The sequence below is a fragment of the Primulina tabacum genome, chromosome 11 (genome assembly GCF_025594145.1).
Source record: "Primulina tabacum isolate GXHZ01 chromosome 11, ASM2559414v2, whole genome shotgun sequence".
In the NCBI taxonomy this organism is placed as follows: domain Eukaryota; kingdom Viridiplantae; phylum Streptophyta; class Magnoliopsida; order Lamiales; family Gesneriaceae; genus Primulina; species Primulina tabacum.
Genome location: NC_134560.1, coordinates 7,788,243 through 7,925,549, shown reverse-complemented (window position 1 = coordinate 7,925,549; position 137,307 = coordinate 7,788,243). Strand labels below are relative to the sequence as shown.

Here is a 137,307-nt window from a genome sequence, read left to right as displayed (position 1 = left end):
GAGATCGTACATAAATTTGTTCAACCTGCAAACCAAGTTTCCTTTGCCTTTTTCCACAAAACCTTCTGGCTGGAGCATATAAATTTCTTCTTCAAGATCTCCATGAAGAAATGCCGTTTTCACATCTAGCTGTTCTACATGTAGATCAAACATCGCACACAATGCCAACACTACTCTTACTGTTGTAAGCCGAACCACATGAGAAAATATCTATTTGAAGTCAATGCCTTCTTTTTGAGCATATCCTTTTACCACCAATTTAGCACGATACCACTCCACTTGGTTATTGCCATCACGTTTGATCTTATAGACCCATTTGTTTCCAATGATTTTCCTCCCTTGTGGTAGTGTAACAAGATCCAAGTTTTATTCTTGTCTAGTGCCTCCAACTATTCTTGACAATTCTCTTCGAGACGTCATGTGCCATGTCGCTCCTGAATCCATAATCCATGTATCACAAAATTTGTGTCTGCCTTCTGCAACAGTTGCTGCTTTGCTGAATAATATTTCATCACCGCCTGAAGTACTAGTCACATTTCCTTGAGAACCTTTCTCGATACTCATACACTATTTCTTGAAGTGTCTTTTACCGCCACATTTAAAGCAGTAAATATTTTTATTCTTACTTCTTGACTTTGATCTACCTCGTCTTGGACTCCCACTAGAGTCACGGTCCATAAATATTCCTCTTATCATCGGTAAAGCTTCTGCCTGCTTCGATGTTACCAACCTATCTTCTTTATTCTTGCGCCGACTTTCTTCACCGAGAACCGCAGTTAAGACATCATCGAATTTTAGAAAGCCCATAAGAATATTATTGGTAATGTTGATGATAAGTTGATCATATAAATCTGATAGAATTTGAAGTAGAAGCTCCGCACGTTCATTTTCTCCTATTTTATGCCTCATGGAAGTGAGTTGGACAAATAGAGTATTTAGTGTGTTGATATGGTCGGTCATCGATGAGGATTTCGCCATCCGAAGAGTATTAAGCCTTCTCTTTAGGAAAATCATGTTGTGTCGGGACTTGACCTCGTACATCTTTGTCAGAGTATCCCAGATAACTTTGGCTATTTTTATCTCAGAGATACTTGACAGTACTTCGTCTGCTATAGCCAAGTGTAAATTGGCAACAACATTGTCATTCATCTCATTCCACTTTTCATCATCTGTAATTTTCATCGGTCTATCTCCAATAGCCGCCAAGCAATTCTATTTTCTTAAAACTACTTGTATCTTTATTTTCCATATCGTAAAATTGCTTTCGTTGAACTTTGCTATCTCGTACCTGCCCGCCATTATGTCTTCAAAAATTTAGTAGACTGAACAAAATAATCCCGCCTTAATTTCAAAAAGTCTTTTCTGATTTGGAATATCAGTCTAAGCTGCAACCACAGAGCATACTTAGAATTTTAAGAAATTTTAAACAAAGGCTCTAATAACACTTGTTGGTCCCACATGCGGTAATTTGAGATATTAAATATGAAAATAAAGTATACACTGGACACCAATAATTACGTTGAAAATTCCTAAAAAATTATTAGGGTAAAATCACGGGCAAGATGAAAAGATTTCCACTATAATATTCTACTCACTCACTGTGTTTCCAAAGAGAACACACTCTCTTAATACATGAGAAGAAAACACCTCACAAATATTATAGAACTAAGCACTCAAATGCTTATAAGATGAGAGAAAACTCGAAGAATGGATGATTTCAGAATGAAGGGAGAGCTCTATTTATAGAGCCCCTTGTCCGTGTCAAGACGTGTTAAAAACGCGTCCTCTGAAAATTCCATCAAATATTAAATTTGACAATTCAATACAACACGCTTTGCTGCCTTTCTTGACTGACCCCATTTTGCCGACAAACCTTTCCCAACCATGTTGGACAAAATAGCACATGAAACAGATACAACATACCTGACGAGATAGTTGTTGATGATATAGAGCACCAGCAGACTCTTTTGAAACTGGAGATACAATGCCAACACTCAACAGCCAATCTTGCATCTCTTCCTTGCTACCCATCTCATTGTCACCTGCCCCACCAGTTTAATTATTTGAGCCTAATAGAAGCTTTGACCTCATTTTCTCAACAAGCAGCACCATCTCCTTTGTCTTACTCTATTTTATTTTTATTTTTTTCACAATTAGAGAAACAAAAAAACAAAGTAAAATTATTTATCTGAAAAGGACAACCAGACTCATTATTGCACTAAATGATTATCATTTAGTTCCATTAGAGGTACTCGAGTTACAAATACCAATAACAAGACATGTTGACAAATATCAACTTCACAGCTGGATAGTATTTTCCGGATTGTTCAACAGTCTGTTTAGAGAATAGTGATTAATAACAGAAATCCTACAATGAAAAAAAATGTCCTTCAAAATAAGCATTAGTACCTATCGAAAAACGACTATCCTCCAAATTCAGTGTTAAACAAGGTTCGAAATAAGAATGATCACAAACTTTCGGTGGCATACTCAATGACTCATCTTCAACAATAAAATATATTTAGTGTCACAATATGATAAGGACTGCTAAATGTTTCAGTTTCCATGTAGGTTTGTCTGATTCTTGCATGTTATTATCATCCCTTCATAACGCAATAATTCCCGAGCCACACCCATGCAAAGTATACTAATTCATGAATGTGCCAACTTTTGAACAAATTGTCGACATGTTTACATGACAGTCCAAATACCGATTTCAACATTTAAAGCCCACTCCTAGATTTGAAACATGCACCAATTTCATAATAGCGAAATAAATTTGGCTATTACATGTACAATAAGGAATCTACACAAAAATTTGCATCAATGTACAACTATCCTATAAAAACTTGACTTTTTCTGCATCCCTACAGGTTAATGTAAATCTTCATAATCATTTACGCCTAATAAATCAATGAACTTGACATTTGCAGATGCATTGGATCCATGTCGTTAACCATTCACCAAGTTGTGAGTCCACGGTTTGCAAAAAAAGTAGCGGAACGGCTGGAACAGGAACAGCAGCTGCCGCGACAACATTTTAGGCTAAAACAGTTGTGTGACTATTAATGCAGTTTTTTTGGAATTTCGACGATTTCGCGATCGTTGCACAACGGAACGGTGATTTCGCGACTGACGCGGTGTTACAGAACGTTTTCTGTTACAGAACGTTTTCTGTAATTTTCCCAAATTACATAGCTATTTTTATTTTATTATAAAAATATTCCACGATATAACCGCAACCATTCCGCAAAATATCAATGGAACTGGAACAACGGCCTTCGTGATGTTCTCCCCGACAGCGAACCATGGTCGTGACAGATTAGATCCCACCTCACGAGATAATAGTAATAAAAGTATAGAATCTCTTCAATAAGCCAATGCCAAATTTTTCATCTATGTAATTCATATTCTTTTGAAATGAATACTAAAGTTCAGGTAGAAATACTAGCCCACTTCTTTCTTCCATTGTAATTAAAGTCATTTGAGAAAATTTTGCGTAAACTAATCTAGATTCAAACACACTTACAGACCATCAGAGCGTTTAAATCCTGAAAAGCATCCTGCAAGCTCTTATCAGTACTCTCCCACATCTCCTGCTCTTTCCTCAATATCCCATCCATGCCCACCACCGGCATCCTAATCGCCAACGAACTATCTCCCTCCCCCTCTCCCGAAATTTAACCCGAGGCAGACCCACTACATTCTCAGGCTTTTCCACTCCAGGCATCCCAAAAATTCCCCAAAAATGAATCAGGGTCTGTTTCCCTATCAAGACCAATGTAATCACAACATTTTGGGGACCATTTTCGGTAATTTTACCATCCGGCGTAGCGCCCACCTGGAATCGGATTCTGGGACTGTGGAACATGGACTTCAGAGAGTTCTTGGTGGAGAAAATCTGTTGGATTACGGAGAGAGGGACGTAATGAGAGCTAGAGTTTGCAGCAATGGTTGTTTCTTGGGGGAGAAAGAGGAGGCCAGATTTGTGGTGGGGGAAGAAGGTCAGGTCTTCGGAGAGAAGGTCAACGGTGGACAAAAGCTGGCACTCTATCTCTCCGGGGTTCAGAACCGGGCGGCCATTCGCCGTCAGCTTCGCCGCCGGGAGGATGTTCTCGGCCAGGGAAAATGAGGAAACGATACCGTTGGAAAGTGTTTATCAAGAAAAAAGGAGTGGATGTGATTATTTTTCAATTTTTTTTAAAAAATATTTAAAATTTAATTTTTTTAATTAGTATGTTTAAATTTTCATTTTAAAATTATATATAATAAAATTTAATTTTTAATTAAATAAAAAATTTATACGACTCAATTTCATCCAAATCAACTCAATTCACTTCTCACTCCATTTTCCCCCAATTTTCACAATAACTTCTTATCGTTATTCTCAATCCTCCTTAGCATCCATTCTATTTTTTTCAAATTTTTTTGGTTTCTCGCTAATAAATTGTCTTCAACATATTGGTCTGTAAGAAATCCAACGAGAGAATCACGTATTGATAATAAATCAACTTTTTATTTTGAATTTTACTATTTGGTTGGGTCAAGCTCGACTCATAAATTCGATGAAGATGTTATATATCTATTTGTTGATTTCTTATTCTACATGTTATCCATCGTCGATTTGCGCGCACACACAAATCGCGACAAAAAATTCAATTTTTGGTTGCAACTAGCTCGACCACCTCGACCCAGGACCTAGGTGTGAAGAGTGGGTCGACCCTCTCTTCTGGGTGGAAACCCATTCCAACTTCTCCACTTCTATCTCTTCACCTAAGTCATTCTCATACTCATCCATTCTAACTATGAAATCTCCCAAACACATATTGCTTAATCCATCAAAATGCATCAACCTACATTCATCTTCATCAGGTATCACAGGGTAAAATTTTGAACAATTTAGGCCAGTGAGCAAACAATACACTGGACCAAAAATGTATTAGATTAGTTAATAACTTTAATAGTTTTATTAACTATCCATAGGGTAGAATAGTTTTTGAGGAAGTACTTTATGGACTAAGAAAAGATCTCGAAACTAGGTTTAATAGCTATAAAAATTTTGTCACATGTCGTGGAATGATTCAGATTTCAGTAGGTGTGATTGCTTCCATATATGTGAATTTATTCATCCTTTACAGGTAACTAACTATTGTTCATTTTATGAAATATTGTTGTTATTTTATATCATACTAATAAATATGTTTAAATTTTTTGTGCTAGATTTTGACATATGAATATTTTTCAGCAATTGTTGAAGTGTTTGCTAGACGTCGAGAAGGTCCCAATGTACTGATACCTCATATGTGTCATTGGTTGGCTAAGAAATGGAGTTAGAATCATTCTCCTTCCATTGATAATGTAAACATAGCATTTAAAAATGTATATACCAATGTAAATACAAAAAAATTATTTTATTTACTTTTGTATTGGCTAATATATTTTTCGTTAACTGTTAACTAATTTTCATGTTTAATGTTAATGATTAATATATGATATTTTGGGAATGCTTATTCGCACCATGGAAGAGCTGTTGTCTGTGTATTATATGACTGGTTATTTTGTTGATTCTAATCATAATGTAGTATTCAATCGCATTACAAAGTTGATTAGCTAGGGTATCAAAGTAGTGTACAGTCAAGATCCATTAGGAGACCCAGAGGATGAAGTGGGTATACATACTGAGGATCAACAGTTTTCCCAGCCATTCACATATACATATTCTAGATCATCTCGAGATAAAGTTCGAAAATCTCCTCGCCCATCCAGAGATGGTGGTCCTACACACAGGAATCAACCGTCTCCTCCATCCACTGACATGAGACATACATCTATGCATAGGGATCATGCTTATCTTGCAGATATGTATGAAGTTCATTTGACAAGTTTGGAGGATAAAATTGCGACGATGAAAAATGACCAAGCCGAAGGATTTTCTCATATCATGGATGTATTGAAACATATGCAGACTGATATCTCGAGCTTGAAAGATATGTTTGGGAGATTGCCTTCAGTGAGTGCCAATGTTAGTATGTTTTATCGATATTTATATGATTTTTAACTATCTTGTTAGCTTAAAAAATGACAAAATTGTATATATTATTCTATCAAATTATGGTGAGACATCAAGGAGAACACATGAAGAGACGCCATTTATGAGAATGGAGGAGGTGCATCCAAATACGACACTTGTGAGTGATCCGTCTTTGACTCATGCTTTTGAAAAGACTTCGGACTATAAGTAAAAATTGTTCACATTTGAGGAAGAGTCTATGACAGATGAGGAACTACGTCAACTTTTTATAAATGATTTGATGTCTATATCTTTTGAGAAGAGAGCTAGAATGTTCGCCAATAGATCGTTGGCTCGAGTAAGCGTTGAGATTAATTCTTGCACGAAAAATACGAGGATATCTGGGATGCACTCGTCTTATGATAGAAAGTGGTTTCTTGAATTGGGGACACCTGCTTGTTGGTTAAATGAGACCTTAAGTTTTTTCTTATTTTCTTTTTTGTTTATTACAATGAATTAATAATTAATATATTTCACTTATCACTTTCAGCATATTCAAGAATGTTGTCGAGACTTACTTGTATTACAAAGGACATACTCACATTTAATGTCACAGGACGTGTCATTGATGGACTTAAATTTTCATCAACTGGTTTCGTGTGCTTTCAATGAGGAAGGGGAGAATAATATAAAAAGTTTGATGCCCTGTGTGAGATCAGAAATTGGTGAATGACCATTTGTTCCATGGAATAAAGTTAAATAATTTTAATACCCTTTCATCTTCCAAGATATTGGGTTTTGTTAAAAGTTTTGCCTAACATTAAGAATATCACAATTATGGATTCAGACCGCAGCGTAGATAGATCAGGCAAGACATTACTTAAATTTATTAACCATTTATCGCTCATGATTCCACATATCTTGGGTGTCAGTGATGCTTCTGAAAGATGGAGCATAGTTAAGCCAAATAATTTTCCTACTAAAAAAATCAGGTTAAATTTTTTTATTTTAAAAATTATTATTTCATTATGATTTGGTGTATATCAATGTATATTTTATGTTTGTTTTTTTTATTGCAGTGGTGAATGTGAAGTTTACTGTTTAGAGGCCGCATCTTATACAATGTTAAAAAAAATTCCTATCAATTGAACGATGAGAAAATTGAGGAATTTAGGCATTTTTTTGTTGTATTTGGGATAAATTGTGGTAATTGGATTAAAACAATTATATAGTATTTTATATTGATTTTGAGTTGAATTTATGTGATCCATTAAAGAAGTTTTGACGAGAGTTTTGTAGTCCCAGTACACCTCAATCTATTTTGAACAATGAAAACAATTCATTGGGTCGAGGACAGGGTCGTGAGGGTCGAGCCAAGAAACCCAAAAGGCTCGACCCATCGACCTAGTTTGAGGTTTTGGGTCGAGCCTAAAGGTTTTGAGTCGAGATTGGGAGGTGGCTCGACCCACTCGACCCTGACATGAAGGCTCGACCAACGCTCAGTACACTAATTACATGGAGGCTCGAACCATTAAGATACATTAAACATTCAACTCATATGACTCGAGATACATTAAACATTCAATCGAGTGAACATGTTGATATGAAATTTGTTATATATTTTTTAGGTTCCATTTTTATGAAATTTGTTAAGAATTTTAATCGAGTTGATATTCAACTCAAATGGCTAGACTAAAACATACATTCTTAACATTAAGTTCTACTATCGTTATGAATTTTTTAACAACGTATTTAAATTATAATATATAAATCATATTAAAATGTTTACATAATTATAAATTTTTTATATACTTACATTATAATTATATTTAAAGTCAATTATATATTACAACATGATCAAAACTCACAATCCCTCGACCCAAATCGACCCAAACATAAACCTTAAAGAAAAATCTAAACCAAACCCCAAACTCGACCCAAAATCGACCTACTCACCACCCACATGACCCAAACTTAAAAATCCACCACAAATCCATTACAATCTCTGTACACTCGACTCACTCACCACCCAATCGACCCACTCACCACCCACTCGACCCAAATTTAAAAATTCACCACAAACACATTAATAAAATATATTTTTTTAAATTCAAACAAATTATATATCATTCAACCATATCTTCTACCAAATTCTCCAATTGAAGGAAATCTGTTTTGTTTTTTTTCTTTCCACGTCTTCTCTTGATCACAGGTGACAATATTAGCATATCATCACGTGGCCACTCGTTCTGATTCAGAACAGGATAAATTGGCTCAGAATAGGCTAATGATCATATCATAACAAAATAATATTCTGAGCACAGGGAATAAAAATTAATATCACAGAAATAACTGGCTACAAGTGCATGAGAACATGGAATCTTGTCAATATCAAATTATCTACAGGTACATCTCTTCCATTCCAAAGCCACAATGTCATTATTTGTAGCATTCGAACATCGAACTCAAGACGTCCCAGCTCATAAACTTGATATCCCCGACCATTATTAAACCTTTCATGAGGAATCGACTCAACAGTTGGAGTGAAATTTTTTGTTGATGCGACGGATGCATTTCGATACCTTGAAAACTAAGATGTAGTCAATGTCTGCAAAGAATTTAGTAGTGCAATGATTGGAAGTTGTCTTTATTCACGCAATCTTGCATTTATTGATTCAACATCATTCGTTGTCATAATGTAATACCGAGATCTTGGGCTATATGCTCGAGTCCAATGATCCAATGAATCACTTTCATCCAAAAACTTTGCCGCATCGGGATATATTTTTTAATTTAAACTTTCGTACTCCACGTCAAAGTCGTTTGCTTATAAATTATTGCTACACACAAACATTTCGATACGACCCTTCTTTTTGCAACGAATTTTCATATTTTGTGACAAATGCCATATACAATGGCCATGGCGTGCATTTTTGTGAACATCAGCAACTGCAGCAATGATGTCCAGATGTTTGTATGAGATAATCACCAACTCCTCCTCATCAACCACTACTTCCAAGAGCTTCGTCAAAAACCAACTCCATGAAGCAATAGATTCTACATCAACAACAACCCAAGCCAGATGATATTGATGAAAATTTCCATCTTGTGCTGAAGCCACAAGTAAAGTACCATCGTACTTTCCTTTCGATCATGTACCATCAATAAATACGACTTTTTCCATGCATCTAGATCCTCTTGCACATGCGTCATATGCTCAAAATAAATACTTGAATCTATTATGCTCATCTACTACTAAATCTATTATACTAAATGGATTCAGTCTCTTGACCATTTTCAAATATGAAGGCAGAAGAGCAAAACTTCTTTCTAGATCACATCTGGAGATATCATGAGCAAGTTGTTTGCCTTTTAAGGCTTTGTAATAGGTAATGTCAACCCCCTTTATTCCGCATCATTGTCATAATATATTTTGGTTGAGGTGTTTTTTGTTGCCCCCGAAATTTCTCTACCAACACATCACGAACAACAGATGAGATCGCTTGTCGATGACTTTTACACATTCTTCTCAAGTCACAATTGTGTGTGTTGCAGTATGTTTGAATCACAAAATCTGTTGAGTCCTCATGTTTTGAAGTCCATATTCTCCAGCTGCAACCTTTAGTCACACAATGAACCAAATAGATATTTGGGGAAGATTTGACACTCTCAAACTCAAAAGACGAGTTCAAAGCAATTTTGGATAACTCATACTTCACTTCAGTCTTGCTTGAAAATCTTTGACCAATAAATAGGTTGGAGCCATCGGTGAATGAATATGTATCATTGTTAGTTTGAACATGAATCTCAGTATCATGAGCTACACTGATGTGCTGGATGTAAATTTGTTGCATGACATCATTATCATCCACATGCACTGCATCTATGTCCTCCACATCATTTTCTCTACTTCTCACATCATTCTCTTCCATATTTTGAGTTGAACATGAATTATTTATATCTTACAATACATCATTATTGGCACAACATTTGAAGCAAAAGTTATATCAAAATAGTGATACCTACTCAGCGCCGCGATGCTACCTCAAAAGGTCATAATAATAATCAACACTCGACCCATGAATTGCAATACATACACATCACTCGACCCATGAATTGCAAACACATACACAGCTCGACCCACACACACGACCCACACATTAGCACACATGCTCACCCACATCTCAGCACACACCATGCTCGACCAAAATCACACTCGACCCACACTACCTGCTCGACCCACACATTTAGCACACTCCATCCACCTGCTTAACCCACACACTTAGCACACACAACCCCTTGCTCGACCGTAATTACTCGCACCAACTCCAGCCACAAAATTCTAACCCAAAATGACCAGACCTAAACTGAAAAAAATCTAGTTGCTATAACATAGCATTACGAATATATACTTACTTTTCTTTCAAATCTTCAAATTTTCAAATGATATTTGATTATATTTTGTTTTGTTTGCGCTAAAGAACACAAAATAGCTAAAATTAAACTCTGAGATCGGAAGACAAGACCAACTAAAAAATATTTTTTTAAAAAATGAAATCTAATTAATTAATTAATGAGCTAATTATTGATATTATCTAACTAACAGAGTCAACTCCCTTTCCTTGATTTAAAAAAATCAAAATCTCTTTTATTTAATTAAATTTTAAATGAATCATATATTTTTTATTGACCACTTTTCCATACACCTAGTCACTTCTTTAACACTTTCACTATTTTTGGTTTCCTATTTTTCTTACAAATATTATTTTATAATAAACTAATCCGAAATCGAATCAACATTTAATGTTTTCCAACCATTATGTATATACATGATGAAATTCTTTTTTAAATAAAATAATAAAAATTAAATATACCGTCGGATAAATTTCAACTAGAATTGATAAAAAAAAGATTCCACATACGTTTTCAAGCAAACAAATCCGGTTCCGACCGCAATAAATTAAACATGTTAATCGGGTCGATTTAACATTGATATGGCTCCATAAACATCGTCTCTATGCTCAAGTATGTTGGATACTTACCCGTTGGAAGGTTGAATCCACGAATCATTTGTCTTTTAACAATAAAAGATTGAAATTAGTATTATGGCATATAATCGATAATAATAATCTTTAAAAAAAAATACCATTCCTCATTTTCCTGCAAGACTTGCTTGAATTTTTAATAAATTATTGAAAGATTCATACAAAATGTTCATATATAAATATTGAACGCGTACACATGGAATGCGATGATTAAGAATTATATATCTATATGTGTACCACCATCTAAGAGAGCAGAGAACTTCTCATGTCTTCGGATTACAACTTTGGCCAGTGTCTATTAGCGTCAGTTGCCTCCAGGCTCCACCCCAGCACCTAAGAACAACGAACAATTAGCATTCAGGTTTCATGTCAATAATTAACAATCTGATCAACACCTTGTGTTGCACCCATGTTTGCAAGAGCATCTATTGGAGCCCACTTCAACCTGATCGCCCCCGTTTTGACCTCCTTCGTTTGCCAAGAAGCTTCAGCATGCTGTCAGTAACATCAGGCAGAGATTTATTATCTTCATATTCATGGTTATCCTCAGAAGTTTGGGTTAACCAAGCCAACGCTTCAATAGCTGCATCTTTCTCAGACAAGACTTTATTTCTCTTCGGTTTTCCCACAAACTGCATGCCCTTGAACTCCACTAACGCCCTAAATTCATTTGTCTTGAGATGTTTTGTTTTATATTTGGGAGGAGAATGACCAGCTCTCATTAACAGAGTTTGAAGTAAGCTCTTGGGATTTGTACCATCTTGTGTAAATCTTTCGCGATCACTAGACTCTCGAGGCTTCTTACTTTCACGACCGAAAACAAATCTTCCTTCGCTTTGATCACCCGAAACCAGCTCCTGAATAGCAAGCATTAGGTACTTTCCTTCTTTATTGATATCCAAGCAGGGATCTTGAAGCTGCATTTGTCCAGATTTATAGAGCATGAATAAAAAGACATCAATCCACTATAGCATTTTTTTTATTAGGATTGTAAATGCATGATCAATTACCGGCTAAAGTAAAATAAAGTCAGAGGAATTCATAAAACTAACGAAACAATAAGTGTACTTGAAGCTGTGTCTTATAAGGAATCAAAGACCTCCATGTCTTTTCTAGAGACTTGTTTCACTCTTGTGCTTTCTAGAGACATGCACACGTACTTAAAACAGTGATAAGTGGTTGTGCGGAGTTGAAAGTACACTTTTCCACTGCCTCCCCCATATTCTCAAACCCCATTAAAAAAAAAGGAAAATGAAAAAACGAAGAAAAGAAAAACACTCGTCAATGTACAACCACAGACAAATGAATATGCTAAACCCCATCTCTCATAGCAAATATATTTCTTTGTGCTGGAATTTTACGGTTACTTGAACTTCATTCACCGTGGTTCCTCCTATGTACATCTCAACAAGTTTGTAAGAAGAGAATGTACAGGAGATACTACCCTATCTAAATTGTAATGATAATACTGTACAAAATCGCATAGAAAGTGTAAGGACCGTGTATCGTATTATCGTAAATCCTATGTTGATTATCGATAATTTATGAAATTGTCATGTGATTATGTATATGAGGTATATCATGACAATGGAAAATGAGAAAATAATTGTTAATAATGAAATATCGTACTAGATATTGATTAATTAACAGAATTGTAGTTGTAAGAACTCGAGTGGAGAAGCCGGACGCCAATATAATACAAAACCGATATTTTGGACAGAACGTGTGGTGCCCGAGCGGTAGAAAATGACCGCCCGAGCGCCAGTGTGGAACAAATTGATATTCGGACAGAACTCTCCGCGCCCGAGCGGTAGTTTTTGACCGCCCGAGCGCGGTGCAATTGAGGCTCGGACATAACATTCCGCGCCCGAGCGGTAGTTTATGACCGCCCGAGTGCGGTACAAAGCATATTCGGGGGCAGAACATCTCGCGCTCGGGCGCGAGAATTCTACCGCCCGAGCGCGATAGCGGTGAGGATAAGAGTAACTTTTTTCCTCTTTTCTTCTTCAGTTTTTATTCGATAACTTCGAGAGAAAAGTTGGAAATTCGATTTCTTTCGTCCGAATCGACTTCGAAACGTTGTCCAAACGTGAAACAAATTATAGATTCGGAATCTTCGCGTTGAGAGCTTCCTTTTGAGGTAAATTTCTTCTAGTTTCAGCAGCTCTAAATATGAAAGTGCTGAAATAGCATGTATTTGAAGTCGAGATTCCTATATGTGGTAGAATAACCGACAAGAAACTAAGTTTTGAAGTCGGAATTGAATTATGTTATGATTTTGATTTGATATGAATTTTCAAAATTTCAAAAGATATTTGGAACTTATATTATTGATTTTGGATCATGTTATTGATTGAAATGAATGTGTTATTGATGTAGATATATTATTATACTGATAACTTCAAGCTACGTCAACTGGAACGAAGAATTGAGGTATGTCGTGACCGGGTAACATACGACATGTATCTGTATTATATGATATATGTTGGATTGGTTTGATTGATTGGAATGAGAATACATGTCTATATGCCTTATTTGTTGAGTTTATGTGGCATACATGACATTGTGATTTGTATATCGATGTATAAAATAAATGTTTTGTTAACACACATCGTTTGATGCATACATCGATACATGACATGCACGTTGAGCTATGATCCTTGGATACCCTGATATGATTTGATTGGATTCTGGGGTTTGTGAACACAATGCTATGTTTGGTATTACATGACCCTTAAAACATAGACATTTGTGGCCCCGACGATTGATTGAGATTTGGGGATTTGATGGCGCTTTGTCGACGCTATCATACGAGTATCCCTAATTGAGGCCGGTGAACCAGCTCGAGCATTGATTTGATAGCGATTTGTTTGATTCTGACATGTGCTCGGTGGATGGGCATTTGACCTGATACCTCCACGACATACATGCATTGCATACCATATATCATTGTTTAGATACATGTGGTATATATGATGGTTGTTCCATACGGAGCTTTGCTCACCCCCAAGGGGGCTGTTGTTGTCTTTGTGTGTGGACAATGGCAGGTACTCCAGGATATCAGGAGGCCGGAGATGGTACTTCTGGATGGAGTCACAGTTTGGACTAAGGTTTTATGTTTTGTTCCCAGTATATATATATGTATGTATATATACGGGCATGTCACGAGGATATGAGTTGTTTGTATATGATTGGTTTTGATTATGTGTGGGCGAGTTTTATGATATGAGATAAAATACTATTTTTAGTATTCAAATAAAATAATTTGGGCTCACTGTAAAGAAAATTTAAATTCGTTTTCCGCTGTAATTAATTAACTCTAATCAGATTGCGTTGTAATAACGATTAGGAGTTAAGGGCCCCACATTGTATGGTATCAGAGCATAGCTGGGAATGCTGATTGAGTTTTGTGTACACTGGAATAGGCACAAATGAATTGTGCGTATGTGTTTGATTTATTTGTATTACTTGCTCCTACTTGATTTAGTTTGAGTAAGTTATTGATGAGATTGATTATATGAGATGATGAAATTGATATTGATTTGTGATATTTATCCTCTGATTTGTAGATGGATCACACAAATGAAACTGCGAGTAGCAGTACTGAGAGGATAGTTGGGCAATTTGAAGAATTGTCCATGGATATAGTGATGGCTCGATTCCAGGATCTGAAACCACCGAGGTTCTTTGGCACTGAGAGTGCAGAAAGAGCAGAGGCTTGGTTAAAGGATATCGAGCATTTGTTTAATATTGTTGAATATTCCAAGGCTCGGAGACTGAAACTTGCTCTCTATCAGTTGAAAGACCGAGCAAAATCTTGGTGGGAAGCCGCTGAGATTGGATTGAAAGAAGCCGGGATTGAAGTCACATGGGATGTCTTCAAGGCCCAATTTTTGGAGCAGTATTCCCCTCCTTCCTATTATACTGCCCAAGAGAATGAATTCAATAGTCTGCAGCAAGGAACGATGACTGTTGCAGAGTATGCTTCAAAGTTTTCTACTCTGTTGAAGTATGCACCTCACGTAGCTGGGAATGCAAAAGCAAAATATAACAGGTTTGTAAATGGATTGCATCTTGCTTTATATACTTTTGTTGTTTCTGGATTGCCTACCAGCTACGCAGAGGCGGTTGAACGAGCCAAGGCAGCCGAGGCTGGACTCAGGCGAGGAGGTCCACAGTATACTCCACCACCAGTGTTAGCTCAGCAGCCTACATTGCGCCCGAGAGATAAAAAGTTCAAGAAGACTGGAACTGTTTATTCGTCTTCTTCGAGTTCGAGTGGATCTCAGAGAGGGAGTCATGTGATTGCTCCTTATTGTAGTCATTGTGGGGGTAAACATACTATCGAGCAGTGTCGAGGTATGTTTGGCACTTGTTATCAGTGTGGGCAGGAAGGCCATTTCTCTCGAGTATGTCCGAACAGGGGTACGACTTCTTCCCAACCCCAGCCAGGATTTAGAGGTGGCCCTAGTATGATGAGACCTGATGTTCCTGTTCCCTCTTTTCAGCAGTCGAGTGTCCCACGATATCGAGGACCAGGTGGTCAGACTGCTCAAGTTCCTCCTCAAGTAAGAGTGTATGCTATGACGGAGAATCAGGCGAAGGAAGCTCCTGGTTGTGTGATTGCAGGTATTTGCATGCTTTGCGATTATCCTGCACGTGTTTTATTTGATACAGGAGCATCTCATTCATTCATATATCATGCATTTGTTGCATCTCACGGTATTGAGTGTACCCCATTGTATGATACATTATCGATAGCCACGCCAGCAGAAAAGATTATTTTGTCTGAGCAAATTGTGCATAATTGTGTATTGATATATGAGGATAATGTGATATTCTTGAATTTGATTGTCCTCCCAATGCACGACTTTGATTGTATTGTTGGCATGGATATCTTGACGATAAATCGAGCTACTGTTGATTGTTTTCATGGAGTGATTCGATTTCGACCGATTGATGGACCCAAGTGGAATTTTTATGGCAAGGGTTCTCAAGCCAAAATTCCATTGGTATCCTCTTTGGAAATGTCTCGACTTTTGACTAGCGGAGATGAAGGTTATCTTATCTACGCTATTGATGTCTCTAAAAAGGAGCCTTCTTTATCTGAAATTCCTGTTACGAAAGAGTTTCCAGATGTATTTCTTGATGAGATTCCTGATTTTCCTCCTCATCAAGAAGTAGAGTTTAGTATTGATCTTGTGCCGGGGACTGCTCCCATATCTAAAGCTCCCTATCGCATGGCAACATTGGAATTGAAAGAATTGAAAGAACAATTACAGGATCTTCTCGATAAGGGATATATTCGACCGAATGTATCACCTTGGGGAGCTCCAGTTTTATTTGTTCGGAAGAAAGATGGTACTATGCGAATGTGTATCGACTATAGACAACTGAATCGGGCTACTGTGAAAAACAAGTACTCACTTCCTCGTATTGATGACTTATTTGATCAGCTTCAGGGTACTTCTGTATACTCTAAGATTGATCTTCGTTCTGGATATCATCAAGTACGAGTTCGAGATGAAGATGTGCCCAAAACTGCTTTTCGTACGAGGTATGGCCACTATGAGTTTTTGATTATGCCTTTTGGTCTCCCGAATGCTCCTGCTGTCTTTATGGATCTAATGAATCGCGTCTTTCGAGATTATCTTGACTGATTCGTTATTGTATTTATCGATGATATTCTTGTATATTCGAAATCAAAAAAGGAGCATACTGAACATCTGAGACTGGTGCTTCAAACTCTTCGTACTAGTCATTTATATGCTAAATTGTCCAAATGTGAATTCTGGATGGACAAAGTGATATTTTTGGGCCACGTCATTTCGAGACATGGCATATCTGTTGATCCTGCGAAGGTCGAAGCTGTATTGAATTGGCCAAGACCTACGAATGTTCCTGAGATCCGTAGCTTCATGGGTTTAGCTGGATATTATCGTCGTTTTATTGAAGGATTTTCGAAAATAGTTAAACCTATTACTCAACTGACACAGAAGAATCAGCGATTCATTTGGTCAGATAAATGTGAAGCTAGTTTTCTTGAATTGAAGACGAGATTGATCACAGCACCTGTGCTTACTATTCCTTCAGGTACCAGAGGATTTGTGGTGTGTACAGATGCGTCTGGTAAAGGTTTGAGCTGTGTTCTGATGCAACATGGCAAAGTGGTTGCTTATGCGTCTCGTCAATTGAAATCTCATGAAACTCGTTATCCTGTTCATGATCTTGAATTGGCCGCCATTGTATTTGCTTTGAAGATTTGGCGCCATTATTTGTACGGAGAAAAGTTTGTTATCTATTCAGATCATAAGAGTCTGAAATATCTCTTTTCTCAATCTGATTTGAATATGAGGCAACGCAGGTGGATGGATCTCCTGAAGGATTTTGATTGTGATATTCAATATCACCCTGGATCGGTGAATGTTACTGCGGATGCCCTTAGTCGTAAGGTACATGATTCTGTGTTAGCATCTGTTTGTGTCGCCAAAGTACACGAGGATATATGTACTTCTGGCTGGACTTTTCACTCAAATTGGAATTCTGTCATTGTCTCAGCATTGCAAATTGAGCCGAACTTGATATCAAAAATACGAAAGGCCCAACGAAGCGATGCTCAGATCCAAAAGTCGAAAGAACTTGTATCTACAGGACATCAGTCTGGATTCCAGATTTCTTCTGATAGTTCTTTACGACTTAATGGTCGGCTGGTAGTCCCTAATGATTCTGATTTGAAATCTGCCCTTCTTCGAAAAGCACATTGTAGCAAATACAGTATTCACCCTGGAGGTCGAAAGATGTATTTGACATTGAGACCTCAATTCTGGTGGAAACGTATGAAGAAGGACATTGCTGAGTTTATTTCGAAATGTCTTGTCTGCCAGCAAGTGAAAGCCGAGAGAATGAAACCTGGAGGATTGCTCCATAGTCTTGAAATCCCGAAATGGAATTGGGAACATATTGCTATGGATTTTGTGACTCATTTACCTCGTTCGCCCAAGGGCTGTGATGCTATTTGGGTTATTATTGATCGGCTTTCGAAATCTGCACATTTCATTCCGTATGAGCGGACTTATCCTTATAAAAGAATGACCCGTTTATACATCGAGAATATTGTGAGACTGCACGGTGTGCCAGTCTCGATTGTATCTGATCGTGATCCCAGATTTGCTTCTAAATTCTGGGGTAGTTTTCAGGAAACGATGGGTACGCGTTTGGCTATGAGCACTGCTTATCATCCTCAAACCGATGGCCAGACTGAGCGTACAATTCAAACATTGGAAGATATGTTGCGTGCGATTGTGATGGATTTCAGAATGGGATGGCAAGATGCCTTACCACTGGTTGAATTTTCTTATAATAATAGCTTTCAAACGAGTATTGGTATGGCACCGTTTGAAGCTCTATATGGGAGATGGTGTAGATCACCATTATTCTGGGATGAAATTGGTGAGAGACAATTGACTGGACCTGAAATGATACAAGAAATGAATGATAAGGTTCAGTTGATTCGACACAGAATGAAAGCTGCTCAGGATCGTCAAACGAGTTATGCGAACAAACGAAGACGACCCTTAGAATTCCAGAAATGTGACAAAGTGTTTTTGAAAATATCTCCCTTTAGAGGCACTGTTCGATTCGGCATGCGAGGGAAATTATCTCCTCGATATGTTGGTCCATATGAGATCCTTGATCGTGTTGGTGATCTTGCTTATCGATTGGCATTGCCACCAGCTCTATCTGCCATTCACGATGTATTTCATGTTTCTATACTGAGTAAATATGAACCAGATCCATCACATGTACTTGCACCTGATGAGGTTGAATTTGATCCTTCTCTTTTCTATGTTGAACAACCTGTTCGCATTATGGATCGAAAGGAAAAGATATTGCGAAATAAATCGATTCCGCTAGTTCGAGTGCCATGGACATGGCATGGTGTGGAAGAGTCGACGTGGGAATTGGAGAGCAAGATGCGAGATTCATATCCACATTTGTTTGATTATCTTCCATCTGTTCCATTGTATTCAATGTATACTGATCCGTTTACTGATTTTAGTTTTGATATGTACTATAACTAGTGATATATATATGTTTGCCAATGTTATGTATATAGAGATGCTTGAGATTTCGAGGACGAAATCTTTTAAGTGGGGGAGAAATGTAAGGACCGTGTATCGTATTATCGTAAATCCTATGTTGATTATCGATAATTTATGAAATTGTCATGTGATTATGTATATAAGGTATATCATGACAATGGAAAATGAGAAAATAAGTGTTAATAATGAAATATCGTACTAGATATTGATTAATTAACAGAATTGTAGTTGTAAGAACTCGAGTGGAGAAGCCGGACGCCAATATAATACAAAACCGATATTTTGGACAGAACGTGTGGCGCCCGAGCGGTAGAAAATGACCGCCCGAGCGCCAGTGTGGAACAAATTGATATTCGGACAGAACTCTCCGCGCCCGAGCGGTAGTTTTTGACCGCCCGAGCGCGGCGCAGTTGAGGCTCGGGCAGAACATTCCGCGCCCGAGCGGTAGTTTATGACCGCCCGAGCGCGGTACAAAGCATACTCGGGGGCAGAACATCTCGCGCTCGGGCGCGAGAATTCTACCGCCTGAGCGCGATAGCGGTGAGGATAAGAGTAACTTTTTTCCTCTTTTCTTCTTCATTTTTTATTCGATAACTTCGAGAGAAAAGTTGGAAATTCGATTTCTTTCGTCCGAATCGACTTCGAAACGTTGTCCAAACGTGAAACAAATTATAGATTCGGAATCTTCGCGTTGAGAGCTTCCTTTTGAGGTAAATTTCTTCTAGTTTCAGCAGCTCTAAATATGAAAGTGCTGAAATAGCATGTATTTGAAGTCGAGATTCCTATATGTGGTAGAATAACCGACAAGAAACTAAGTTTTGAAGTCGGAATTGAATTATGTTATGATTTTGATTTGATATGAATTTTCAAAATTTCAAAAGATATTTGGAACTTATATTATTGATTTTGGATCATGTTATTGATTGAAATGAATGTGTTATTGATGTAGATATATTATTATACTGATAACTTCAAGCTACATCAACTGGAACGAAGAATTGAGGTATGTTGCGACCGGGTAACATACAACATGTATCTGTATTATATGATATATGTTGGATTGGTTTGATTGATTGGAATGAGAATACATGTCTATATGCCTTATTTGTTGAGTTTATGTGGCATACATGACATTGTGATTTGAATATCGATGTATAAAATAAATGTTTTGTTAACACACATCGTTTGATACATACATCGATACATGACATGCACGTTGAGCTATGATCCTTGGATACCCTGATATGATTTGATTGGTTTCTGGGGTTTGTGAACACAATGCTATGTTTGGTATTACATGACCCTTAAAACATAGACATTTGTGGCCCCGACGATTGATTGAGATTTGGGGATTTGATGGCGCTTTGTCGACGCTATCATACGAGTATCCCTAATTGAGGCCGGTGAACCAGCTCGAGCATTGATTTGATAGCGATTTGTTTGATTCTGACATGTGCTCGGTGGATGGGCATTTGACCTGATACCTCCACGACATACATGCATTGCATACCATATATCATTGTTTAGATACATGTGGTATATATGATGGTTGTTCCATACGGAGCTTTGCTCACCCCCAAGGGGGCTGCTGTTGTTGTCTTTGTGTGTGGACAATGGCAGGTACTCCAGGATATCAGGAGGCCGGAGAGGGTACTTCTTGATGGAGTCACAGTTTGGACTAAGGTTTTATGTTTTGTTCCCAGTATATATACATATGTATGTATATATACGGGCATGTCACGAGGATATGAGTTGTTTGTATATGATTGGTTTTGATTATGTGTGGGCGAGTTTTATGATATGAGATAAAATACTATTTTTAGTATTCAAATAAAATAATTTGGGCTCATTGTAAAGAAAATTTAAATTCGTTTTCTGCTGTAATTAATTAACCCTAATCAGATTACGTTGTAATAACGATTAGGAGTTAAGGGCCCCACAGAAAGTAAAATCAGATTTTAAGATTACAATCTAAAATGAATCTTTCAGATCAAATATTTTGAAATGTTGGTCAAAAGTAACAAAATGATGTGAACAAAAAGTATTGATTAACATGTCAATGTTGATGTTCCGGGACATTTTGTGCTCTACAAAATATATCAGCATTGGAAGCAAAAGAAACATATTCTTCTCATACTCATAACGTAAAAAGTTCTGTATTTGCAATCTGTCAAGTTTCACAACAACGATCCTAAATTTTCTCAACTTGAAATCAATTATCAATGCTTATTGTGGAACTAACATCCGAAGAAACAACTGCAATGATACAAAGAGCACAAAAATCAGAAACCAACTTGTCAATAACGCTTTAAAGGGAGGAGAATGAAACAAAGAGTGCAGCCAGTTATTGTCATTAAATTGGTATAACCAACAGTTTTGATGATAGTTGTCCACATGGAAATGGAAACAAAGAGATCACAATCCACAAAAATAAAAGCCACTACACAGAAAAATTTCCAATTTACCTTCTTTTGCAAAAGCTTTTCGAGCTCCTCTTTCAGCTTGAGATAACACTCTGACAAACTCGGATCCATGAAGAAGTCAATATATCCACCCAACATCTTCAAATTGCCTGCCTGAGACACCAAAATCCGATATTAAAATGAGATCATAATTTATATGATGATATGTTCCAAAAAAGGATTTGAAGACACAGAACCCTACCATACCACCACAGTCAATGCCACCACCAAAAAGGATCAAAATGGAATCAGATACTCCAGTCGAATCACGTATGAATACTGTATTGACTTTCACCTTCTCACCAAAAACCAACCACGGGTATGGGATTGTTTGATAACGAGCGTTTACAGAATTCTAGACCAAATGAGAATCATGTAAAACCATTAGATAACGCTAGTGGAATAGCAATAAACAGATCCCATTCATTACTTTCCATAAGATCAAACCAGTAGATAATAAAAAAGCGAGGTCCCTTGTCTAGAAGATGAATAAGAAAATTAAAGTAATCAAACATTAGCAAACTCACAATCTGGAATGACTATAAGTAAAGTTAGACACAAATAAATTACCTGCTTTATGAAAAGATACAAGAAATGTTGCCGTCTTTTTTTTAAAAAAAAAATTAATAGTTAACATATGCATGCACCTGATATGATTCCAACCTGGGTTCCACGACTAAAGAAACCTATATCCACCTAGTGGTGTTAACAGGCCGGGGATGGGGAGGGAATGGGGGTAAGATAAAAGCCAAACCAATCTATACCAGTAGAATCAACCTTGTATAAATGAGTTCAATGATTTGTTTATTTCTTAATACATAAGACAGCTACATTTTTAAATAGATGAGCCAATTCACTTATGTTACTTATGTTACCATTTAAATTTTTAGCCAATGTTCAAAACAGTTTGGTTTGTTTCCTCCGGAAAAAAAAGTCTGGTCTGTAAGTGTTCCTCTTTATGCATTACAAACTTAACTTTTTTATTTTCCCAAAACAAAACAAATAAATTATATTTTATGTGGGATTTACTTATTGTCAGTAACCAAAACTCTCAATTATAAAACAATTTTTTTTACAGATATATAATATTTAGATGTTATCAATTAAAGCTCACTACCCAATTTTTTTTTTTGAAAAAGGTGTTATTTTGCAACCACATGCATGAAATTTGTATTCCTCTAGGTGTTATTTTGCAACCACGTGCATGAAATTTGTATTCCTCTAATAACAATAGATAACCAAGTCTTGGGACATACCGCATAGAGAAAAACCTGGCCATCATCCATTGTCTTGAAAGACATCGATGTTTCCCTGTGCTGCACATAATAAGAAATAATCGATCTACTAGACTATTTAGTTGCTTAACCTCAATAAAAGCAACATATTATACCCACCACAACAGAAGCAATTCCAGGGAATAGACCAGAACATATTACAGCACGAACCAAAGACTGGTTGTGACTTAATCTGTTATTGATTGATCCATCTTCGTCAAGCAACTGAGCATCTTTCAAAATGTAAGTGAACTGCTTACGAAGAGAATGGATAGCTTGAAGAGTCTGGACAGAAAGGAAGTTTCTCCAGCAATATTCATATGCAGAACCTTCTCTTTCTGCTTCCTTCCATCCTTCATAGGCACGAACAAGAGCCATATGATCACTATAGTCCTTAGCAGAGAATCTAGACTTGGCAGAGCCTGCTAACTGCGTCAAAGAAAGTGAAGTGAGCAATGTCATAAATCGTCCCATAAAGATGCAAGGCCCCATTATACAATAAAGAGCAAGATAATTTAAGTAAAAACAGTCTTAAGCATGACAATAAATCCAATAAAAGATGCTCATCCAGATTGCGACATATTAAAAATTCAGGCATATTTTGAGAGGGATCCTGATAGAAAAGAAAAGCATCAAAATTAACTACTTGGATGTCCAGGTTCATGAATAGGGTGTATGTATGTTGAAAAGCATTTTTTATGCGTCCATATTTATCAGACAATGGTATGGAAACAACATCCTTGATGAGACAACTAAGGTGTTTGGCAAGTCAAAACCAAAATATAGGACCGCGGTGTAGCACATAAAACAACACAGAAGTACTTTTGTTCAGTCAAAGCCTTTTATACAACAGTAGCTTCTAAGCCACATGGCCCAATGTCGAGTACACAATAAAAACAGGACATATTACTCAGCATAAAATATAAATTCACAAAACTAGGGAATAGATGTTGGAAAAGTTGGATGTCAGACAAACACAAGAATTATCTAAAGTTCAATCACTACATCTCAAGCTGAATACCAATGAACCAAAGAAATCAGATCCACTTCCTGGTAATAGTAACTCCTCGTGTCAGGGATATCATATTTGAGCAATAATTTATGTTATGCAGCCTCAGAAGTGTGAAGGCTTGCTAATGGCTACTGTATCAGCAACCAAATGAAACATCTATGTTTAGGTAAAAAGCAATTGAAAGCACTAACCTGAAAGGGGTAAATTAGACATTTTCAGTTTTTACCACTTTCATTTATAATTCAAGGAAAAACATATATCTCACAATTTTTTATATGAAACAATATTATATTAAATAATAAAAACTAATAGTTACAAAAAGAGGACAAGAAATTCGTAAGGTAAAAAAAGAAAAACAATAGTACTGATCATATCAACAAAAAATATAACTCCAATTCCAAACTAAATCTGAGATCGAAAAATATCGAGTCATATGCCCGGATCTTAATCTTGTCCCAATAATCTTCAACTGACCGTAGATTGTCAAAAATCCTTCTATTATGCTCAAGACAATTGATCAACAAATACAATAAACTACCACTGTCCAAAAAATTTTATCCCTCCTGCCAAGATCATGTCCAATATCTGCAACAAAAGTTCGTGCAAAGATCCTGGAACTACCCAAACCGAACACATCTCCTCCAAAGTTCTGAACCTAAGACAGCTCGAGAAAGTACCATGAATAAGTATGTGGTCCTAAGTCTCCCCATCTATCCGACAAAACACACACCAGTTCGGACAAAGAGCACAAGTAGGCCACATTTTTTGCATCATATAACAAGTTGATAGCTTACTCAGAACCGCAGTTAACGAGAATTCTTGAACCTTTGGTGGGATTAGTGCTTTCCAAATAACAAGAAAAAAGGGAAAGAAAGGAAAATTGGTGACCGGAAATAATGACTCATTGAAAGATTTAACTGAAAAAACTCTTACACTCTCCTCAACCAACCTGACCCTTTCTAAAGACCTTAGCAAAGAACTCAACACATTCACTTCCTCATCTCTTCCTCATCTCTCAATTCCCTCCAAAAATGCAAATCCTATGATAAAAAAAAAGAAAGAGAAGATTCCCTTTAATTACTGTCGTCACTAACTGGTGAAAAGCAGGACAAGTTCTAGAAATAAACTTCCATAGGCTTCTAAGTGTAACATTCCTTGTTAAGCCCACATCCCAACCATTATTTTATTGCCTGTATTTGCTCACTATAACCGTCTTTCATAACGCCTCCTCCTCAACAGAATACCTCCACCACCATTTCCCCAAAAGAGCCTTATTAAATGTTCTCAATACCCAAACCCCCTCTTTCTTTCGGTTTACATACATGCTCCCACGCAACCAGATGACAATGCAAATCTCCATCACCTCCATCCCATAAAAAATCTCCCTCATAGTCCTCTTCATAACCTCCACTACCCCTCTTGGTATCCTAAAAAGAAACATGAAGTACATTGCAAAGCATTCAACACCGCTGAAATCAAAGTTAGTCTACCCCCTAGACAAGAGCGTTCCAACTTGCTAACTTCTTCAACTTCTTAGACAAAACAGATTCCCATAATGAAATTTTCATCGGATTTCCAAATTCTCCCTCTCATTTCCAATCTCTCTGGCCAACCATTCCACTTCTACTCTGCACAATTAAGGCCCAACAAGAAGCTCTTTTCCAAATTGATCTTTAATCCTGATATTCGGTAGAATAAGTTCAATATTTCCATAAAAAAATGCAGATGATCATTATTAACAAAGAACAGAGTATCGTCCTCAAATTGAATGTGTGAAATCTCAACTTTCTTTGTATCTACTTGCAGACCCCGAATTCGGTTCATTGTCTTGGCCTCCTCAATCAAACCACCCAACACATCTACTACCAGATTAAACAGGAAAGGGGAAAGCGGATCACCTTGCTTTAGGCCTTTCTCACCCTTAAATTTACCCTTTGGTCTACCATTAACAAGAACTGAGAATGGAACAGTCGAAACACATCCTTTAATCCATTTTCTCCATCACTCTCGGAATCTCTTTTTTAGTATAACAAAATCGAAAAAGCTCCAATCCATGTTATCATATGGCATACGCCTTCTCAAAGTCGACTTTAAACACCCACCTTTTCTTTTTTTTTTCCATCTCAACTCCTCCACCAATTCATTAGCCATAAGATAACAATCAAGAATATATCTACCTCGATAAAAGCAAATCGAGTCTCCGCCATTGTGGTGTTTAAAACTTTCTTCAAGCTTACTGACAAGACTTTAGCAATAATCTTACACAAGTTGGTTGTCCAACTTATAGACCTAAAGTCTTTTACCTTAACATAATCTTGTTTCTTCGATATCAAACAAATGTATACCACGTTGGTGACACCTTTTATAATTGAACCCTCAAAAAATTCATTAAAAATCTTCAATAGACCTCTTTTTACAGTATCCCAACATTCCTGATAAAATGTCATTGTAAAACCATCTAGGCACAGAGCCTTTGAACATGCAATTATTATTAGGAACACTAGATGAATTCTAAACGTATAAATATGTAAATGAAGCAAGTGAAAACTAGACAAGCTTCTTCAAACCATGTTGTCAAGTCATACACATCAATATTAGATCAAAAATGCTAAATAATTTTCGCATGTTACAAACTGGCCAACTGATACTCTGAAAAACCAGTATGGCAATTGTTGGTGAATCATATGCCTAAGATACAAGGAGAAAACTGATGCAAAACGAGCTATGCTTACAGTAATGAGATGTTCAGAAAGCACATAACAATCAGCAAATTCATATTTTGTACACTCTCACAGAAACGATCGATTCTTCTATGTAATGGGCTTTTGATTAAAAAAGAAAGATTCCTGTCACATGAAGAATTTACATGACCTCCCATAGAATGCGAATAAGACATCTTGACATGACAAGGAATAGTGCGCAGCCAACTTACATCCTTTTTATCTTGAGGTAGAAGAAAAGGATCCCTGACACTCAGACCAGCCACAATCGTTAATACAGGGTCAAAGCAACTAAATATAGAACCCATAACTAGCATTTTCCCGAGCTTAGGATCCACTGGTAGCACTGACAAGAACTTTCCTGATCAAACAATGAAATGAAGTAAAAAACATGGGAAATGAACAGATAACATCAAAAGGCTGATGAAACAAGAATATTTGAGTGTTGAACATGTGAATGTAGTGTACATACCAAGAGGTGAAAGATTCTCACTTTCATCCAAAGCACCGATCATCTTCAAAAATTCAACAGCATTTTTCACCTGAAATGTCCAACAGGCAAACAATCAATAAAAACACACAGTGCCATGAGGATGAAAGGAAGCAGAGTAATCCCATATTCTGAGAATCGAATTAAAGCCTAATATCAGACTGAACCTGCCACTAGCACCAAACTTAGAGAGATACTAAAAGGTAAGACATGTAATAAAAAAGAACAGGAGGAATTTTCGGGTGGGTGAGAGGTGCAAAACAGAGTCAAACTAGAGAGAGGGGGGAGCACCAGAGAATGTTTAGAAGAATGCCTCAACAACTTCATATATTTTCCAGAAATAATTTGTAAAACAATTGATTTCAGTGCTATTTGTTCAACCTTATGATTTGGTGAGCTGCTGTTATGTTAAATTTCTACAATAAACTAAGGTTGGAATGTCATGTAAATCACAAATATGACAATTTTCGTCTTCAAAAGTCATAAAGCATAACTCAGACACCGACAGCTCTGTTGCAAAAGCCCTCTACCAAGCACCCTGATTGATCTAGATTCTCGCTCCATGTTGAATGCGTCAAAATTTTGGAGAGATTTTTTATTCACAATTAGGGTTAGAACTGATAAAACCATTGAACAACTAAGCTTACATTATTTGCCAAGTTGACATTTTATAACATCAATGAATAATGCAGTGCTTTTCAAATACATCAAGGGAGATAATAACGATGCAGAAGCAACAAGCATAAAAAGTACAAGATTTACCAAAATAGAAGGTCAACCCAAATTCGTATATTTTGCACGGACGATATCCACTGAACAAAACTACTTTTGAAATGAAGTTTATATGTGAAAAAGGTATTTACCGCCAACGGTTCAGGAGGCTGAAGAGCAGCAGACAAAAAATCGATAGTACTTTCAACTTGCAAACTTTTAATTTGCAGACAGAGAGAATTCAGTGGAGTTCTTAGAAGTTCAGGAAGTTGATATTCAGCAAAAGCTTCATAAACACATCTTGGATATAAGTGGTAGCACACACCTGGCTGCACACGACCTGCCCTACCCCTTCTCTGTAACCAAACAGTAGATGAAACAACAATATAGCTGCATAAGCAGAAATGTATATGATGGATGGCATCCCAAAAGAATCGAAGATATTTGAGGGAAGGGAACAAAGTCAAGTAAGCCTATGAAAGTCTAACAATATAAAAAAGACATGTATGATTAAAAAAAAGTACAGCATGGCTATGTCAGAAATACCAGCAATAACAGAACTGCATCAATCATTAAGGTGCTGTTCTATCCATCTAAAGAAACCACCTTATACAGTGGGGATTAGCAAGGACCCTAAACTTGGTTGGGAAACATTATCCATCAATTTTGAGCATCACATCCTCGTGCTACATCCAAATCGAGTGATTTATGATGTTATGAAAAATGATGAAAAGAAACTATCATTTGCATATGTCGACCATTTTGACAAACTCTGAATTGTGTTTACGGACAAATGTAAGGGCAACAGAGTATTTCTTGCTTGGGGCCTAAAAAATATGGCTGAAAAATAGGCCCAATGTAGAGAAAAATTGGGCCTTCAAAGTTATTGTGCTCTTGGTTCAAGATGTGAGTGAACATGTCACTAAAAAACCCTGAAAAATATGAGGTTTGTGATTATGGGGGCATCCGCTATTAGTGGGCCAAGTTGCGTGAAAACCCAAGTTTTGATTTTGAGGAGATGAAGTCGGATATTGAACTGAGGAGTTGACCTAATAATTGGCATTTCATAAATATTGGTAACTGACATGAGTATTCCCACCTTGTATATTGATTTCAACCAGTCTGAGTTATGCCATGAAATGTGGAGTTGGGATTTGATTTGCTTATATATCGGGATTTAATTTGCTTATATGACTACTTGGTACTTGATATTTGATAATTTCACACTTTGTGTTGGTAGTTTGATTATACATCATGATTAAGCATAGATAATTGGAAAAATAAATGTAACTCATACATTTGGCATATAAGCCTCATGCCATGACTTTCAAACCATGACCTATTGGCAATAAATGAGTCAATGATAAGGATGGTGAAAAGATTCTTGAGGTTTTGGATATGCCACGTGTCTTGTGAAGGAACTAATAGGCCAATAGCCACAGTACGCCATACGTAGAAAAAATATGATTTGTATTTACAAACAGGATGCTTTGAAAAGGGGATGATAGGCCAAACAGCCGTAGGTAATGAATCGATGATTAAGGATGAAAATTTCCTCCCAAGATAATGTATGTCCCCAGTAAACGGAGCATGTGCAGTGTGCTCTATCTTTCATTGTGGCCATAAATACGAAGCTTTGATCACTTATGGTGAGACTGTTTCATTTAAAACAGTTGGGTTCCAATATATGGAGTAAGAATAGATAAAACAGAGGTTGGAAGAAAAGATTTAGCAGATCAAGTCTTGACTTCTTTTGGCCCTTCTGAATGACATAATTTGATTCGCAGAGATACAATGATTACAATGAAAAAAGTATCTAAGAAATATATGCCTTCGTGTTGACATGTATATGAATACGATAACACTGTGTGATATTTAAATATGATAAGATTGATAATCATGATTTTTTTGAATTACTTTAATATAAAAGACAAATTTAGCCCATCAAATTGGATATTGAATATAGACCACAACAAAGAATTATTTGAACAATATTAAATCGAAAGCATGATTATGATGCAAGATATCTGATCCGAGGCCACAAAAGAAATAAGCTAAATTAAGCCTCTTAACTATGTGGTGTGCCAGTAATTACAATGGAAATTTCATCATATGATGCAACTGCTAGCTCACAAATGCCATAAATTCATGAAATTGAAGGCTGAAACTCACCTGTCTAGCGGAAGCTTGGGATATCCACGAAGGTAGTAAACAAGGTGTGTTATTTAAGGCATCATAAGTAGTCTCCTTCGCTTTTCCACAGTCAACGACATAAACTATGTCATTGATTGTTATACTAGCCTCGGCCATGTTTGTCGCAAGTACTATTTTGCGAACATTGGGAGGTGATTTCTCAAAGATGAGTCTCTATAAAAGAAACGGATGGTCAACAAAACAACTGAAATCGAGATACAAAATTGTAACAGCCATGAAAAACAAAACATATTCATGTTGGCCAAGTTCCATGGATAACATGCTAGCGTCTCAAAATATAAAGACGTAAATAACCAGGTGACAAACTATAGATTGGAAGAAGAAATTAAAATTTAAATAAAAAAAGTACCAAATAAGTAGTTCCAGTACACTAGAGACAGAAACTAGGCATAAAATATTGAAGGCAACAGCAAATATGAGAATGACAATTTTGAGGTGATGGTGATTTAACAAGAAGACACGAGGCAACAATTTCAATATCTTGAAATACATCATACCTGTTCAGAGGTCGCCATTGACCCATGGCATATAAGAAGCAAGACCCTGTTGGGGTCCCCCAAGAGAGGGTGAGCTTTTATTTGATCCCTCAAACAACTTATGTCTTCCCACCCAGTCATAAATACCAAAATAGCACCTGGACGCTCCTTGCGACATATATGACACAACACAGCCTCGATAAAGTTGAATCCAATACAATCAGGTGTCCAGCATGACAAAGACTCAACAACTGCAGAACTATAGTTCTCAAAGTTTGATTTATTCAGGGCTTCCTGTTCATTATATATATAAAGAACAAAAAAAAAATCTGATTAGAGGGGATTGATTTAGCAGCCAACAATCAAAATGGCTAGTTCTTTCAACATGTTAATCAATCATTTACACAAAATCAAATGGTACAGTAAGTTGTGGCAACGAAAGTCTTGTAACTCTTCCGAAGTTGAGAGCAGCTGCAAACCTCAGCCACCAAGGTCTAGGGTATGGTACAAGGATATTGTCCATACTTCAATAACAAATTTAGTAGATTCCATAATGGTTCCAGTAACTATAGCTCCTTATTACAGGATTTCAGATCGTGTCTTTAACCTACTGTTACTGCAATATAGACCTACAAACGCTGGCGATCTTCTTACCTCTATAGGCAATATAACAAGCACTATTGTACAATATATTGGCCTTAACACCCAATATTGGCTCCACTCTTTAAAATGCTACAGATATACGAATACAAATCTATCTTGGCTAGTCTCACTCTTCAAACATGCCTAGTGAAAATAAGATATACATTGCAGGGACATCAGGCACCTGCAGGGCCAAACAGTTGAAAATTCCTTGCCAGGAAATCAAGTTCAGCATTGAAGCAGCCTTCTCAACCTGGCCCTCTGAGAGGTGCCAAATCTATACCCTAGAGTAAAGGCTGAGAAAGGACTACTGCATAACCGGGGAACACAAAATCACTGTGTAAGACTTAGGGATAGATGCCCATTTTTATTTTTATTCCCAACTCGGGGAGGAGCTATGAAAACATTTTTGAGTAACTATCTGCTTGTATGGTTTTGACGATTTCAAATGTATACCAATAAATAAAGATACTAAAATGACTTGGGCCTGTGTACGATATGCCATAAACTACGCTACAATAAAAAAACATGTTACAACAAGGTGCTCCATGCCGTCTGATGGTTTAAGGAATTCCGACAAACACGTCAAACTCATACGGCATCTTATTAAATAAATAGATGAGGTGCTTCATTTGAGAGTGAGATCATCCTCCAAGAAACACCTTGAAAGGAAACATGATTAGTTACAAAGAATGATGCGAGTAAAAATAGCTACATGAAAGATTAGGCATTCATTCTTACTCACTCCCTTAACCCTTCAACCAGCTCCAAATTTTCGTCAACAATTTTAACATTCAAATAATCAAAACTCACAAGTACTGATACTTCAGTTGTACAGATTGATATTAACTGCAAAGATTACTAGTACCTCAACACGAGAAAGAAAAAATAATCGAGTCAATTGAAAAGAAAAAAATATTCTTTTACAAAACAAGATATCTACATGTTAAGTAAGGAGTGACCACACTAAAGGAACTAAAAGTAAAATTGGATAATATCTGCAATTTCAACACGGAGAACACATGAAACAAAGTTTCCTACCTCAACAAGAGTGGTGATTTGGTTTTTTCTTTTTCGTGGTGCTAGTTGTCTCTGTGTTTTCCACATTTTCTCTTGGCCATAATCATCTATTTGGTTGAATGAATTCAGCTTATATCCAGTCATCTCCAGAATGTCTTCCAGAAAGTGTGCTGTTACAGGATATGTGAAGCCCTATATTCAACTAAAACACTCAATTTCAAATGCTATAAAAAATGGGGAAAAAAGAGTAAATATAAATGGGACTTGAGTAATTATTAAAACATCAGAAAACTTTAGAAGAATGCTCAGAGAATTTCAGAAAATCAAATGGCTATTCAATAAAAATATTCACACGGAAAGACGTATTATGTACTTGATTGGGCTAATAAGTTGAGGATGTACGTCAAATTTAAATTATACAGATATTGCCCAGTCGAGTTCACTGAGATCCGACAACCGAGAATGTCAAATCCTTAACTCTTTGACACCATAAACAACTAAAGCTAAACCAACTTCAACTTACAGGAATATGAATCATTGGTGCGCCACCGAAATAATCAGAAAACAGATCAGCATTAAGAGTGGCACTCATCAGGATCAACCTTAAATCCCGACGTCTTGGAAGAAGATCCTTCAAGACAATCAACAAAAAGTCTGATAAAAGAGAATGAAATGTCAACAATCAAAAAACTGTCGAACATCTAAATATAAATTTAAAAAAAAAATTAAAAAAACCAAACAACAGACAATGTATTCGCAGATATGAGATCACCTTCATTCATGCCTCGCTCATGAATTTCATCTACAAAAACATGAGTTATGTCACCCAGATTGCGATCACTCAAGAGCCTGCGGAGCAAAATTCCACTGGTGCAAAAAAGCAAATGCGTGTTCTTGCTTTTCTTGCCTTCTAATCGTACTTTAAACCCAACCTATCAAAATAATTTTTGATTATTTAACAAAAATTTTCAAATAGGGCGTTAAGGTTCAGAGTTTACTAGTTTCATTACAATAATTGACAGCTTATGCTTGTAATAAAAACAACAGAAAGGAAAAGATAGAAAGCAGGCCCACTGTTTCACCAAGAGGCTCTCCCCTCTCTGCGGAGACTCTTTCTGCTACAGCCATGGCTGATATTCTTCGAGGCTGCGTGCAAATAATGTTACAGAATGCTCCCCGACCAGACTCTACCTCGGACTCTAATATATACTGAGGAAGTTGAGTGGTCTTACCGCATCCGGTCTCCCCAGAAATCACTATAACCTAATATTAAAAGAGAAATCAGCAGTGCATCAATGCAAACAAAAATTAATAAAGTTACACGAACTGATATAATTGATGAACTTAAAGTTTTATCCAAGAACACAAAGCCTCGTCATTTTAGATACCATATACAGAAAAAATATTCTAAGGAAGACAATTCCTTGGAAGGAAAAAAACAGAGTTGCAAAAGGCATTGGGTATATTTTTGAGCTCCTATCAACCATCGGATAAAACAGTCCCAACGAAACCATATGAACGGTAGCAGATCCTCCACCACAGCAAATTGTAAACCAAGTGCAGTAGGTCAAGGGACATGTCAGGAATGGCTGCCACTGAAAATCTGCTTTCATCCTTCCAGCTAGAAAGGTCCTCTCAAACAATTTTAGTTGAGTTCTTTTCCTTTTTATATTGAACATTGTGACATGCGCAATTATGATGATATGGATCATAGAATAAAAGACCTGCTAGAAATGTAAATTTTAGCAACAAATATTCCCACCAAGCAAGATCAAGTTAATGGCTTTCTAGTCTTTGCCACATGCAAGCTTCAGGAGTAAATGATAAACCGGAAACTGTGTGAAAGATTAAGGTAAGTTTAACTCAGTTTATGTTTCTAGAATATGCAGGGAGGTCAAGCATGCAGTGCTGGTGTATTCACTGTCAAGTACAATGAAGTTCAACTCAGTTTATGTTGCCAAAATACGTACTGATCAAACATGTAGCAGTGGTATATTCTCGCTGTCAAAAACTTTTTGAAAGGTGAGGTCATGGGGTCAATAAACCAGCTATCAACATACACCACTTTCACTATTTTTTGTTTTAAATTTGTAGATAAAATTTCTTCACATATTTCAGTAATCTACATACATATAATGCCTATTGAGATGCAATCTGACTTTAAGACACCATCACTGCATAAGCTTTTAGGAGTTGTTGGTCATTAAAAATAAAGCGCACCTGATCGTCGGAGCACACAAAATGCTTATGCGCATTTTTTGAAGATAACATGTTTTATGTTATGTAACATGGAAACATTTAATTCATGACAAATACTAAATGAAAATGATTATAGATTATTAAAGAATTGTGAGAGAAACTCATTTACACCTGCCAAGAATAGGGTGTCAATTAAAAAGGTATGTTTTCGAAGAAAGAGTATTAACGACATTGGAGAGAAGGAGGAAGATGTGATAACTATCAAGAGAGTAATGCACTGCAAGTCATAATGTTGAGGTTATAAGCCAACCAAATTTACATACTCAAAGACCCTTTTAGATAATAAATGAAATAGACGAATAAAACAATGCTCATACCATGTTGACAATACAGCTCTCTCAAAACCAGTATGATAGTTACCAAAAAATTGGATACACGAACTAATGTTTTCATTCTTTTCCTTGCACAACCTAAAGTACTTAGCCACTCTATACAAATATTTTTCCAACCATTGCACCCACACAAGAAAAGTAATTGACCAATGACAGATTTCTAAGTTTCAAGGGAATTGAAGATAGATTAAACAAATCAGTTTTTTAGCTTTCACATGCCCTTGTCAACACTTTCACCAAAATCAATAAACTAAATCTAATACTGAGAAACAAATTCGCAGCATAAAATCATTTCCCTTTGCTTTCTCATTTATAAAAGTATTTGTGGTAAGACACTTATCAATGCCATCTAACACGCTTAAAAAAGGCCATGTGACATTCTGATGACAAATATGGAAAGCAACACGAAATAATAACATCAGAAGCTAAACAACCAAAGAAAATTAAAAAAGCATGACCTAGTTTCTCAAAGGCAATGGCAACATAAATAAATTCTCCCATGTCTTTTAAGCAAATAGAAAACTGTAAGGACAAGGCAGCTGAAACACAACAATCTGGACTCAGTCTGATCTGAGGAATACATTAAACACTGACTAGTTTGAACAATGGAAATGGGACTCTCAGCCCCAGAAAAATCTCGTCCTTGGTGTGAACGCCTCCAATAAAGAGGAATTGCCATTAAATCAGTACGAAGAATCAGATCTTTTTCCCCACTTATCCCTTTCCCCACACAAGCCACAGGCAGATATTCTTGAATAGGATGTACTACCAACAAAAGTTTTTGAATCTGATCGCAAGTTTTCAGTCACACTTATGACTGAAACAACAGGGTGAGGTGCAGTTCTTTACAACTGTGATTCAGAGTTGAAACATGACAGTAAAAGCACAGAAAAGAGCATAAGCGCTGAAATTAAACCTGATTTCGAGCTATAGCTTGAAGGAGCCTTTCCTTCTCCCTGAAGGTGGGGAGAGACCTTCTAAAATCTAGCATCCTGTTGCCTTCAGGTGACTCCTGTGAATATGAGAAATACATTGGAAATGAACAATTAATCGAGTCCCAGCACATAAAAACTCACAAGCATCCATTATTAAAAAGAACACTACTAAAAGCATCTGGGTGGTAAAAAAGTTACGAGGTACCATGAGAGAGACAATTTTATCACATGCTAATGTGATGCAAAAAAATAACATTGATTAGTGTACAGTGTCCATAGCTACTGCAACAGGGTAAACTATCATCTTTTGAGCTGAAATATAAATGAAAAACCATGGCATTTAGATGTTTAAATCTAGGACTTCATTGGTTTGCCGGTATCAAAACTGGTAATCAGATCATTCATCATTTGTAGTTCCACAAATGAAATCTATTCTGAAGTAAGTTGACACAAATGCAACTATATTATACAAGTTTTAGTTTAATAATCATAATATAATTATACATTGTTTATTAAGCATTACATTAGCATTGCTGAAATTGAATAGTTGATTTTATCATCTTAGCAACACGTTAAACAATTTATTTCACAGAGTAATATTTTTAATAACATTAATCTATCTATTATATCAAGGGTAAGACCATGAGACCAACAATTGGACTCATGCTATGGCCACTTTTTCTTCTTTTTTTGCTCCTCCTGTTTTTTTTCAGCCACTTTTTCTTTCTTTCTTTTTTCAATTTTACCATTTCTTTTTCTTTTTTTTCTTTTTTTTTTTTTTGCAAATTTCTTATTTCAATTTTGCCATTTCTTTTCCATTTTCTTTTTTTTGCAAAGTTCCCAAATTGAAGTATGGCCATTAATTTTTACAATTATGATATCATCAATATTTTAATATAAAAAAAAGATTGTAACAAGCTTGCACCGGTGCCCTAGTAAAATCACGAATTCCAAGGTGTTACATGTCAGTTTCGCCATGTATTTCGGAATCGGAACTATCAAACAACAGAAAGTAGTTATTAAATCTTATTTGGTACTGATTTAATACATAGAGATAATGCCGGCTATATACCAAATTTGAGTAGAAATTTCAGAGTATTCTCCAGTGAGGTTCTCCTACGTAGAAGTTCAACTTTAATCATTAATTAGTTTTTTACAAAAAAATTTCCTCTTGACAAAAAAATTGAGATGATCAAAGGAAAAACCTATTCACTTTAGTGGGCTATGTTTGACATGCGCTTACACATAATTTTCTTCACATAAATAAAGAAAGTCAGTTCTAGAAACAAAAAGTTTATGAAGAAGTTTACCACTCTCAGAACCATTATTTAATATATCATATACACTAATTATAAAAACAGATTTTCAAATAAAATTTCATATTAGGCTCAAATCGCGAGCTTGGAAAAGGAATGAGTAGCCGACTATGAAACAAAACACAAGCAAGTAGCAACGGCAGGGAGCAGAACATTCGAAATGGGCAACAACAAAGTAAAACATTTTCAAGTTCTCCAACTGAAAAAATATTTTCCATATGATGATTCAGAAACAAAAGAAAACACAGGAAGCCAAATTGATCACCCAGACATGTACACGTAGCTCAGATGAACTACTTTGTCGACAAAACTACACAAGCAGACATTATGTGCTCCCTGTACATACATGCGTGCAGAAAAACTTGTTTTAAAAATGAAAAAACATGATACCTGCCAAGTTCTCTGCATATTACGCATGCGCAAACTCTGCCTCTGGAGAACTTTCTCCATAACAGAAGCATCGAGGAATGACTCGGCATTTTCATCAGTATTTGCATTTTCAACATGATTTTTGGTATCCAATTCACTCAAAGAAGGATCTGCTTTTTCAGAGTTCAGCAATTTCCTGTCAAGATGTTCCTGGAGCAAACCCTCCACCCTCCTTTGCAAGCTCAAAGGGATCACAACCTGAAACAGAATTAAGAGAATCCATACTGAAAACCAGGAAATCAGTACCAAAACATTTCAATGGTGTTGATCACACTAGTAGGAAACTGTAAATATTGAGCGAGAACACGCAGACAAGACACTCCATAACCTAGAAAGCTGGTAACAGAACTTGTGCTGAAACTGCAGCTCGGTTTCAAACATATATCTAAGGTATGGTATTCAAATTTCAATCAAAGAAAAATATTGTCTGAGAACATGGACAAGATACTCCAAAAACTAGAAAGCTGAAAACAGAATTTGTGATGGAACTGCAGCTCGGTCTCAAAAATAGATTTAAGGTATGGGGTGAAGTATGGAACATGGTCGTGACCATATTTCTATCAAATAATCATACTAGGGTACAACAATGATGATCAAAATATATTGGTGATATTTACAAACAGGAAACACTGTTTTCTATAAGTAATACAAATACAATAGTTATATGACAAGAATGAGGAATTATGTTAGTAGGTTGTAGTTTATTGGCTTAGTGTTTCGGTTTTGCGAAAGCTAAGTGCAACTTCAAGGACACAAACATAAATTTTTTATTGTGTTAAGTGCCACATCTAAGAGACATGGATCTTTAGGGTAATATAAGGGACAACGTAACCTGACATAAAACATCAAATAGTATTTATCAAATTTTCACTCAAATTCTTTTCTTACCTCCCTTTGAGGGCGCTTGTCATCCAAATCTGGTCTGTAGTTAGGAAGAGGAACCTTGCTTGCAACTACCACTTTACCATACAGTTCACTGAAGAGGGCAATTCACAATAGGTCAGAATGGTATCCTCACTAACACATCCGACAAATGTAACTCACCCTTGCGTACCAGTAAAGCCCCATGTGTTTAGCAAGTCTGGCTATTTGTTCAAAGTCTCTCCTGTCTCTTTTATCTCTAGACACAATTTCTTGATCCTTATCATTACGTAACAGCATGCTCAGCTTCCATTTCCACTCATCAATGTTCACCACTGATGATGACGCCTACATTCAAACACTTTCATGTTTACATTAAATCAATTTCGGATAGAGATCCTCATTTGTACAACGCAACTAATGCCAGTATTTTCAGTATATACATTTTAATGATTTCCCCTATGACAGAAAACAATGTTGTAGATGCCATAACAGACAAAAGAACAAATTTAAGCAACTTAAATTCCTTTCGTTCCTCGACAATATCAGTTTTCATGTTCGTCAATCAAGTATGTGCAGCCAGTTTTAATCTAGCAAAAGCTATAAGTTTTGTGCTTGGACATTTCTGAATTGAAGAGGGCAAATCAATTAGACCATAATCCTCTGTACTTCTTACCACCCTCTCTCCCCCAGCCCTATATTCATTGAATTAAAATTTTCCAACTCGTTAAATATAGATAAAACACTACATAACGTGACTTAAACTAATCATACTCGTTATAAACCTGTCTTTGTACCTAACTTCATCGCAGAAATCTATTCATTGCTTCTGCTGTAATTTTTTACTAACAAAAGAAACGAAAAAAAAAAACCCCAGGTTTCGCCTAGGAAAAAAAATTTAAAAGAGCATGATTCCAATAACACTCACAAAAAAATTCTTCTTTGACGCAGGAACAACCATTTCTTGACGAACAAAAGATAATCAGCACCAAAATGCAAGAATCACACACGGAAAAAAAATTTCAAACATATTCAGCACATTTATATAAAAGAAGAGTAAAAGGGAATTTACCGGGTGGTTTTCATAATCACATTCGTACTCATCATCAGAGAACTGCTCCGCGGCATAGCCACAAAACCCACTCCGAAAAATAACAGGATAGCTACTTAACTTCTGCAGCTTAAACCTACGAAAATTTTCCATAAAATTACATAAACAAGCACGATTGCCGGCATATAGGACATTTATGATATCTGGGTTCAGCGGGAATAGGAATGTTGAAGAAAGATGCGAGTGATTCGAGGATTTTCTAGCAGTACGTGCAAGAAAGCCTCCGAGCCGGGAACGCATGATTGGTCTACGGGCGAGAAGCGACGGAGCATGGCGGGTTTTTGTTGGTTTTCAACCCCTTTCGGTGGTTCTACAGTTGCACCTAAAACCTCAAATTAGACTTACAATTACAACAAAATTCAAGGGAAAATGAGGAATGATCCACTGATGACAAGCTGGATTGATCCAGTTACGAAAAACTCGACCCAGTGAGAAAAATTCAAAGTAAATATCGATCAAACGATGTAAATCCACTGATGACAAGCTGGATTGATCCAGTTACGAAAAACTCGACCCAGTGAGAAAAATTCAAAGTAAATATCGATCAAACGATATAAAATTAGACCCAAAATCAACCCAATTAAAAAAATTAGATCCGAACTTGACCACAGATGAAAACTCGACCCAAGAAGTCTTATGGGGTTTATATATTTGCATGCATAAAAAGTTAAATATTGATTAATTGTTTTGTGGTAAAAATGGATTTTCGCAAATTTTTGCTTGGTTCGAATCACTGTCGTTTCAAATAGGGGTGTTAATTCAGATGGATTAGATGGGTTGGTTCGACTGAGCAATAGTACTATTCAAAATTTGTTCAATCCGAACCGAATCTGAGCCACCCGAAAACTCTCAACTCGAACCTGAACTCGAATCAATCCGATCAACCCGCATAACCTGATTTTGAATTTTTTATAAATTTTTTTTAAATAAAATTCAAAAAAAATAATACTAATATTTTAATTTAAACACATAATAATAAAATTTCTCTCATATATATGATTTAAATTTGAAAGTGTAATTGTAGAAAAATAAAGTATATTTACTAAATAAAACAAACAATGGATTAAAAAATAAAAAAATGTTTAAAATAAATATTAAATTATGAAAACTTATGATATAAATATACAATAAATATTTTTTCAGACATATAATATATAAAAATGTAGGCAATATTTATTAATTATATATTTTTTAAAAAAATAAAATTTTCACCCAACTCAACCCGATCATTTTTTTCGGGTCAGCTATGGGGTCCAACCCGATCTGACCCCAACCCGAAAACCCCAAATTCAAACTTGATTTTTTTCGGGTTGAACCGTGTCGAGTTGATGAGTCGTATCTGATTTTGACACCCCTAATTTCAAATAAGTTTTTGTCAATTTTTTTCTTTAAAAAAAAAAAGACTAAAATACTCTCAAATTCACTCTTTTTTACTCAATTAAAAATGCCATACTCCTAAGATTATGGAGAGTCTTATATATTTTAATGACTCTTTTTTGACTCAGTTGGGTCGTGTAAATTTTCTTATATATTTTAATGACTCTTATTTGACCCAATTGGATCGTGTAAGTTTTTTATTTGATTAAATTATAAATTTTATTGTATATAAAATAAAATTTTAAATACACTAATAAAATTTTTTTTAATTTTTTTTTAAAAAATAAAAAGTAAATTACATTCACACTTTTTTTTAATAAACACTTCCAAAATCTCGTTTTCCTCATTTTTACGTTTATTAAAGTTTAAAAAATAAAAAAGTAAATTACATTCACACTTTTTTTTTAATAAACACTTCCAAAGTCCCGTTTTCCTCATTTTCCCTTTCATTAAAGTCTCTTGAGTACTGATTGATTCGATTTTGCTAGTCAGGGTTGTAGAGAAGATGATGGTTTGAATTTGGAAAGCGATGCGGATGAACAACTATTGATTTATATTCCTTTTACACAAGTTATTAAACTGCATTATGTTGTCATTAAAGGGCCGGAGAAAGAGGTGACTGATTTATCTCTTGCATTCAAACTGATTATGTGGTGCGCTTACAGTTTTTATTGTTATTTCTAGTACAATGTATATATTTTTTTGGTTGTCACCCACTCTCATTTTTTGGTTCTCTCATGCATTTTGAGAACATCAGTGTGACATGAGATTTTGCGGGAATTTTGGTTTTTGTCAAGTTTTGCATGGAAAAATATGACGTTCGTTGGAGTCGGATTGGAAATCCTAGAACAAAATAAAATCATAGAAAATAATTGGAGCTAGTATGATAACTATTGAGTAAGTATGTGGAAATGTGGAGAGAGGAGCAAATGTGTTTATTGGAGGATTGCAATTAGGAAATAAGTATGAGTTAATGAAAGAACATTAAGTGTTGGTTTGCATCATGGTCATAGCTCAAAGTTGGGTATTTGGTTAATGTTTATTAGATGGCACTGATAATAGCTTAAGAGGTTTGTACCTGTAAGAATACATATTTGAAATGATAATGGAAGAAGTTTAGTTGGCTGTTCGATGTTTGATGGAGGAGATGTGACCCAATTACATGCAATATTGTGAATCAGTTATTGTTTTTGTTTCCTTGTATGTGGTCTTAATTGTGCTATGATGTTTTTGGTGTGTAATTTGTAGCTAGTTTATTTTTTTGCTCTCTAAACTATATGCTCAAATATTGTCTTTTGTTGATGGAAAAATATGCAAAATAATAATAATAATAATAATAATAATAATAGTAATAATAATAATAATAGAAAACACGTTTCTTCTCAACAATATGCCCGATATTAATTTCTGTTAATATTGTTTAAAATGTCAGAATTTTTCTCAAAAATCATGTTTTCACGTATATATAAACATGTTATATAATATGCGGAAGCGGATCGAGAATTACCTCTGGCCATTGAAAAATTTTGATTTATCTGTTTTTTCTCCGATTGAAGCCTTCTAAGCACTGCACTCTCTATATAGATGGTGTATATTTTTCTTATCTGAGGTGTGTGCTTAGGGACCTCAATCGCTGGCATCTCATACCATCAACGAGTTTATTGTGAGAGCTTGATTGTCAAAGAAGAGGTACGTGCACGTCTCAATTTTTCAAAAATTTGAGGCCTACATGTGCTGTTCGTCAAAAAAAAATGGTAGGCTTCTTGGCCGTCGTCAATTCCTACACGTCACGCCTCTTTTAATATGTGTCATATTTCTTACATTCTCTCACTTGACACATATATCTCATTTACCATAGTAGAAAATAAAATACATGAATCATGGCGATAGGTCATCTAAAAACGATTATTATCTTCCATGTATTACAATGTATTATATCTCTTAAATAACTTAATGAATAAACTATATGTTTATTCGAGGTTCAACTTTATTGATATTTGTCAAATCAATGAATGTGTACACGACAAATATCACAACATAGTTTCATTAACTTTGTTCTTATAACAAAATTACAGAAAGTAACCAAGTCTCATTCTTTCTGTATTATCCTTAAATTTCAATGGTGGCATGCCTTTAGTCAAAGGATCCTCAATCATCAAATCAGTGCTAATGTGCTCGATAAGTAACTTCTTATCTTTAACACGTTCTCGTATGACTAAATACTTAATGTTGATGTGCTTGCTTCGACTACCACTTTTGTTATTTTTAGCCATAAAAACAGCAGCTGAATTGTCACAATATATTCTTAATGGTCTAAATATAGAATCCATAATTCTAAGCCTCGAAATGAAACTCTTCAACCATACACCATGTGAGGTTGTCTCAAAGCAAGCTACGAACTCAGCTTCCATACTGGAAGTAGCAGTCAATGTTTGCTTTGCACTTCTCCAAGATACAGCTCCACCAGCTAGCATAAAAATATATCCTGAAGTGGATTTTCGTGAATCAATGAGTCAGCGTAGTCTGAATCAGAGTAGCCAGTTACTATCAAATTTCAAAAACCTTTTTCGATTTTCAAGATTTCAACCGAGAACATTTCTTAATATAGTTTTATCTGATCTTCAATTTTAAGTTTCTTACGTAAAACTTAAAATTATTTTCCTAAAATTTCATGATACGTAATCAAATATTTTCAAGGCAGAGGTAAAAAAAAATTAATGATACGAGACCTACAAGTTGATAATTGAATCATGTGTCGGTATAAAATATAAATAAGTAAATAAATAAAATTGAAATATACCGACACATGATTCAATTATCAACTTGTGGGTCCCGCATCATTAATTTTTTTTAAGTTGATAATTGAATCATGTGTCGGTATATTTCAATTTTATTTATTTATTATTATTATAATAAATAAATAAAATTGAAATATACTGAGACATGATTCAATTATCAACTTATGGGTATCGCTTCATCATTAAATTTTTTTTATTTAAACAAACTTTAATGATTATCGAAAATGCTTTCAATTCTATTGTCTTCCTCACATGCACGCTATTATACATTCACAATTCAGTATATAAGCCAGAATCATCTTCAACATTCGGCAATTTCTCTCCGGCTATCAAATTTCAGAAACTTTCTTCGATTTTCAAGATTTTAACCGAGAACAAAATTATAAGGTAAGTTTCCTAATATTGTTTTATCTGATCTTCTATTTTAAGTTTCTTACGTAAAACTTAAAATTTTTTTCCTAAAATTTCATGATATGAAATCAAATAATTTCAAGGCAGAGGTAAAAAAAAATTAATGATACGAGACCTACAAGTTGATAATTGAATTGTGTGTCGGTATATTTCAATTTTATTTATTATTATTATTTTTTAAAAATAAAATAATAATAATAATAAATAAATAAAATTGAAATATACCAACAATTCAATTATCAACTTGTGGGTCCCACATCATTAAATTTTTTTTAAGTTGATAATTGAATCATGTGTCGGTATATTTCAATTTTATTTATTTATTTATTATTATTATTATTTAAAAAAATAATAATAATAAATAAATAAAATTGAAATATACCGACACATTATTCAATTATCAACTTGTGGGTCTCGCATCATTAATTTTTTTTAATTAAAAAAATTTAATGATTATCGACAATGCTTTCAATTCTATTGTCTCCCTCACATGCACGTTATTATACATTCACAATTCAGTATTGAAGCCAAAATCATCTTCAACATTCGGCAATTTCTCTCCGGCTATCAAATTTCAGAAATCTTCTTCGATTTTCAATATTTCAACCGAGAACAAAATTATAAGATAAGTTTCCTAATATTGTTTTATCTGATCTTCTATTTTAAGTTTCTTACGTAAAACTTAAAATTCTTTTCCTAAAATTTCATGATATGAAATCAAATATTTTGAAGGTAGAGGTATCACGGCTCTGATACCAAATGTCAGAATTTTTCTCAAAAATCATGTTTTCACGTATATATAAACATGATATATAATATGCGGAAGCGGATCGAGAATTACCTCCGGCCATTGAAAATTTTTGATTTCTCTGCTTTTTCTCCGATTGAAGCCTTCTAAGCACTGCACTCTCTCTATAGATGGTGTATATTTTTCTTTTCTGAGGTGTGTGCTTAGGGACCTCAATCGCTGGCATCTCATACCATCAACGAGTTTATTGTGGGAGCTTGTGTGAGAACCCGAATTTCCAGCATTTCCAGCTTTTCAGTAGCAATGCAAAATTTCCAGCAGAAGATAATATTTCAGAATCTGGTACTTTTCCAGCAGATTTTTCCAGCAGACAAAATCCAGCAGCAGAAGAGTTCAGTAGCGAGATTCCAGCAGATAGCTACTAATTCTGCTCAGGACTTGTAACTGAAGCATTTAACATGGAATGAAGGTTGTTAATGGCAGATTATGGTCATTAATTGGAAGGCTAACAGTCAGATTTTGGCCTATAAATAGCACCACCAATCTCTGAAATGGTTGTTACCAAAATCTTGAGTTATCACTTGAAATTAGAACTAAGAGAGTGCATTTTTCGAAGCTGTAAAATCCAGTAGAAAGAGCAACCAGATTCCAGAAGACTTCAACCGAAACTCTAGCAAATTACAGTAAGTGGGCTTACATATAAATATCTTGAAATCAGTTTGATAATTCTGTTTTAAAGCACATTTTCTGTATGTTTAATTCTGATATATATGATTTCGAAGCACTGAAACTCCCTAGTGAACTAATGGCAAGAATATAAATTCTGAACATTTCTGAATTCTGATTCTGATTCTGGCCTTACCCCTTAGAGGAGAGAACATATAGGGGACTGATATTAGTTTAGCCATGAAATTCACTAACGTGCTCAGTGCTTACTAATTTTGATTTCTGTTTTGAAACATGTGGTTTCTGAATTCTGATCTCTGTTCTGAAATAAGAGTTTTCTATATGTTATTGTGTTACTGTTTCTGTAAAAAATGGGATTTCGAAAACTGGGAGTTATTCCCGCCCCTGCTTACTGTGTGACAATCATATCACTCACCCACCAAACCCATATCAGATAAGAACGAGGAAGAAAAGTTAGAAGAAGAAGAGCATATCCAGTTCTGGGGCTGGTGAAGAAGACTATTGTTCTCAGTTTATGTTTATGTTAATTCCGCTACATCTGTTAAGACACTGTTATGTCTGTTTTACATTTCCGCTGTAAAACATTAGTATTCGAGTTGTAACAGACAATTGATTTATTCCGTATTATGAATAAAAAGACTGGTTTTTGAATTTTATACTTCTGAGGCTTGTTGTTTTCGAATGTAAATTTGAGAGCAACGCCGGTGTCAACCAACCCCCATCCCGGGGCGTGACAGCTTGATTGTAAAAGAAGAGGTGCGTGCATGTCTCAATTTTTCAAAAATTTGAGGCTGCTGCATGTGGTGTTCGTCAAAAAATGGTAGGCTTCTTGGCCGTCGCCAATTCCTACACGCCACGCCTCTTTTAATATGTGTCATATTTCTTACATGAAAATTTTCAGTACCATTTGCTTGTCATGCTTGGGAACACAAGATCTGGTTTGGTTATATTTACGGCTAGTAGCATGCAGAAGCATGTCTTATCCTCTATATATACAATTCTATTGTTATCAATGAATATAGTTTCTTGAAAAGGTGATAAACATTTGTCGAATTGTCTTTATGGAAAAAATACATCAAGAATCCTAGACATTGTTGGGTCAGATGATCAAGAAAAAATTGCTCTTATTGGAGAGAGAGATTTACACAGTAGGAGTCCTACTCTTGTCAGCTATGGTTCTTACAAGTTACAACAATTCGACGCAAAGAAAATAATTTTTGGCATGGTTATCTAGAAGAGGAGACATGCAAACCGTCTGGCTAACCAATGAATCTTAATTACAAACTCATAGAATCTAGAAAATACTCGTGCTAAAAACACAGAATTATGCGAAAAGGTTGGTTGATGGGCTTAATTAGCTACCTATCCTACATCACTCTGACATGGCCCATGCAGTGAGTGAGGCTTGTCAATTCATGCAAGAATCCTACAAGAATGTTGCCTATGGTAGTTGATAGAAGATCTTCTACCAAAATGCCATATGTTGTGCATTTGTAGGCAGGGATTTAATCTCCTACAAGATCAAGAAACAGAGCGTGGTAGCAAGATTAATCCCAGAATCTGAGTTGGCTTGTCAGAGTATGCCACATAATCTGTGTTTGTTCCCAACTTCCCATTGCACAGGGACTATATCTGTTACCATGCCCGAAAGTACAATTAGAATCACGTTCAGACCCACACAAAGTCATCAGATCAAGCACATCAAAGTGGAGTAATTCGTCTCAGAGAAACTTGACACTAATCTTACAAATAGACGATATGTTTCATCAAAATCTATCTAACCATTGCATTGGTTTTAAGTACTGTTTTCCAAGCTGGAAATGGACAATAACAGTTCACTACCTCGAGTGTCAGCAAATGGGTTGAATACGTACGTATTCAGTTATCTTCCATTTATGAAAGACCAAGTCCTATAACTTTGTGTAGTATATGTATCTTGTTTGTGTTTACCTAGACTCAGTGCCTGCTTTCTTAGGTGAAATCACTCTTGTGTTGTTCTGTTGAAGCTGGGGATCAAAATCAATCCTCTCTTATCAATGTTCGACATTTTGTTACCATTATCTGGCTAGTTTGTTGCAAATTCTTATATTTGCAACTTGAATGCAATTTTATTTGGATTTCTGTAGATAACTGATGGACAAAGTTTTTATCCAAAATTTAAGTGTGAGCTTTATTTTCCAGGTCCCAAAACTGTGAAGCATTTTGCTAACAAGGAGCACATGGGTTTCAGGTGATCTTTAATCATCAATCTTTTGTGAACTAATGTTTCATCCACTGTATTTAAATCATATCTAAGTAGGCTAACAAATGATGCAGTAATGTTAACGATTTCCCCCAAGTGACTCGGCCGTTTTATCTGCAGAAAACCTGGAGGTATGCTATTTTGCTTGTATTGTTCCTTCTAATTAATGAGAAAAGGCTTACCCAGCTGTAGTATCACTGGTAAGCATTGTTTTATGAAGCAGCATGCTTAATATTCCTAATGCTGCAGGGAAAACCAGTGATTGTGAAATACGTCAAGTTTCAAAATGTCCGAAGGTATATTTGTGGTCTTTGTGTGACCCTTTACTTATTAACAATTGTTGTTACATATCTAAAAGAAAGTGAGCCCGTTGTTAATTGTTGCCTGAATCAGCTTGACAATTTTCATCGAAGAAAATCAATCTGGTTCAGAATTGACAAAAATCCAAAAGATTGTTCTCCATGGAACAACGTAAGTTTCTTCGTCTTTTTTCCTTCTATCTTCACTTTTTTAATCACCATCTCTTTAAATTTACCACATCTCAAAGTTTAAATTGATGACCGAGCTAATCGAATGGTGCCTTGTTTCCTCTGGTTATTCACATGCTATTTTTTCATGCTGCAGGGTGGAAACAACAGATATGAAAAGTTTGAAGAAGGTCGAGGATCACTGAACCCGATCTTGTCGCGTTTGAAGATAAGTTTTTTCGTTATATTTGCAAGCATTTCAATATATTCTTGTTCATAAACCGAAAGCGAGGACTCACATGTCAAAGAGAAATTTACATTGCCTTTGTTGGTCCAACTTTGAACATTAGAAGTTTTACTTTGACATGTATTTTGACCATCTCCAATGGAGAAATAGCGGAGCCTCCCACTCAAGAGTAATTGGTGCAGAGACACTTGTTTTTTTAAAATTTTTTAATTTTTTTTTGTTTTAATTATTATAAATATAAATTAATTTTATTATTTATTTTTAAATATAAATATTATTTAAATAATAATAAAGTATTTATTTTATTATTTTAATAATGAGATATCTAAAATAAAAATTAAAAATAATAATTATTGATTTTTTAAATATTTATTTATTTATGTTAATTAGTAATAATTAAGGAATAATTTGATTTAATGATTTATAAATAATATAATTTAATATAAAGATGTTCACTTCGCACTATGAAATACTTTAATTGATCATTTGTGATATGAATATAGTCATTCAAATTATATATTTAAATTATAAACTTAAATATTATTATTTAAATTTATTAATAATATAATATTGATTATATAATATACACATTAGTCATAATTAAAAATATATTAAATAAAAGATAATAACTAATATATGTAATATAAAAGGAATATTTTGATAATATTCGTTTTGGTGTGAGATTTGAAGTAAATGAGTTGGAGATGGATGTTGTATTTGGTGCAAAGATCGCATTATTTTAGTGTAAAATTTGCACCAAAATAGATTTTGTGGTTGGAGATGGTCTTATGATATGGTTTCATTAATAGGTGGAATAGGTCTTTTGTGCGACGGTCTCACGAATCTTTATCTGTGAGACGGGTCAATCCTAGCGATATTCACAATAAAAAGTAATACTCTTAGCATAAAAAATAATATTTTTTCATGGATGACCCAAATAAGAGATCCGTCTCACAAAATACGAATCGTGAGATGGTCTCACACAAGTTTTTGCCTAATAGGTGTACCCATTATAGTTATTTCGATTATTTATTTAGGGAGTATTTGGAAATTGGAATCATTAAAAAAGTAATTTTTCGTTTTGACTTAAAAAATCAGTTTTATCTATTTTTCTTGAATCCATATTATGTGTTAGTTTATGGTTAGTCTAGTTGAAATCCAAAAGTTGTTGGGAGGTTAATTTTGATTGTAGAAAAATGATTTTGGTAAAAATTTAGTATTAAAATCATTTATTTATCAAAAAGTGCACTCATGATTTTTAGGTTTTCAGCATTTTTTTCATAATCTATAAAATTGATCATTTTTACATAAACATAATTTTTTTGTAAAAACTCGTACTTATTTATATTATGTTATTTTGTTAGGAAAAAAATAGGTTGTATTATATCATATTTGGGAAATCTTGGAGGATTCGGTTGTTTCGTTTCGAAAAGTTTGGCTTGATGGAATTACTTGCATATCTTAATTTGCTCAAAATGATAACACTTTTTAATTACCAAATTATTTAGTAAATCAAGTTAAGAGCTTTCTAAAGGATTTAACTTGATGAATATGGCCGAATTAATTTTCCTCGTAATTTCTATTTGAAATTTATCTCTCTTTCTTTTTTTTAAGGGAAATTAATTATTAGTCTATTTCAAAGTCATAATTACAAAAATGACATTCTTTATTACATATTTTGCATTATGTCTTATTTAATTAAAAAATCCTAAAATACCCTTTTTTCTATGAACACACATATTCCATTTTCGTGATTCATTTGTTTAATTATCTATTATTTCTCTTTAAGAGTTGATTTAACATTTGTTCTGTTTTATTTAATTTATAATATATTAATTTTTTTAATACTACTTACTTATATCAATAAACATATTTTAATAAAATTATGAATTGTTAGTTTGAATTAGTGCATACGAAACCACCAAGATTATAATATTTTAATTACGATTGTTGCTCATCTAAAATAATATTAAAAAAATTACCAATCACCATGGTTATGAAACATAATAATTACATCAATGTGAGTTTATACAAATATAAACAAAAAATCTGATGGTCTCAATTAAGTCTCTACTGTATTCAATGCTAACAGTTTATGAGTATGCACAACAAACCTTCAAAAAAATAAAATGCATAAAAATGATACTCGACAAAAGAATTAATTTATCTCAAATTATCACTACTCTATGTTCAAATACATGGAATTCATAAGATTATTCGAGAAATTGTGAAAATCAAATAAAGAGTTTGAGATAAAAAAAATTGATGGTGAATAGAGTTTAAATGATAGTGGATATCTATGTAATTTGATATGATAAAAAAACTATTTTGGTAAATTAATTTAATTGAAAACTAAAATTGATTATATAATTGTGTGAAGTCTATCCAAATTTCAAGGCAAATATCCAATCAAATAAATCATTTTGTGTTAATTTGACTAATACATCAATGAATTAACTTCTTTATTAAATGTTATAAGAAAATAACTTCTTTATTAAATGAAAACTTTGAGAAAGGTGTCTCTCAAAGAACCTTCCAAGAATTTAGCAGAAGAAGAAATGCCAAGAAGTTAGTGGGAAGTTGCAATCTGATCAACGTCTGTGTACATAAATATACGAGTTGAACAGAAGAATTCATCACTTCAATACACTCTAAATACACTAACAATTGCGTGATGTGAAGAAGAGAGAAGCAAGAGAAAACTTGGTCAATAGAGTTTTTCTCATTTTCTTTTGTAGGTTTCTGTTGTAAAGCTCTTGTATATGCAAATTTGTTGTGAATATCAATAAAGGATTTAGGTTGTTCTCATGTGTATGTAGATCGTTTGTTACCGAACCACGTAATTCGCTCTAGTCTCCATTTTCTATCTTGATTTATTGAATGCCCCGAGTTCAAGTTTACGTTGTGCATGGTCATGGTATAAACGTCCATGATCTTATATACAGAAGTCCTGGAAGTTCGCTTCATAAATTCACACACCACACGCATACATCCTGGTTTATAATTGGAAATTTTGGATGTTCTTTTGGTACATCTTTTGGTATTATATTCCGGTCACATTCTCAGCAATTGGCGTCGTCTGTGGGAAATGAAACTACGGCCGACAATCAATTGAGAAGATGGGATTGATGGAATTTGACATCGATAAGTTAACTGAAAACAATGACTTCAAGTTGTGGTGAATCAAGATGCGTGCCATTTTGATTCAACAAGGCTTAGTCGATGCCTTGAAGGGAGAAGATGCAATCTCAGGAGATTCAAAGAAGAAGGCTGTTAATATAGCAAAGGCTCAATGTGCCATCATTCTATGCTTGGGTGATAAACCAGTTCGTGAAGTCTCAAAAGAAATCACAACCATGCAATGTGAAGTAAGCTTGAAAACTTGTATATGACCAAATCTCTTGCTAACGGATTGTACATGAAACAAAAGCCATATTCTTTCAAGATTGGTGAAGAGGAAGACATCTCAGATCAGATAGATGATTTTATCAAGATCTTATATGACCTTGAAAATATCGAAGTAAAACTAGAAGAGGATGACAACGTATTGATATTGTTAAATTATTTACAAATCCTACGAGAATTTCAGAGATGCTTTACTGTATGGAAGGGCACAATCCATCACTCCTGAGGAGGTGCAATCTGCCATCAAGGCCAAGGAATAACAAAAAAAAAAATAAAAATAAATCAATGACATGGACATGTTCATGGTGAATGCCTCAATACTAGGGGAAGATCTGATAAAAGACAGCAGAAGGGCACCAGGAATCGATCAAGATCTAAGTGTCATCCCAAATACAAGTGTTTTCTATGCCACAAGGAGGGACTTTAAATGTGACTGTTCGGACCGGGAAAAGGGACCTAGAAAAAACTAAAGATAATGGTGAGACGTTGGTGGCCTCTGATAGGTATGATTCGGCAGAAGTACTGGCCATTTCAGAACAAGATACAATGAATGAGTGGATTTTAGACTCAGGTTTGTGCCCTTCAAAATCATGGTTTGTGTCCCTACAAGAATCAGATTTAGCTATGATCATTCTGGGAAATAACAATTCATGTAGAGTAAAGGGAATAAGAACTCTCATGCCGCGCATGCATGATAGTGTAGACAGAATCTAAGAACATGTTAGGTATGTCCTTGAACTCAAGAGAAACCTTATATTTTTAGGCACTCTTGAATCACATGTATATGCTTTCAAATCTGATAATGGGAATATGAAAGAATTTGGAGAATCTCTGGTTGTCATGAGAGTCGTTAGAAAGAATTCTTTGTACATTCTTTGGGGAAATACGGTGTTGGGTGGATAATTTAATGTAGAAAACCGAGATAACAAATCAAGACTTTTGTAATGCCCGAGATTTTAGTTTGATACTTTTGAATTGTTATATATTATGAATAAGGCGATGGAAGAACAGACGTGGAGAAGCGACGTTGCAAATCGAGTTTGTTGACAAAGAGAGAGACCGCACCCGCGCCAAGAAGTAGACCGCACCCGCGGTGTAAGGGCAGAAAGTTGGATTTTTGATTTCAATAGCCACCGCACCCGCGCTTAAGCTTCTACCGCACCCGTGCTTGGAGGGCAGTAGGGTATGTTTTTGGGGCAGAACGTGCACCGCGGTGCAAAAAGTGAGCGCACTCGCGGTGTGACGTGCAGCATGAAAAATAAGCCACGTTTCCTGGTGTTGCATGCAGTATATATATGATGTCTTCTTTCGAAATTCAGAGAGAAAAGAGCCGAGACTCTCTAGGGAAAAAACTTTCTTGTTTTTGTAGGTTAAATTGTGAATTGTGAGAAATCCGTCCGTCCGATTTTGAATCCGACTTCAATTCTGAGTTCCTCTCGACACGAGCTACACAAGGACGTAAGTTTTATTACGTTTTGAGATGATTTGAAAATATAATGTTGATGGAATTGAATATGATTCATATATGTTGTTCTCGAGACAATAGACATCGTATAATCGAAACCGGATTAAAGGTCAGACTGTTTATGAAATTGTTATGAATTTTCAGAGTTGATTCAATTGTGGTTATACCGATTTGATATCAAAATTATGTTGTTATCGATTATGAGGTGTTGGAATTGATATCTGATTTATACTGTATCGCTGGGTATATTGATATTATTCAGATTTGGATCAGATGAGTTGTTGATTCGAATATACTGATATTGTATTGCCGGTATTGCGAGACTGTACAGAATTGAGATTATGATTCGTATTGATAGAGATTATGAGTTGTATGATTATATATGTGATGTTGAGATTTACGGGGCTATCAAGACCGTATTGTTATGCCGTCGAGACATCAGTAGATTGATTTTGATCAGATTCAATAGTGATTGAGATTGCATTGTATGTCGTTGACATTGATCAGATTATGTGTTGCTTTGAGTATTGATCAGAACAGATATTGAATTGAGTTGTTCACTGATATTATACATATTCGATTGTCATTGCTAGATTGGGAATGGACAGATTTGAACCCGAAACTTCGACTTCGTTCGAGAAGAGAAAGGTATAAATCGATGTTAACTGGGAGATCGACTTGAGTTAGATTTAACTCGAGTTTCCCTAAACCACATACTTGTATGGTATTGTTTTTATACCTTTGTGTTTTAATGATTATGTTTATTCTATTGAATTAAAAAGTAGAAAGCAGAGAGCTATTGAGTGAGAGTCACTGACATAGGGGCTAGACTATGACAGAGGAGTCACTGGCCCATTGCACATTGTCAGAATAGGTTTAGTTTTTGAAAGACATGCCAAGACACTGGACGTTTGGTATATCGAGATGCTTCAGATACAAATAGCATCCTTATTACAGATTATTCGATATAGACTAGACTGAAGTCCAAAAATAAGAACGTACCGCCACCGCGACCGGTAGTAGTAGGTGGGAGACCTGTTACGTTCTTATTCACAGGGATCCCTAGATTAGATGAGAGATGAGTCGAGTCTGAGATGCCAAGTCATGAGTTGAATTACAGATTGTATAATTTATGTTTCGTAGATTTCAATTCATGTTTTATTTAAAGTTTGATATCGATTCGCATTGTCAGATTATAATACATGTAGTGATATCTGTTTAATGCTTTATTATACCATGGCATGTACATATTGTTTATACTGTGATTTATTCTCACCAGAGTTATCCGGCTGTTGTCTTGTTTGTATGTGTGCATGACAACAGGTGGGACATGATCGGGGTCAAGAAGATGATGAGAGAGGACAAGTTTAGCGTGGTGATTCCGGACTTGTTGTAGATATGGTTCTAACACTTGGAATCTAGTAGTTGAACCTTAGTCTAGTCTGAATGTGTATTGTACAAAATTGTATTTTTATACTGATATGTATATTAATTAAATTCCATTACGTTCCGCCCTTGCATTGTGAAAGAAAAAAATTTTAGACCCTATTTATCTTAATTGATAATTAAATCCCAAAAATGATTAAGAAGATGATTAACGTCCAGGTCCCCACAACAGGTGGTATCAGAGCATTAGGTTCTGTAGACTGAGATAGAAGTTATTGAGCGATGTAAAATGAGTTTTCTTTCATTGCATGTGGTTTATTATGATGTTGAATTACATTGTATATGCTAGCATGATATTATGTTTTACTGCTTTTAAATACATGTTACCTGAATATCTGAGATGATTTGGTAATATGTATTATTTGAAAAGGGATCAGAACCAATTCTTGATCAGAGGTAAGCTGATCAGAAAGGGACTGAGACAGATTTGTCTCATGTGATTGCTAACTCTTGTGATTATCAGATATACCTCCTCGCAGGATTCCAGAACGAGGTAGTACTTCGACTGATCAGGTAGATGTGTCGAGAAACTCTGATGGAAACACAGTTAAAGAGGTTTCAGTCATTTCAACCGCCGATTCTAACGGGTACTGAGACGCCAGTGGATTGTGAGAATTGGCTAGATGACAAGGAAATGCTATTTGAATTTCTTGATTTCACAGATGATTGTAGAGTTAAACTGATTGGGAACCAGTTACGGGAAGTCGCAAGGAGTTGGTGGCTGGTAACCAAAGAAGCCTTAGAACAGCGTGGTCCAGTGATTACATGGAAAATTTTTAAAGTTGAATTCAATCAAAGATTTTTTCCCGTATCATACAGACAGAATAAAGGTGCAGAGTTTGCAAATCTAAGACAGAGTCAGTTGAATATTGATGAGTATTTGGCCTAGTTCTTCACCTTGATACGTTTTGCCCCTCACGTGGCTAGGAATGATGCAGCTGTATTTGATCAGTTCATTCAGGGATTGAATCCAGAGATACGTACATTGGTAAATGTGAAACAACCTAATAACTTTGCTGATACTCTGAACAGAGCTAGAAGAGCAGAAACAGTTCTGATGAGACAAAAGGAAGCCTCGTATGTTCTTCCAGCACCGAGACCACAACAACTGCCTCCCAGAATCGAAATTGGCAGTAGCAGTGGTGGAAAGAAAGAACAGTTGAAAGCTCGAAAGAAGGAGTTCAAGAAGTTAGGGAGCAGTTCATCTAGCTCCAATGGTTCTAGCCCGATTTATTCGGGAATTTATTGCAGAACTTGCGGAGGGAGACATCCCACGGAGCAATGCCAGGGAGTGACTGATAGATGCAATATCTGTAGACAGCAGGGACATTTTGCTAGAGTTTGTCCACAGAGAGATTCCTGGAGATTTCATAGAGCAGAATCATCTGGTTGTAGTGACAGAGGGACAGACCCAGGATGCACTTGATGATACGGACAGGTAACTGTTCTTTTATGATTATTTTGAGTATGTATTAAGAGATATTAATACATCTTATACATAATTTTGTATGAATTGCATTGAGACATGCTTTATCTATTGGGTCTGTATTTACTGTAGTATTGATCTATTTACCTTTTGGGGAGAGGATTTGATATCAGTGACATTCTGTGAAATATTGTATACTGCAGTAAGATGAGAATGAGATTGAGTTAGATTATGTTGTACTTGTATTGTCTGATTCTGGCAGCATTATTGATATGGATATATGGAACAAGTACAGAGCTATTGTAGATTCTTACAAGGAAATGGTAAGATTCGGACCTGAAATGGCTGAAGAATGAATAATGTACGTTGATTACTGGAAATGAATATACCATAAGCTGATTGGTCAGTAGCAGGAGAATTGCTAAAGTCTTTCTAGATGAAATTTCGGATTTGCCTTATATCAGAGAGAGTGATTTCAGCCTTGATTTGATACCAGGTACTAGTTTTATTTTAGAAGTCCGTACAGAATGATACTGATTGATTTAAAAGAATTGAAATATCAGTTAGAAGATTTACTGACCGAAAGTTACATCTGATTGTATGTTCTCTGTAAAATACTTCAGTTCTGATTATGGGTTGATGAATCCTGTATTCAGAGGTATTCTGATGATTTTATGCCGTTTATCTATGATATTTTGTGATATACTCGTGGCATATGACTGACTGAATCGAATATTTTGTATTGAAGGATCTGAGAACTGAAATTGTTGTATACAGAAGTTGTTCAGATATGAATCTTAATTGAAACAGATTGTATTCCAAGTATGTGATATCCGAATATGGTATACCGATTGATATTAGCACAGCTAAGGCCATGATCAGTGATTGAGAACGACACCGATGGCAGAAAAGTCAAAAATTCATATTTGTCTGCGGTTAGCAAATTATGATATGTGACTGTTGCTGTGAAATTGCTTGAGAATTGTTATTGTTCTAAAACAGTATTGAAGACAGATTATATTGTTTGGGGGACATTATATTCGAAGATGATATAGCAGTTAATTTAAACAACATCGAAGATATGATCGAGTAGCCAAATTGACAGTATTATCAGAAATTACCGTTTATGAGGATCAGAGCAGCAGAGCATCGATCAGAGTAACAGATATGTGACAGAATCGTCTCTTTGCACCGAATATTTCAGATTGATATTACAGAATTCGATATCGATAGTCAGAACAGGGTGTCGATCAGAATATCAGGTAAGTAATACTGTCTGGTATGATAATAACTGACTTAGTTGTGCCAGATATTTTTCAAATCTGAAATGACCGATATGGTCAGAAGCGCACAGTGGTTGATTCAATATCCTTTTTAGTAGCAGAAGATGGGAAAACAGGAGATTGGTTATATCGATTATCGATTTTTGAATAGAAATGGGAGTACCTTTCTATAGATTTCGTAATGAAACCACCGAAATCTTTTCAAATTGTGATGCGAGGTGATTGTTGTTAATAGATTGCGTGAATTTGCATATATTATTTGTACATGAAGACTTACGGATATGACCAGTCGATGGAGATTTATGTCAGAAAAGAGGATAGATGGTACTGAACGCCAATGTTGATTATATCAGATTGTAATTTCGTTTGATTTTGTACTTTTGGCAGAGTATACAATGAACTCTTTCACTTATCGTCTATAGATCGACAGATAGTTGGAGCAACTATCCTGATACTGGAGGGTATCCAGGAACTGTAGGGCTGGATTTTAGCACTAGTTGATACGATGTGTTGTCACTTTGTGAATGATTGTACGACAATAGCTATCAGATGAATAATGAGATAGCTTCTTCCGAGGCATTGTACAATACAGATTCCAACTTTCCTTTATATAATGATAATACCTTGGAGATACCTAAGATAGAATCGGATACGGTCAAAGATATGGCTAAGAAAATGTAACTGATTTAGAAGAATGTGAAAACAGCTCAGAGTAAACAGACTGAATATGCCAACGTCGGACGATGACTGTTAGTATTTGCGACTGAAAATAGAATATATCCTTGACTAGGTTAAACAGATTTGATAACAGCTGATGGTGTTGATTTGTTATGAGCTGTGGATTGGTATATAGGGATGTTATATAGCCAGTATTGCAAGATTGATTTGAACAGGGTTATTCCGAAGGATATTATGATATTATACTTTTTGAATTATTATTCCAGTTTGGAATCAGAGATCCGTAAAAGACAGATATTTCAAAATGAAGATTATTCTGTGGTTGAAAACATAGTAAGATTGTCAGAATATCAAAGAGACTATCCAAAAGAAAGAATCCGCTATGAGATTGAGATTTCAGAAATGATTCATTGAGATGAGTTTTCGGATTAAACTCTGTTAAACATTTCTTCTGATGTATATGATAGGATTACCTGTGAGTTCGAGGACGAACTCATATCTAAGGGGGGGAGAAATGTAATGCCCGGGATTTTAGTTTGATACTTTTGAATTGTTATATATTATGAATAAGGCGATGGAAGAACAGACGTGGAGAAGCGACGTTGCAAATTGAGTTTGTTGACAAAGAGAGAGACCGCACCCGCGCCAAGAAGTAGACCGCACCCGCGGTGTAAGGGCAGAAAGTTGGATTTTTTATTTCAATAGCCACCGCACCCGCGCTTAAGCTTCTACCGCACCCGCGCTTGGAGGGAAGTAGGGTACGTTTTTGGGGCAGAACGTGCACCGCACCCGCGGTACCAAAGGGAGCGCACCCGCGGTCCAAGCTTCTGGAAAATTTGATGTATATCAGTACACTAAGCGCACCCGCGGTGCAAAAGTGAGCGCACCCGCGGTGTGACGTGCAGCATGAAAAATAAGCCACGTTTCCTGGTGTTGCATGCAGTATATATATGATGTCTTCTTTCGAAATTCAGAGAGAAAAGAGCCGAGACTCTCTAGGGAAAAAACTTTCTTGTTTTTGTAGGTTAAATTGTGAAATGTGAGAAATCCGTCCGTCCGATTTTGAATCCGACTTCAATTCTGAGTTCCTCTCGACACGAGCTACACAAGGACGTAAGTTTTATTACGTTTTGAGATGATTTGAAAATATGATGTTGATGGAATTGAATATGATTCATATATGTTGTTCTCGAGACAATAGACATCGTATAATCGAAACCGGATTAAAGAACATACTGTTTATGCAATTGTTATGAATTTTCAGAGTTGATTCAATTGTGGTTATACCAGTTTTGATATCAAAATTATGTTGTTATCGATTATGAGGTGTTGGAATTGATATCTGATTTATACTGTATCGCTGGGTATATTGATATTATTCAGATTTGGATCAGATGAGTTGTTGATTCGAATATATTGATATTGTATTGCCTGTATTGCGAGACTGTACAGAATTGAGATTATGATTCGTATTGATAGCGATTATGAGTTGTATGATTATATATGTGATGTTGAGATTAACGGGGCTATCAAGACCGTATTGTTATGCCGTCGAGACATCAGTAGATTGATTTTGATCAGATTCAATAGTGATTGAGATTGCATTGTATGTCGTTGACATTGATCAGATTATGTGTTGCTTTGAGTATTGATCAGAACAGGTATTGAATTGAGTTGTTCACTGATATTATACATATTCGATTGTCATTGCTAGATTGGGAATGGACAGATTTGAACCCGAAACTTCGACTTCGTCAGATCGAGAAGAGAAAGGTATAAATCGATGTTAACTGGGAGATCGACTTGAGTTAGATTTAACTCGAGTTTCCCTAAACCACATACTTGTATGGTATTGTTTTTATACCTTTGTGTTTTAATGATTATGTTTATTCTATTGAATTAAAAAGTAGAAAGCAGAGAGCTATTGAGTGAGAGTCACTGACATAGGGGCTAGACTATGACAGAGGAGTCACTGGCCCATTGCACATTGTCAGAATAGGTTTAGTCTTGGACAGACATGCCAAGGCACTGGACGTTTGGTATATCGAGATGCTTCAGATACGAATAGCATCCTTATTACAGATTATTCGATATAGACTAGACCAAAGTCCAAAAATAAGAACGTACCGCCACCGCGACCGGTAGTAGTAGGTGAGAGACCTGTTACGTTCTTATTCACCGGGATCCCTAGATTAGATGGGAGATGAGTCGAGTCTGAGATGCCGAGTCATGAGTTGAATTACAGATTGTTATAATTTATGTTTCGTAGATTTCAATTCATGTTTTATTTAAAGTTTGATATCGATTCGCATTGTCAGATTATAATACATGTAGTGATATCTGTTTAATGCTTTATTATACCATGGCATGTACACATTGTTTATACTGGGATTTATTCTCACTAGAGTTATCCGGCTGTTGTCTTGTTTGTATGTGTGCATGACAACATGTGGAACATGATCGGGGTCAAGAAGATGATTAGAGATGACAAGTTTAGCGTGGTGATTCCGGACTTGTTGTAGATATGGTTCTAACACTTGGAATCTAGTAGTTGAACCTTAGTCTAGTCTGAATGTGTATTGTACAGAATTGTATTTTTATACTGATATGTATATTAATTAAATTCCATTACGTTCCGCCCTTGCATTGTGAAAGGAAAAAAATTTAGACCCTATTTATCTTAATTGATAATTAAATCCCAAAAATGATTAAGAAGATGATCAGCGTCCGGGTCCCCACAACTATGACATCTAAGACTTGATCACATAAGTGAAAAATGGCTAATTGAACTGTCCAAGAAAAATCTGCTTTGTGGTGGTAAGATACAAGGCTTGGAGCCTTTTGAGTCCTGCATATTGCGAAAGGCAAAATGAGTAAATTTTGGAACAAGAAAGCAAACTGTAACAAGAAAAATCTGCTTTGTGAACGTAAGATACAAGGCTTGGAACAACTTGATTTGAAAATTGACTTCCTCCATGGTGAACTTGAGGAAACCATATTCATGGATCAACTTGAATGTTACTCAATGACAAACAACATAAACAAGGCGTGTTTATTGAAGAAATCCCTATATGAACTCAAGCAAAGTCTTGGGCAATGGATACAAGAGGTTTGATGAGTATATGACATATATAAACTTCACTAGGAGTAAGTTTGACAGCTGCATATACATGAAGAATGAAGGTGCCCAATCAATGACTTTCTTGCTCATCTATGTTGATGGCATGTTAATAGCAAGTAAAAACAAGAGTGATCTTCAAACTGTTGAAGGGATGCTAAGTTCTAAATTTGACAAGAAGGAATTGGGAAAAGCTAAGAAAATGCTTCTGATGGAAATAAACAGAGATAGAGAAAGGATAACTCTCTTCCTCAATAAAAGCTCATACATTGAGAAGGTATTCCAACGGTTAAACATGCATGAATCTAATGAAGTAAACAGCCGTTATCTTTGGTACGTTATGAATAAACCTAAATGATCAACATTGTAGCATCATACCACGTTAACCAGGTAAACCGCATTGAGCATATCATATATGATATACTCAAAGTTGGGATGACAAAAACAAAAATAGATTGAACCCCTGATCCCTTGATAGATATTCATCATACCCTACCATCCAAGCTACTCCTTCCACTATATTATAGTAAATTGTTTTCCATAGATGTAAGTATTAAATTATTCATACTTTATCATAGCTATGTTTAAACAATTGAAAATCTAATCACATTGCAAAAGTATTAAATATAGTTTTGTGTATATGTTATTAAATTATGTTCAAACTCTTTTCCATAGGTGTAAGTTATTAAATTTGTGTATATATATTGTTTAAATTTCTAAATTAAGCATAATTTAATATCATCAATCACCGTATGTTATTAGATTCAATAGATTAAACTGTGTATAAAAATATTAAATCAATTCGTTATATAAAAGAAAAATATTAAATATAGTTTATTATCATGGTAGAGTGATAAAATAAGAATATTATAAACAAAAGGTGGCCTTTACTATAATAAATATGAAAGGTATTTGAATCAATTCGTTTAAAAACTAACCATCAAATGTCTATATTTTCTATTTAAATTAAATACCAAATAACCCACGTAAAAAGGGTAAGAAAAGAATAGGTAAATTAAATTATTGAGTCTTCATTTGCCAGTCAATGCGAATCATTATATAGTTTTTGGCCCATTAATATTCTCTTCATCATTACACTTGCCAAAGACTTTATTCTTGACTGGACCGAGTCAGAAGTTAGGAATTTTTTCATCTAGAATTATTCTTAAACAGTATATAATTAATATTAATATCCACAAAAGAGCCTCACAATTGGATATGCATTATCTTCGGTTAAATGAAATGTGAAACCCTTGTCCCACATCTTAAAAATGAAAGATTTAAAATGAGTTTATAATGGCTTACAATGGACTTCTATAGCAACTTGGATTAATCATTTTCGTAAAGCGAGGACGAATACGAAGTAGTTGCTATAGGGACCCATTGTGCAGTCACGCAGCCGCGAGCCCGGGCTCGGGACGTGACAGAATGGTATCAGAGCCGGTCACCGGCATGGAACACCGAGAAATAAGTGCTATGCGGGGCAAAGTGCTACGTGCATGGGAGCCACCTCTTGAACCTGTGGGGCAAAGTGCTACATGACGGGAGCCACCTCTTGAACCTGTAGGAGCCACCTCTAGATTCTCGGTGCTGGTGGATCGAGGGATCAGGCTACGACGAGGATGTCGCGTTCTGAAGGAGGGGTGATTGTGAAACCCTTGTCCCACATCTGAAAAATGAAAGATTTAAAATGAGTTTATAATGACTTACAATTGACTTCTATAGCAACTTGGATTAATCATTTTCGTAAAGCGGGGACGAATACGAAGTAGTTACTATAGGGGCCCATTGTGCAGTCACGCAGCCGCGGGCCCGGGCTCGGGGCGTGACATGAAAGGTTAAAATATTTTATTTATTCTAAGTTTTGATTTAATATAAAATTATAGTGTCAAGCTGTTTCAAGAAGTTAGTCATTAGATTATATATTTTTCAGGTTTTCCGATCGCTGATACAAAATCCAGCCGCTTCAGTGTATCATTCTTTATAATTGACAGATCATCTAAGTTAATTCTGATCAGTCATATTAAATGAAGAGTGTTACTACAAAAGTGTCGGTCAGAAATGAGCAAATCAATGAGGATATGTTACTTTCAACTGTTCTTAAGATTACATGTTTTAGCATGAAGAACACCACATCACCAAACTCTTATGTGAAAAAATATTTCCCAAAGTGATCTAAGTAATAATACTTTTCAAAGATTATTCGAGCTAAAGCCGAAAAATCGTAGGATATTTTTAATGATATTTATTATAGTGTACGATGCTGATAAAAACAAGACCATTATGTCGGAGACAAGTACATATCATCATTGAAAAACAATTCAGATCGTTGGAGTTTTTCATATATGAATGCATATTCAAGTTTATTAGAAGAACTCTCGCTCATCCTTCAATCTGCACTATTACAAGATTTATGGGCATACTTAAGTGATCACAATTTCAAGCTGTTCAATTAGCAATTTCCTATAAGAACTCCTCGTATCATTTAAGGATCTTTCAGTACTACTTCAACAACTCAAGCCGTTACAAGCTAATCATTGGTTATTTCTTAAGCTATTGGTGAACCGAAGTTTTTAAAACATTCATATTTTTAAAGTGATCACTAAGAATTTCAATTTATGTATTTGATAAGTCATAGTTGAAATGAGTTGTAATAAATAGTTGTAAATCAAAATTTTTTAATTTTCTCAAGTGAAATTTATCTCTAAGCATTCATAATTTTTTTTAATTTAGTTTACCATACTCTATCTTTTCGGCCGTTGCTTATCATTTTTTGTCTTATTTGAATATATATTTTATCACTAACCTAACCGGATAGTTTACGCAATTGTTTATACTTTCGTGGTCCAGTGAAGTCAGTTATTCAAGGATATTAGTCTTAACAGCTCATCTTTGATTTTTTTTAAAAAGAGTTTATTGTTCTCTCTAAACTCTATTCCGATCCCAACATCTTCTATTTTAAATACTTTGTTTTCAAATTTATTTCATATTGTAATTTATTTTTAATGCAAAATTAATTATTAAATATCCCTAAAATTATTAAATTGATGTGGCATTAATATGAGCGTGATGATAGTTGGCTCTCTAAATTTTAAAAATAAAAACAATCCTACTATTTCAATTTATTCTTGTCGGATAATATTTTGTTTTCGTGATATAGTAGAAAAAACATAACAAATGATCAATCAAATCGACACTGTTAAAATCACATACACTTTACTACTGCTTCTGTCGGTCTTACATCTTATCAGCAGACATCACGACTTTGTTTTTTCAGTAATCTTCTGAAATTATTATTAAATGATTTGTAACATTTACATGAACATCTCAAATTGAAAAAAAGTTTATATTATAAAGACAAATTAAAAGTAGTTATTTGATGCCAATGTACCGGATAATTATTGCGACATATCATATTTGCGAGAGACAAAAGACACGTGAAACTCAGTATTATTTTTAGATAAAGACGTACAGCGTGCGAAGTAAATTATAAAAGTGTTCAAATTTTCAAGTTGTTACTTGTTTATATAAAGTCAATTCAAGACTCATGAATGATTCTATACACACTGCAATCAATATTATCTGACAAGCACACACTTAAAACATTCAGATCATTTGAAGTATTACTTTGTGCATATCATTTGCTCACTATCAATATAAGTATTTTTTTTCTTCTAAAGAGTGAGTTATTTGCAATTGTGTGAACGAGCCTTTCCACGGAAATCTCAATTGTTTAAGTAATGTTATTTACTTGGAGTTTTATTACACTACAAAAAAAAAACGGGGTTCGCGACGGTTTAAACCATCGCTATAGGGGTGAGGCGACGGTTGTAGCGACGGTTTGGTGGTCCGTAACCGAAGGTCGCGTCGCCTTCATATAGGGACGGTTTTTTAAAACCCGTAACAAATAGCGACGGTTTGGGGAACAAATAGCGAAGGTTTATATAAACAGACCGTCGCAATATAGCCACGGTTTAAAGCTATTGTAACAGTAAAATTTCTAAAGCTAATTAGGTATTTGTGTAAGTCTTGTCGAAGTGGATTCTATAAGCTATTGTAACAGTAAAATTCTTCTAGTAATACTTCTTAGAAACAGAAGAAAGAGAGGCATAAAAATGATCTGTCTTTCCAAAAAGACGTCTTTGTGTTTTTACTTTCCTGCAAACTTATATTCTTGATATTGATTTCGGTTTACCATTTTCACTAAGTATCTAGATTCATTGAGTTCGGGAACACTATTTTCGCACTTACTTCAAAGGTTGTCTTATGCACTCGTAGAGATAGTCCCATGCAAAGAAATCTATATTAGCTTCTTACTGCTTATACCTATTGAGAGCGCCACATATTTCAATACATAAAATTTTGTGCTATGTTTATTCAACCAACTCTAAACATTGTAGCCGATCATAAAAACTCTCATAAAATTTTTTCTATATATTTTTTACAGTAATTTTCACTTTTATTTAAAATTTTCATCTAGAGTACACAGATACCATATTATTAAATTATATTATACATAAAAACAATTTTAAAAATTTATATGCTATTAAAATATCAGTTACTATAGAAACTTTTATACAAATGTATAGATTACCATGTATAAATTATGGTAGCAGTTTTTAACACAAAAAATCCTATGAGATTGTTTCATGTCATTTTTTAAAATTAATTTCCAATCCGATCAGACCCAACTTGATTCATAAAATAAATACTTTTATGTTAAAAATATTATTATTTTTACTTCTTATAAAACAAGTCTACGTGGTACATATGAGACCGACTCATTTTTGTAATTGCTCCCATATAAATGGACAAAAAATAAAAAATAAAAAAATTTGTTCCTAATTTCCAACAAGGCGTGGGTCATACTGAACTTAGTGTGTTTATAATTAAACCCTTCCCCCAACACATGAAAAAGGAAATATATACCTATATATACACATGGAAGTCACATTTGATATGATTTATTTGACTCCGATGCTCTCTTACTTGGTACATATTGTGAGAAAGAAGAAAACATATATTTCACACATTAAAACTTATTTAAGCTAAAAGATCGAAAGGACAAAACAAAGTAAAACAACGTCAATACTTGTTTCCCATTATTTTTGTATAGGTAGATTTTAATATTTGTATATATGTTTTATTGTCACATGAATCACGTAGGAGAACATCATAATATCTGATGGATTTAGTTGTGTTTTGGGAAATAAAGAACCAAAACCCAAAAAAATACAAGTTAGTAAATGTTAAAATTCAAAATAGATCTACTTACAAGATCAATAAAATTGTAGTTTTTGTTATAAATTTAAACTCTCGTCGCTAATGGGTTTTATACGTGGGATATAAATAGATCGACATTTTCTAAAATTCTTGTACCCTGTACCCATATTCTTTTATCAGCCTTAGGACAAACTTTGAAGAAACAATAATAAATGATATCCATTTGTCACAAAGACAAAACAATTTTCAAAACTACAAACTGCAATCAATAAATTCAAATTCAAATAATTCTTTTCAAGAATATATTTCATGCACGTCCTTTTTTTTAAAATACATTATATACACATTTTATCTATCCAGATAAATATAATTCAAATTTCTTAAATTTTTAAGAATATAATATATGATCCCTTATCCACGAAACATATCACAAATCGCAATATTATTTGAAATTAAACATATGTATTTTTTTTATGACATTGAAATCCACGCTGTTATCTTTCGTTACGTAATGGGCCGGTAAATTTCCTTGCTCATACAATAACCCGCAAACCGTACTAGTAAAATAAACCACACTGTATAAGTTATATGAACAGATTCTTTCGAGAATGTATCGTTAAAAATAACCATTAAATAAGTGAGTTCTGTAACTTTGTTCTCACCAAATTTTGAACTCTAGTATCTCCCATAATTTTCCTAGAAGCGGTCTCGGTAGAAAGTCATTCCACTTAATTCCACTTTTACTATATTTCCATACTATCCGCACTAATATATCTCCAATTTCCACTATAAATACCCCATAATCCCTCCCTCCCTAGTGCATCAACACACACTCCACATTTTCTTCAATCATTCTTAAAAATGTTCATTTTCAGCTCAAGAAAATGTTCTGTCACATTTTATACCTGTTTAGCTATAATTCTCACTGCCGGGGAGTTGGCTTTCGGGCAAAACTGTGGCTGCGCGTCTAACCTTTGTTGCAGCCAATACGGCTATTGTGGCAGCACCGCCGCTTATTGTGGCACAGGATGCCGATCCGGCCCATGCTATGGATCCCCAAGTGGTGGTGGAAGTGAAGTTTCCGGTATAGTGACTGATGCATTTTTCAATGGGATCGCTAATGGGGCAGGTGGAGGCTGCGAGGGGAAAGGATTCTACACCCGCTCAACTTTTCTCACTGCGGCCGGCTCATATCCGTCTTTCGCCAGCGGGTCTAAAGATGTTGTTGCTAGGCGTGAGGTTGCTGCGTTCTTCGCTAATGTCGCACACGAATCTGGAAGTAAGTTTAATTTAAGGTTTGCAAAATGCTTCATGCATTTTAGGCATGTCATTACACTCCAACAATTAATTTTGATCCCTAATGCAGGTCTGTGCTATATAAATGAAATTAACGGGGCATCTAGAAACTACTGCGACTCCAGTAACAGTCAATATCCGTGTGCGTCCGGAAAGGCTTACCACGGGCGAGGTCCCCTTCAAAATTCATGGTTCGCCGGAATGGCCGCGACGCGGCCGGAACGGCCGGGAACGGCCATTGCGGAACGGGAACGGTGACCGCCGTTCCAAAGTTCCAGGGCAAATCGGTGATTGTTTTGTAGCGCTGTTCTTCGACTTTTTAGCGGCGATTTAACGTCGATACGGAACGGAACGGCTGAGCGGAACGGTTATGTGTAGAAGAGGCACACTCTTTTACATTGGATGCAATCATGGTTGGACGAAACGGGAACGGAACGGTCGGAACGGGCGTTCCGGAACCGGAACGCAAGCAACCTTGACGAGGTTTCGGAATGTGTAGGTTGATGGCTTGTATCGGCGTTTCATATACCGAAAACGGGGATTTAACGGCGGAACGGAACGGGACACGCGGAACGGCACGGAACGGAAGGGATTTGTACAGCTGCAACAAGAACAAAAAATCTGTGTGTAAAGAAGAGACCGCAAGTAAACTATTTCTATTGAGAAATTTTCATTAATAAGTGTGAAAAAAACTAAGGTAATTATAAAATATTTCTATTTTAATTGATGTTAAATAATTTGTAACATCATTTTATATAAGATTGATGCTTATTATTAGTCCATCACTCTAAATTGATTCAAATTTGTGCGAACTTATATATATCCAATCAAAAATATTTTAAAGTTTTAATTAATTAAATACAAATAATTTTTAATAGTATATTTAATTTTTGATATGTTTGGAAATATTTTAAATATAATGACGATATAAATTGTGTTCAATAAATTGTTAATAAAATTTTTAAAATATTTTAATTTCTTATTTACATCAAATAATCTATTTAAATGATATTTATTTTAATTTTCATATTTCTAAATATTTTCCAAAATTTTTAATTTTTATATATTTATAATATTTTTTTAAAATACCCGTTCCACGACCGTTCCGCGAAATTTCATTGTAACTGGAACGGTAGCATCCGTTCCGATCTCCGCGACCGCGACAGCGAACCATGCTTCAAATTACATGGAACTTCAACTACGGGGCAGCCGGGAAAAGCATCGGGTTCGATGGGCTAAACAACCCCGATATCGTGGCTAGAGAAAATGTCATATCTTTCAAGACAGCCCTCTGGTTCTGGATGAACAATTGCCATATTGCTATAACTTCTGGACAGGGATTCGGGGCCACGATTCGAGCCATTAACGGAATGGAATGCAATGGAGGGAACTCGGGTGCAGTCAATTCTCGTGTCCAATATTACAGAAGCTATTGCAGCCAACTTGGAGTTGATCCTGGTCCCAATATCAGTTGCTAGACTTAATCTGATAAATTATAAATAAATATATGAAATAAAACTTGATGAAAAGAGCATATACATCATGTTTGAAATAAATAAAACTCCTATTAAAAAAACAAATTTAAAATTAGTTATTTAATAAATATAATATGCAAGCTTAAGTTAATATTATTACCTTGATTCGCATGTATCAAGTATTATATATACATTAGTCATGGGGAGAAAATTTATCAATTATCTCATAATTAATTTGGGCCAAAATTGAAAATACACAGTTGGTATTCCCATCCCATTTAATATATAGTCATAGATTCATATATATTCATGTGAAATATTAAATATTTATAATATATAAAAGTTGAATTAGTCTTAACTTCAAATCATCACGTCTTTAGTTAAAATTTAGAAGAAATCAGATATAACTATATATATATAAAACCGTAGAGAATATCTCATCTTTTATTTTTATTGGCGTCCGGCACACGTGTTGCGTATGTACAAATATGATGAACTTTAATAATTTAAAATTAGATATAGATGTGCGTTTTATATATATAAAAAATTTCATTGACAGGTTTTATATAAAAATATTATAATTTTTTGGATCAAATTAGGATAATTTTTTTTATATTTCAAATCTCAAAATCTGTTTTTGTTAATCAACTATCTAACCCAATATAATGTTTTATTTTTTTTAATTTTTTAGTTCTCAAATACATAAGTTGCTATCATTGTACTGTATACTAATAATAATAATTTTATCTATAAATATTACTATGTTTATCACTTTTACCCCATTTATTTGTAAACTTTTTGCTACTACCAATATCATTTTGGTTTTATTTTTAATTTTTTTTAATATAAATTTGTACATTTTTTTTGTTTTATTATTATGTACAATTTTATGTATATTTTGATTTAACTATAATTTGGTACAAATTTTACATTTTGAATTTGCATGGTATTGTTTGATTATTTGACCACCATTTAGTTTCAACTGACTTATCTTTCATACACACACACACACACATATATATAATATATATATATGCGTGTGTATGGATATATTTTTGTTTTTTTGAATTTTATGATTACTATTTATTATGAGTGAATATAAAAAAACTATAGTTTATTTTTAAAAAATTCGACGAGAAATTATTATTTTTTTAAAAAATTATACCTCTTTGTGAAAAGGTCAGTTCTGCCCCTGGATGTGATTGCATTGTGATAAAATCAGGAGAAGCTGAAAGACATAAAATTTGGAAAAACTTTGAGACGAAAGATAGGGAAATAAAAGATCGATACTTATATTAATATATTATATATAATGAAACATTGAAAAATTTACATCCAATAAATAAATATCGGCTCATCGTCTCAAGTTATTGTGATATAAAAAAGCCGATGAGATTAAAGAAGTAAATATTCTTGCATTTATTGCTACTGCACTATTTATTCTAGTTCTTACCATTCTAGTTCTTACTGTCTTTCTACTTATCATTTATGTAAAAATAGTTGGTAGCTTCGATGCTACATGTGGGGCACTACCCCCATATGGTTTGGATGGACAAGATTCACACACACAAGTGATTTTAAAAAAATTAGTGGACCCATGTATGTAAGGCTAAATTTGGGCCCTTGATTCTATAATGGGGTAGTGCTCTTACATGTATGATGTAATCCACCAAAATGGTAAGTCAAAATGATTAATTCATTTGGATTTTTAAATGAATTTGAATAAAACTTTCCTTCTGTGTCCTTATAAAAAATTGACGAAGTCAAATAAAAAGGATTCAAATTTCGTGTCTTAACTTAAATGAAATGAGGAGGCTTTAATCGGCAGTATTCTATTAATTTGAGGCAGTATTCTATTAATTTGATAGTATGTGGTGCTTAAATAAGTATGCACGATGAGTATGTATCATATCAAAACTATATATATATATATATATATATAGCAATGATACCCTGCACACATGTGGGCGTCTGCCTACGTGGCACGCCCACAACCACACAAAATTTTTTGTTTTGTTTTTTTAAAAAAATGCTGACCACGTGGCGGTGCTCATGATACGCTGCACATCTGGTGTGCATGGTAACAAATTCGTATATATATATATATATATATATATTTATATATATATATATATATAATATTTTAATATGATGCAAATTTTTTCAAGCTTTCACCAAATTAATTAAAAAATATTTACTATAACACCAACATAATAAAATATAGTATAGATAACAAAATATTACTAATTATATTTTTATATTGATTTATCATGAAAAAATGATATTTAATTATACTCTAAATTTTGTTAATCACACTCCAACCTGCCATTTTAATTCACCAAGTGACAATAATATCCTTGCAAGTTTTATTTATTATTATTATTTTTTAATAATTGCTGATTGCACAATTGAAGCTCTGGTAAATAGTTTTTCATTTTATTTATATACTTAAATAAATATTCTTTTCCTTTCATTTACTTTTTTTCTCAATTAATATTATTACAAATTTTTTCTATAGAATATACTAAATTTTTATGTTAATACAATCCATGTAATTATTGCACCACATGATATAAAAATAAAAACACTTTATACATATTTTGATTAATTTTTTGTTTTAATAATAATATACTACGCCATGAATAAAATAAATATATAGATAACATATTTTTCTATGTTATCTGTAGGATCGAGTGCTTGCCGCTTTACTAGTAATGGTGCAACTCAAGCACCACAGTTCGATCGCTCTACCAAATAGGGACAATTATTGCACCCAACAATCTCCCTCCCAATGATTGCACTCTTTGCAATCAATTGGAATCAAACCCGTGATCTTGGCTTTGATACCAATTGTAGGACCAAGCGCTTGTCGCTTTACCAAAAGCTATAACTAGTAGTAATAGGTGCAACTCAAATCTTTTAAATCGCATAGTAGCTCAAGCACCACGGTTCAATCGCTCTACCAAATAAGGACAATTATTGCACCCAACATTATCAACAACACTTTGGCTACTATATATTTTTTAGATAGTGATTATTATTAAAAAAAAAAATTATGCATCATGGCTTTTACATTTTTACCCGTGATAAGATAATAATAATTATTGAGTACCATATAATTTTCCACGTGATAACAATTGCCGCCCGTCGGTGGGATCTCCAGAGAACATTAAAGAGAACGAGACATCGGATGCTGGGGGGAGACCTCCGCGAGGGGGACAGAAGGTGGGGGCGTTGACCTTTGATGAGTTTAACCAGATGATCACGGTCATGATCCAGTAGGCAGTGAACGATGCCATACCATGATCTGTAGAGGCATATACGAGAAAGGAGGAAGGAAGAGGTGAGAAGGGGGGAAAAGTAGATGAGAAACAAGATCAAGAAACCGGGTCTCACACAGGGAACCCTACCGACATGGAGTTAATGAAACAGATGAGGGACCTGATGGAGGAGATGTAGCATATTAATAGTGAGCAGAGCCGTATTTGTGTTGAACTGAGGCCTGAAACGAAAATTGAAAAACGCATTAATAAATATAAAATTCAATTTGCAAATAATAAATATACTAATAAATACATAAATGTACCAAAACTAATATATTATATCAATAATAACTCAACAAATATTTAAAACAACTACATAAATACTAATCATCTAAGTGTTTTAGAGGCGAAAATATTTATCAAATCTGTGTAATCCAATTTTCGGACAATTTCTTTCTCAATTAACAACATAGCTAGCTCATTGAGTCTATCTTGCGACATTGTTAAAAGAAGACAATTCTTGATTAACTTCAACTTCAAGAAGCTTCTTTCTGCTGATACAACTGTTACTGGCCGTATGGTTTAACAAAATCTTATAAGCAACACAAGTATTTGGAAATAAACCATGCAGTTTCGCCAAACACTGCATCATATCAATTGCTCCTTTTTCATTTGTTATATAACATCTCACGACCATCAACTCCAAACACAACTCATCACCATTAATGTTTGAATGTTCACCATGACTCAGAAATTGTTGAAGCTCCATACAAGACTTCATCAAGCTATTTAAAGGCTTACTCTTTAAATTGTTCAAATTCAATAAAAACCAAAAAGAATTTTGATATTGTTTAAATTGTTCAAACCAAACTTTAAAAGAAGATCGAGTTTGATCAATTATAAATAGAAAATATAAAAGCCTCTTCACCTGATTGTGTCACATTATCATTATCACCTTCATCAAGTTGTTTTTTTCTTGGAATGATGCGTTTTTCTTGAAATTTAGGCTCGACCCCCATTTCACTTGCCATTTGTGTAGCTTCATCCATGGCACAAGCAAACCCCTGTTCTCTAAACTCTTCAAGAAATTGAAAAAGTCTTTGTAAAAGATCAATCACAATATCAATATCTATTTTTTCAGATTGAATAAACTTACTCGCAACATTTATTGCATGTAACAAATTATACCAGATTATCATTCCAAGCAAGAACTCAAAACTCTCAAGATCATAGAGTGCCAAGGTCTCAGCATCACTCATTGTTTTAGAATCTTCAGCAACTTCCGCTATCTCCAGTAAAGCATCTCTTATATGTACAAGTTCATATTTTATGGCTTTTACACTTTCAACATGACTTTCCCACCTTATATGTAACAATGGCTTCATGGTCAAACCAAACACATTGTTTTTAAAATTTTCCATCTCTTTGTAGAGGATGAAAACAATGTGTAGATGTGTTGTACCACTTCGAAGAAGGACTTAGCTTTAGGACAACATTCCACCGTATCAAGTACAGCCAAATTAAGACTATGGCAACCACATGGAGTGTAAAAAGCTCTAGGATTTATTTCAAGCAATCTTTTTTGCAAACCTTTGTGTCTTGCACTCATGTTAGATCCATTGTCATACCCTTGTCCTCTTACGTTATCAATCTCAAGTCCAACTTTAATTAGTGCGTTCAGAATTTCATTTGACAACCCAAGACCTGATGTGTCATCTATCTTCTACTTTGGTGTGTCTGTTGAATCATCTATGCATCGTAGCACCATAGACATTTGGTCGTGATGACTCGCATCAGTAGTACAATCAAGTATGACTGAAAAATATTTTGCATGTTTAACTTTTGCAATGATTGCCCTTTTCACTTCGTTTGCCAAAGTCTCTATCAATTCATTCTGAATTATGGGACTTAAATATGTATACTGAGATTCCCTTGCTTCACAACGTCGAATATACTCCTCAATCACTAGATCAAACTCAGCAACCATTTCTATCATTTGCAAAAACAACCCATTGTTCTCGACATAAAGCTTCTCATCATCTCCTCGGAAGGCCAAAGTGTTTTTGGCAAGTCTTTTCACAATGAAGATTATTCTAGTCAACACTTGCCTTTAGTGTTGCCTTTCTTAGTTGCATACTGTCAAACTGTTTTTTTTTTTCAGTTTTTTTTCCAATTCAACCCAAGCAAACATGCAATCCATGTGGTCCCTACTAGCTTCAAGATTTTTAAAACTCCTATGCATGTTACGCCAGTCTTTATATCCACCATTACCCAAATTTCTCATTATGCTCATCATTTGTTCAGTCTTGAACAACTTGCAACAAAAGCAAAATTTTCTGTCCAAAGAAATAGAATATACAAGTTATCTTCTATCAAATGTATGTCCATTTGCCATTACTCTTGTATAATGTGATAAAGCAAAACTTGATTTGAAAATTGACTTCCTCCGTGGTGAACTTGAGGAAACCATATTCATGGATCAACTTGAATGTTACTCAATGACAAACAACATAAACAAGGCGTGTTTATTGAAGAAATCCCTATATGAACTCAAGCAAAGTCTTGGGCAATGGTACAAGAGGTTTGATGAGTATATGACATATATAAACTTCACTAGGAGTAAGTTTGACAGCTGCATATACATGAAGAATGAAGGTGCCCAATCAATGACTTTCTTGCTCATCTATGTTGATGGCATGTTAATAGCAAGTAAAAACAAGAGTGATCTTCAAACTGTTGAAGGGATGCTAAGTTCTAAATTTGACAAGAAGGAATTGGGAAAAGCTAAGAAAATGCTTCTGATGGAAATAAACAGAGATAGAGAAAGGATAACTCTCTTCCTCAATAAAAGCTCATACATTGAGAAGGTATTCCAACGGTTAAACATGCATGAATCTAATGAAGTAAACAGCCGTTATCTTTGGTACGTTATGAATAAACCTAAATGATCAACATTGTAGCATCATACCACGTTAACCAGGTAAACCGCATTGAGCATATCATATATGATATACTCAAAGTTGGGATGACAAAAACAAAAATAGATTGAACCCCTGATCTCTTGATAGATATTCATCATACCCTACCATCCAAGCTACTCCTTCCACTATATTATAGTAAATTGTTTTCCATAGATGTAAGTATTAAATTATTCATACTTTATCATAGCTATGTTTAAACAATTGAAAATCTAATCACATTGCAAAAGTATTAAATATAGTTTTGTGTATATGTTATTAAATTATGTTCAAACTCTTTTCCATAGATGTAAGTTATTAAATTTGTGTATATATATTGTTTAAATTTCTAAATTAAGCATAATTTAATATCATCAATCACCGTATGTTATTAGATTCAATAGATTAAACTGTGTATAAAAATATTAAATCAATTCGTTATATAAAGAAAAATATTAAATATAGTTTATTATCATGGTAGAGTGATAAAATAAGAATATTATAAACAAAAGGTGGCCTTTACTATAATAAATATGAAAGGTATTTGAATCAATTCGTTTAAAAACTAACCATCAAATGTCTATATTTTCTATTTAAATTAAATACCAAATAACCCACGTAAAAAGGGTAAGAAAAGAATAGGTAAATTAAATTATTGAGTCTTCATTTGCCAGTCAATGCGAATCATTATATGGTTTTTGGCCCATTAATATTCTGTTCATCATTACACTTGCCAAAGACTTTATTCTTGACTGGACCGAGTCAGAAGTTAGGAATTTTTTCATCTAGAATTATTCTTAAACAGTATATAATTAATATTAATATCCACAAAAGAGCCTCACAATTGGATATGCATTATCTTCGGTTAAATGAAATGTGAAACCCTTGTCCCACATCTTAAAAATGAAAGATTTAAAATGAGTTTATAATGGCTTACAATGGACTTCTATAGCAACTTGGATTAATCATTTTCGTAAAGCGAGGACGAATACGAAGTAGTTGCTATAGGGGCCCATTGTGCAGTCACGCAGCCGCGGGCCCGGGCTCGGGGCGTGACAGAATGGTATCAGAGCCGGTCACCGGCATGGAACACCGAGAAATAAGTGCTATGCGGGGCAAAGTGCTACGTGCATGGGAGCCACCTCTTGAACCTGTGGGGCAAAGTGCTACATGACGGGAGCCACCTCTTGAACCTATAGGAGCCACCTCTAGATTCTCGGTGCTGGTGGATCGAGGGATGATCAGGCCACGACGAGGATGTCGCGTTCTGAAGGAGGGGTGATTGTGAAACCCTTGTCCCACATCTGAAAAATGAAAGATTTAAAATGAGTTTATAATGGCTTACAATTGACTTCTATAGCAACTTGGATTAATCATTTTCGTAAAGCGAGGACGAATACGAAGTAGTTACTATAGGGGCCCATTGTGCAGTCACGCAGCCGCGGGCCCGGGCTCGGGGCGTGACATGAAAGGTTAAAATATTTTATTTATTCTAAGTTTTGATTTAATATAAAATTATAGTGTCAAGCTGTTTCAAGAAGTTAGTCATTAGATTATATATTTTTCAGGTTTTCCGATCGCTGATACAAAATCCAGCCGCTTAAGTGTATCATTCTTTATAATTGACAGATCATCTAAGTTAATTCTGATCAGTCATATTAAATGAAGAGTGTTACTACAAAAGTGTCGGTCAGAAATGAGCAAATCAATGAGGATATGTTACTTTCAACTGTTCTTAAGATTACATGTTTAGCATGAAGAACACCACATCACCAAACTCTTATGTGAAAAAATATTTCCCAAAGTGATCTAAGTAATAATACTTTTCAAAGATTATTCGAGCTAAAGCCGAAAAATCGTAGGATATTTTTAATGATATTTATTATAGTGTACGATGCTGATAAAAACAAGATCATTATGTCGGAGACAAGTACATATCATCATTGAAAAACAATTCAGATCGTTGGAGTTTTTCATATATGAATGCATATTCAAATTTATTAGAAGAACTCTCGCTCATCCTTCAATCTGCACTATTACAAGATTTATGGGCATACTTAAGTGATCACAATTTCAAGCTGTTCAATTAGCAATTTCCTATAAGAACTCCTCGTATCATTTAAGGATCTTTCAGTACTACTTCAACAACTCAAGCCGTTACAAGCTAATCATTGGTTATTTCTTAAGCTATTGGTGAACCGAAGTTTTTAAAACATTCATATTTTCAAAGTGATCACTAAGAATTTCAATTTATGTATTTGATAAGTCATAGTTGAAATGAGTTGTAATAAATAGTTGTAAATCAAAATTTTTTAATTTTCTCAAGTGAAATTTATCTCTAAGCATTCATAATTTTTTTTAATTTAGTTTACCATACTCTATCTTTTCGGCCGTTGCTAATCATTTTTTGTCTTATTTGAATATATATTTTATCACTAACCTAACCGGATAGTTTACGCAATTGTTTATACTTTCATGGTCCAGTGAAGTCAGTTATTCAAGGATATTAGTCTTAACAGCTCATCTTTGATTTTTTTTAAAAAGAGTTTATTGTTCTCTCTAAACTCTATTCCGATCCCAACATCTTCTATTTTAAATACTTTGTTTTCAAATTTATTTCATATTGTAATTTATTTTTAATGCAAAATTAATTATTAAATATCCCAAAATTATTAAATTGATGTGGCATTAATATGAGCGTGATGATAGTTGGCTCTCTAAATTTTAAGCAATCTTTTTTGCACACCTTTGTGTCTTGCACTCATGTTAGATCCATTGTCATACCCTTTTCCTCTTACGTTATCAATCTCAAGTCCAACTTTAATTAGTGCGTTCAGAATTTCATTTGACAACCCAAGACCTGATGTGTCATCTATCTTCTACTTTGGTGTGTCTGTTGAATCATCTATGCCTCGTAGCACCATAGACATTTGGTCGTGATGACTCGCATCAGTAGTACAATCAAGTATGACTGAAAAATATTTTGCATGTTTAACTTTTGCAATGATTGCCCTTTTCACTTCGTTTGCCAAAGTCTCTATCAATTCATTCTGAATTATGGGACTTAAATATGTATACTGAGATTCCCTTGCTTCACAACGTCGAATATACTCCTCAATCACTAGATCAAACTCAGCAACCATTTCTATCATTTGCAAAAACAACCCATCGTTCTCGACATAAAGCTTCTCATCATCTCCTCGGAAGGCCAAAGTGTTTTTGGCAAGTCTTTTCACAATGAAGATTATTCTAGTCAACACTTGCCTTTAGTGTTGCCTTTCTTTGTTGCATACTGTCAAACTGTTTTTTTTTTCAGTTTTTTTTCCAATTCAACCCAAGCAAACATGCAATCCATGTGGTCCCTACTAGCTTCATGATTTTTAAAACTCCTATGCATGTTACGCCAGTCTTTATATCCACCATTACCCAAATTTCTCATTATGCTCATCATTTGTTCAGTCTTGAACAACTTGCAACAAAAGCAAAATTTTCTGTCCAAAGAAATAGAATATACAAGTTATCTTCTATCAAATGTATGTCCATTTGCCATTACTCTTGTATAATGTGATAAATCAAAATGTCTGTTATTACAATCTTTAGGAAACAAGAAATTATCCACTTTTTTTGGACCCATTTCTACTAAGTAGTCTCTCATTTTTTAACAGATGTTATTACAATTTCCAGGATCCTCCAAATTTAAAGTCGAATTCAATTCTTCATGTTGAGAGTCATCTTTTAAGTTTTCGTTTGATTCGCCCAAATTGACTTCCTCATTGCCATATAAATCACCCAAATTGAATTCTTCAGTCGATTTATTCAAATTTCCAGCCTCAGTTACTTCTTCATATTCATTGTATTTTTTTGTTCTCCAATCAACAAATTTTCACTAATTCCTCTTTTTTTGGTGTGTTAGTTCTACTAAAATATTTATTAATATCTCCAGCTTGATTTTGAATTAATAACATTTTCTTTTGTTTCATTTTTCTTTTTTGAGCTCCAGAACGATATAATTAAAAATGAATAATTATCAACATTTTCAATCAAAAACAAATTAATTTATGTATTAATTTTTTTAAAAAACCTAAAACAAAATAAATCGTTCTCAATTAACATATAAAATCAAAACAAACGGTATCACATGGAATAAAAAATTATAATTTTGTAATTTGCATAAGTTAAAGACAAGTATTTTCTGAATCAAATCACCAATCACTAGCAAGTTTTAATTTCTAAAATATTATAAATCAAATTAACAAGTGTCTAACAAAAATATCCTTATATTTTTGGTCTCTATAATTATAGAAACTAAAAAATCAAAGAATTCTTTGAGTCGAAATAACAAACTACAAAATCAAAAACAAAGAAATCCAAAAAATAATGAATTTCATCTTTTAACAGTCCACGCATTCAAGCTCTATTTACAATTTATTTTATTTCCTTAGACTATCCACTGATTAATTACACAAGTCATACATCAAATTTATATAAAACTCATAATTCAATTATAACTAATTAAATAATTTAAATCATGCGATGCATACTTTAGTTATGTATTTAATTAACATAGTCTCTAAGCACATTATAGTACCTATATCGCAAGTAAATTTCATTTTCATTGAGGATCTTTTGGTAGATTAATATACAAATATAAACGTAAATGTGTATTTATAAAAAAGATTTGATTGGAAATAAAGAATAATTCATGAAGAAAATTACTTACCTTCATGCTTAAGAAAAGTAGAGGACCGTAAAATTTATTTGTTGAACGGAGACAAAAATTAGGGTTGAGATTTAGAGTGGTTTAAAGAACAAATAACATATACCATATATATAAATTTGGGCTCCCTTATTGGGCCGGGCCCTGAGGCAACCTCTTGGTTGGTCTCATAAGAGGTCCGGCTCTGATAGCGATAGGGTCAGGCTCCTATCGACCAAAATGGGCACACCTTTCTCCCCAGAGATCGTGGATGAGCGCTTGCCAAGCAATTTTTGGCTGCCTCGTGTGGGGAATATGATGGGAGTACGAATTATTGAAGAATGAGTCAAAGTTAATTGAATTTATGTGTCATTGTTTTGTCAATTTGGTTAAGATTTATTGGGTTTCAAAGTGGGATCATGGGATTAATGGGGTAAAAATATTTGTTTCCATTTGCTTTGTACTCTTTTTTTCTATAAATAACAAATGTATATCAGATTGTCATACTTGAATTCCAATGTGTAATTTTCTTAATTTTATTGCCTTTGTTTTCTGCCTCAAATATACTTACTCCCCAAAATTTGTAATATAAGAGCCATGTTTGAGAGGAAGTAGAGTGAGAACACGTGAGTTGAGAATTACCCTTAGAAAATTTCACGGCCAATTGTAATTATATAATGGGTGTTGCACAACCACTTATTCCAATTTTTTAAGCAGAATGCTATGCATTCTGGAGTTCTCGTATGAAGACTCCACTCATATCTCAAAATCTTTGGGACTTGGTGGAGCATGAAGAAAAATTCGAAGGAATTGGTGATTATTCAGTAGGTTGTACATGGCTGGCGTCTTCTCAAGAATAACATATACAACCAAAACAAAGCAAACACGGTCAATTTTGCAAAAGAAATTTACAAATCCACGAGTCAAGAATTAATAGGTCACTTGAACATAAAAAGAAAAGACATTTCAAATGAAAGAGACAATCTCAAAATTTGGAGCGACTGAAATATCAACAACTAGAGGCCGTGGAAGAGGAGGATTTCGTGGTTGTAGTCGAGGTTTTGGTAGAGGAAGAGACATAGGTAGATCTGATTATCAACATAGGTACACCAGTGAGCAATGTAACAAAAAGAATGGTGTTCAATGCTATCAATGCAAGGGATATGTGTAACGACTATGGGCTATCCCGATCTTGGGCTCCCTCGGAGGCCTTGTCCAATCTTGGGTTTCCACTGAGGACTTTTCTCTCACGGGCTTTCCACATGCGTCATTACTCATATGACTCTCCATACCAGGTTGTTGGAGTGATACATCTTCAAGTCTCGAACCCATGACCTCTTGGCATAAGTACATTGTTCAACGAGACTTGGTACCAGTTGGCCTTTTCCCTCGCAGGATTTCCACATGCGTCATTATTCATAGGACTCTCCACACCAGGTTGGTGGAGTGATACCTCCCCAAGTCTCGAACCCATGACCTCCTGGCATAAGTCCTATGAATAATGACACATGTGGAAAACCCGTGAGGGAAAAGGCCCCAGTGGGAACCCAAGATGGGACAAGGACCCCGAGGGAGCCCAAGACCGGGATAGCCCATGGTCGTTACAATATGGGCATGCAAAAACTTATTGTCCAAACAAAGACCAGCAAGTGAATTACACACTAGAGAACGAAGAAAAAAGTAAGCTTTTTATGTTTTATTCTAATACTGACAATAATTCCAGTGGTGTGTGGTTTGTAGATTGACAGGCACAAAATACATGTTCAAAGAACTTGATGAGACAAAAGATGAATGTGCAGTTTGAGAATGACAAACATGTGCAAGTTCAAGGGAAATGTACAATAAGCATTGAAACCACCAATGGTAAAGTAAAATTACTGCACAATGTTCTATTTGTACTTGATTTGAGATATAATTTGCTTAGTGTGGGACAATAAATGGCTTATGGTTATTCTATTTCCTTTGATAATGATCCATGCGTAATTAAGGAAAAAAATTCCAGAAATACGTAAATCATCATTAACATGATTCCGAACAAAATGTTCCCAATAGAAGTCTCACACATGGAGAATCTTGAATACGCTGCCAGTGAAAAAGATGTCTCGATCCTATGACATTTGCAATATGGGCATCTCAACATCATAGGTCTCAGATTATTAAGTGATAAAGGTATAGTTCTTTGATTGCCTAAAATCGGTTTTATCAATTTATGTAAAGAGTGCATGTATGAAAAACAATCCAGAAAGTAATTTCCTGTTGGAAAGGCTTGGAGAGCATCAAAGTGTCTTGAATTACTACATGCTGATTTATGTGGGCCTATGCAGATCAAATCTTTTGGCGGGAGTCGTTATTTCTTGCTTTTTACCGATTATTATAGTCGCATGAGTTGTGTTTATTTTTGGAAAACAAGTCATAAATATTTGAGAAATTCAAACACTTTAAAGTTAAAGTTGAGAAAAAAATAGTATTGCATCAAAGTTCTTCGACGGATAGAGATGGAGAATTTATGTCCAACGTATTTGATTTTTTATGTGAAAAAAATGGCATTCATAGGGAGCTGACAACTCCTTACACTATGGAGAAAAACGGCGTTGCCGAGCAGAAGAATCGAATTATTGTAGAGATGGCAAGAAGTTTGTTGCAGGAAAAAGGGCTTTCAAAAGATTTTTGGGCCGAAGCCGTGGAAACATGAATATATTTGTTGAATCTCTCTCCCAAAAGGTCGTCATGAATCGAACTCCATTTGAAACTCGGTGTGGCACAAAACAATCTATAGGCCATTTAATAGTTTTCAGTTGTATAGATTATGCTTTGGTGAATTTTCAAGTTCGTCAAAAACTTGATGAGAAATCTGAAAAATGCATTTTATTGTTTATTGTATTCAATCTAAAACATATAGATTATATAACCTTCTTAATTGAAAGTTTTTGTGAGAAGAGATATAGTCTTTGATCAAAATACAAGTTGGGATTGGAATGAGAAATTGCAGGAACATATTCCATGGGTCAATGAAATATCTTCAAATGAAATTCAAGAGCCAACTTCAACAAATTCATCAGCTAGTGCTTCTATGACTTCACAAATTTCATCGTCTTCAACATCTTCAAATTCTCCCCGCACATCGCAAAGTTGAAGCTCTTTGGATGATATACCACAAGAAGGTTTAGATCTTTAAATGATATATATAAATCCTATCACTTTGCTCTAATTGTTTCATATCCTATTTTCTATGAAGAATCAGCTGAAAAAAAAGAATGACAGAGAGCAATGATGGAAGAACTGACAGCAATTAAAAATCATGAGACATGGGAGATGATGGATTTACCGGAATGAAAAAGTGCAATTGGTTTGAAATGGGTATTCAAGACAAAATTTGGTGCAAATGGTAGCACACAAAAGCATAAATCTCAGCTAGTAGCGAAAGGATATGCACAACAATATTGCATTGATTTCGAAGAAATGTTTTCTCTTGTAGCTCGTTTTGAAACAAAGAGAATTATCTTGACATTATCTGCTCAATTGCAATGGCATGTGTACCAGTTTTATGTTAATTCTGCATTTTTAAATGGGAGACGCTAGGTGATGAATTACGGACTGGACCGAAGAAGAGTTTGAAGCCATTTTTTGCGGGTAAATAAATCCAACTCTAACGGGTGAATAATTGATGGGTCGTCCTCGACCAATCCACCATTCAATCGGTAGCTGAGACCGAGGGCTTCATATCCTGCCTAATGGAGAGATAGTTGATGAAGTGACAAAATCCGGCCATAACTAAGCCCAAACAAAGGCGCAAAGCGAAGGGATCTCACCTATGAGAAGCAAGATGAGGTTTCATTGTTGAAGGCAAAGAAACCAAAGTGTATAAGTTGAGAAAGCGTTTTATGGATTAAAGCTCCTAAGGCATGGTATAGCAAAATAAACACACATTTACAGAAAATGGTCTTGTTAGAAGTAAAAATGAGCCTAGTTTGTATGTGAAGAAAGAAGGTAAAAATGATTTCATAATTGTTTGCCTTCACGTTGATGATATCATTTACACAAGCTCTTTTAACTCTCTTGTGTGTGAATTTAAAGCACTTGTGATGAATGAGTTTAAAATTTCGAACGTGGATTTACTACATTTTTTTCTTGGAATTGAAGTTCATCAAGTAGGAGATGAGATTTCGACAAAAATATGTCAATGATCTTTCTGTGAAATTTGGCATGATAATTTATAAACCTACTATCACACCAATGAATATCAATAGAAAATTGCAGCATGAAGATGGGGCAGAGATGGATAATGCAAAGAGGTTTCGGATCTTGGTTGGAGGCTTGATTTATCTAACACACACACTCGACATGGTATTGCATTTATAGTTGGTATGATTTGGTTTATACAATATCCTTCAAAGATTCATTTTGGAGCAACAAAGCGGGACTTATGTTACATCGATGGAACCATGAATTATGGAATTTAGTACTCAAAAGTTCCAAATTCAGATTTTGTAAATTCACTGACTGTGACTGGACAAGTATAAATCCGAAGCAAACACCCAAAAATTACAGACCTGAAGGGAAGCTGCTGAAGCCGCGAGAGCATGAAAGTGAAGGAAGAGTAAACGTACGGGAGGCTGCTGAAGTGAAATCCTAGGGTTATGAAGTTAAGTATGATTATTTTTTACTTCACTAAATGTAAATTTTAATTTTTTTAACATATTACTTCATCAAAACGACTCTGTCGAAGTAAAATGTTACAGAAAATTATAAGTGAAGCCCGTGTTTTTTAAATTTTGAAGTAAAAATTAATGTTTTACTTCGCCGATGTTATTACCGAAGTTGATCAGTATATATTACTTCAGCATTAATAATTGCCGAATTAACCAGTGGCGAAGTAAAAACCAAAAATTCTACTAGTGATTGGATGATAAACAAAGTGTTTCAGCAAGTATTTTTACTCTTGATTATGAAGAAATCTCTTGAACCTCAAAAAAGCAAGCCACAGTAGCAGTATCTTCCTCAGAGGCTAAATAATATTGAAGCCACTACAACATATCAAGTCATTTGGTTGAGAAGAATATTAGCTAAACTTTAACAAGAACAAGAATGACCAATTGAGATTTTTTGTGACAACAAAACAAAAATATTTATGAAAAAAATCGGTAATTTCATTTATGAAAAAAATCGGTAATTTCATTCCCGAACGAAGCATATCGATATTCATTTTATTCGTGATTTGGTTGCAAATAAGGAGATAAAGTTTGTAACACTCATGAGCAACCAACATATATATTGACAAATTCCTTGCCAAAAGAGAAGTTTGTCTATATTAGAGCTCTCCTTCGTGTTTGCAACTTTGAATCAAAGGGGGGGAATATTGAAGAATTACTCAAAGTTTATTGAATTTAGGTGTCATTACTTGGTCAATTTGATAGTTAATTTGATTAAGATTTAGTGGGCTTCATAGTGAGATCATGAGATTAGTGGTTAAAATATTTGTTTTTATTTGCTTTATGCTCTTTTTCTATAAATAACATATGTATATCATATTGTCATTCATGAAATAATTTATATTCACGTGAATTCCACCGTTCAATTTTCCTCATTTTATTGCTTTGTTTTCTGCCTCATATATACTTCTTCCCCAACACGGATCCATATGAGCATTTGGGACAATTTGAGAACGCAAACATAATGCACTGCTACTCTGATCGAATCAAGTGCAAAGTCTTCCTCACCACACTAGTGAGAGCGGTCCAGCAGTGGTTCAACCAATTAGAGCCCCGCTCTATCACCTCGTTCCGAGACTTCGGTGAGGTCTTCAAGCACCATTTTACTAAAAAAAGTAAAAGAAGAATATTCATGTTACGTAATTCGTAGGACCAAACGTTTACCACTTTAACAAAAAAATAGATGGTAGTAATTGTGCAACTCAAAATTTTTAAAATTATATAACAACTCAAGTATTGTATTTTGGTTGCTCTACCCTATTGCATTCAACAATATCTCTCCCAATAATTGAACTTCATACAATCAGTGAGAATCAAACTCATGACTTTGGTTCTGATGTCAATTTTGCCACTTTACCAAAAGCTTTATACTGGTGGCAGCACAGAGTGCACCTACTTGAGTGCTAATGAGTCGGACGGTTAGACACATGAGTTCCGAGATTTCCGTATCTATATGTTGATGTTGTTTAATATCCCTTAAAGATCAGTCTTACTATTTTCCTAATCTCGGCTATGTCCCCAGCAATGACAATAATAACCATTAAGATCTTGCATCACTCTTTTACAGTCCACCTAGTCAACAAAAAAAGTGACACAACGTCAATAGCTTAACGCATAAAAACTTCTCATAATGCCACTCTCTTTCATACACACTCATGCCAATAGTTGCTATTGATCCAAACCTCAAGATTATGTCCCAAGCATTCTCCCCGTTTGCTAATAGAGTAGCACACTTCCTAGTCCATAAAGCATCGGCTGATTTATAATGGATCGATTCCATCCTTTTTGTGTAATATTGTCAGTATGGATATGAATCATTTGATGGAATCCTTCTTACCATTAAAAAAAAAATTCAGACGAAAGATATTTGAATCAATATTCATTTAAAAATTAACAATCAAATGGATGAAAACCTAAAGGAGATAAGATCAATACTGAATGTAAGCATCACATGGCAAAAATAGGTCAGCTAAATTATTGATTCTTGAGTTGCCAGTCAATCACGAGTCATTTTACAATAATTTCAGCACATTCGTCGGTATTTTATTCTACGAGGATTATTGATTAGACTTGGTCAGAACATGGGGGGCGGGGGTTTCATCTAGAATTATTCTTAAATTGAAAATTTATATCATATATTAAATTTAAAGAAGCTTGACTTTTACATGTATATTTAATATTTATGTGTATATATATGGATGTTGTGTTAAGCAGTATATAATATTAATATCCACAAAAAGGCCTCGATCGTATATATGCATTATTTTTATTTTTTAAATAATTTTTTTTCAAATTTTATTTCATATTTTAATTTATTATAATGCATGATTAATTAAGAAAAATCTCTAAAATAATTGATGAGACATTATTATTATTATTATTATTATTATTATTATTATTATTATTATTACTATTATTATTATGAAAGTGACGGCTAGCTAAATTAACACTTACAGAAAAGTTTATATATACTAATATTCAAAATAATTGATGTGGCGTTATTATTATTATGGAAGTGACGGCTAGCTAAATTATACGTCATGTGTTCATAAATATTAAAAAATTTAAAATTTAATTAAGTTATGATATATACAGTCATAGATAATCATAAAATTTATTAGAATAAGTTTTTGTAATATTTTGTGATTAAATAAATGAAGATGAAGTATTTTTATAATTTTATATGGTTGTTTTTGGTTTATCAAAAATTATATTATGACATCAAAATTAATTATTTCAGACTTCTCATTTATTATAATATAGTATAATATAGATATTATGCATGCACAGTGGGGTATGCATCCTATTTACTATTTTATATTTCTGGAAAAAAAAAACTTTATATTTCAATTTATTCTGCCTAAAAAAAAAAAGAAATTTCTTCCGAAACTTTAATTTTTTTTAAATTTTTTCCCGTAAGTACCACTTTTAATTCAAAATTGTCACGTCTCTACAAAGATGCCATATTATAAAATTATATTATACATAAAACAATACATTTTAAAATTTTGAAATACCTCAAATAGTGTAGAAAAAATTATTCAAATGCATTCGATTACTTACTGTATAGAAATTATAGTAGCAATTTTTAAATTGCTCCCATGTAAATGTCAAAATAAGGCGTTCATACTGAAATGGACGAGTGCGATCACGAGGAAGAAAATTTGACTTATTCAATGTCTGTTTTTTTTTTTCCTCACATCCACGAGGCTAAATAAAATATGTACTGTTGGGTGTAATTGTAAAATCCAAGAATTTTAAGTTTTATCATTTAAGTTTTATCACGATAGTATATTTTGAATACCAGGATTTATCTCATTTGAGGATGTGAGATTTGTAAGATTTTACCAAGATTGAGTGAATAATAATATCGTGTATATTATTATTTGAAATTTCGCAAATAAATGCCTAAGATTTGAGTTGATATGGAGATACCGGGATAAAAATCAGGCAAAGGATAATAAAATCCCTAGAATTCGAAATTTACAGTGTATATATTTGAGAATTTCGAAAATTGAGAGATAAAAGATTTAGAGTTCGAATTTATATCACAGGATAGATCACGATTCTCGATAAAGATTTGATTCAGATTCAAACGCGATATCACTCGATCACGATAGCAGTCAACCCCTATAAATAGGAGGGCCCTGTAGACTCGAAAATCACACACATATCACACCAAATTTTCGAAAATTTGTGCTCTAGTCTCCTTAGGAATTTTCGAGCGCAGCGAAGCCCTGCCGCCGTCCAACCAGTGAAGTAGGAATTTCGAAGAACCCTAGCCTTTTTACGTTTTTCATCAAGAATTTAAGGTAAGTGGGCTTGTTTTAAATTATTGAATTTCGATGCATATATTTTCGGTTTTATAAAAATTCGGGCGAGTACAATTCTTCTTCTACACCCTTCTGGTTACGATATTTTGCATGAATAAATGTTTTGACACTGTGAGAATTCAACTTGATATGGGTGGGAATCCCAACCATACGTACCCTTACGCGGTGGGGGAGATAACCGCTATACGGCCTCGTCCCCTTAGAGGAGTAAAAATTAGGGACTGATATCAGTAAACCATTGAAAGTAGATGAATCTCAGTGTCGGGTTAATGATGCGCACGTGATAAGAATTATGTTTGCATGGTATGTATATTTCGAAAATTGCATGTTGTTTTGTTGTACTCAAACGGCCCCCACTTGCTGAGTATTTCCCAAAATACTCACCCCTTACAACCTTCCCAGATAAATCCGAAGAGCAGATTGAAGAAGAAGAATCGGAACAATTTTGGGGCTGGTGAATTGTTTTAATCTCGAGAGTTGCTAGTAAAGAGGTTTCTGAATTTTGGTACTCAAGTTTTATGTAAAAACGTTTCCGCATTTATTTCATTAGTTATTTCAGTTGTAAAGACTTTGGTTTTTGAGATTATGATTAATAAACTGGTATTTCGGTTTATACTATGCTACGAGGCTGGTTGTTTCAATTGTGTGATTGTTAAACGACGCCGGTGTCAAATCCCGAGTTTCGGGGCGTGACAGTAATAATTATCATTATTAGGAGAGTGATCAAATAATGATGTTTGGAATGATATATGATTTAAAAAATATGTGTTGTTCTGTTACCACGAACTATAATTCTTAATAAAACGGTAAATGTTCAGTTATTCAATTGAGATCAGAGCCAAAATCAAAGTCAAAGTCAAAGTCAAGGGTTAGAGTCTCATAGATTTTCCCTGATATGAGAGCGATTGAACAGTAAATTTTGAACTGTTTTACGGTTTAAAATATTTGAATTCCACCGTTATCATCAGCTATAATTTTTGATAAAGCGACTAACATTCGGTCTTATAAATAAATCTCACTAAGCCTTTGAAAAATTTACAAACTTAAATTGCTTTGGAGATTTTTTTTAAAAAAAGTTAAAGATAATAAGCAAGTAAGTGGTCTATGTTGTGAAAAAGTAAAAATTTATGGTAAAAAGTAAAAATCTCAAATTCTCAAAATTTACCAAACTACACACTTTATAATATTTTTCTCTCTACTCAATTGTGATTTTCTTCACAAATGAGAGATCTATTTATAGGAAATCTTTACAAATAATCCAAAAATAAAATACATCATTACCTACATCATCACACACTAATTTTCAATATTTACAACTCTTATTTTCAACATTCAAATATTCAACATTCAAATATTCAATACACACATTTTAAATATATTTTTCAACACTCCCCCTTGTGATGATGATCATAATGATTGTCTTCATTACGTGTTTTTATACTGCCTCGTTAAAAACCTTACTAGGAAAAACCCATTGGGATAAAAACCATAGCAAGGAAAAAAGAGTGCAGTCACGTAAACTCCCCCTCATGTTGACACGAACAATTCTTCACAAATTTCGTAGATTGCGCATCCCAATATTATATATATTCTTTCTGAATATTGACGTAGCAAGCGCCTTTGTGAAGAGATCTGATAAATTTTCACTTGATTGAATGTGACGAACATCAATACATTTATTCTTCTCAAGCTCCTTGGTGAATGCGAAGAACTTAGGAGGAATATGTTTAGTTCTGTCGTTTTTTATGTATCCTTCTTTCATTTGAGCAACACATACAACATTATCTTCATATAGTATCACAGGCTTCTCGTCGAATGATAATCCGCATGAGATTTGGATATGTTGGGTCATTGATTTTAATCACACACATTCACGACTTGCTTCATGTAGTGCAATAATCTCGGCATGATTTGATGAAGTTGTTACGGGCGTTTGTTTCTGTGAACGCCAAGAAATTGCAGTGCCTCCACAAGTAAAAACATATCCAGTTTGGGAACGTGCCTTGTGTGGATCAGATAAGTATCCAGCATCGGCATAACCAATTATACTTGGATTAGCATCTTTTGAATACAAAAGTCCCAAGTCTGTCGTTCCTCGTAGATAACGGAATATATGTTTAATTCCGTTCCAGTGTCTCTTTGTTGGATATGTGCTAAATCTTGCCAACAAATTTACGGCAAAAGATATATCGTGCCTTGTACAATTTGTAAGATACATAAGGGCACCGATAGCACTTAGATATGGTACTTCTGGACCAAGAATATCTTCATCTTCTTCACATGGACGGAATGGATCCTTTTCTATGTTTAATGATCTAACAACCATTGGAGTACTTAAAGGATTTGATTTATCCATATTAAAACGTTTAAGGATCTTTTCTGTATAATTTATCTGGTGAACAAACATTCCACATTCTTTTTGTTCAATTTGTAAATCCAGACAATACTTGGTTTTTCCAAGATCCTTCATTTCAAATTCTTCCTTCAAGTATGACACAACTTCTTGAATTTCCTTATTCGTTCCAATGATGTTTAAATCATCAACATATACAGCAATAATTACGCATCCAGATGTTGTTTTCTTAATGAAAATACAAGGGCATATTGAATTATTTACATATCCCTTTTTCATCAAGTGATCACTTAGTCGATTATACCACATTCGACCAGATTGCTTTAACCCATATAATGATCTTTGTAATTTCACAGAATAACATTCTCTGGGTTTTGAACTTTGTGCTTCAGGCATCTTAAATCCTTCAGGGATTTTCATATATATATTACTATCAAGTGATCCATATAAGTAAGCTGTAACAACATCCATAAGATGCATTTTTAAATTTTCAGATACCGCCAAGCTAATCAAATACCGAAACGTAATTGCATCCATCACGGGAGAATACGTTTCTTCATAATCAATTCCAGGCCTTTTAGAAAAACCTTGTGCAACAAGTCGAGCTTTATATCTCACTATTTCATTTTTCTCATTTCGCTTTCGAATAAAAACCCATTTGTATCCAACAGGTTTTACACCTTCAGGTGTAAGGACTATAGGTCCAAAAATATTACGTTTATTTAGCGAATCCAATTCAACCTGGATGGCTTCTTTCCATTTTATCCAATCCTGCCGATTTTTACATTCACCAAAAGATTTTGGTTCATGATCTTCATTATCATTTATAATGTCGATTGCCACATTATAAGAAAATATATCATCAATTTCTTCTATATCTTTTCGGTTCCATATTTTTCCAGTATTAATGTAATTGATAGAGATTTCATGATTCTCGTCAGTTTGTGGTTCTGACAGAATATTTTCATCATCATGTGTTTCTTCAGGAACACCATTTTCTATTTTGTGATCATCATGTGTTTCTTCAGGAACATCATTCTTTATTTTGTGATAATCGTATTTCTCTATAAATTTTCTTTTTCGAGGATTTTTATCCTTGGAACCGACTGGCCTTCCACGCTTCAGGCGTTTAATGACATCATGAGTATCTTCAATTTGTTTCTTTGGAATTTCAATTCGAGCAGGGGCATTTGCAGCATGTATATATGATTTAGTTACCCCTTTTGTGTCAGCAAATGCATCTGGTATTTGATTGGCTATTCTTTGCAAGTGTACAATTTGTTGTACATCTTTTTCACATTGTTTTGTTCTTGGATCCAGATGTAACAATGATGATACATGCCATGTAATTTCCTTTTCGGTATGTTTCTGTTCTCCCCCTAACATTGGGAAGATTTCCTCATTAAAATGACAATCAGCAAAACGTGCTGTGAATACGTCGCCTGTCTGAGGTTCAAGATATCGAATGATTGATGGACTATCATAACCGATATAAATTCCAACCTTTCTTTGAGGTCCCATTTTCTTTCGTTGCGGTGGTGCAATAGGCACATACACCATACATCCAAAAATTCTCAAATGAGAAATGTCTAGTTCTTTACCAAATGCAAGCTGCAATGGGGAGTATTTATTATATGCACTTGGTCTGATGCGAATTAATGAAGCAGCGTGTAAAATTGCATGTCCCATATAGAAATAGGGAGCTTTGTTTTCATAATCATTGGTCTAGCAATCATTTGCAGACGTTTAATCAATGATTCAGCCAATCCATTCTGTGTATGTACATGAGCAACATGATGCTCAACAATGATTCCCATAGACATACAATAATCATTGAAAGTTTGGGAAGTAAATTCACCAGCATTATCAAGTCTAATTTTCTTGATTGTATAATCGGGAAATTGATTCCTCAATTTTATTATATGAGCAAGTAATCTTGCAAATGCAACATTTCGAGTTGACAATAAACATACATGTGACCATCTGCTGGAGGCATCAATCAATACCATAAAGTATCTGAATGGTCCACATGGTGGATGGATTGGTCCACAAATATCACCCTGAATACGTTCAAGAAACATTGGTGATTCAGTTTGAATTTTGGCTGGTGATGGTCTTATAATAAGTTTTCCAAGAGAACATGCTTTACATTGAAACTTATTATTCTGAAAGATCTTCTGGTCTTTCAGCGGATGACCATGTGTATTTTCTATAATTCTTCGCATCATTGTTGAACCAGGATGTCCCAATCGATCATGCCAATTGGTTAATATTGAAGAATTATCAACTACCATGTTTGATTCAATCGGACTTATATGTGTATAATGCAATCCAGTAGGGAGCATTGATAGTTTTTCAATCACATATTTCTTTCCTGATTTATATGTGATAAGACACATATATTTCTTATTCCCTTCATTCATTGATTGAGTATCATACCCATGGGAATATATATCATTGAAACTCAACAAATTTCTTTTCGATTGTTGTGAATATAAAGCATCATTGATCAAAAATTTTGTACCATTAGATAACAAAAATTGTGCTTTACCACATCCTTTAATCAAGTCTACAGGACCTGATATTGTATTCACCGTTGTTTTTGTTGGTTTTAGTTCCAAGAAATATCTTTTATCTCGGAGGATAGTGTGCGTTGTACCACTATCGGGTATGCAAACTTCAGCTTTGCTCATAGCATTTTCCATTTTTTTGAACTTCAAAAAAATATGCAATGAAATAAAATTACTGGCAATATATATTTAAATATAACACATATCATAATAAAACATTATATGGATACATGAAAAATGAATTATTGTACATTTATATTCTACCACTATATTGTTCATTTTCAGAGAAATCATTGAGAAAATCTGCAGCATCAATATTGTTCATTTCTATCCCACCAACATATTGATCATTTCCAGAGAAATCATTCATAAAATCACCAGCATCAAAATGAGTTGAATCACTCAAATGGTCACTGCGTTCAGTGAAGTTGGTCTCCTTTTCTTTCCCCTTTAATGATTCTTTATAAAGTTTACAAAGGTGTTCAGGGGCTCGACAAATTTTGGACCAATGTCCTGGAGTACCACATCTGAAACAAGAACTTTCATATCTTTTTGAGTGATTCTCATTAACACTTGTATTCTCATGACGCCTTTTCTGTGGATGGTTTGGGACGCTCTTTTGAGATGAATTATAAAAATAACTATCTCTATTGTTTTCAAAACCACGGCCTCGACCACGACCACGGCCAATTCCACGTCCACGTCCACGTCCACGATCTCGACCTCGACCAAAACCTTGTCTTTGAATTTGATTTTGGTTTCTAAGTTTAAATTCATTTTTACTTACAGCATTTACTTCTGAAAATGCTGTTGATCCAGTGGGTCGGGACTGATGATTTCTCATTAATAGCTCGTTGTTTTTTTCCGCCACAAGAAGACAGGCGATGAGTTCAGAATATCTCGCAAATCCACGTACTCTATATTGTTGCTGTAGAGTAATATTTGATGCATGAAACGTGGAAAATATTTTTTCAAGCATTTTCGATTTTGTGACCTCATGTCCACAAAATTTTAGCTGCGAGATTATTCGATACATCGCTGAATTATAATCGCTGACTTTCTTAAAATCTTGGAATCTTAACATATTCCATTCATCACGGGCGATCGGAAGTATAACTTCCCTTATATGTTCAAATCTTTCTTTCAATCTTTTCCACAAAGCCATGGGATCTTTTTCAATTAAATATTCACATTTCAATCCCTCGTCGAGATGTCGACGCAAAAATATAATGGCTTTTGCCTTTTCTTGTGATGTCGATATGCCATTTTCTTTTATTGTCTCACTTAGACCCAATGACTCAAGATGCATTTCTACATCGAGAGTCCATGGCATATAATTTTTTCCCGTGATGTCGAGCGCAACAAATTCGAGCTTTGTCAAATTTGACATGGTGGTACTAAAAAAAATTACGATGCATTTTATTAGTTAATGAATACTGCAATACAAAGTAATGGATAAACAACAAGTACACACATTTGTAAAAATAAAGAAAACACATGAGGATGATATTCTCCGATAAATAAAAGGCTCGTGAGTATGATAAACAAAATAATTAAAAATAACCTTGAGAAAGCCATCTTCTTTTTTCTTCGAAAATTTAGTGAAGAATAATTTTTAGAGAAGAAGAGAAAGTTGGAGTGATTGAATGTATTTATGAGATCATATTTATAGGGCAAAAACTAGTCGTTTCGTTACCGTTTATGACCGTTGGTGTATAAAAAAATAAAGGTATGTATTTGTATAATTTTATGGTAATAATATGGTGTATATAATATTAGACATATTTAAATAATTATGTATATCATATCACATTATTATAATGATGTGTCATAAGTTATTTTGTTTAAAAATCTTATAGGCTTTTATACTTGTCGTATCCCTTACCGGGAGTGTGGGATGTCGTCTTAACATCCTCCCAGGATTTATAACAAGTTTTTGAAAAATTTATTTTTATTATTAATAATAACATTATATTATATATTAAATATATACACAATAAATAAATAACAGTAAAATAAATATTATTACTTTTGTTACCTTTTTCTTCTGTTTGGAGCTTGGAAAAGGACGGAGGACTTTCAGAGTTTCGTGCTGATAACGTGTTGTGAAAAAGTAAAAATTTATGGTAAAAAGTAAAAATCTCAAATTCTCAAAATTTACCAAACTACACACTTTATAATATTTTTCTCTCTACTCAATTGTGATTTTCTTCACAAATGAGAGATCTATTTATAGGAAATCTTTACAAATAATCCAAAAATAAAATACATCATTACCTACATTATCACACACTAATTTTCAATATTTACAACTCTTATTTTCAACATTCAAATATTCAACATTCAAATATTCAATACACACATTTTAAATATATTTTTCAACAGTCTATGAATTATAGCTTTCAAATTATAACAAACATCTCTTTACAACATGGTTTTATATGTGGGAAATAAATGTTCGAATGAATTTTATTTTTAAAAATTCATGTACCCATATTAATTCTTTTATGCATATATCCTTTGGAAAAACTTTTGAAGAAACAAATGATAAATAATATCCATTTGTTAGATAGTCAAAACATTTTTCAAAACTAGAATCAGCAATCTAGACATTCAAATTCAATTATTCATTCCTTCAAAGAATGTATTTCATGTACGTCATTCACTTTTTATATATGAAAAAATAATCTATCTAGATAAATTCACTTTTTCTTAGTTCTTTTTAGAAATATAATATAAATCCCTTGTCCACAAAATATAGCACAAATATCATAATTTCAAAATTGACAAAAACTTATATGAGACGATCTCACGGGTCGTATTTTGTAAGACAGATATCTTATTTTGGTCATACATGAAAAAATATTAATTTTTATGCTAAGAGTATTACTTATTATTGTGAATATCGGTAGGGCCCGTCTTACAGATAAATATTCGTGAAATCGTTTCAAAAGAGACCTATTCTTCGAAATTTTCCCAGAAGCTGCATCATTCCACTTAATTCTACTTTTACAACTCCGATCCAATGTCAACTATAAATACCCCATATTCCCTCCCTATGGTGAGTGCATCAACACAAACTACTCCTTGTATTCGTTCCTCAACCGATCATTTTGACTCAAAATGATCTCAAGAAAATCCTATGTCACACTTTGCACCCTTTTAGCCATGGCTCTCACTGCCGGGAAGTTGGCTTTCGGGCAAAACTGTGGCTGTGCGTCTAACCTTTGTTGCAGCCAATACGGCTATTGTGGCAGCACCGCCGCTTATTGTGGCACAGGTTGCCGATCCGGCCCATGCTACGGTGCAAGTGGCGTTTCCGGTATAGTGACTGATGCATTTTTCAATGGGATCGCTAATGGGGCAGGTGGAGGCTGCGAGGGGAAAGGATTCTACAGCCGATCGGCTTTTCTCACTGCAGCCGGCTCATATCCGTCTTTCGCCAGTGGGTCTAACGATGTTGCTAGGCGTGAGGTTGCTGCGTTCTTCGCAAATGTCGCACACGAAACTGGAAGTAAGTTTAATTTAAGGAATTTTAGGCACTCCAACAATTAATTTTGATCCCTAAAATGTTGTAATAACATATTTTCTGACGCAGGTCTGTGCTATATAAATGAAATTAACGGGGCAACTAGAAACTACTGCCAGGCCAGCACTCAATATCCGTGTGCGGCTGGAAAGGCTTACTACGGGCGAGGTCCCCTTCAAATTACATGGAACTACAACTACTTGCCAGCCGGGCAAAGCATCGGGTTCGATGGGCTAAACAACCCCGATATCGTGGCTAGTAACAATGTCATATCTTTCAAGACAGCCCTCTGGTTCTGGATGAACAATTGCCATAATGCTATAACTTCTGGACAGGGATTTGGGGCCACGATTCGAGCCATTAACGGAATGGAATGCAATGGAGGGAACACGGGTGCGGTCAATTCTCGTGTCCAATATTACAGAAGCTATTGCAGCCAACTTGGAGTTGACCCTGGTCCCAATATTAGTTGCTAGACTTGCTCAAAAATTAAATGGGCTTTACTGTAATGAATAAATGAAATCTCTTACATATAGATTGTGGTGTAAGAGCCTCCTCCTATATATGTAGAGCTTGTTTGGAATGCAACTCCTATTGCAATATCATCTCTTTAATAAAAGAACAAATTTTAAATTAGTCATGTTTAATATATGTTTTTTTTTGTAATAAATATAATATGTAAACTAAATTCAATATATATATAAATGAAAATTAAGTTAATATTAACTATAATCATCTTAGTTATATACATTATATGACGATCGAAGAGTTTTCTTCGGTATGTTTTAAACTAACGCTTTTATACACGTGTTGTGTGCTTGTAAAATCGTGGTTTAATTTTGTTTTTTTATTTTTTTTAGCTTTGTCGAATTTTTAAATTAGTTTGTGGGACGGGATAATTTTGTAATTTAGATCAGTTAGGACTAATATAAACATCAATCATCGATTAATCATCAATTATTATTATTTGATAATTTTATAACAAATTGTTGGTTTTTAACATCTATAGGTACTTCCTCTAAATAATTTGTTTTCAAGTAATCTTTTCTAATTAACTAAAAAAAAATCTAGATACTTGTTCTAATAATAATATGCAATGTTTTCTAATTAACTGAAAAAAATCATCAAGATCAATGGGTGTAAAATTTCAAAATAAAAGTTTAACGGTTAGTTTTATAGTCAAACTCGACAAATTTCTACTTGAAATTGTTTACGATTGATCCCCCTTTTAGTCACATGTGGTAATTATGGTTCTTGAATTATATTTGTTGCCTTGAATAAAATTGAAATTGCAATGCGTACCAAGACAGTTATTTGTCATCATAATGGTCATCAACAAAAATATCCATGTATTTATTTTAGCATCCAAATATAGAGTTTAGAGATGGTGAATGAAATTTTTTTCTTCAAAATTTGAGCTAACACTCGAGCTGACCTAAATAGTTGTTCGCTACAGAAGCCCTTTTCTCGACTGTCTAGATGCAGCTGGATGCTAGAAAAAGATTTTTCAAAATGTGAAAATGCCTGGCTGGATCTAATGAATACTTATATTCACTTGGCTTTGATTTAAAGAAGTTAAACAAATAAAGTAACGATTAAAGTAAATAACACAAGATATTTTATGGAAGTTCGAAAGCAATATACTTTTACGTATTCCATTCTTTCAAATAAAGAAGTAATTCACTAGAAGAATTTGGTTTTACAACAACTTGTAACAGTTCACTTTAATTAAGATTTATACACCGCTTAAACGAAATTCATAGTCTCAAATACAAATTTACAAACTATGGTTGTCATGTACCTTTAGATTCAACAGATATCACAATACTCGAATAAAATATATTATCAATAACTTGAGTTATAGTGTAGCACATAATGATCATTGATGATCAAGATATTTATTGAAATGTTCGCAAAAGTGAGCAGCTTGAATATGTCACATAAGAGTACTCGAGATCTTGTGTAACAAACGATCGTTCAATATTTTAGTAGTCTTCTAAGAAGAAGAGACTCCCCTTTATTTGATTGAACTAATCCAATGTTCAAAATAATTTTAGCATTCAACTTTTGCTTTAGCCGACAAAAAATTTATATGTCTTTTGTCTCTTTTATCTTAACAGTATAGAATGTTCCTTGGAATCTATCCAAATATGCTAATGAACAACTCTGATAAAGTTGATTCGTGTGAGAGAAAGACTGTCGCATAACTTTGTCTTATTAGAAGACATTCTTGAATCAGTGAGAGACATCAATTAATATGCATGATTGATCAAATGATTTTTTACAAGTCTGGCTGGTAGGTACAAGAGATAGCTTGTTATGCAAGCGAACAAACCAGAGACCACATGCATCTTGAACATGTCATTTGGACAAGTTGTTCCATCTAGTATCCAAAGTGTAAAATTTTTTATAATACTAAATGTACGATAATCAATATTTACAACAATTATGTCATGAGATATTGTTATTATTTTATGAGATTTTATATTGATTTTATTAATGAAATTTTTGTATTGAATTTTGTGTTGTAAGAATTATTGTAAAATCTCATTGTACATGTAGTATGACTGTTTTTTTAACTATCATTATTAAAAAAGCTTTTCTTCTCCTCCCTATTTCAGGTTAAGAATATATGAAATAGAATATATCTCTTTAATTAGAATGGTGCATTCATCTTCAATTTCTGTTTCAAATATGAAATTTTTATCTTTATTTATAAAATCTATTACACCTAACCACGACAACTAAACCTATAGTCATAAAATTGGTATATATTTTCTCAAAGTTGGGTACGTCAAATTAAACTTTGTTAGGCAAAACTCCTAATTGCTTTTAGAAAATAATATTTAACTAATTTAAAAAAACGACCAAAAATAGGCAAACAAAATTGTTGAATCATATGGATCATTAGCCCATTAATTTTGTGTGGCATTATTTTTGTTGAGAAAAAAATAATCATCAAGATATTATATAATTTTCTATAAGGAAATTGATCAACCAAAAAATGGAATCTTTATCAAGAATTATTTTTCTTCATTCAATTTATTAGAAACATAATCCAAGAAGCGGAAGCTTTTATTCTCATGAACAAAGAACTCAAAATACTGTAATACATGTGTGTCGTATTTATAGACATATGTGGACATGTGTATTGACTAAAACTAGACACGTAATCATTTTTATTTCTATGCACATGCTCAATACTCCCCCTCAAGATGGAACGTGTATATTATGTACACCCATCTTGGACAAAAGGCTGTGAAAACGAGACGGCAGCAATGGCTTTGTGAAAAGATCGGCTAACTGTAATTGCGAGGAGACATGCATGAGTTTAACCAATCCGGCTTGAACCTTTTCTCGCACAATATGACAATCAATGTCAATATGTTTAGTACGCTCAGGGAAGACCAGTGACTGACCGTCGTGTGTCCGAGCATGTTGCCCAATCCGCATCAGAGAAAAACTTTAGATTAAGATCAGAACCTGATTTGTACAGCAGCCCTTGTCCAACTGTCCCTTTGATGTATTTAAGTACATTCATTGCAGCCTCTAGATGGGGAACTCATGGTTTGGAAACATATTGACTCTGCTTGTGCACGGCATAAGCTAAGTCTGGCCGAGTAATTGTCAGGTATAGCATTCTTCCAATTAATCGTCTGTACAAAGCTGAATCAGAGATCAACTCTCCTTCGTCTTGAGTAACATCCATAGGTGTGGACCGAGGTTTACATCCAAGAAGTCCAGAATCTGTAAGTAATTTGAGCGCATAATATCTTTGACAAATGGATATCCCTTGCTTTGATCTTGCAACCTCTATTCCCAAGAAATACTTTAGGGCGCCCAGATTTTTTAGTCGAAACTTATTGTCCAAAAACACCTTCAAATCTGAGGCTTCTTACTCACAGTTGGTGGCTATTACTATATCATCAACATAGGCCAATAATGCCAGAAAAGCGCCTGCTCGAGTTCTGGTGAAGAGAGAGTGATCAGCTGGTGATTGTGTGAAACCAATGCTTAGCAAGGTAGACGAGAATTTTTCAAACCATTGCCGTGAAGCTTGCTTAAGTCCATAAAGTGATTTGTGCAATCTGCAAACAACATTCTTGGGTAATGACTCCCCCTCTCTGCAATACCCCGGAGGCAGAGACATATAAACTTCCTCTTGCAAGTCACCGTGGAGGAAAGCATTATTAACGTCAAGCTGAAGCAGGAACCAGCCGCGAACAGCAACAATAGCCAACAAGGACTTGACAAAAACGAGCTTGGGCATGGGTGAGAAAGTCTCAAAATAATCAATCCCCTCTTGTTGCGTATACCCCTTTGCTAAAAGACGAGCTTTATAACGCTGTAACACTCCATCAGCAGAGAACTTGGCCTTATAAACCCAATGACAACCAATTACAGATTTCCCGGGTGGCAAAGAGACTACAAACCAAGTCTTATTGTTTTCCAAAGCATTGAGCTCTTCGACCATAACCTGTATCCATTCAGGAATCACAACAGCTTGGGAAAATGTATCAGGTTCAATGACTGAAGAAATATTATTGACAAAGGCATGGAATGAAGAAGAGAGTCTCTTCGAATCAAGGACTGAACAAAGAGGATATACTGTGGAAGGTGGCAAGGAAGATGTTGTAATAAAGCAATGGTAATCACGGAGGTGTGATGGTCGAGTGACATGGCATTGAGAACGTGTTAAAGAATGTGAGAAATCAGAAGTATCTTGGGGAGTGACATGAGAAGGCAGTACTCTGTCAGAAAAAAAATCAGGAGGAGGAAGGGCCTTAAAATCTTTGAAAGGGAAGACATCTTCATGGAAGATGACATCTCGCGAAATGTATGTTTCATTCGTCTCAAGATCTAAAAGCTTATATCCCTTATACCCCAGTGGATAACCTAAAAAAATGGACTTGATAGCACGAGAAGAGAACTTATGACGAGAAGATAAGAGTGTGGAGCCATAGCACAAACATCCAAAAACTTTTAAATGAGCATATGAAGGATACTTACGATACAACAACTCAAATGGTGTTTTATGTGAAAGAATTGAAGATGGTGTGCGATTAATGACATAAAAAGCAGTAAGAATGCAATCACTCCAATAACCTAGTGGCACATTTGATTGGAACAACAGAGCACGAGCAACATTCGATATGTGTTGATGTTTTCTTTCAACAACGGAATTTCGTTGGGGGCGCTCGACACAAGAATGATAGTGTACAATGCCCTTTGCCTTAAAAAACTCAGCAAAGTTAAGCTCAGATGCATTATCACTTCGAACAGCTTTAATGCGAGCATTAAACTGGTTGAAAATCAGCTCGCAAAAGGATGGAAAGATATTGAACACATCATATTTGTTCCTTAACAAATATATCCAAGTGAATCGGGTATGATCATCGACTATGGTCAAAAAATATTTGTATCCTTCGACTGATATTGAAGCAAAAGGACCCCATATATCAAACTATGAAATCTTTTGGTACGAAAGTGATTTTTTTTATGAATCGAATTTGGTCGAAAATTTGTCTCATAAAATTGACTCATGAGACGATATCACAAGAGTTTTTGTGTATTTTAGTTTAGCAAAGCTACCAAATTCGCATTATTTGTTAATTTATTATTTGAAATAATAATAATCTATCCCTGTATATATATCGTCACTATCATTCAATTATTCATCCTATTATACAATCAAAAACCTCTATACAATCGGTCTGAACATTATGATAAACGAAAATTCTTTTTATTTAAATTTATTTCACGTGCTGAAAAAATAAGTGATAATGTGAAAATATAAAATAAAACTATCCCTAGTACTTGAAGTAGATAAATGCAGTGGGTATAATCGTAGCCACCCAGCTTAATATTCCCATCGAAAGAGCTGTTGCTGCACGTATGAAATTAATTAAAGCAAATCAATTAAAAGTTTACTAATAATATATGATATTACTATTCAGATATACACATGATAAAAACAAAGTAATAATTAAAAAATAATATATTAATTCTGAGAAAATAATGATTATTGAAATTTATGGGTCTAATTTTTATTAATTTGAAAGTGACTGATCACAAAAAATGTCAAATATTCAAACCTAAAATATTCCGATCAATCAATAAATATTTATATAAGTGAATTAAATCACTGTTTCAAGAAACATATTTTATACATGAATATGCATTTAAATTTATATCTTGTTTTAAATAAAATTCTTAGCTTATCCAATATAAATTTAATCTTGTGAAACTGTTCATATGATTAAAAAAAAAACGAAAACCGACCTCCGCTATCATCGTTCGAGTTCGAAGATGGAACCGAAGTTGATTTCGACACCCTTATTCCAAGTCTTTGACAGTCGTCGGCTTGTACAGCACCTAAATTCATTCGATCAAAATAAACTACACGTTATACTATTATATACATACATATATAGAGTTTGAAATATATATAAAATCGTGCGATAGCGAAAATATATAATGATGAATATAATTAATCTTACAATCGGAGTAGCATGGAAATGCTGAGATATTCAGGAGATTTGAGTATCCAGGGTTGCATTGGCATGTGTGTGTGCGCGTGGAGTTCTTCGTGCATGTCCCTTCTCCGCAATAGATCCAATAGCAAGCTGAAGCACTCAGATTTTTTTATAAATATTTACTTATTTAAAATCATATATCCAACAAACAAATTAAATAATTGGATAAATAATATATTTATATATATATGTGTATATTGATTTTAGAGGTGGAAAAATTGCGTACGGTCAAAGAAAGAAGAGTTGTATGGAACTGCTGGAGCTGGCGGAGCTGCTGGCATACATGAATAATCAAGGGAGCCTGTGTGTATATATATATCACATGCAAAAATTAAAATGGTGTGGCTAAAATTTCATAATATTATAAAATTGGTCGTTAAATTTCAATAAAAAAAATATCTATCTCGAATATTATATATAATGCAAGTATTGGTGCATGGATATGGGCTGAGGCTCGTGTTATAGTTGGACAAAATGATACATAATATAATCAGAACTCTCCTAAATATTCAAAATTTCGAATTAAAAGATGTATGATTGATTCATATTCGTGCATTTTGAGTTTGATATAAAAAAAATTTGTGTGTGTGTGTGTGTATATATATATATATATATATATGTAGACACATATACATACAATTTGGTATGATGCAAGGTAGGTAGAGTAGATCTTGCTCATCGGAATCATCAAGCCTCGTGCGCTTCCAGCCAGGCTCGCATTCGCACTTGAACCCAAATGGGTAACTCCGGCCTGACTCGCAGCTTCCCTTTCCACATTGCACTTCATCACATATAATCTAAATTTAAAAACGACAAACTCAGTACATTTGTATGCAAAAATGTAAACATAAAGCCAAATATAAATATAGATCCCTATACATATTATTTATTATTGTTAATTGTCCCACATCGGTAGGATAAATAATCTGGGAGTTGTATATATGGTCTTAGATAATCCTCCCCTTTGAGCTAGCTTTTGGGGTTGAGTTAGGTCCAAATTTCATTCTTAACATGGTATCAGAGCCCGGGTTCCACCGTTATGTGTTGGACTGTCTATAATTAGGCCACCCGTTCTGCCCATAATTGGATCATTTGTAAACTCCACGCTCCAGATGTTCATTCCTGGACGTGAGAGGGGTGTGTTAATTGTCCCACATCGGTAGGATAAATAACCTGAGAGTTGTATATATGGTCTTAGACAATCCTCCCCCCTTGAGCTAGCTTTTGGGGTTGAGTTAGGTACAAGTTCCATTCTTAACAATTATATGTGCATGCAAAACTAAATTCTAAACTCGGCTCGTATATAATAAATCTTCTCCGATTAAATGATCCATGTACGAAAATCACACGACTCGAACCCAAAACATAAAAAATTCTTAATCTTTTCTATTGAGGAAGTTGATACAACTTCTTACCATAGAAGGGATCAAGAATATCAGCCTCCGTAATTGATATTATGGGTAATAAGAGTACCACCAAGATTGTTAGAAAACGAAGAGAATTGAAGAAACCCATTATTATTATTAATATTATAAAATAATCTTAAAATATTATTGTGTGTGCCTCTCTCGCTATATATATATATATATATATATATATATAGAAGATTCTGGGACCGTGCACTAATTTCAAATATAACAGCGGTTTAAGTCTCTCCAAAGGTCAAGTTCATACAAAAATTTGTGATATTTTTATCAATTGATGCCAACTTTGTTGAAACTAATTAGTTTCATAAATATACATATATATATAGATAATTAAAGTTTAATTTGATTTATTGATTTTGGTATTTAGTTGGTAGAGAAAAGGTCAGAGATTAGCTATTGAAAAGCAGTGTGCAAATGTTGTATGTAGGCATTTGAAACATGCCATACTATTTTAAAGGAAATGGAATGGGTCGTCTCTTCTCGTTGGTGGATTGGAAAATGATGTATGATTCCAGAAGGTCGTCGTGGAGTACCATTTGGTTCGTTGTATGAGATAAATAGTATGTAGATAAATAGTATTTTTTAATAATAAAATAAATAAAAATGATATATATTTAATATAATGTATAATTTGATTGATTAATTTGATTAAATTTGAGATAATGTGATTACCGTTTTGTCTTTTTGAAAATATTTATAATATTATTTATTAAGTGTAATATTGTAATTTTAATTCAATGATTTGATTGATGTAAGATAAATGATTGGTAGATAGATAAATAATACGGTGCACTAAATATGAGATTAAATTAGATAAAAAAAATGGATAAATAATATAACGAACCAGACGATACTTTTGAGTAAATTACACATGGAACAATCATATGAATTGAACCCATGATTATTATTATTAATAATCGAGAAAATCACAATTTTGGATCCCTTTTACTTGTTGTTTTGATATTTTGATCATCTATGTTGTAAAGTTTTAGTCGAATTAATCATTTCATTCAATTTTTTGCTATTTAAGTTCCACGCGAGTGCCCCGTGTAAAAATAGAGTAAATCATAAGGAAAAAAACAAAATTAGTAGATTAAGACTCAAATTTCACGGATCACAATGAAACAAACAAATATGACAAAATTATAATTTTTCGTTAATAATTTAATATATGTAGGTCAGTATTAAAATATGTGTATATGCATGTATGGAACAGAATTTGATCTCCAATTTAAAACAGAAGAATTTGTGAAGATTTGGTGTTATTTCCTAGACAATTTCGTCTTTACGTCAACATATATAACAGATTGCTCTTCGCAAGATATGATATTTATATTTAAGCAATCAGTGATGTTAACGTTTCAGTTATTCGAATATAAATATATGTGTGACGTCCGAGGGTAATCAGGGTAGAGAGTGATCGTCGGTGCTAATTAAGAAGTTACACGGACAAAAAAAATATGAATGAACCAATCTCACATCAGAATCAGAGGTATTTCAAAGTTGTGTATATATGAGACTGCATAGTTGAGGAAGAAAACTAATCAATTTTAAATGTTTTATTTTTTTAATAAAAAAAAGGACGTTCACAAATTTCCTTTAGTTATACCACATTCTGAATCCATTCCACTTTCGTTATTTATAAATTTAATCTTTTTTATTTTAAGGATATATATTATCAACTCATTAAATTTTATTAATTTAATATAATTGATAGATTATATTTTTTGCATATTTTGTAAAAGTTCGTCCATGTATATTACTGTTTTAAACGGCCTCGTCTTAGGCTTTGAACAGTGTATGTCCCCTTCTTTAGAGTCTTCCAAACCTTTTCTTATCAAAGACTTGCTGTTATCAAAGCCAAGATGAGAGGTATATTTTGTCGAAGATTATTTTGGGCTCAGCTAAGTAAACCGCTAAGTAAACCAAACGAACGGGGGAAGTGGTATCAACAAACAACATAGAAGTGGCAAATGGCAGCTCAAAAGGGAGAGCCACTGCAGGCCTATATTTTAAAAATTCTCTTAATTAATTAGCTAACATATATACATAAGTTCTTCTTGAAAATCCTATCTCAGAATTAAATTCTTTGGTGTGTTGAATGGTATCATCTAAACATGGGCAAGGCAGGTAAATGGATCAGAAATTTGTTACTCGGGAAAGGATCAGATGAGGCCATTGTAGGAGAAGGGCCTAAAGTAATACGGAGATGGAGCTTCAAAAGATCACGCAAAACCATTAAATCCTTTGATTCCGCTGAACATGGACACAACCACAACCTTGTCATCGAACCTCTTCTTCCATCGACTAATGCAGCTGCTACCAAAATACAAGCCGCATATCGTTCTTACTTGGTACGCATATTCGTATTTACTCCGGAACTTCCTATTTTTGTCGGTGAATCATGCGTTCAACTGGTCGACATATGAACAGGCAAGGAGAGCATTGCGGGCTTTAAGAGGGCTAGTTAAATTGCAAGCCCTGGTGAAGGGTTACTTGGTCAGGAAACAGATGAATTATGTTCTAAGGTCTATGCATGCTGTGATGACGATTCAAGTTCGCGCCCGAATTCAAAAGGTTCAAAAAACAGACGAACCCAGAAAAATATCTTACAGACAAACATCAGCTTCTGATGCTCAGATAGCACAACAAACTAGAGTATGTCTTGTCTAGTTCTTTTATGGAAATTGCATCTGTGTTGGCAAATATTTATGTACAGCCAATGATTAATTGGCGACAGAATAAGACGAGTTTTCCTGTTACTCGTTCTAATCAACTTCATTACAGGAGAACAGGGTTGATCATGGAACAAGGGAAGTACTTACTAGGAAGATAAGTGAGCGCATGGATCACAGACAAACTCAAAGAGTGGAAGACTATGGTTGCAGCCGTCTCTCAGTCTCGCAACGAGAATACAAGCTTAATCCGTGCCCTACTCTGCCAGCATTATCCTTCACAAATTCGAGTTCTTTGTCCTTCGATGGCAGACAAGAGACAAATGCACCTACAAATACCAAACATTTCTCGATTTGGCACGAAAACAAACCATTTATTCCCAATCTCTTAGATTGCCCAGATCATGTCACATCCGACTCCAGCTTCCAACCAAATTACATGAGCAATACTAAATCTTCAAAAGCGAAAGCCAGATCGCACAGTGAACCTAAGCAACGACCTTTACCCGTCACTGATCAGAAAAAGACGATAATCATCAATGGACTGGAAAGGTGGCAAAAATCAGCGCCACTGGTTGATCAAGATTTACCGGTCAGGCAAATCCACTGATGACAAGACTAAACCATTAATCCCATTTGAGGCAAGTGCTTCTGCTATGATTGGAGACAGACACGACAAGGATGATTTCTCTCCCCTTTCAAATAAAAATATATAGACTCGCCCCTCAAATTATTCATCCTCTCACACACCCTTTTATCATACTCTCTCGATTTATTGGCTAAAGACATTTCAAAGATGTTATTAAAAGGAAAAAAAGAGTAAATTGCTAATTTTGCTAATGTAATATGTGCTAGATTGTGGATTGCACCAACCCATTTATGGTGAAGTAGATTTTTGAAATCCGAGGACACGCATGTATACACATATCTACATATGTATATACATAATTACATCAATTAAAAATATACAAATTTGATCAGGTATAAATTAATTTACGGTTACCCAACCATATTTCGGTATAATTATAGTCGACCACCTACACAATATAGAGTTGCTCAATGAAAAAATGATTACTTTACATTAAACAACATGCATGGGAACTGCAAGTAACTCAAGAGAACATTATGCATAAAAAACAAAGCATTTGAATCAAATGCAGCACAGGCTTTGAACGAAAAGAATTCCGATTATGATTACATAATTCAGCTAGGGATCTCAACAAATAAATCATACTTCACAGGAATCGCACCTCAAGCACTTGGTATACAGAAGTAATTACTATTTTCTGGTGCATGGGCAGATATGGAAGTTGAGAAAGAAATTTGCTACACAATTATTTGTTTAGAAAAATTGCAGTGTATTCAAACTGCAATATATTCCGAACATACCAGTGAATAGGGTGCGTTGATCAGATTTTTCCCAAACAATTTAAGATGATGGCTCAGTAACCTGCAGGTACGAATGATAGAATAGAAGTTACATTTGAACTGAGTTGATTAAACCGGAAAATTAGACATCCTCAAGAAATGAGAGGGCCACAGGAAGAAGTTACATGGCTTTAGCATGCACGCATTCACTAAATTATGATTACAAGATTATGAAACTATTGTATATTGAAAGCAGAATCCATGCATCTTTTCAGTTCAGAAAATTTCATATTGCTCGTGCAATTTGATGTCAATCTTTGAGAATTTTGAATCGTGTAAACCACAATGGGGCAGTTGCAGTTTTCTATTTTGGAGTTCTTTGACTTTCAACCTCTGGAATATATTTATTTCCACATACAGCATAGATGGATAAACCACAAGATGCAACTAAGTCGTTAAACTTAAAATCTCTTTCCTGGAACAAAGGCTAATATCTCTCCACTCTGACAAAGTATCCCACAGGCCACAAGAAGCTCCCAGAACCAGAAGTAATGTCCTCAAGGGAGAAGAGAAGCTTGATCTCAGTGGCCAGATAGAGCAAGTGATCGTTGGCAGTTTTGCGTCAACTGGTCACAATTGCACTATGTGAGAAATCAGATTTAGTTAGTTCTCCCACCTTAGGACTGACTACAGAACGCTCATGACTCCAACATATTCGTCCATGTGGCATGAGCCCGAAATTAATAAAACACTCCACAAATGTCCAGTTAATGTGATCGATCATCCATTAATGTATTCATTCATGCATCATTGACGTAAGTACGTAACCAAGAAAACTTGAGGTTAAAAATTAATGAAACAAACACAATTGATCAGCCAAAGAAAAGAATGAAACAAGTTTCAGCATGAAATCTAATTATCTGAAACTAAAACATTGTCTAGCTAAAAATTTGATTTCAAGAATCAAAATTGAATTTTTTAATCCCGTCACAATTTCTACTAAGATAATATTTGAACATAACACCAATATAGGAAACGAAAATCAGAATCAGTCATGCCACACACTAAAGGCAGTACTAATCAACAATGGCACCTACTTTACTTGACTGGCCCTTCCCGAACTCCATGATCAAATCAGGATCAACATTCTCCTCAGGCTCCCAAGTGGGCTCCTCGATATCTGTCCATTTTACAAAATACTCTTTCTTCCCTTCTTCTCCTTCCCTCTCATCCAAAATGCTTTCCGCCACGGCATATTCAAGCCCCGCCTCAAAATCTTTAACCAAATCCTCCCCTATCATACCTTTCTTCACCCACTCATTCGCCTCTCCATCTTTCCACATCACTAGATATTCCATATTCACGCCCTTCCCTCTTCTCTCTAATATCACCTCCACCTCCGAATACTCGTATATTGCATCCTCCAATATCTTTATCACATTTTCGAGCCCCAATCTCTTAGCAAACTGCACAGGATTTCCCTTTGGTGTCACCCTAAGAATACTCCTGGCCAACTCCAACGGAGTCTGCTTTCTATCATCTTCCGATTCCGGGTCCGCCCCAAAATCTAGCAATAACTTCGCCACCCCAGGCTTCACATAGCCGGCGGCCATGTGCAACGCCGTCAAGCCGCCGCTGTTATCCCTATGGTTTATATTAGCTCCAACCTTCGCCAGAAGTCTAACGCACTCTTCCGAGCCAAGCCCAGATACAAACAAAAGTGCAGTGCGACCATCTTGATCGACGGCATCAATGTCCCTTCCATCATCGGATGCAATCAACCGCTCCAGAGCTGCGGCGTCAGCCTTCTTGACAGCGGTCCACCAAGGAGAGTCGTACTCTGCAACCACGTCTTTTGCTATATAGTCGGAGGGAACCCAAGTTGGAGCATGGTCGTCTTTCCACTCAATCAAATACTCCATTCCGCGGCCATTTTGAAGCGCTCTGCTGCCGATTATCTTGTTCACCTCACCATAACTTTCGTCTTCATCGTATTCATCAAATTCTTCAGCTGGAACAGCTGCTGATGCGCGGCTCTCTAGGGTGGCGAAAAGAGATAAATTGGAAGTCTTGGAGTGGTCAAGACTAGTTTTAACGGAAATTGAGAAGTGGGTTTGGGAGGGAAGAGGGAGAGGAGTAAGTGTGAGTGGAGGTGAAGAGGGCTTCAGGCGGGAGAGAGATTGAAGAATGTTCATTGAAGATCGAGTGAGCAAATGTGAAGAGTTGCAGTGTCAAGTGCGGAAGATAGAAGCATACTGGACTGAGACGAACATAATGGGAAAAAGAGAGGGATTATGTTCGTGTTGGTTTTGGAGATAAGAAATCACATCCACGGTTTAAGGTATTTGCCTGTCGATCCTTGTATTTATGAAAAATAGTTTTTTCTCTGACTGGCTTGTTCAATTTTAGATTTGGTCTACCAAGCTGTAAAAGATAGTTTTAGTAGATTAACTTCTAATTTTTGACTATTTTGATTGATTTGCTTATTTGACACGAAAAAATGCTGATGTGACATCCCAAATTGCTGACATTACATTATAATTTGTTGATTTTTCATATGTCACGTTAGCAATTGGACGAACACAGTCGAAAATTAATAATTAGTGTATCAAATCAAATTTTTGACAATTTAATATACCAAAACTCAAAATTATACAAATTAATAGACCAAAAAATCATTTATATATGTGTGTGTGTTTAGCATTGTTACGCTGTTTATCAATCATATTGATATGTTTCATCATATCCAATAGATAAATATCAACAACTGATGAGTACAGAGATAGACACAATTAGTTGACACAATAACAAAATGTATATATGTGTATATAATAGATAATGATAAAATAAAATTTTATGCCGCATATCAGGTTTTAAAATAATTTTATTTTTGAATACTAAAAATGGAATATTATATTTTTGTTATGCAATTAGCATGTTTTTCATTTTTTGTTTTGTTATTGATGATAGTAACCCCTACTTTTTTCAGTTTTAATTATTTTTCATCGGCTTGCTTATTGGGTTAAGCGTGAATGAGTGAGAGTAGTACTGGGATGAGTAACTTCCTGGTGAGTTCTTATGCGTTAAGTTGTTGACGTTATCCCACTTGATCTGATTAGCTAAGTGGGCCGTAAAAGAGTGACATCAGCTCTTATGGGTAATAATGTCTCTGCTGGAGACAGGACCGACGATAAGGAAAAGGTAATAATGATCTCTAAGGTATATGAGACAGCATCATCAAATAGACATGCACCTCCCTGGAACCATGGGGCTAACAGCCCAACCAATTAGCACTCAAGTAGGTGCATTATGCGCTGCCACTAGTATGAGAAAATAAAATTGGTCTTGGCTAACAGATATAGCTTTTGGCCTAATGATAAGCGCTTGATTCTAACAATTGGTATCAAAGAGAGGTCATTGGTTCAAGTCTCCCAAGAATCATATTTCTATATGTCTTGGGGATGTTGGTTTAAGCGTGCATTAGTGAGAGTAGTACTGGGATTGATGACCTCCTGAGAAGTTCTCTCATGTGTCAACTTGTTGACATTCCGCTGCTTGATCTGGTTGACTAAATGGGTCGTAAAAGAATGACATCAGATCTTAACGAGTAATAATGGCTCTGCTGGGAACAGGACCGACGGTAGAGAAAGGGTAAAACTGTCTCTAAGGGATATGAGACAGCACTAGCAGATAGACATGCAACTCTCCAGACTCATGCGCATAACAGGCCGACCCAATTAGCACCCAAGTAAGTACACTATGCGCTGTCAAAAGTATGAGAAAATAAAATTGTTTCTTGACTAACAGCTATAGCTTTTGACCTAGTGATAAGCACTTGATTCTAACATTATAACTCAAGAATGTTGACGTTGTATTAACATTGCTGGTGCATTCAATATTATGTCAACATTATGACGAAAAATTTACGTTTAAAAAAAAAAGATAATATACTAATATCATGACATAATAAAAATTGAAAAACGTGCAACTTTTGCATGACATAAAATATTTGAGTTTTTAAGTTTAAAAATCACATTTTGACATTTTGAAAATTAATGATTTTTTATACATTTAATTAATCCTTCATGAAACATCGACTATAAATAAGTATTGTATTAATCGCGTATGAATTTATAAATTAGTTTCAAGATTCAACCTTTTCCATCTAAAAATCTTTCCATTCGTCTAATTTATTCTTTTTTTATCTTGGCATATATTATTATGCGAAAAATATTGTTTTTGGATTTTTCAATGCTGTTTGTTTTAAAATTTTAATGAATTTTATCTGTTTAGCGCACCTTTCTAAGAGCTCAAATGACTATTCCATAAAAAAGAGACTATTTCATCAATTATCGATTGACTGCGCGGAACACTTCTTTGGTACATGTTTTAAAGATTTAAACAATGCAAAGAATACAAAGATTCATTGATCTCCACATTTACTACAAATTCCTTTTTATAATATAAAATGGGAACCAAATAATTATTTCAAATGATTTCAAATCCCTGTCTTCATCGTCGAATACCTCACAACTGAAGAAAATCGAAACTTTCTTGTGGGGAAGTAATTCTTATGTTTAAAGGTCACATGTTAACATCTGCATCTAAAAAGCATTGTTGACAGTCAAGTTCTGGCATCAAACAGATGACAATAATTTAAATATTTTATAACATAAATAAAATGGGTAGGTACATAAGAATTCGCTAGTTCAAAACTTTGTGCCCATGCAAGCAATAAAGGACTTGCGCAAATCATACCTTCGAGCAGGAAATAACCATGATGGTAAAAAATAGACTCTTATCTCCAGTTCCATTTTGACGTTTTCTTCTTCAGCAGCAGATTGTTTAGGGCGTGGCCGAACCAGTAATCCAAGTATCAGAATTTACCTCATAAAATAGCTCAGCATTACAGATTAGTGCAACTTGATTGGTCAGGAAAGTGTTGAAATTTCTCCTTCGAGATCCTAATTTAATGTTTTGTGAAAGGCAACCTAAGCAGCAAAAAAGGTATAAGTCATCCTTGCAGCAGTACAATGAAGCATAAACTAGACAGATTTTAATTGATCGTCTTATAAAAAAACAATATCAGTGTATCAGAAAAAGTATATTCTAAATCTACTGCTGTTGGAAACATTTATGTTATGCCTATTAATAAAATACATTTGAGCAAGTTTGTATACCAAGACAAGCTGGCTGCTTATTCATCTTTACTAATATCATTCATGTTTCATCTAATAGAGAAAATGTATCCTGATCAAGATTACCAGAAAATAATCCCAGAGAAAGGAATTACGAATCAAACATTTGAATAATCAGCCACCATGTAATTATAGACTTTTTTGGGAACAAGGATTTTATCCAATAAGTAGCATTTTATAATATAAAGAAACACATTTATATATGTATTGCCTAGGGCTAAAATTTTGATACAGGGCTAAAGTTCAATTCCAGATGCTTACAGATGTTGATGTCTTCAGCAGTTCTCTTACTGCCATGGTAGCATAACAGGAAGCTGGGAGAGTAAAGCTCAACTTGAGAGCTGTTAAGTTCTCCTGTGTCTTGGAGACATCCTCTGGTTGCATATCCTCCCCTCTATCACCCACCATTTCGCCACTTTCTGTAGACATCTCTATCTCATTCCCGACTTTGTATGGCTTCAGCTTCAAATCAGCTTGCCACTTGTTTTGTACCTTCTCATCTCTACCATAGGTAACTGGAAATGACTTGGCAACAATTTCCCAATCTGTCTTTGCCAAAGGTGCATCCATATCTTTGTATTTGACCAATTCCCTACGAAAATTGAAAAAGAAAAATCTAGTAAAAGTAACCAACTTTCAGTAAATGGTATTGCAGGAAAAGTAAACAAAAAAGGTCAAGCAGACCATTCAAAGTCCTTAGGCCTTTCAAATACACGCCTATATGCCCCTGTAATTTTAATCATTGAGAACTCCCTGCAATAATTAATACCAATTATCAGAAAAATGAAAGAAAATTCTACAGAAGCATTTGCTTGTCACAACAAAAAGGAAAGCAAGCAAGTATTGAACATATAAGGAGAAGATTCCATTCCAAATTGAATGTGATACGAAAAAAAGTCAATTATAAACTTTGGCTTAGAAACTTTAGTGTGAAGTTGGAAATCCGATTTTAAATGGTTCTTAAAATCATGATCATTATAAGCCCACAAAAAATGTGACTATGCTTATAAGGCAAACGAGGCTGAGCCATTGTACTTACATGCATGCTAAGGTACAGCTCTACAATGAAGTGCATGTCTCGGACAAAAAACACTAGCTTTGGTATGCTTTAAAGATGCTTTCTAAGTGTGCCTTAAATGCAGGATGTTGAATCTAAATAGAAATGCAAGATGTTCTGTCGTTTTTGTCCATAAACTAATGAATTTATGTTTTATTTTGGTCAATTGTTCGTAAAGTACATATTTGATATGCGGTGAAATTTTCTCATAAATTTTATATTTTATTTTATTATTTCTCAATGTGTCTCGTTTCAATTAGCATGTGTCTTCCTAGTGCCTAGACTCTAGAATACTACCTTATACACGTTGCACCCTTTAATAGTAATATTTAGAATAGCTGAATTTCCATCTGTAAGAAATCCATAGATTGTGACACACACTGACCAATTCGTACCATTTCGAATGACTGTGTGGTCCTACCACAGATCAAACGTGAATGAAAAGTTTGAGCAACTTATACTGCCTGTTCAAGGAACTCTTTCGCGCAATTAGATGTCTAAATTGGTTGTGATTAACAAATGGAATTTTGGGCTATAACCCCCAAATACTGAGGCAACTCGAATCCACGAACTTTTGTGGCCGAGTGTTAGATGTGGGTTGAAACTCAAAAGTATGGAGAACAATGAGATCCCGAAATGTTATGATAACTGGTTCCCTTTGTTAACATCGTCAGTCAAAGAAGATGAAAGACGATGATAGACAAAAGAAAAAATACCAAATTCAAGAGCTTGAAATGCTAAGTACATCCAGTTCCATTTTTATGCCCTTCTGTCCTCTCCTTTTGATGAATTAACTATCTACTCAATAACAAAAATCTTGAACAATTTCTATGGCCTGTAACTTTAACTAACTCACTTGGTATTGTGCAAGCTCTCTGTCAAGCTGATACCATCCTGAAAAGTTTAAAAATGAGAATATGCAGGAAGTTGTAAAAAGAAAACTAACCATGAAAAGCAGGAAAAAAGGTCAATCACAAGCACTAATGGTAGAAATATTATGGCATGTGTATTGACATGTCATCACTACAATAGTTTGATCCATGTACCCAACAGCCATTATTCATTTCTCATACACATGCATAACATTGAGCAACCACATGTAAAACCCCAGCTTTTAGAATCAAAAAAGTTGTTTCTAAAGACCCTCCAGAATAAGCACCGTTTTCAAACTTGTAATACGGAAACAATGTCGGTTGGATTGGACCATAGATATTTCAATGGAAATGTAAAAATCTTATCTGTCTATGGAATTATCTAAGCCCAATATAGTTCTTCGTGCATTCAAAAATGTTGGTATCTTCATTATATCAGTTAATATTATTGTGGTACCTTACCACAATCACATGGTTAATACCCTAGACATGACCAAATTAAAGATTCCGAATACATAGGTCCTAAAAGGATTTATAGTAAAATAAAAATAAAAAGTTAGATCCAAAAAAAATAAAAAAATAAAAAACAAAAAGCAAGAAGTATGTGAAGAGGTCTGGTTTATTACTCCTCTTCTTATCTCTGCTTACTGCATAAACATTTTCTTCTTGAGATGCAAATAAGCTAATCTGATGTTGTGAGTTAAAAAAAATTAATTAGAAAGGAATAATAATTAAAAATAGGCTTTTACTGTTGAAATAAATGAAAATGGCATTTATGATGTTTTTTTCCATCTAAGTTTTTATTATAAAACTAATAATTTATAACACATTTAAGAATAAAAATGGTAAATTAAATATTAATATAAAAATATAATTGAATAAAATAATAAAAAAATAATCTGTAGAAAAAGACATTTGTAAATGTATGAAAAACATTGTTATTTGTCAATCAAAAAAAAAATTTGTTATTTGTTGGCAACATTTCCTTAAAAATAATTTTGATGATTAGATCACTGACGTAATCAAAATATAATATTTATAAATAATAATAAAAAAAGAAGAATAGATATGGAATAAATGAAGTGAGGTAAAAAGAGTAAGATATTGGTAAAATTCGAAAAGGTAGACCACGCATTTTAATTAGTAAAAACAATAAATAAAAACAGCCCAAAAACACGAGGAGCTTTGGTTCTGTTCTTGGCCGTGTTTGTTTATAAATGCTCTAGACATATGTTCCAAAACAGAACCCTTTACCTGTTCACTGTTCCTGAAAGAACAAAAAACATAAACAAATTGTTTTTGGTATTACAAGCAAAACCAAAATTGTTTTTACTCAAAAATGGTAGATCTAGATCGGCATCTCAAAAAATGAATCTACAAACTGAAAAAACCAAACAAACAAACAAGATCAGAAACGTATATCTCACCTTTTCTGCTAAGTCATGATAGACTTTTTCAATATCATTTGTTGGATAAGTTATCCTCGACCTGCCAATATCAGAGCATCAAAAAGGTTGCTGGCAACTACACCTCCTACCCCTTTGTAAAAGGGGGAATATTTATGAATATTTTAAAATAAATAATTAGATAAACTACAGATTAGGGAAAGGAACTTTAGCCACATTACAAGGTGTCAGGTTCCAACTAAACTTTACCCAGGTAAAGGAAGGATAATATCATCAACAGTGTAATCTCCGGTGACTATATCATCTTCCTTAATTACCTGCTCAGAAGAAACATATTAGATTCTTACAAGTAAATAATCATACATAGAGGATACGAAGACAGCCATTCCAATATTATACAGCAGATTAAACGTGATAATTAATAGGAATGTTCAGTCTTGCCTATGGGTCACAAACAACCATGTTTAACATCCTGATTTATATCTCGTGGAACAATAACAAAATGAAGTCCATAAATTAGTACATGGATGAAATGCAGCTAAAAGTACAGTTTGAAGAAATTTGGAATAGTTTATAAGTTTAAAAAGCAAAAAGACTATTCCAACATATATAAGATCAATTCTAAATCCAAAAATCCTATTCTAGGTCCAGATCATCAGTGATACAGAAAGCCAAATTGACTCTAATTCAATGGGATAATATATACGAAAGGCAGAGCATTTTCTAATTGTTTGAAGGATGATTTAAGAATGGGTATTCAACACAGTCAAGCAATGATCATTTCAAGGTTTCTCTTAGAAGATAATAAGTTTTGGAGATGCCATCCATTTACCTTTTACTTCAGAATCAATTCATGAAATAGCTGATCGCAAAATTTAAAGTAGATACCTTCACTATGATATATCTTTCACATGAAAGGGCATAAATGATAAAAGAGAAGATATTTCTGTTTGTATTCTATGTACATAAACTTAGGGTCTGTCAGCCATAGGTGGTAGTGTACAGTGCCTGTTGCAATATCAATACTTTGTATACATTAACTGCTTTCTGATAGCAAAGTTCATACGTGGTTTAATTGTCTTTCATACAATTCCCACAAGCAAGTCCTTAAAGCCTAAAGGCAAAGAAAATTTACATATATGCCCAACACCGGTGCATCATATGGCAACAGTGTGCTCTCACGAAGATTTGAAGTGAATGAATGAGATTTGTTCCCAAGTTTTTCGAAAAGATATTAAGCGAATAAATGAAATATGGACAGTAGAAGAAAATACCTTGATCAATGGGGATGTTAAATCTGGAGCATCAGTTATGCCACCTAGATCATCATCTACATGATCGCATTCGCCATTTTTGCTCTCCAAATACAATATTTTTACTTTGTCCGCAGCATTTGCATCTTTGCAGTACACCAAATCACCCAACACAATCTGGTGAACCCCTACATAAGAATAAATAGCAAACAAAGAGATATAAGTTGAGGTCTCGGTTATATTCTCCTTCCTATGCAGTTCAATATAGAAACTTCGCAACTAACAGTGAGCAGAAAAGGGAGGAAAGACAAAATGAAAAGGAGAAAGCGGCCAGAGTGAAGACGGTGGCTCCAGAGGAGAGGAAATAAAGGAATAAAAATGCTTGTTGCACGCAATTTTTGACTTCTCACACTCCAAATAAGATGTATACATTAAACTAGATGTCGAAACTATATCAGAACGATCATGGGTAAACCTAATGCGATTCGTTAGAAGTTTTCCACAGTTTCGCTCATAACAATCATTAGTAAACTTGCGGGAGTTTGTTAATCAAAAACTTTCTGCAGAAAACCAATAAAATATTATTTCTCCATGGCCAAAATATAACATAGAATGCAGAAAACTACACATACCATATTTTTGAACTCTTATACTTGCTGCGTGGTTCCATAGATAGCTCTGATAACTATGCACAAACCTAAAAGTTGAAAATGAAGCATCTTCACAGATTATGAGATGTAAATTTTTATTCGAAGGGACAAAAGTTAGTTTGCCAACAAAACACTGCATCAGTGCTTTGTCTACAACATTGTTTCCATTTTATCTAACCTCATATTATCATACCATACAAAGGCCTCACTGCATCAAAAATTGACGAAGCACACACCATTGGAAAACTAACATCAAATAATATTGGCAATAATAACCATCAAGTCTTACGATGTAGACCAATCAAGTTCATATAAAAGTTGAAAAAAACCGGTCAATATGATATCAGGTCGTTAAGTGTAAAGGGACATGCAATCTGGAGAGTAAGCATAACAGAAGCTTTCTCAAATTCTGCCAAATCATATGACAAAGGTATGCATGAGTAATGACTAAGAATTTGTTCTACACTAGAATACAATTACTAATTATAATTTTTTAATGAGAGAGAAAATCATAATTTTGCAGCAAAATGTCTACTGCCAACCAGGGAGGTGGGAAGATAATGTGGAGAAGGGAGGTGTTCTGGAGTATATTCAGTGAGGAATAAGAAACTACAAAACCATTGACATATTTTTAGAATCAAAAGAGAGAACAAGAAAGATCCAACCAATAAAGACTCATAATCTTTCTAAGTTGACAAATCTCAACTATGGCATCCTCTCGTTAATTTGGATAGACTGCCCTATCCTTCCATGTCAGATAAAATTACAGAAGCAGGCCGGGTATCGAAATAACGTCAACATGCAGCATCTTCAAGCCATAACAAGAATGGAGCTACAACATGAATAATGTATTTTCATATTCATGATTCAGCAAAAGTGAAACTTTCCACCAACAAATGGTGAACCTACAGTTGAGGGTGTACACAAAAATCCATAATCTGCTCCCAAAGAAATAGTTCGGGAATATCTTAATGGAAAAAAATTAATTTTGAATAGGCCACATTTAGCTGTAAATAGCTATACCAAACTTTGAGAAAGCTGAAATAACATAAAAAATATACTGATTTTCCAAGGTTTCTTAAGAAATATATTAGTATTCTAATAAACTCTCAGGCATGTATTTCAAGCCAACAATAGGAATTTCTTAAGCAGACAAAGGAACTAAACAGTGCGCAACATAAAAGGCATATTTTTATTACGTGGTGTGGTGGCACAATGACGGTAAAATGGAATTAGGCTGAAGGAGTTAAAAATAGGATACCATAATAACAGTTGCAGGGACAAAACAAGAAAAAAGGCAAAATCTTCACAGTTCATACAAACAACGGTACAAATGAACTTTACAGAAAATAAAGGGGGTACAATTTTGTAAAGTTCAAATGGGCTGTTCGCAACTCTTAAGGAGTAACTCCACACATTCTCTCAGCTTAGGATATTTTGGAATCATTTCAAATGAATGATGTTTTTGTTTCTTGTTTCTGCGTATTGGAGAAACAGTTTTCCATAAATAATAGACAATAGCCTGTTTGAAGGCTAAAAAAATTTTAATCAAGAAAAGAAGTAATTGTTTGACAAAATCAGTAACAAAGCAAATTGTAATTTTTTGAAATGACGGAAAATGACTACGTTATTTGTATTTTATTTGGTTAAACGGAACTTTTCAAATAAATAATTAACAATACATGTAATGAATAAATGATAAATTGATATTAGCAAATATTAAATTAAAAATATAAATTGTATTAAATAAAAACAATAAGTTAAATAATATCCAAAAAAGATATATAAAATTTGCGAACAAATTTATATTTTATGAATCATAAAAAAATAAACAGGATTTTGAATAAACTTATTTAAAAATAAAATATGTAACATTTGCAAACAATAAAAGAGGAAAAGTGGAAAACCGATTTGTGAAATACATGAATTAAGTAAAGACAGTAAAACTTTTGTAAAACATAGAAGATTGAAAAGGTATTTTAGCTTATAAAACAACAGACAGCAATGGCTCGCGTTTCTTGCTATAGCTTTTCCAGAAACAGAACCGTTTACCCATTTATTGTTTCCAAAAAAATAGAACAGAAACAGCGTTTTTATGAGCCTCCCAAATAAACCCTTTATAGTTCTTTTTTATTCAAGGTGGTAATAATTTCCAACTTGTTAATCAGCACAAAACTTTAGACTATACCATCAAACACACAGCCGTAAACCACCAAAACCAAGCTGAATTAAGAAGAGATGCACTAGTACTGAAGTAACTAGCAGAAGTAGGATGGATTGATTTGCTAGGGGAGAGCAAATAGTAAGATTAGTAACAAATATAATCAATTTGTGGTCTTGCTTCATAACCATGAATCAAAATTACATGCAAACCAAATTAATAAAATTAGATTGTGGTAGTGAAAAAAAAGTAGACACGTGTAAGTTTTAAATAAAACCTTGATCAGTTAAAATCACTTACATCATTCTCAATGTCCTGGGTATAGCCAACAAAGCTTGCAAGTAATTTCCAGGAGATTTTTGGAAACAATGCAACTGGATTTTCAAAAAAGAAAATGCTAATGATGAGCAGGAAAATAAGTTATCTGCGTAAAAAAAGGAAAAACTAAGTAGTTCACAATGAAAGGAGCTATTGTTGCTTTTTAAGTAGAATGAACGAAAAAATATCAATGGTCAAACCAAAAAAGCTGCATATTTAGCCCAAAACTTAACGAAGGTAATTGACAGGAGGAACTTCTAGTATTTTAAAACAAAACCTTGAAATAAACTAAATCCATTATGATGCCTCTTGACTCTTGGAAACTATTCATATACGAGAATTCTGGGGAGCATAACCAAATTTCCATAGTAACATCATTTAGGTGTACACTGTGTAATAATCCTGTGACTAGATTCCGCTATTTGAATTATAAATCCTAAGAGGTTGAGTAGAAAATAGGAGTTGATTCCTGCAGAGTCAGCGACATCTTCAAATTCCCTTCAATTGGTTCAACAACTTGGGCCTTGGAGTACACTTCAGATGCAGTTGTAAATTTTGATCTGGTAGACATAATTTTAGAGATCCAGCCCAAATGTGTCATTTTTATGGAATTGGACTAGTGAAGGCAATATTTGATACAGATTGTAAATTCCAAAATATTTATAGAAAATTACTATTGATTGTGATTTGATCCGACACATTTAATTTGTCTACACTTCTATCCCAAAATTACCAATTTTTTTATCATCCAATGAAGGCTTAAACATTAACAAATAAATATTGGCAGGTGATAGTAAAACCTATTGCATTAAAAAAAGGAAGACTGATAAATGCAAAACAGGATACTTACAATAGCACGCTCTGCAACTAGATGACGAGGTAACTGTCTTAGAGTTCCTTCAATGTCGCCACTCTCCTTGTAATATTCCCGTATCTTTTTTATAGCATCCCTTTGTGATCAATATATTAGTCAAGATAAACCTATTGTCAAGTCTAGACCCAGAACCCTTCAAGTTAAACCATATATATGTATGCATGTGTAAAGAGAAAAGAAAAAGGATATCCCCTTCTCTTGGATCAAGAATCAAGTTAACCGCATTTTTCCATTCTCCACGAAGTAATGCAGCTCCAATGAGATGAGTAGGCACAGAACTGCTTCCAAAACGCTAAAACATGTGGGATGAAATGAGATAACAAACCATACAGGAAAAAGGTAAAAAATCCAAACAATGTTCATGTTTACATTTTAGTAATGTAAACATCAAGCCTTCATGGAAATAAAGAACGACTCATATGCATGAGCATGTCCCACCAAATATCTCAGCAATCTAGGTAAGTATTACATACAGCGCTGCAAAGTAAAAATACAAGTACACAACTACAGTGGTCATCAAATACCGGGGCCATCCTTTTTCGGCACTATTAATTGCAAAAATATTATGGCATGTGTTATGGAATGTTGCAAATGTTATTTCAACTTTTAATGTAGCATATATGCAATTTCAGTTCATAAACAAGTGTAATTAGCTAAGGCTTGTCTTCGCCTAAATGCTCATGACTTTGTTCAAATCAGGCCAATGAATTATGAGAGTGCATGATATGCTATGGATTTGGTTTCCATTGATTTTTTGTTGCTCGGGGACGGGTAAAGGTTTGACACAGTTCATTAATATACCGAAAAGAATTTTCAGTGTACAACAGTACAAGAATATCATCACATGTGATTAACTTCAAGTTACCATACATTAAATTATAACTCATTCGTTGAGTAATTGTGCCAACTTGGAGGACTTCGAAATTTGGCACATACCAGACCTTAACTGAGACAACGGCCTGGTGTTCGCTTTTGCTCAAAAATAGGTGTTTGGTTCAGCTCTGGTGTTTAGTGCCAGTCAAAGGGGCCAAACGAAAAGGATTTATTTCTTTCTGGTTTTGTTTTTTGTTTTTTTTGATAGGAAACATATATTTATTTATTTATAACAGTCCATTACATAGGAAGCGGATGAGCTTTCCGCAAAATAAAAGTTCGTACGATAATGAAATTAAAACGATACAAACTTCCAATCCCTAACCACATCTGAAATAGCTAGATGTCGTAGTTCTTTGATATTCCTTGTTGACTGCGCCACCCTGAATTTTAGTAGATCCCAAACTTTGTCCTCCGAGTTATACGAGTCATTGAAAATTTTGTTGTTTCTCTCGAGCCATAATGTCCAGAATGTGAAATGAACGACCGTATACCAGAATGTATTCACGATAGCCCCCTTTCGAAATCCCGGATCTATGACAAACATATCTTTGGCCCTCCTCGGAAAAATCCAAAAGAATCTCAACTCTTGCATCACCTTAATCCAAATGCTTCTTGAGAAAGAACAATGCACCAATAAGTGATCCTGATCCTCTTCGTGGTTTTTACATAAGCAACACCACTGTGGCCGTAACGCACATGATGGCCGTCTTCTTTGCACTGAATCAGAGGTCTGTAATTTGCCCAAAGCGACAATCCACGAGAAAATTTGAATCTTATGCGGGATAGGAACTTTCCAAATATGATTATATGAGTGGAAAACAGGAAAGTTATGGAAAGGAAAGAATGACTCGTAAAAAGAGCGGACTGAGAAAAGACCCGAGGAATCTCCCAACCACACCCTACTGTCCTCCGAACCCAACTCGATACTGACCGAATGAAGGACGCCCATTAAATTACCAAACTCCCCACCTCTATGTCATTAAGGTGTCTCCTAAAACGCACGTCCCAACGATAATTACGACTGTCTCCTAACTCAAAAACCTCAATAAAACTACGAATAGGTTTATTGACGACGGTGGAAATCGAAAATAAATAAGGAAATCGATCTTTGAAACAAGGACCCCCTCCCCCCCAAACATCCTCCCATAACCTAATGAAATTACCCCCTCTCAAAACCAACCCACTCAACAGTTGAATTGCCGGGAAAGAACGAGAAATAAATTTCCAAAGGCTTCTAGAAGTCGAATTCCTGGCCAATCCCAAATCCCATCCATTCTCTTGAAGACCATAAATGCTCTTAATTACGTTCTTCCACAACTGCTCCTTTTCCTCTATTCCTCGCCACCACCATTTTCCTAGCAACGCTTTGTTTCTCAAACCAATGTTCCCCAATCCTAGCCCACCACTATCCTTCGGTCTGCATACATGTTCCCATCCAACAACGTGACAACTCTTATCCCCGTCCGCTCCATCCCACAAGAAATCTCTCATCAGTTTTTCCATCATTTTTGCCACTTTTACTGGCACTTGAAACAGAGACATGTAATAAGAAGGCATTGCGCTTAACACAGCTTTGATCAGGGTCAACCGACCTCCTCTTGATAAGAACGATTTCTTCCAGCTTGAGAGTTTTTTGGTCATCTTTGTAAGGACAGGTTCCCAAAACTCAAAAGTCGTCGGTTTCCCTCCCAATGGTAACCCAAGATACTTAATCGGCCATTCATCTTTTTTGCACCCAATCGATTGGGCCAAGCAAACCACTTCCTCTTCCTCACAACTAATCCCCAACACCACACTTTTGTGAAAGTTGATTTTCAATCCCGATTTCAGCCCAAATAAATTGATTATTTCCACTAGTTTCCTCACATGTCCTTCCGTTTGTACTAAAAACAATGTATCATCGGCAAATTGAATATGCGAGATTTCCACATGACCCCTGCCAACCACCAGTCCTCTCGCCTCATTCAAAACCTTAGCCTTGTCAACCAACCTCCCCAAAGCGTCAATGACCAAGTTAAAAAGAAAAGGGGACAAAGGATCTCCTTGACGAAGTCCTCGTTCCCCTCTAAATTTCCCCCTCGATTTTCCGTTAATAAAAATCGAGAACGAAATGTTAGACACACACCTTCTTATCCACCTTCTTCATCTCACTCCAAATCCTTTTTTTTCGAGCACAAAATCAAGAAATCTCCAATCAATGTTGTCATACGCCTTTTCCAAATCCACCTTAAGCACCCACCCCTTTTTTTTCTTCTTACGGTATTCTTCAACCACTTAATTAGCAACAAGGCAACAATCCATTATCTGTCTTCCTTTGATAAAAACACATTGATTTTCTGCGATTGTAAAGCTCAACACTTTTTTAAGTCTGTAAGTCAACACTTTGCCAATTATCTTGTACAAACTCGTTGTGAGGCTTATTGGTCTAAAGTCATTGATCTTAACAGCATCTTGTTTCTTGGGAATGAAGCAAATGTAAGTTTCATTTGTGATGCCATTCACCACTCCCCCACCGTGAAATTCAGCAAAAACCTTCAATAAGTCCTCTTTGACCGTGTCTCAATTCTTTTGGAAAAATGCTATTGTGAATCCATCCGGTCCCGGCGCCTTCGATCCTTCACTTTCAAACACCGCTCTTTTGATTTCCTCCTCGGTAAAGGAAACTTCCAGCTCGTCTCTTGCACCGATCCAAAGGGCACCACTCCAACCGCTCAAATCCTCCCCCTTCCCCCTCTGAATTCCTATACAAATGCTTATAAAATCTTACAATGTTTTCCTCAATCTCTTTCTCTTCCGTAACCAAAGTCCCATCCTCCAATTCCATCTTATCTATAATTGATTTATTTCTTCTGTTGGTCAACATCGAATGAAAGAACTTAGAGCTTTGATCACCTTCCCTCAACCACCTCACTTTCGCTTTTTGACTTTCCAATTGATACTTTTAAAAGTCAAATTTTCCAGCTCACATTTCGCGTCTCTTCTTTCTGAATTTAAAATGTCAGTCCATCCTCCCTTGGCTTCTAACTCATCCAAAAGTTTAACCCTATACTTCAACTCCTCCAATCTAACACCCACATTGCCAAAAACTTCTTTGTTCCAACTTGAGATATCGGCTTTCAATTTTTTGAGTTTTTTCATAAACTTGTACCCCTCCCACCCTTGCTCTTCCCCATCATTCCACCACTTTTGGACCAAATCTTTCAAATTATGCTGTGACAACAGACGTTCTCGAATCGGAAAGGGGCGGGTCCCCATTTCGCCTTTGTGGTGTCAAGTAACAGTGGGTAGTGATCCGAAGTAATTCTAGGTAACACATTTTGTCTGAAGTGTGGAAAAATGTCCCTCCAACCAATCGAAAATAGGTATCTGTCTAATCGGCAACAAATCGGTTCATCCCTGAAATTAGACCACGTGTATTTAGCGTTCAAAAGTGGAGGATCATAAAGTCCCAATTCTCCTATCAACATATCAAAACATAACATGCTGGTCGTGTTAGAAATGTTGTTCATCTTTTCTCCCGTGTTTCTGACCACATTAAAATCTTCTCCCAAGCACCACATTGCCCCGCATATAGAACTCAATCCTGCCAATTCATCCCAAAATCTCTCCCTTTCTCCCGGCTTGACAGGCCCATAAATTGCTGTGAACCACCACGTGTTGTCATCGGTCGACTTAATTTCAATTGACACGGAGAATTCGCCTATTAGATTATTACTGACCACTACCACTCTCGGATCCCACATAACAAGGATACCTCCCGAGCGCCCTTCCGACGGTAAACATACCCATTCCACAAATCTAGATTTCCACATACTAGACACAAACCACCTGTCAACATATTCTTTTTTAGTTTCCTGAAGTACTACAATGTCTGGATTTTCCTTACGTATCATCCTTCGTACCAATTCTCTTTTCCTCGTCGTCCCTCCACCCCTTATGTTCCATGAGAAGATTTTCATAAAGAAATTCGTGGACCCTTAGAGGACGAACCTCTCTCATAATTGATTCCACACTTCAATCTATTCAACTCTCTCTTCAACGTACTGGTTGTAGCTTTCCCCGCTGCCCCACATAAACCAACATCACAAACTGCCATATTTTCCGTTGTGACCCTCCCTGTCCTTTCCTTCTGTTGCCCCTCGAAATGTTCTTTCCCGTGAACCGACAATTCAACTACCCTCTCATCCCCCCTCCTAAAAGGCCACTAGACAACCCCAATGCATTGAATGACACAGGAAAGTATGAATGAAGCTTGAAAGAATGATTGAGAATCGAAGAATGAAAATTGGTTAGTATCTGTCCCACAGCAGATGTCGCATTCTCATGTGGATGTAACTCGGCATGTGCTACATTCCTTTTTGGTGAAGAGAACATATCCTTCATGATTTCTACTTCTTCTACCCCTTTGTTCGAGTCTTCTGATTTCATTGTGCCATGACTATCCGTATCTGAGAATTCAAGGTCAATGTCATTTCCGAACAAATCATCTTCCGAATCGTCGAACTCCATTACTGCTCCGTTATCTGATTCATTGATACCGCCATTCTCGTTTTCTTCACTGATGCCGAAATATGCGGACTTCTCTTCATCCTCATCGACCTCATTTCCTCTTCGACCACTGGATTTTGCATTTTTCCGGAAGTAAACATTCTCGTATGTCTTTACAGTACGACTGTCGGCTCCTGTACTCCCGCTTGACAGCTTCTCCTCCTCCTCTCCTCTGGAAGTGATCGAATGGATAGGTGATTGGTTGAAATTCGAAACTATTTTCGGAACAACTCTCCTCAAGATTTTGTACACTTTGCCTCCATAAGTTTTTGAGCATGTTCCCTTATTCCCCACTGGGATGCCTTGTTTTTCATTCAAATATATTGGCACCTGAGTCTGTTCCAAATTCAGCCCGCTATCTTCGTAATCTTCCCGTGGTTTCCTTGCGTCGATATTCTTAGGTGATTCGCAAGTTACCCTCGAATCTTCCTTGCCAATGATGTTAACTGTTGCCTCCGCTGCTCCTGTCTGTTCTTTTTCAATGTTTTTGTTTCCCCAACCAGCTATCGTCCTCTTCCCATTCACGAGAACTTGTGCATATGTTTGTCGTTGGTATTGTTCGTATGCCTTTGGATCAAAAGAAACTACCTTGATACTTATATCTATAATCCCCCCTTCCAATGGAATACGCATCGCACTTCGAATAAACCCTCCTTCAAGGCCTTTAACCTTAATCTTTGCCGCTTCCAGGTTACGGTAGAACAAAGTATCATTACTGACGGCCAACAATCCCCCACACTGTTCCCCAATGATCTTGAATGCGTTGTGGGACCAGAGATTCCAGGGTACCCCTAAAACTTGTAGCCAGCTGTTGCAACAATTTTGCATCCTATCTTGCGTATTAATATCAGGTCTCCATCCCTCAAATTCCAAAGTTACCCCCTTCTCGAAAAATCCTCTTTTCAGCTTGATGTAATAAGCCAAATCTTCCGAGTTTGATGGCCACCACATTGCCTTGTTAGCTTGAAAGGGGAAAACCTCGACCGGTTTGTTGGTGGACTTCCGCAGAATTTCTTGAATAATTTTCCAAGTGATGTTCACCCTTCCTTTAGTAATCACAACAGCTTCCTGCCACTTCCTCTTCACTGTTTGATATCCAGTAGGCTTCGTAGCTACCTGCTCCTTGTGGCTAAAATTCCACTTCGTATCCTTGACATCTGTTTGCACATGTGGGATCCTATTCGGTGCGAAACCTCGTTGTAGCGTAGCTTGATTGTTCTTTCCCTGACCTCTCCCTGCCAACAGCATCCTCAATGAAGACGAAATACTCTTCCATCCCCTTAAGCTATAGCCACTTGGCACAATTGTAACTTGCTTTCTTCCGTTATGACTGAATTTTGTTACTTCGATCAAACTGCCTCGTTTATTAACCAATTTTTGCATGGTGAAGACCGCATTCGTTCCCCTGAATCTATGGAACTCCGAATCTGCAGAAGGGTAATGGACAAAATCATCGAATTTCAGGCTTACCCATCTTGCTACGGCACGTAGCTCGACGATCTGGTTCGTTCTTCCCACCATACTGAGCCGCCCCCAATACCCATCCGTAACTTGAAGATTTTGTGTTCAATGCGTATAACTTCATCGCAACTCCTGTACCCAGCACCGGATTCCTTCATCCAAGTCGACATTTCGCTGTCATCAACCGGAAAAGACTACTCGGCCCACTGACAAAAGAAAATGCCGAAGAAAACGAGGGCAAACCAGCAAATCGGCGAAATGAAAAGAAAAAGTAAATGCCGCCGAACGGCCGTAGGCCGGCGCCGGTGACGGAGAGGAAAGGCAATCACCAAAGGTCAGAAAGTAGAAGAGCCGATCGAACAGTGATTGGCTCGGACGATAGAAAACTAGACGAGAGGGAGAGCATTTCAAATTTTTCTCTCTCTAGGGCTTCTCTTTTTCTTTTCTCTTCTGGTTTTGTTTTTACATAAACACATAATATCACATTACCATAATAACCTCTATATTTGATTACTCAAACACATACTAATAGTATCATTAGTAATTTTAAGGCAAGTATATTAGTAGATAAAGTGTTTTAAACTCTACGTAACATTTAAAACCGATTGTTTGGTTTAGGAATTCTAAGTTAATTAGGATGAATGATGTTGCTAGATATGAATCCTCAATGTGTAACCAAAAATGTATTGAGTATTAACAGAATATTTGTAACGTCCATGGGTATCTCGATCTCCCTCTGAGGCCTTCTGCCGTAAACGGGCTCCCTCTAGGATATTCTACATCACGGGCTTTCCCACGCTTCATTACTCATAGAATATCCCAATCCCTGAAATCGGTATCAACTTTCTAGGAATCTAGGTATTTATCCTGAAGGTAATGGGTTTGAGTGGTGGGAAAGACGAAAGAAACTCATTTTCAAGGGATGGGGATTGGAGTGCTGGGTTCAAGTGTTAGGTAAAGTGAAAGAAACTCATTTTCAAATGATGAAGATATTGTATGAGTAATGGCGCGTGGCTTGCCCAATTGGTACTTACACTCCTAGGTATTTATTCTGGAGATATTGGATTCGAGCATCAGGGAAGGCAAAAAAACTCATTTTCCAATGATGAGGAAATTCTATGAGGAACGGTGCATAGGAAAGCCTGTGAGGAAGAAGGACCCAGAGAGAGCCAGTTTACGGGAGAAAATCCCAAAAAGAACCCAAGATCAGGATAGTGCATGATCGTTACAATATTGGCCTTATCAAGGTCTTTAGACAACAAATTTCCCACCAGTTTTAGAGTGCTTGAAATTTAGAAGAGGCAGAACAAACATCAGTGAAAATTTTCTTACAGTTCTCAATAATATAGGTTATAGACAAGTCATGGTGAAGCCAGCATCTATTACCAGAAACTATGATAAACTAACCTGTAGTACTATATCCTTACTCCTCAGTGTCTTCCAAATAATCATTCCGTTGTTTCACGCTTATTATGATGTTCAGTATTATGTTTAGCCATTAAGAGTTTAATTTAGAGCAAGTAAATAATTTTATCAAATATTAACCTGCAAACCGAAGTAGTTGATAAATCCATTCTTTCCCAAGGCACTCGTAGATTCTCTGATAATATCCTCATTTTCAGCTATTACACTTCTGGAAGAATTAAAAACACAACCAACGATTGAATATGCGTAAACCTACTGCAATTGTGCCCATACTAGATATTGATGTTCATACCTTAGAGTAATTGTAAATCGATTTCCTTGGAGTTGCCCAAGAAGAAGACCATCATGAACGTGGCTGTACGAGATATTCAAAAAAGTTATAGAGTCAACTTCAGAAAATGCATGTGGATTCAACTTGCAAGGTGAGGCACGTACCAGAAGTTTCCGACTTTAATACCAACTAATCTTTCATTCAGTGCCGCTAATATATTAGCTCGATGCTTAAAAACGGTAACCTGTAAGCAATGACAAAGGTACAATACTTTGCATGATAAGAATAATAGAACAGCAAAAATTCCATTATTATGTGGTAAATTTAACTGTAAGCTAATGCAGAAATTACCTCATCTTAGATATCTAGAATGGGGTTACCTTATTTACATACTTTCTAAGCTACGTATATGTAATCATTGTGCGTTCTTGGTTTAGTTTTATTGTGCAATCCATGAAATAACCTTCTTCTTCGAGAAGTTTTCGCTCACTATCACTCAAATAAATAGGTAGGGGTCTATCAAACCCCTTATTACAGCTGTGGCAGCGTTTTTAAAAGAATGACAGCCAATGTGCAAAAAAAAGCAAGAATATGACTTAGTTTTGATGAGTGATAGAGTGGATATAATTTTTGGGAGACTATTATTTAGCCAATGTGGTCGGGGAACTAATGCAAAGAAAAGTCCTTAACTAGGCGAATGGGACAAAGAAAGTAGAACTTCTGGATGAGATATCACCAATATAAGAATAAACAACTCTGTCCACAAAGAGATAGAAAAGCCACCCCGTGCTCATCCACAAACAGCAGCAACGAAGGACTTGCTTTGGGTGACAATTTAGCATCTTGCTATACCAAGTGAAGCTGACTTCATGCTTCGCTACAAAATCTTTCCATGCTCAACACCGTCAAAACAGGTTGGAGAAGCCCAAGTAAACATCAGTCTCAATGTTATCTATAACATATATGCATAAAAGATCATGATAGTACTGCAAAGCTCAGCCTGCTCATAAAGGGATGTTATGGAGATGGGTGAGCAGACCCAATCTTTTTATGCTAACTAAGATTTTTCAACAACAGGGATCTGGAAAATCTAAGTGTGATATTATGATAGATACACCAAAATGCTAAAACAACAAACAAACAAATAAAACAAAAATGAAAAAACACAAACACAGCTATCTGATGTCAACATAAAAAATGTGAAAATGTGTGACAACTATTCCAGGACATATGGCAGACTAAGACTTTTGTACATGATTAAGCAATTTACAGTTCCATTAACACTGATAGGTGAATTGCAGCCAACAGTTTTCCAGAATTAAAAGAATATGGGCAATAAACTGGATAACATCTTTAAGAAAGTTTAACTAGTTATTATGTTAACAACTGGTGGTCCAATAATTTAAAAAAAAAAAAAAATGAATATTTATGTCTGTCAAGCAAAAAAACATAGATGAGACAAATTACCCTTTGAGTAGACACGGACCGCTTATCTTTTGTTCCTGCAAATCCAAAAGACCTGGGCTGCAAAATGAAACAGAAAAACTTGAGAGAATTGTTAACTTCACGGCACGTAGTGTAGGACTGAAAAAGCTTTTTAACCATAATCATAAGTCAAAGAAAACAAAGAATCGTGTCCATAGGAGAAAAGAGGCGGTAAATTAATGGAAGAATGTTTATCCTTCAAATGCCATCCATTATTACCATTAGCCAGCAGTAAAGGGTAACAACTCCATACAGCAAAGTAAGTATTTACTAAAAGCTGCTTGACTACTAAAAGGAGATTGAATAAACTTGAATGATATATGCACATTACCTGAACGCCAAGCATTTTTCCAAGAAGCCCGAGGGCCTCCTGTGTATCCTTGTTCTCTTTGTAAAGATGAAACCTGAAAAGATTGTCCAAAAATCCACATTAGTTGGTACAGCGCAGCAAAACTCCATGAACATGATGTCAGGTCACAAGTGGAGTGCTCCCAATGTTGTAAATGGCAGAAGGCAGTTGGAGGGTGGTCAGTGACCGCCTACCGCATCTGCCGCCTAGACGGTTGAAATTTGAATCTTTTTTAGTAATTTTTTATGAGTAATTATATATAATCATGCAATGTAACCACAAATAATCATCATTTTTCATGTAATATATGTAATTAAAAAGACAAAGTACAAATAAATATATAAATACAAACTAACAAAATAATTAATATGGTGGCTGATGGCGGCAGCGGCGGCTGGAGGCGGTTTGAGACAGGTGGTTAGTGATGGTGGAGGACACTTGAAACATGAAAGAGAGTGAAAAGTGCTTAAGCCTTAGAACACTCCCATTATTTTCAACCTCCATAGTCATAAATCTAACTTCTTCAGTTCTTACCAGCCCAATTCTCCAAAAACTCGATCATTGTTAGGGTTTGATCAATACGGCCACAAAATAAATGATGTTATAAAAATCATTAGCCACATTGAGTTTTGAGTAAACTTTAATGAAACGAGAAAGTTGCATTACTTTAAGGTACTAGAATAAGCAAATCACTAGTATTTGTTCAAAACTTCAAATTGAATTGGCCATTTAAATTGTATTGTTTTAAACAGGCCTTGCTCTAAGTTTAAGACTACAATATCGTTTCGTGCATTATAAATCAATAAATGGCAAATTAATAATAAATTCCACTAATATGCAACGGATAAGGTCATAACCATTTTTTTCTTCTGATCCATCTCAATTGTTAATTGAAGCTCGTGGGAGCAATGACTATCCCATGCTGAAACACAATGATGTAGTTAGCTAAGTCTGGTATAATCTAAGGTGTTATCATCCAATAAGATGAGAAAGTAAAAACATAAATACCCTTGCATTTTTCATGAAATCCACGGCCCATGGTCAAATCCAAACTATGCGGTGCATCAAGCACAAGGCGCGATCAATGTTCTAAATGGGTGTCGAGGAGGCCACCTAGGCATGGCCCTCGACCTCACTGCTTTTGTCTAAGGCGATCTTTATAGGCGATTCAAGCTATCCGGCGTGCGACCAGTTGGAAGAGGCGGCCGAGGCAGTCAATGTTTTTAAAATCCTAGTCAACTGTCAAAGTCAAATTATTTTAAAAACCAGTCAAAGTCAATCAATTTAAAAAACTCTAGATATAAAAACATCTCTCGCTCTCTTTTGTATTTACTTTTGGTTTCAAGTGTCCACCATCAGCCACCACCTCCAACCGCAACCTCAATTATCTTGTTAGTTTACCTTTACATATTTATTTGTACTTTGTCTAAATTATATTATATTGTATGAAGCTTTTTTATCATAAACATTATTTAGTTACATATATTACATGAAAAATTGTGATTATTTATAATTATATTGCATGATTGTATATAATTACATATAAAAAATTGCTAAAAAAAAATTCAACCGCATAGGCAGGCGGTAGGCGGCCACTGACCGCCCGGCCACCGTCTCCCGCCATTTACAACATTGAGCGCAATGACCTATTCTTGAGAACCTTTATTTCTCTTCATATAAAGAGCAAGAACCTTTATTTCTCTTCATCCTTGAGAGAGTATTGTCAGCGAACTTAATGACATAGAGAGCACGTTTATTTACTACACATTTGGCAAATAAAAAATCAAAAGAAATTAATCAATTATAAAATCAATACATACTTTTTCACAACAGCCTCAGTGTCAACACAAAGTTCAATTCTCGTATTACTGTAGCACTGAATGAGCTCAAAAATTTCCTATGTATGCCGCAAATTTGTCGCGAATAATTTCCATACTCATTTCCAAAATCATGTCACTGATAATTATTTTCTTTAACAAAGTCGCAATGATATGTCTGGATTCAAAGAACCATTTTTCTAATATCTACTACTTCTTTCCTTAGGAATTATCCAGCTTTTCCCTGAGGATTTAGGGTCTTAACAATTAAACACATAATGTGCATTGAAATATTAAAAAAATCACCTCAGAAACTTGCCAAGGTGTTCTGGCCAACTATCTGAACCTCTACAATCATAAGGTCTATCACCTCGATCTTTTCTTTTCCTTGAGTCCCTTCCCTTATCATTCCTTCTACCTGAATCCAGCCGCAGTCTGATGCACTTAGATGAGGAATCTGGTCCGTCTATGGTGTCGGAAACAAGGAATTTCAGTTTCTCCTTGAAGAAGTTATGAACCGCCTGAAAGTAGATAAACAACCTTTCTTAAAAGTTAAGACCAGAAACAAATAATATGATATAAAACCAGTTACGTAAAATAAATGAGCAGAACTTGTCCAACATACCGTTCGATGGGACTTATCAGAACTTGGAGAGAGAACAATTGATTCATTGCTGCCCCCAACACTGGAGGAAACTTGATCTATAAAAGCTTTCAACTTCTCTGCATCAATGTCACCAGCAAGAACTCTAAACTTTTCTATCTCCGGGATGTAATCTTTAGCCAATAGATCACATATTGTTTCTCTCTTTTGCTCAGCAATCTATTAGACCACGTTTTAACAGAAAAGGTCATGTAAATCAGGATGGGACCAAGAGTTGAGCTGACGGGCCATCGAATATCAGGGTGATTTCACATATTTCTGGTACAAAATTTGCATTTGGAAAACTAAAGTTTCAATTTTTTTCATTACTTATGTGCGAAAAATCCCCTCAACTCACTTCCTGCCGATAATGTTAACGTAATAGACCAAAGTGATTAAAGTATCAACTTCAGTACCTCTGGTGGAGCATCCAGCGACGTTAGACGAACAATATTTCCATCCAAATCGACTTCATTCACAATAAAATCAGAATATCTGGAAAAAAAGTTTCCAATCGAAAATCAGAAAGGCTTTTACCTCTAGGAATTAGGTTTCTCATATCTGTAATTACCTCTGCTTGAGAATTCCGCGAAATCCAGGGAGATGGGAGATGTAGCAAAGAATCCCGACATCGGATTCTTCGATGGATGTCATATCGATCCTTTGAGTGGTCAGAGAAAGTGGGAGCGGTTCAGGGAGGGCTTTACTAAATACTCGATGAATTTCTTCAGCCGATACGGACATCAACTCGGGCTAATTGTTTTTTTACCCCTGTGATACATCAATTTTTTGAAATCCCTATGCAATATTAATAGGTTCATAATCATCTCATTGTTTAAAAAATTAGGTCAAATGTCCCATCGAATTTAATTTTAATATTTTAATTATTTTTTTAATATTTTTTTGCCCAACTATCGACTCTCTCACGATCGTTCTCACTTTTGTTCCAAACAAGAAGAGCTAGAAAGAAAACCCTAATCCCCAAATTATTGAAGCCGCTTCCGCAAATCTTTGGTTTTGTTCACAAATCCGGTATTTGTTTAGTGTTATGTTACTCTTTCATTGTATTGATATGTCGATCAAGTTTACGATGTATCGTATGGAGGTTAGTTTAATGTTAATCCAAAAAATACGTATCCAAAAGTAGTTTATGTTAAAGGGGTTATACATAAGAATGAGAATTTCAATAGGTTTAATTTTTCGGATTTAAGACTATCTTTGGTAAACGTAATTGTGCTAGAAGTCATGAGAATATGATTGATAATTAAAGGTATTTGGGAAAGAGAATTGAGAAGATTGTCGGGGATAAACCTGACATAAAGATTGATCATCTAAAAAATGTGATAATGACAAATGTGGAGTTGATATAAGCAAATGGAAGGTGATAAGTGCTAAGAAGGGTGCTATTAAGGTGATTATAGGGGTTGACATTATGCAATCTCATCTTTTATGGGACTATTAAGATACGGTGAGACAATTTAATAAGAAGTACTTTTGTCCTACAGAGAAAATGA

At 34.8% G+C, this 137,307-nt stretch overlaps 8 protein-coding genes and 1 pseudogene across 10 annotated transcripts; 4 read left to right on the top strand and 5 right to left on the bottom strand.

Moving 5' to 3' along the window:
- Window positions 1–11,162: 11,162 nt before the first annotated feature.
- On the bottom strand, window positions 11,163–39,873 carry LOC142517687 (DExH-box ATP-dependent RNA helicase DExH3). 3 transcript variants are annotated; one of them, XM_075620070.1, is made up of 20 exons: window positions 39,383–39,873; window positions 38,504–38,658; window positions 38,338–38,425; window positions 37,411–37,647; window positions 35,686–35,781; window positions 33,253–33,441; window positions 32,951–33,110; window positions 32,702–32,832; window positions 32,200–32,370; window positions 30,538–30,810; window positions 29,999–30,193; window positions 27,979–28,182; window positions 27,098–27,167; window positions 26,838–26,986; window positions 23,014–23,322; window positions 22,876–22,935; window positions 21,822–21,974; window positions 21,623–21,733; window positions 11,451–11,972; window positions 11,163–11,388 (listed from the first exon to the last, which is right to left on the bottom strand). In XM_075620070.1, exons 1-19 carry the CDS (start codon window positions 39,659–39,661, stop codon window positions 11,496–11,498), a joined length of 3,507 nt encoding a protein of 1,168 aa, XP_075476185.1. In that variant the 5' UTR covers window positions 39,662–39,873; the 3' UTR covers window positions 11,163–11,388; window positions 11,451–11,495. The 3 variants fall into 3 exon arrangements, with proteins under 3 accessions (XP_075476185.1, XP_075476184.1, XP_075476186.1); XM_075620069.1 differs by having other exon boundaries at window positions 11,163–11,972; XM_075620071.1 differs by lacking the exon at window positions 39,383–39,873 and having other exon boundaries at window positions 11,163–11,972; window positions 38,494–38,634.
- Window positions 39,874–46,824: 6,951 nt separating this feature from the next.
- Window positions 46,825–48,524, top strand: LOC142519598 (uncharacterized; annotated as a pseudogene).
- Window positions 48,525–67,274: 18,750 nt separating this feature from the next.
- LOC142518229 (endochitinase At2g43590-like) lies at window positions 67,275–69,365 on the top strand. The gene is made up of 3 exons (XM_075620972.1): window positions 67,275–67,721; window positions 67,809–67,926; window positions 68,925–69,365. The coding sequence occupies exons 1-3, from the start codon at window positions 67,304–67,306 to the stop codon at window positions 69,214–69,216; spliced, it is 828 nt and encodes a 275-aa protein (XP_075477087.1). The 5' UTR covers window positions 67,275–67,303; the 3' UTR covers window positions 69,217–69,365.
- Window positions 69,366–72,963: 3,598 nt separating this feature from the next.
- On the bottom strand, window positions 72,964–73,897 carry LOC142519596 (uncharacterized). The gene is made up of 2 exons (XM_075622637.1): window positions 73,418–73,897; window positions 72,964–73,278 (listed from the first exon to the last, which is right to left on the bottom strand). Exons 1-2 carry the CDS (start codon window positions 73,895–73,897, stop codon window positions 72,964–72,966), a joined length of 795 nt encoding a protein of 264 aa, XP_075478752.1.
- Window positions 73,898–96,651: 22,754 nt separating this feature from the next.
- Window positions 96,652–97,759, top strand: LOC142519141 (endochitinase At2g43590-like). Its single transcript, XM_075622079.1, has 2 exons — window positions 96,652–97,108; window positions 97,193–97,759. The coding sequence occupies exons 1-2, from the start codon at window positions 96,718–96,720 to the stop codon at window positions 97,597–97,599; spliced, it is 798 nt and encodes a 265-aa protein (XP_075478194.1). The 5' UTR covers window positions 96,652–96,717; the 3' UTR covers window positions 97,600–97,759.
- A 5,072-nt stretch (window positions 97,760–102,831) lies between these two features.
- On the bottom strand, window positions 102,832–104,448 carry LOC142519059 (uncharacterized). Its single transcript, XM_075621950.1, has 5 exons — window positions 104,297–104,448; window positions 103,886–103,960; window positions 103,624–103,749; window positions 103,406–103,498; window positions 102,832–103,010 (listed from the first exon to the last, which is right to left on the bottom strand). The coding sequence occupies exons 2-5, from the start codon at window positions 103,938–103,940 to the stop codon at window positions 102,934–102,936; spliced, it is 351 nt and encodes a 116-aa protein (XP_075478065.1). The 5' UTR covers window positions 103,941–103,960; window positions 104,297–104,448; the 3' UTR covers window positions 102,832–102,933.
- Window positions 104,449–107,203: 2,755 nt separating this feature from the next.
- On the top strand, window positions 107,204–108,371 carry LOC142519595 (protein IQ-DOMAIN 19-like). Its single transcript, XM_075622636.1, has 3 exons — window positions 107,204–107,440; window positions 107,520–107,744; window positions 107,874–108,371. Exons 1-3 carry the CDS (start codon window positions 107,204–107,206, stop codon window positions 108,369–108,371), a joined length of 960 nt encoding a protein of 319 aa, XP_075478751.1.
- Window positions 108,372–108,867: 496 nt separating this feature from the next.
- Window positions 108,868–111,448, bottom strand: LOC142518797 (signal recognition particle 43 kDa protein, chloroplastic-like). The gene is made up of 2 exons (XM_075621610.1): window positions 110,227–111,448; window positions 108,868–109,211 (listed from the first exon to the last, which is right to left on the bottom strand). The coding sequence occupies exons 1-2, from the start codon at window positions 111,322–111,324 to the stop codon at window positions 109,191–109,193; spliced, it is 1,119 nt and encodes a 372-aa protein (XP_075477725.1). The 5' UTR covers window positions 111,325–111,448; the 3' UTR covers window positions 108,868–109,190.
- A 2,239-nt stretch (window positions 111,449–113,687) lies between these two features.
- Window positions 113,688–136,559, bottom strand: LOC142519254 (multisubstrate pseudouridine synthase 7). The gene is made up of 20 exons (XM_075622208.1): window positions 136,365–136,559; window positions 136,210–136,288; window positions 135,776–135,973; window positions 135,457–135,671; window positions 133,316–133,388; window positions 132,967–133,023; window positions 131,664–131,743; window positions 131,521–131,583; window positions 131,349–131,436; window positions 123,108–123,210; window positions 122,895–122,998; window positions 122,027–122,100; window positions 119,548–119,612; window positions 118,937–119,103; window positions 117,912–117,979; window positions 117,684–117,744; window positions 116,241–116,278; window positions 115,012–115,080; window positions 114,589–114,919; window positions 113,688–114,120 (listed from the first exon to the last, which is right to left on the bottom strand). Exons 1-20 carry the CDS (start codon window positions 136,535–136,537, stop codon window positions 114,094–114,096), a joined length of 2,133 nt encoding a protein of 710 aa, XP_075478323.1. The 5' UTR covers window positions 136,538–136,559; the 3' UTR covers window positions 113,688–114,093.
- Between the last annotated feature and the right edge of the window lie 748 nt (window positions 136,560–137,307).

Coding starts and splice junctions, on each gene's coding strand:
- LOC142518229 (XM_075620972.1), top strand. CDS start 67,304: ATGTTCATTTTCAGCTCAAGAAAATGTTCTGTCACATTTTATACCTGT. Junction 67,722..67,808: donor TGTCGCACACGAATCTGGAA/GTAAGTTTAATT, acceptor TCCCTAATGCAG/GTCTGTGCTATATAAATGAA. Junction 67,927..68,924: donor CGAGGTCCCCTTCAAAATTC/ATGGTTCGCCGG, acceptor GCTTCAAATTAC/ATGGAACTTCAACTACGGGG.
- LOC142519595 (XM_075622636.1), top strand. CDS start 107,204: ATGGGCAAGGCAGGTAAATGGATCAGAAATTTGTTACTCGGGAAAGGA. Junction 107,441..107,519: donor CCGCATATCGTTCTTACTTG/GTACGCATATTC, acceptor ACATATGAACAG/GCAAGGAGAGCATTGCGGGC. Junction 107,745..107,873: donor AGATAGCACAACAAACTAGA/GTATGTCTTGTC, acceptor ACTTCATTACAG/GAGAACAGGGTTGATCATGG.
- LOC142517687 (XM_075620069.1), bottom strand. CDS start 39,661: ATGCGTTCCCGGCTCGGAGGCTTTCTTGCACGTACTGCTAGAAAATCC. Junction 38,659..39,382: donor GTGATTATGAAAACCACCCG/GTAAATTCCCTT, acceptor GTTTGAATGTAG/GCGTCATCATCAGTGGTGAA. Junction 37,648..38,337: donor ACAAGCGCCCTCAAAGGGAG/GTAAGAAAAGAA, acceptor ATTCTGTTTCAG/GTTGTGATCCCTTTGAGCTT.
- LOC142519141 (XM_075622079.1), top strand. CDS start 96,718: ATGATCTCAAGAAAATCCTATGTCACACTTTGCACCCTTTTAGCCATG. Junction 97,109..97,192: donor TGTCGCACACGAAACTGGAA/GTAAGTTTAATT, acceptor TTTCTGACGCAG/GTCTGTGCTATATAAATGAA.
- LOC142519596 (XM_075622637.1), bottom strand. CDS start 73,897: ATGGAAAATTTTAAAAACAATGTGTTTGGTTTGACCATGAAGCCATTG. Junction 73,279..73,417: donor ATGAAGGTGATAATGATAAT/GTGACACAATCA, acceptor AACAATTTAAAG/AGTAAGCCTTTAAATAGCTT.
- LOC142518797 (XM_075621610.1), bottom strand. CDS start 111,324: ATGAACATTCTTCAATCTCTCTCCCGCCTGAAGCCCTCTTCACCTCCA. Junction 109,212..110,226: donor GGAAGGGCCAGTCAAGTAAA/GTAGGTGCCATT, acceptor TCGTACCTGCAG/GTTACTGAGCCATCATCTTA.
- LOC142519059 (XM_075621950.1), bottom strand. CDS start 103,940: ATGCCAGCAGCTCCGCCAGCTCCAGCAGTTCCATACAACTCTTCTTTC. Junction 103,499..103,623: donor ATTTCCATGCTACTCCGATT/GTAAGATTAATT, acceptor GAATGAATTTAG/GTGCTGTACAAGCCGACGAC. Junction 103,011..103,405: donor CTCGAACGATGATAGCGGAG/GTCGGTTTTCGT, acceptor TCATACGTGCAG/CAACAGCTCTTTCGATGGGA.
- LOC142519254 (XM_075622208.1), bottom strand. CDS start 136,537: ATGTCCGTATCGGCTGAAGAAATTCATCGAGTATTTAGTAAAGCCCTC. Junction 122,101..122,894: donor TAGTTGCAGAGCGTGCTATT/GTAAGTATCCTG, acceptor TTGAAAATCCAG/TTGCATTGTTTCCAAAAATC. Junction 115,081..116,240: donor GAGAGCTTGCACAATACCAA/GTGAGTTAGTTA, acceptor TAATTATTGCAG/GGAGTTCTCAATGATTAAAA.